The following is a 139,312-nucleotide window of genomic DNA, read 5'->3' as shown; positions in this document are numbered from 1 at the left end:
TACCTGATGCCTTTTCCTCCCGCAGATAAATTCTGCACGAGATCCTGGAGTCAGGGCCCCAGTTTGTACAGAGACTGCGTCCGGACCAGCTCACTTCTCTGGGCAGTGGAGCTGCCGGGGCGCAGCTTGCCTGCTGAGCCTGGTCCTTGTCGTTGCAGGAGGCGCATGAAGCGGGTCTGGGACCGGGCTGTGGAGTTCCTGGCGTCCAACGAATCCCGGATCCAGACAGAGTCCCACCGTGTGGCTGGAGAGGATATGCTGGTGTGGAGATGGACTAAGCCCTCTTCCTTCTCCGACTCAGAGCGATAAATCCCTGGTGGGGGCCTGTTCCCAGTCGGCCTGTCCCAGGCCAGTCCCCTCCGGGGGCGCGAGAAGGCCACCAGACCTGCCAGTGCTGAATTCACACTTGCCTTGACTTTCACCTTCCTCCAGACTCTGGTTCCAAAGGTCTCTGTAAAACTCTTCAGAGATTAGCTTGTAGGGAAGCGTGGGCTTCCTTGAAGGGCACAGGGGAAAAGCCAGAGGCCTTGTCCTCTGCATTGGTCCAATCCTGTGCCCCGATTGCCGGCAGGAGAGGGGAGAAGGGTTTGTTTTTGATGAACAAAAAAGATGAAAGAGCAGCAGCTGTGAGACCCTGCAGAGCTAGTGTGCAGTTAAGTGGGCTGGAGCTCGTCCACCGCTGGCGAGCACTCAGCAGGGTGGGCATCGTGCCCGTGGGCGGTGGGTCGGGATGGCAGGCTGGGGCGGCAGGGGTCGGGGAGCAGATTGGTCCATGTGCCTTCAGAGGGTGTTACCTGGGAGCTCAAGGGTGAGGGGAGAAAGCCTGTCCTCTAGCTGGGTTGGGCCTCTTTTATCCTGAAGGGGGAAGGTGCTAGCAATTAGAACGAGTACTGTAGAAGGACTGTCTAGAAATGCCAGGCCCTGGCACGCAGGACCCTTGGGTCGGGAGTGAGCTGCTGGCGTGGCCGCCTGAGAGCAACCGGGAACAGACACGGGCCGAGAGCGGTGAGGCGGGTAGGGCTGCCCAGAGGCGGCCTCTTTAGTGGTGCTGCTCACAGAGTCGCAGTTCTAGACCAGACCTGCAGCCAGGGCACTGCATCGGGCCGCGAACGCAGACTGCAGGACCCGGGGAGGGTCTCGCCTCCGGCGTGCGACGGTCACCTTGTCCTGTGGCGGCCACAGCGTCCCCACGCCGGGGCTGCTTAAGCAGAACTTCCGGCACCGACTAGGTTCGCAAGGGCGGCTCGGCTGCCCCCTGCTGGCCTCCCCGGGAGCGTGCCGGCACCGCCGCAGACCTTCGCGGCCCCCCGCCAGCCCATCAGCCCGCGTCGCGGGAGCCTGTCTCCGCAAACACGCTGGCGGGGGGCCTTATTAGTTAAGTGCGAGGAGCCTCTCCAGCAGAGCCTCGTCCCCATATGTTCTCATCTGCGGCCGCGGGAGAGGGGCAAGCAGAGGAGCCGAAACAGCTGCCTCCAGAAGGCACCGACCACCCCCTTTCGGTCTTCCTGGTATTTTTTGTTTCCTTAATAAAGCTCCGGTCTCCCTCATTTGAGCAATACTCTCTCATTTCCTCTGATGTCTGGATGATCGGCGGGGCTGGACTCTGAGCGCCAGCCCCGTGGCAAAGAAATGGTCTCTTAATCAAGGCTGCAGCCAGAAGAATAACGCTGCAACAGGCTTCAATATCAGGGTTGAAACTGTTGGATAAATAAACTATTTATTAAAAATGGATGTGTTTCTCGTGCATGGTTCTTCCCCTTCCCCCCCCCCCCCCCCCCCCCCCCCCCCGCCCAAGCAAGTTATAAGGAATGGTAAGTGGTGGGGTTACGAAGCACTGGCCCCCGAGAGGTCAGCTGGAAGAGGAGGCTGGGGTGGGCGGCGCAGGGGCCCTGAGCCTTCTCGGGACAGCTGGCCTTCCTCCCTCCGGGCCCCAGCCTTTTCGTCACCGGGTTCTCCAGCAAACTACACAACCTCTCAGAGCCTTAGTTTCCCCATTTACAACAGGGCATGACTACCACACCCTGCAGGATGAAGTCAAAAGGCACCCACCTGGCCCCAGTGAGTGGGTGGCAAGGGCTGGAGATCGGTAGACCCTCTTTCCTGGGCCCCATTTCTGCCTCCCCGCAGGGCCCCAGAGGCCCCCAGGGGGAGAAAGGAAGAGCAGAGTGAGGTCGGATGGGGCTCCTTGGCAGCCGACGGTGTCCTTAAAGGAGGCGGGAGATTGATGTTGGCAACACTCTAGCCTGGAGACTGCGGAGGCCCAAGTGCTGTCTGGGAGGGAGCAGGGCCCACAGGACTCTGCAGGGCAGGGGCTCACTGAGCTGCCGGCCCTACGGCTCTCCACCAGGGCAGCCCCTACCCCGAGGGCACACCAGAGCTGCGGGCGTTGGAGCTGGCACCAAGATCCAGCCCTTCCTCCTCAGCCGGCCCCGCTGTGCCCCCCGCGCGGTCCCACCTGCAGGTGGTGGCTGGCCAGTGAGCACCGTCCCGCTCTCCTCCCATCTGCTGGGAATTTGCTGGATAAATTGATAAAGGACCCAGACAGAAATGAGCCCACCTTTCCCTTTTCTGTTTTTCAGTGAAACATTCTCCCTCTGCTGTGTTTTGTCTTAAGCTGTGAAGGGAGCTAATGCAGGGCTCTATTTCTGTGAGACTGTTTGGAGAGCGGGAGCAAGATCAAAATAAGCCAAATAACAAAAGGCCCCCGCCAGCCGGCCCCTGCCTTTATGGAGCACGGAGCGCCCGAGCGGCACAAAGGCCCGGAGATGCGTCCTCTGCCGCACAGCCTCAGATCCGGCCCTGCAGCCCTCCTCCGCTTTGAAGGGCCACGTCTTTCTTTCAAGCAGCTCTCACTGCACAAGGGACAGGGCAGGGTGGTGGGATTTGCCTGAGGAGGGGGTCTGAGGGCATCTTTTTTGGGTGGGAGCCATTACAGAGAAGTTTCCATTGCTCTGCCCACTCCCTTCAAGGCTCCCTGGGCCGCGGACCTGTCTTTCTTCAGTGACAAATAGCCCTCTTGGGCTTGGGTGGCGCCAATAAAGAAGCTTGGGGAGTACAAGAGGGAGAGGCTGTACCCCACAAATCTCGGCCGTGGACGTCCACCCAGGAGCTCCAGGCCATCTTCCGGAGCCTCTGCTCAGGAGAAAGGTAAACACGGCCATTTGTCACTGACTTATCATAAGAACTGCGGTAGCAGCTGTTCCCCTTAATTAATACACCATTGACTTTGAGCCTCACACACACACACACACACACACAAAAATCCCTTTGTTGAGGCAGGTGTGCGGACTTCAAATCCATTATCCTGTCGGCCTCCACCAAAGGGAAGGGGCCGGGCAGTGGTTAGGCAGCAACTGGACCCAACTCTTCCAGCAGCCCTCCTCAGGCAGCCAAGCCAGCTTCTCCACCCCTGTCCCCAGAGAAAGCTCTAGACACAAGGAGAGAATCTGGACAGAGGGGCCCATGGTACACCAGGGAAAAGAGAGGCAGAGGGGATGAGTGGGGGCAGGGGGGTGGGGGAACGTGCCACCAATGAGCAGTGGGGTGGAGGCAGGCACTCAGCATCTTCAGGACCGGCTCTGTCCTTTATTGGCTGGGACCTTGCACTCATCAGTCACTTTGTCCCTGTAGCGGGGGAAGTTATTAGGAAAAGGTAAAATCAGCCAATACATGACAGCATTATGACAAGCTCATAGGGAGCTTTGGCCCGCTGAATGACCACAACACCCCCACGCTGTGGTTATCCCCTTTATATGGGATGGGGGAAACTGAGGCACAGGTTGGTCAGGCAAGTAGTGGAGCTGCGGTCTGAGCACCCAGACAGACCAGCTCCAGAGCCTGTGTTGTCAGCCCTGCTCTCTTCCCTTCTCCGAAGAAAGTAAGGGGGGGCCACTCAAGATTTGTCGGGCTGCCCTGGGTTCACCAGAACAGTAAAGCCGCCTCGTCCCAGAGAAGAGCCAGGACCTCACACAGGCTCTAGGAGGCTCCTGTGACCTGCCATCGTGCTTGCCCCGCCTCTGCTCAGGCCACACGCCTTGCTGCCCCCACTCTGACCAGACCCGCTGCTGCCTCCGAGCCTCTGAGTCCCCACGTGCTCCCCACCCCCTCCTCCAGACCACTGTCCCGTTGGGAGTCATAGCTGCACCCCTCACCCGCGCATCTAGGGACCGCCCACCTTTTTGTCTCTCCTAATGGAGGTGCTTACACACCCGCCCCTGCAACTTACCAGCCTGCTACCTGCTTCCCTGAAGTGTCCATATCCCCCTCCCCAGGGGGACCCTGGCCACAGAGCCAATCAGGCTGGACTGTCCCAGCCGGGGCAGGGCTGTCACACAGAGAGGGCTACAGCTCCCTATGAGCGTGTCATAAGCTAACATGCCACAGAGCCCCCAGGACCTGCCAGCCCACCGCACCGTGTGACAGAAGGCCCCAGGGTGAAGGTGGTCTAGGGGCCAGGCGCCAAAGCAGACCAGCCCAGGATTTGTGTAAGACGCGGCTGGGCCAGGCCCTGCGTCCTAATTGTGACCTCTCCGCGGCCCTGGCGAGTGAGGAGGGCTTGGAGCAGATCCGGTGAGATTTCTCAAAGGAAGACAGATGTTTCCTCCTGCCAAGAGCCGGGGCCGATGCAGGGCTAAGGCCCCCGTGACCTCGAGGACAAACCCCTCAACGTGGTGGCGTGTGGTGAGACTGCAGGCCACCGTGGAGGGGCCACCTCCCGCAGGCCGTGAGCAGGGACGGTCCGGAGCAGGGTCTCGGGAGCAGAGGAACAGAACAAGCTCTGAGAAGAAAGGAGAGAAGAGGTATCACTGGTGATTACAGCCCAATTTCTGAGCCGTTTCTGTTTAGTAAGGAGACAGGGGAAAGTACAGTAATTTTCTTCAATGAAAACAGGCAACAGAATTCCCTTTGCCTCCTTCCCCTTGCAATTAAGCCCTTCTCTGCAAATGAAATGATTTGGTTTTCATGGGGACTAATTTAAGCACACTTGGAAGGGCCGCTGAACTTTTTGATTGCAAACACCAGCACGTGCAAAACAGAACCCCCAGCATCAATGCCAGGCTGGTGAGGGGGGCCCTGCCACGGAGCCCGGGGCTTCAAAGGGGCGAGGCGGGCTGAGCCCCGGGGTGGGAGTCCAGCTCTGCCCCTAAATCTGTGATGCTCTCCCTTCTCCAGCCTCCATCCCTACATCACAGGTGAGGGAGCAGAACTGGAGCCCGGGGGGGCAAATGGTCTGACACACCTGGGGACGACAATGAGCTGAGGATGTCACACGCTCTCCGCCACCCCTCCCATCAAGCCCTTTGAATCTGGGCTGGCTCTGTGACTGCTTTGACCAGAGAAAGATGGTCAGAGGGACACTGGTCAGCTCCAGCCCGAGGCCACCCGTGTGGCCCAGAGCCACCACGTAAAGTGGCCCAGCTGCCCTGCCGGAGAGACCTTGTGGGGAACAGATGCCCACCTGCCCCCAGCTGGCGCACCAGATGCCTCAGTGAAGCTGCTTTTACCAGTTCCCACCCAGCCTGCCCAAATGGCAGGGTCATGAGTAAGTGCAAGGTTGTTGTCCGTATTATTACTATTACCACCTTTTAATATGAAACAGTTTGAGATCCACAAGAAGATGCAAAAGTAGTACAGAGATTTCTCATGTACCCTTCACCCAGCTCCCCCCAGTGACAATATCCCACAAAACTGTGGCACGTTGTCAAAACCAGGAAATTGACCTCGATACAATACTAACTCAGGCATGACTTTATTTAGATTTTACCAGCTCTTTTTTTCAACTTTATTTATTTATTTTGAGAGAGAAAACATGAGCAGGGGAGGGGCATGAAGGGGTGGTGCAGAGAATCCCAAGCAGGCTCTACACTGCCAGGGTGGAGTCCAATGCGTGGCTCGAACTCATGAACTGAACTGTGAGATCATGACCTGAGCTGAAACCAAGGGTTGGATGCCCAACGAGCCACCCAGGCACCCCAAGATTTTACCAGCTTTACATGCACGTCTTCTGTGTGTGTGTGTGTGTGTGTGTGTGTGTGTGTAGTTCTATGGAATTTTGTCACATGAACCACTAAGTTTTGGGATGGTCTATGACTCATAATGAATAGCTCATCCAGGTATGGACAAAATCCCCCAGGAGTGTGTATCATCACACAGACCCTTGCGTGGAAGTAGAAGAACATTCTACACTAGACTCAGAGAATGAGCGTCCAAGTGGTCTGATGGGAACCCAGGACGGCCCTGAGGGACAGGAGCAGCTAGTCTGCAGAGTAGTCACTAAGGCCACTTGCCAGAACTCCTGGCACTAGGAAAGATGAGGCTGCCTTACTCCCTTTGAAATTAGGCACAGCTACGTGACTGGCCTCAACCAATGAAATGCTGAATGGAAGTGACAAGGGGCAAGCGGAGGCAGAAACATTAAGACCAGCACGCGATCTGTGATCTCTTTTCTTCTGCCCTGGTGTGATGCTGCAGCTGGGGCTGCCGCCTCAGCCTGGGTCCCGGAGCGAGGGTGGCTGGAACCAGATCCCCAGCTGACCCCCAGTGCAGTAGCGTGAGCAAGACCTCAGTGTAGGTGGGTAGAAGCCGCTGCCAAGAATCGGGGGTGGTTTGTTACTCACATCAGCTACCTGATGCAAGTAACTAGCTTCTGCCACCTTCTCTGAGGGAAGAACAAACAGTTGCATGAGGGGAGCTATAGGAATATCCTCTGTGTTCCAACAGCCAGTGCCTGGAGGCTGGGGAATGGACTAGAAGATTCCGGAAGGTCTGTCTAGGCCCCGGGATCTTGTTCATTCCATTGAGGCAATGTCTGGCAGGCTCTGTAGTGAAGATCTGGATCTTTCCGAGCTGGCTAGCCCTGCTATGCAATTACCGCAAAGAGAAGGCCTGGGGTCCCGTGAAGAGAAGGATCAGAGGAACATCACTCAGTGGGCGCACGGGCAAGAAGGAGATCTCACCCCATGCAGTGGTGCTGACTCTACCATCGGCAGCCACAGCCAAGAGGAGAAAGAGCTGCGCCTTCAGGCACCGCGCCTTGTGTGTTAAGCAGTAGAGGGAGGGCCATACAGCTGTCCAGGAGAGCCCCGGCCCATGCTGGCTGGACCAGCCTGGCCCCAAGCTCGGTGGAAGAGGCCAGTGGGCATGGCCAGGTCAGAGGCTCTTTAAACAGAGGCCAACAGGGGTGAGGACACGTGGGTGTAGCCAGAGCGTCCCATCCCCCACAGGGACGCGTGCACAGCAAGCGGCTGCTGAGTGCTAAACCCCCTGTGGGACACAGGTGCCCAGGATCCCCACCAGGATCCAAGTGACTGAAAAGGGCTGACAAATCTCAGCTGGAGGAAAGTGTGTGTGTGTGCACGTGTGTGTGTGTGCGCGTGTGTGTGTGTGTGCGTACACACACATGCCTGTGCTCGCTTGTGCTCCAGCCACCCAACGAGGGGAGGGGGCTTCCTCTGAGATAAACACGCTCCATGTACTTTATCAAATTTGCAGATGCCACACAGCTGGGGGGGATGATGGCAAATACACCAGATGACAGAGCTGGGATCTAAAGAGAAGTTGACAGGCCGGAGCGATGGGGTGGATCTAACGAGATGAAACTTAACAGGGACGAACGTGTTTATTTCGTTTTATTTATCTATTTGTGCCCTGCCTCCATGCGCAGAGGAACGGGGAAGGAACAGTGGCTCACAGGCAGAGGTGAAATTACACTGCACGCAGGACCACAGACCTGACTGCACAGACCCGGGGTTGGGGAGGGGGTCGGGGGCTGAGCTCCAGGGTGGGCTTGGGGGTCTAGGGATGATGGTCAGTTCTACAGGCAGCAATGTGGGGTTGGTCTGAGGCTGCATCAGTAAAGGTATAGCATCTAGGTTGAGGAGGGTAGCGGGGACTGGGGAGCCAGGGCACCTGAATCTGAAGTCCGGGGTGGTCAGGCTGTCCTGTTGGGCAGCAAAGGCTGACCTCCCTCCATGCCACCCACCTGTCATCCATCTCTCCTTTCCTCCTCGGGCCAGGGAACCGTTAGGGCAGCCTCACCTTTCAAACATGTGCCACCAAGAGTCAGGCCTGGGCCTCTGAGACATTTGCGGGGGACACATGTGGGTTCTGCCCAGAACCCTCTCCACTCCCCACTCAAAGCTGGCAGGACTGGGCTGGGAGTTTCAGCAGCTTGGCTGAGGCTTGGGAATGAGATGCCTCTCCCCTTGATAGGTACCTCCCAGTTTCTCAGAGGGGTCTCTTACTGGCCTATTCTCTTGACTTTGGCTGGGACAAGATTCAGCAATAAGATGGTCACTTGCTGCAAACATCATAAGGGTGTGGGGGGTTTTGAGGCCTTGTGAGTATAAGCCTCAGGGAGACAAACCGTAGCTCTGTAGGAGAAAGAAGGTCCTCACTATTTTGAGTCTTGGGCTGCCTCGAAAGGTAATGAGTCTCATGTCACTGGAGGTATGTAAGCAGAAAAACTGAATAGGCTCTCAGCAGAGATGCTGGTGTGGAATGGATGGATGGGACTAGATGAGTTTGAAAGTCTTGCCCTACACTGAGATGCTTTTCGTTAAAGCTTGACCGAGTTTTTCATCCATGGGAATCCTTCTAAATGCTGCTCCCTGGGGTTTCAATAGTAAGACTGAAAAATAGAAGGAACTTAAGGTGGCAGCCAGGGATGAGGGTGTCTGAGTACGAATGAGGGCACTGTGGCCACAGAAGGTGGCCAGAGGTCATCAAAGGAAGGGAAAGACTCCAGACCCCAGGTAATCAGAGTGTCCTGTGTCCCCGCCATGCAACTTCTCACCGTGCAGGGCTGGCCAGAACCCAGGAAGCCTCTCCGTGCCCCCTCTCTGCTCCTTGTCCTTTGAGGGGTAATGAAGTCTGCACCCCCCACCCCTGCCCTCAAGCACCGCTGACACCCCACCAGAACCTGGTGGGCCAGGCAGGGCGGGGCCACGGGCCTGCAGAAGGATGCCACCCCCACTGCCACAGGCCCTGCCATCCTGCCAAGGGTCAGTAAGAGACCAGGCCTGGACTGGCCTCCCAAGTGCTGACTACTGGGGTCCTGCCAGCCACCAAGGAGGAGCATCAGGTCCTTGAGCAAAATCTGGTCTGAAGGGAAGAGGAATAGACGCCCCCCTCCACTGTGTCACCACAGACTCACCCATATTGCAGACACGGGCCCCCTATCTCCTCCCCTCCTCTCCTCTCTTTGTGAGAAGATACCTGGGGGAGAAGGCTCTTTCCTTACCCCTTAGCTGTCCAGGAGGACTTCCTGGAGGAGGAGTGAATCCACTGCAGGTTCTGGGGAGAAGGTGTAAGCTTATGTGGGGCAGCAGGGCTTCGGGGAAAGGAAAGAACAAGCTGGAGGGGGGAGCCAAGCAGAACGCAGGGATGAGATGGGGATATCCCTAGCTGGCAAGGGCATGGACTCTGGCTTTGAAACCCAGATTCTGTGACTACTTAGGCGACACACTTCCTCGGAGCCCAGGCTTCCCATCTATATAACGGGGATGACCCAGGTACCAACCTCACAGGCGTTGAAAGGATTAAATGACATGTTATACTGCACCTAGTACATAGACAGTACAAGGTGATGATAATGATGAAAATGTGTGACTCTAGGAGCCCCTGGTGGCTCCATCGGTTAAGCATTCAACTCTTGATTTGGGCTCAGGTCATGATCTCCGAGTTCATGGACTTGAGCCCCACGTTGTGCTCCTCGCTGACAGTGCAGAGCCTGCTTGGGATTCTCTCTCTCTCTCTCTCTCTCTCTCTCTCTCTCCCTCTCTCTCTGCCCCTCCCCTGCTTGTATATGTGCTCGCTCTCTCCCTCAAAAATAAATAAATGGACTTTTTTTTTAAATGTGTGACTCTAGGGGCACCTGGGTGGTTCAGTTGGTTAGGCGACCGACCTTGGCTCAGGTCATGATCTCACAGTTCGTGAGTTCAAGTGCCACGTTGGGCTCTGTGTTGACAGCTCAGAGCCTGGAGCCTGCTTTGGATTCTGTGTCTCCCCTCTCTCTACCCCTCCCCAGCTCATGCTCTGTGTCTGTCTTTCAATAATAAATAAACGTTAAAAAATTTTTTTTTAAATAAAATGTGTGACTCTAGAGGGTGTGACTATGAACAGTCACCAGTATTCAGACTTCAGCTACTACAAAGAACTTTCCTAAGAAGCAGAGCATCTCTGCCTAGAACAGGCTACTGCATGAGGTGGTGAGCCCCCCGTCCCTGGAAGTATTCAAGCACTGGTGTTCTGGGGAGGGATGCCTGTGCAGGGATGGGTGTGTGTGAAGATGGCCGGCAGGGGTCAGCAATACAGCAGGATGGAAGGGAGGGGTGGTCAGAGCCAACCCCTGCCCCCCCCCCCCCCCGGGCCCAGCTCTGGGGACAGCAGTGACAACTGGATCAGGCTGCCTTGCTTCCAGGCAGACAGGATCCACAGGATCTCGCCCAGGCTGTGGCGCGTCCTGCAAAGTCAGGTCAGAGTCCTGACACCCAGCAGGCTGGGCAGGGGTGATGGGAAAGGAGAACTCTGAGGCTTCCAATGAGGATCCCTGAGGCCGAAGGCACAGTGTACCTGAGGGGACTCTGGGCAGACTGGAGAGGCCAGAACAGGGTGCTGGCAGCCCAGGATCTGAAGCTCGAGGTACAGGCCTTCAGAAGGGTCATTCGGATGACCAGAGCTGGGGCCTGCTCGCCAAGCCATCTGTACCCAAGCCTTCTTAGTACTCTGTCTGAGGGCTGAGGCCTTCTTCCCTTCTCTTTTCCACAGCGGGGCTGACAGTGCCTATCACACCCCACCCCTAGTGCTGAGCCCTCCCTCAGCTCCACCGGGGGCCTCCCAGGGCTAGGAGACTGAGGATGAGTAGACGGGCTGGGGAGGGCCAGGGACTCAGCCGTGTCCCCAGACCCTGTCCCAGCTGGTACAACCAGAGATCCCTAAAGATGGCGCTTCTCCCTCTTCCCCCTCCAGGACCAAAGAGTGGGGCCTGTGATTGGGCTGCTCTGGGAGAAAGGCAGCGGAGTGGGGCAAGGAGTGGGCAGGAAGGGGAGAGCCTAATATGTCCCCTGCAGCCTGTCCTGGTGCATAAAGCCCCCAGTTGGCTGTTGGGGGCACCCACCTGGGGCTGAGGGAGGGTGAGGGGTTCATTCCTTCACCTGCCCAATGAGGCCTCCCACTCAGGGAAAGTGGCTGCAGCCTCCACTGAGGCAAGGGGAGCTAGGTCCAGGTAAGAGCTGACATTGCATAACAGTGGTCAACGACACTCGGATGTGGCTGGTGTCCTCTGCCCAGCCCCAGATCCACGGAGGAGGTGCAGGTCCCTCCTGGCTCCCAGAGTGCCCCCCACCTCCCTCTGGGGAGGGTGTACCAGGACAGAGCAGGACAGGAGGGAGCCTGGGGCTTCAGGGGGGCTCCAGGGACACAGGGAAGCTTCCCTGACAAAACCAAACCAAAGCCAAAATAAATAAAACCTCTCCTAAGAGAAAAAGGTCTGAAATTCCACCATTAAAGATTCATTCCTTTAGCTTAACACTTTGTCCTTTTTAAAAATGCAAACCTATCAGAGCCTCACCTACAAGTAGGTTTGTCAAAGGAAAGAGAGAATGCCTAGCATCCGTGAGGTGAGGAGGCCAACCGAGAGCAGCAGTGGGGGTGGGTTTCCCAGGATTTACTTTACTACAAAGCTACAGAGCTTTGGCCCAGGGCCAGCTCTAAAGACACCTACAGGGGAAGGAAGCTGAGTGTCCCGGTGCTGTTCCCGTGTCCAGGGAGTGAGACTGGACAGAAGAGACTCATACCCCTCCAACCAAAGACACCTTTCACATAGGCACACGCCCCCACAAGCGTGTAAACATGTGTACCTGTGCACATGGGCAATCATGCCCCCCACCCCCCATCACCACACCTACCCTCCAGGTCCGGGAAAACTCTGGGCCCAGAACACCTGTTGGGGAGGGGAGGGTGGGATCTCTGCTGTCCCTCCCAACACCTCTCCCGGGCGGTTGCCTTGAGCTACATCCCGCCAAGCAGTTGCTTCCTGGTTTAGGGTCAAAGCTTGCAGCCAGTGAGTATTTATGGAGGTTTTGCAAGAAGGTGCTGACATCTGAGAGGCGGAGAGATGAACCCATTAGATCAACCCATTATCGAGGGTGAATTTTTCACATTAACAGGTGCCTCAGAGCTCCTAAGGCATCCCTCCCGCCCTCCCTGAGTGTTCAGCCCGTTCCACCTGGACGAACCCTCCTGCACCAGTTATTTCTTTATAGGCTTCAGCAGGGCAAGGGGAGGGGGCCACTTTGGCACATTGGGCCAATATACCTGGTGCCTCTTCCTTCCCTTCTTTTTTCTTTTTTAATTGTGGGAAAATATCCTCTCCTTTGAAAGTAAGTTTAATTCTTTTTAAAAATTTATTTATTTTGAGAGAGAGCTAGTACACACGTGCGTGCGTAAGTGGGGGAGGGGCAGAGAGAGAGAGAGAGAGAGAGAGAGATCATGACCTGAGCCGAAATTAAATCGGACCCTTAACCAACTGAGGCACCCAGGTGCCCCTAAGTTTAATTTTTATAAAAATAACACACGGGCATCATTTTTAAAATCAAATGGTGTTTCATGGTTGGTACATAGCAGGTGTCCCATGAATGAATGAATGAATGAATGAATGAATGAATGAACGAACAAAAGAGGAACCCCTCTTGATGTTTCTCCAGTTCTTCACAACAGGGGCACCTAGTGAGAGAGGCAAGGAGCATTCACATCTTGCCTAACAGGTAAGGAAACTGAGGCCCAGAGCCGTGGTTAGGGGTGTTAGACAAAATGCAGGCAGCCCAGGCCAGGGACTTGACTGAGGTCACCTGCAGTTTGGGTCTAGACCCAAGCCCACCCCTGCTATGGACCCTCCAGTCAGCTTGGGGCTGCTCTTCCCGGCAGAGCCCTAGGGCCACCGTGTTACCCCAGCCTGGGAAGCTGAACTGGCTTCTCACATAGCAGGCCTAATTTTATCTGCTTCTTCAGAAGGGCTGGAAAGAGTGCCAGAGGAGGCAAGGTCAGAGGGCCAGGGCTTTGGGGGCGAAGCTGGTCCAGGGCTGCAAGGGACTCCTCCAGCCCCAGAACCTGGGGTCCGGGCCTCCAACCTGGTCTTTCCTAGAAGGGCAGGCACCAGGTGGCCAGCTGGGCCAAAGTAAGACCAGAGGTGAGAGGGGAAGTTTGCAGGGCCTTGTGGGATCCATATGGCCAGGTCCTCACTGCACCTCACCTGGATCACTGCTGTACCCCCAGAATCTCAGTGCCTCCCAGGAGCTTCTCAGGGAGAAGTACATTGAGTTGGGAGCCAGTGCCTCAGTCCTCTCATCCATGAAATGGAAATAATAATGGCACTTCTGTTACTCCATTACTCTGGGTGACTGGAGGGTTAACTAAATTGAGAGAATTAGGGTCTGTCTACAACAGTGCCTGGCACATAACAAGGGCTTCATTTGTATCTGCTGATGTTGTTATTCCAAACGTCATGATTTGAGCCCCTACTCTCACCCCCCCCCCCCCCCCCCGCCACACAAGCCTCCCCCCTCCCCACACCCACTGGGGCTCCCAGATCCTCCCAGCCCCTCCCCTCGCTGTCTGTAGCCTTCTCCTGGGGCAGGGGAGGGGGAAGGGGGAAGCAGCCTGCAGAGAACAAACTCCCTGACTACCAACACCCCCAGGCCCTGCCTTCGTAGGGATGGCTGCCAGGGGACAGGGTGGGGGCAGACCAAGGACGGATGGCCACTCCAGCCCTGCTTGCCCGACTCAGCAGAAACCAGGGCCGGCAGTAATGGGCTGGCGGCCCCCAGCTGCAACCAACTTCATTTTCTGTCACAATTAAATGATCGCTCGAGTTTGCTCACGCTCACTTATTCAATTACCTTCTTGGCCCTGAAGGACTCACAGAGAAACAGCCATAAATAATCCACATCAGCCAACCCCCCAGGCTGTCATCCCTGCACATCACTCACTGGCCCAGGCCGGACTTGTCTGCGAGCCCAGGACCATCACCACGGGCGTCCCTGTCCCCCAAGTCAATCCTCCCCGGCTCCCATGGCCCACATCCGAAAGTCAATCCCTAGCCTGAGAGCTGGCAGATCTGGGCCCCTCCTGGCAATACATGCCCACCCGTGTATCTCTGGGGGGCCGCTTCCTCCTGCAGGCCTCTTGTTCTAGGCCTCCGTCATCTGTGAAATGACAGAAAATTCTATGTGAGTTGTGAAGTATTACCCTTGTAGGAAGCTGTGGTCCTGGCTTCACAGTCAAAATGTGGGCACGATCAAAGGTGAGACAAGGTGTCCTCTCTACCTGCCTGCACCCCCACCTCCTCTCCAGGCCCCTCCATTCCAGGCTTCCACACATGCCCTGCTCTTCTAGCCGCCATGCCTTTGTGGGTGCTTTTCCCCTTGCTGTTCCCTGCATTCACTTCTCTTCCCTGCGTTCGCTTCTCCACCCTTTACGGTCCAGCTTGGATTCCATCGCCCCTGGGAGGCCTGAAGTCTGCCCCCACGGCAAGCATATTGACCTCTCCCTCCTTACGCTCCCACAACATCCTTTGTGGTTTTTCTTAATGTTTTCTTATTTTTGAAAGAGAGAGCGTGAGCAGGGAAGGGGCAGAGAAAGAGGGAGACACAGAATCTGAAACAGGCTCCAGGCTCTGAGCTGTCAGCAGAGTCCGATGTGGGGCTCGAACCCACAAACTGTGTGATTGTGACCCAAGCCGAAGTCGGACACTTAACACTGAGCCACCCAGGCACCCCACTCCCACAGTATCCTAGGCGCTTGTGTGGTACCTACAGGTTCTGCACATGGGAGACTATCCCAGGATCAAATATTCTGGGCCGCTGTGCCCATAACCATGTCAGGGTACGAATCTCACTTCAGGGTTGGCAAGTATAGTCACTGTGGTTCCCCTCCCCGAGTCCCATCTGCACAAGGTCTAACCATTTATAATCATAACAGTAGCCAATATCTTGGAGGCCTTGTGTCACACACAGTGCTAATCGGTTTTTACTTGCATTATCTCATTTAAACACTACAATAACCCTAAGAAAATTATCCCGGCTTTGCAGATGGGGAAACGGAGGTTCAGTAAGGTTGAGATGCTTGTCCAAGGTCCCATCACCAGGAAAAGGCTGGGCTGGGACTCAAACCCAGGTGTGTCCACACCCACAGTCCATAGTCTTTGCCTGCCCTCTGCCCGTTCGGCAAGAAGAACTAGCCGTCTCCGGACTTGGGTTCAAGTGCGGCGTGCGACTCTGGGCACCTCTCTGCTGTAGCCTCTCTTTGTCTCTCACCTTCTGTAAAATGAGAAGATTGTAACAGGTGGCCTCCGGGGGACCCTCCAGCACAGATGCTCTGGGATTCCACTCCTTTCTGTGAAGCACGGCTCTGACCGGCCCAGTGGAACCAACAAAGCCGGAATGGGCTGGGGGTGGGGGAGGGGTGCGGCGAGCTCATCCTCCAGGAATGTTCTGGGGAGGGGCCCGGGCACGTTCCGGAAGCAGGTGGCAGGCCGCCTGTTGTCTGGAGGAGGGCAGTTCTTGAGCCTAGCAATGGTGGCAAAGTTCTGTGGGCACTCACACGCCGGTCAGGGTCCTTCCTCTTATGGCCTTTGATGCCCGCCCCCAGGGAGGCCTGCTCAGCTCGCCTGCGACTACAGTCGTTTAGGAGCAGAGGAGACACGCGCCGCAGTACTGACAGCACTGGGTTCTCCGTGCCACACGTCAGCTCCTTCTCCCGAGAGCTGTCTTGGGAAGGCGTCCTCTCTGAGCCTTGGCCAGATGTGAGCTGGGGAACGCGGCCAGTAACGTCGCACTGTGGGGAGAGCCAGCCCCAAGCCGGGTTCCCAGCAACACCTCCTCCTTGTCACCTCCCCAGCCCATACCTGGCCCGTGGGCTTGACGGGGAAAGTGGAGGGATCACCCTGTGCTTTCCCCCCTTGGCGTGGGGATGTGGCCTTGCATCGGTGTGTGTCTGTGGGGCTGTCTGGTGAGTCAAAGAGTCGTTAGGAATGGGGCCCTGAGTTCAAATCCCAGCTCTGCCACTTAATAGCTGTGTGACATGAGGCCTTTCTGAGCCTCTGTTTCTCAGCTGTGAAACAAGAGTAATAGAGGCCCCTCTCTCACAGGGCTGCTGTGAGAATCAAATGAGGTAGAGAGAGAGAGAGAGAGAGAGAGAGAGAGAGAGAGAGAGTGTGTGTGTGTGTGTGTGTGTGTGTGTGTGTGTGTGTGTAGAACAGGGAGCCACTATATACCTGAATGTTTGCTGTCCCTGCAGGTGGTTCTGGTGGCTCCCTCAGCACCCCCCACTGCCCTGAGCCAGCGCCCTGACCCCCGCCCCAGCACCTGGCTGGCATCTTGGGTGTTCCTGATGCCACTCCCAGTCCTGGTTGATGACACCCCGCAGCTTCCTAGTCCAGGAGTCCATCTGACTTACAGAGGGTGTCATGCCTGCCCCACCGTGTCCATCTCCTCAGATTCCAGGCTTCCAGGAGGCAGGTGGAGGTCAGTAAGGGGGAAGTGCTGCCATGGCCTGGTCCCTCCTCTCTGAGGGGTCTTAGCTCATCAGCCATTTGGGAGCCCAACACGAGCCCAGGCAGGCTCTGGGACGGGATCCCAATGCCCAGGCTAGAAGTTGCCAGGTGGGGCCAGGAGCTGAGCGCCGGGTCGGGCCGGGTCGCACTCGATCCTCTGTGAGCCGCCAGCCACCAGCCGTGAGCCCTCCTCCAACTGCAAGGGGCTGGACAGGGGCCTTACTGTGTGTGCTCCATCCTGGGCTTTCCAGGGAACGGGGTGGCAGCTGATGCAGGAGGCAGCTGACCCCCAGAGGGCCCAGGTCGCTGCCATCCAGGGAGGCTCTGGACGACTTGGGGGCAGGGGAGAGCAATGTGTCCATCGTGAAGGAAGCCAAGGCGCTCCATCCCCGAGACCTTGTTCTGGGATTCCCTTCGAGGTACCTGTGACAGGTCCCTCAGTGCCCAAGTCTCTGGGCAGAATCCCGTGCCCCTGTCCGCCCCAGAGCACCCATTGCCAAAGGCCCACTAATGAGGACATACTTGTTCAGCCCAATGCGCTCTGCCGTATCAAGGCGCTCACACACCCACACATGGCCTGAACACAGCACAGTGAGAACAAGAAGTACCAGTAGAAACAGAAAAGGTGATGAGAGAATGTGAGAGAAAAAAGAAAAACCAGAGACAGAAAAAGCCAGGACAGCGTAGGAAATAACCAACAGGCAGGAAAAGGAGGAGGAAGAAAAGAGTTTGTTGAGAGAATCACAAAACTGAGATGCCTTCCCTCTCTGAGCCTCAACATCCGGTCCTGGAAAATGGGTCTCCTCACAGAGCGGAAGAGGGGGAGGGTTGGGGAGGGGCCAGGGAGCGGAAGAGGAGACGGAAGGAGAGGGCGGTATGCCAACCTGGGGGGTGGCAAGATGGGCCCGGCACAGGGGAGTAGGGGCTCTTGCTGGAACCCGGGCAGGTCAGCAACAACCGCAGCAGCCACGATGTTGATGCCATGAGAAGGGGGTGATGATGTATGTCCTGGAACATGTTGGCTCTAGAGCGGGAAAACTGGGTCATGGGGGCAGTAGAGGGAGAGGGGGAGGGTGACTGGGCCATGGAGAGCAGGCAGGGCCTCCATGCCCAAGGCCAGGAAGAGGAAAGGCACCCCTGATACCAGCTGTGGTGGCTCATGAGCCCACACACCCCCAGTTGTGAAAGCCAGGGCATCGGGAGGCTTGAGAGGGAAGTCATAGACCCAGAACGAGTTCATTCATTCATTCATTCACCAAACAGGTACTAGGAAGCTGGCACTGTGCTACATGCCGGGGACACAGTGTGAAGCAACACGATCCCCGTCACTGCCCTCGTGGAAGGGAAACATGCGGGGAGCAAATAATCACATAAGTAAGAGTGCAACTGTATCTGGGACGAGTGCTTCGAAAGGAAGGTCTTGGGTAGCAGACCATGTCAGAGGGGTCAGGGAGGGCTGCTTGGAGGAGGTGACACTTGAGCTGGCTTTTGAAGGGGGAAGAGGAGTTAGCCAGGCAGAGAGGTGAAGAAAGGGCATCCTAGGCAGAAGGGACAGCAGGTACAAAGGCCCCGCACAAGGTGTGGCTAGACCACAGAAGGCGAGGGTGCACCCCGCGAGATGGGGCTGGGGAGGCGGACAGGGCTGTGTCCCCCAGGGGTAGGGGCAGGGCTTTGGACTTTATTCTAAGGACAGGGAGTCACTGAAGTGACAGGACCTGAACTGTCTCAAAGCATCACTCTGGGGAGAATAGATTGTAGGAGCAGGGATGCAGTGAGAAAGGAGGGTACCGTGAGGAACCACCAAAGTCACCATGGGAGATGGCAGGGCAGCGGGCCAGGGTGGTGGCTGTGGAGACACAGAAAAGGAGTCCAGTTTGGGACTTGAAATTTTACAGGATGTGATGATGGATAAACTGCCAGGGAATGCAGCAATGAAGGAGGAGGTCCTAAAAGGTCAGTCGGGTATGGGGGGTGAAGGGAGAGCACCCTGTGGCCTAGAGCCAGCAGGGTGGCTGTGTGCTTATGAGCCCCGGGCATTTTCTGCCTCCAAATGGTGGCAACCAAGAGCTGACCTTGGAGTCCTGTGTCCACAGAGGGGCCCCGTGGGTCAGGGCTGATCTCCTAAAGGAGAGGCAGGATCAGGCCCAGAGGGTGGGTGGGGAGTTGTCGTGGGGGCAGAGGTGGTCCCAGACATGGCTGTAGAAGGAGGCTTAGCTGCAAGCATCTTGCAGGAGAAGCTGAGCTTCAGAAAAATGAGCATGAAGAGAATTTGGCCGTAGTCATAAACGGAAATAGAGTGGCTCATTTGATTGCATAACAGAAAGCCCCAGATCACCGGCTCTGTGACCATAGGGCCCTGTGCGTTTTGTTTACTGCCATGTGTCTCAGATCACATAGTAGGGGCTCAAGAATGATGTGAAAGAAACGCATGGAAAGGAAGTTGGTATGGAACTTTGCTCTTCACAACAACAACAACAGAACAAAACAAGAAAGCAAGTACTGGGACGCAGTCAGACCCAAGGCCCTGGGTTTGGCTACTCACTGGCCCAATGGCTCAGGTGGGAGGTCCCTTCTCCTCTACCCCCAAGGGCCTATGGGCTCAGCCTTGTGTTGATTCTAGAGTTCCCAGAACAGGGATTTGAGTCCAGTAGATGGGAATGGGGAGGTGCAGGAGAGCTGGGGGGAAAGGAGGTCATACCCTCTTTCCCAGGGCCAGGTAACCGGAGCCCAGCACATAACTGGGCAGCGTGAGGGACTGAGCGCACAGGAGGCTCGCAGGGCAGCCTGACCATCTGCCTTCCCTGGTGAAATGTGATCTGCTGCCCTGGGGAGCAAGGAGGGGCATGGGATCCACATCCCATTAAACCCAGCCTCAGGGTGCCCAGGAATCCCTGTCATGCCTCCAGGGCGCTGCCCTGTCTGGGTATGGGGGAGGACTCAGGACGGGGATAGGAAAGGAGGTTGGCCACAGGAAGGGCAGCAGAGGGCAGCCCCCAAGCTTGCTATGGCCTTCCCCTGACACTCTGTCCTGTGCTGCTAACCCATCTGTTCAGCAGCTCCTGCATGCCAGGCCCCAGGATGGGCGCACGGCACACCGCAGGAATTGTGACAGAGGGTCCTCTGGGACAGGGGCCAGGAGACCAGCATTCTAGTCCCGCCTCCTCTCCCATTTTGGCACCTTACCAAAGCCTGTGGCTCACCCGCTCCATGCGTGAGCAGTGATTGAGGAGATTGAAAAGTCATCGTGGCTCAGCGCTGCAGCAACAAATCTGGGAGAACCCTGTTAGAACCAGGAGATAGGTGAGGGTGCCCAGAGGGAAGCAAGGACCTGAGGGATGTTGCCTGGAGTCAGAGAGAGGCTGAACCAGACCAAGGGGCAAGCTGGGCCTGAGGGGTCTGGGCAGATCCCCCGGCTGGAGGAGGCCGAGCCCATGGCTGTGGCTGAGCCTCAGGGGCTGAGTGCCCACACTTGGAGAAGCCCGGGCAGGGCCAGCCTAAGGTCCTGGGCCAGTGGGGCACCCGGTGCCCCAGACAACGGCAGCCAGAAGTCCGGGATATGAGTCGCCTGAAGGGCAGACTTCAGATCTTTCTAATTACTTGGTCCAGAGTCACTCAGACATGAGGCCTGACGCTTAACGAGCCCCTGTCCTTTACCCACACCCCATGTCTCCCCATCCACATGTCACCAGACCTTGTCAAACCTGCCTCAACATCTCACGAACTTACCATTCCCTTCCACTCCACTGCCTCTTCTCCCCACCACGCTGGACTCACCCGGAAGGCAGTATCTGGCAGCCTCATAACCTGTCTGCCCATCTTTGATCCACTCCTCCTCAAATAAGAATGGATGTGCTCAAAACACAAACCTGAGCCTGGCCCTTTCTGATACAAAGCCCTTCTGTTTCTCCTGAGAAGCTCAGATTAGAGGCCTGTGAGACCCACCTCCCTCACTGCAGACTCACCTGTCATCACTCCCCACCTCTCTCAGGCTCCAGTGCTCTGAGTGCCTCCACCTCCCTGACTACCCTCTTCCCTGATGCCTCTGGGCCTTTGCACATGCTCTCCCTTAGCTAGAGTGCTCTTCCCACCACCCTCTCCCCACCCCAACCTGGATGACCCCATTTGTCCTTCGGGTCTCTGATGGCTACTTCCTCCAGGATGCCTTCCTTGCTCCCCCCAAGGCTGGGTGAGGGGCCCCCCTAAGCTCCATGTTCTCCCACCAAACGCATTGGGATTGCCCTTCAACCTGCTGAACACCCCTTCCTCCACCTCCACTGTAATCCCCTGTCAAGAGTCATGGTCTGGCAGGTTCCTGGGTCAGCCTAGCGGAGCATCCGGAACAGAAGGGCCTCCAAAACTACTCGACTGACTGTCTTCAAGTTGATTGAGTGTTGATGAGCTGACTGTCTTCCTACATGACTTTCCCTCTCACTGGAGGCCACAGCATGGGACAAACTGGCAGTGGGGAACAGGGTGGGGGAACAGAGAAGAAGGGAAGGGAGAACAGGATCCCCTAGCCTAGCCTTACCTCCAGGAGTGAAAAAACAGCCAGGGTCCTTACGCAATCGGCCCTTGATGCACAGGGCCTGCCATCCAGGCAGCGGAGCAAAACACTTCTCTCTCAGACCTCTCTTCTTCCTCCTCTTCATCCCCCCTCCCTCCTAGGCCCTCAGGCCCTGCTCAGAGCAGCCGTACACCAGCTGACAGCTGGGCATGCCAGCCCCCGCCAGCCCTTCCCGAGGGTCAGGTGACCTCCCTTCCCCAGGGCCACTGGGCAGACCTGAGTCTAGGCAGACATCTCCACCAGCGCTAGAGTGGACAGTGAGTTCTCTGTGCTGGACACTGGGAAGGGCCTTTTCTTTGCCCAGGGCCTGCAGTCAGGCAGGCACTGAAAAAAGAGACTATTTTCCACTGGATCTTCCCTTCCAGACACTCCCTGCTGCCCTTCCAGGAAGGAGGCCCTGGTGAGTGCTGCCTCAGGGGATAGGGCAGGGAGGGCCTGGTTGATGGCGCCTGAGGGTCCGTGCAGGACAGGGCAGCCCCCTACATCCCAACAAGGCTCTACCCAGTGGAGGTGCCAGTCTGTCTGTGTGTGTCTGTACATCTGTGCGTACCTGTGTATATGGAGGGGGTGCTGGGTCGGTTCAGGGACATGGAAATTCTGTCGTTCGCTCTTCTCCCATCTCTGTGCCCTTCCCCTAGAGTAATTCCAACCCTTCCTAGGGTGTCCAGAAGTCTCTAACCTTGGCTCCTGCATGAAGGCTGGGAGGGTTCTGGTGTGCTGGGACTGTAGAGGAAGCTGTGTGGCAGGTACAGGGGTTGGAGCCAATGGTTCCCACCGTTTAACCCTTAACAGCGGCAGCTGTCCCAGGAGAAGTTGGCAATGCCCCCTGGGCTCCCAGAACGGTGTGTCCTGTCCCAGCAGCCCCACCCTTCCGCAGGGTGGGGGCGGTGCTCGAGGCTGGGATGATGTCAGGGCCTGTGGGCAGTAGCCGTGGCCTGGGTACGGGGTACCCCCGTGGAGTGTCAGTAGACCATCGGCACCATCAGGGGCCCCCCTGCCCTGGGTCCTCGTGGCCCTCCAGTAAACCTGAGACCTGAACCTGTCTGGGCCTGTCACAGTCCTCAGGATCTCTGGGGACCTAAAAACATCCACGCTAGGTTCCTTCTCCAAAGATTCTGATCCCATGGGGCAGGACCCAGACTTCTCCAGTTTTTAAAAGCTACCAATTTATGTCTAAACCTTTTTTACTATGAAAAACTTTAAGCCTACAGGAAAAAGTTGAGGACATGATATCATGAATGCTTGCATATCCTACACCAGGATTTACACGGTTGTTTGACCTTGGCCGTAATTGCTTCATCGACTACTCTAAGGCCAAGGTATTTGAAGTCGTTTATGGACATCACCACAATCCCCTGAAAGTACTTCAGTAAGTTCTTACACAACCCCAATGCCATTATCCCATTAACAAAATTAACAACTCCCAAAGAACGTCCACATCTAGTTCATATTCCAATTTCCCCAATGCCCCCCTAGATGTTTCATATTGCTTTGTTTACACCAGGATCTAATCAAGGTATACGGGGGTCACTATGTCTTCTAAGTCCTTTTTAATCTGAAAGCGGCTCCGCCAACCACCTCCCACCACTCCCCACCCCACCCCCACCCCCAACCCACCTTGCTGACTTGAAGGGCCAGTTGTCCCACAGGAGGGTGAGAATATGGCTGGGTCAGAGAGCTCTCAGTGCAGAAAGGGAAACTGAGGCCCAGAGAGAAAGGGACAGGGAATCTGAGGCAGAACCAGGTCTCCTGTTCCCCTCCTGTGCTGTGCTCCCCCAGAACTCCCTCAGATCTCCTTATCAGAGATCTGAAAAACTCCTCCTCTGCAAAGGGCCTGTGGCCCCTGGGAGCCTCCCAGTGCTCTGTCCCAGGGCATCCTGGGGACAGCAGGCCAGGCTGAGCCATCCCGTGGCTCCCCACCCCCCCACCCCACCACCCCTGCTTTCTCCCGCTGGGAGCAGGGCACCTGAATAAATCCTTGCCGTATGGTTGCTATCTTGTTCACCAGCAGCCACAGGGAACAGCAATCAACTTTACGAGCATTGGGTTGTTCAGGGGAGTGAGATGAGAGGCCGGGAGAAGCTCCAGGATGGGGGATGCAGGGGCTCACTGAGTGCTGGTTACTCTTCCTCATCGAGCAGGACTGGAGCACCTGTAGCTGCAGGGGGAGTGGGGTCCAGCCGCCCCAGGGAGGGACTGGTTGAGCGGAGAGGCCGAGGACCACGTTCCCGTCAACTCAAAGGTGCCCTCCAGCTCCTGTGCCCTGTCCCTCTTTGGCAAGCCCTGTGCCTGGCCTCACCCTGTGAATGGAGCCAGGCACGCCACTCCTCAGAACATTCCTCACTAAGGGCGGGAAGCTCCCCCCACTCCTCCGGCCAGATACCCCTTAGAAAAAGTGGGGTGCAGTGAGAGGAGGAGGGAACGTGGAGGGGCATTGACCTTGGTGCCAACTTCTGAGTTTTTGAGAAACCGGCCCTGGGTAAGGCAGGCCCTTCAGCCACCGTTCTGGGCTCTGTGAGGACAGGCCTAGCAAACCCAGGTCCGGGATGTGTCCCCCCTCGGGGGGCCGGGGCTGGCTGGCTATGGAGTGTGGGCCGCAGTGACTCCCTCTCTGGGCGATTCTGGCATGCCTGCTGCTGCCCTCTGCTGGGGAGACGCCGGCTTGCGTTCTCCCTGAACAGGCTCGCTCACCAGAGTTGGCCAGTCCCACTCTGTGGGGACCACACACTCACACACGCGCACTCACACATTCGGCCACACGCTCACACGCTTGCTCCACCCATTATCACATTTTGACCTTAAAAGGCCGTTTCTTCTTGCAGCCACAAAGTTGCCATGCTAACCACTGACAAAACCTTCTATCTCTGGCTCAAAGGCCTCTTATGTAAGGCAGGTGGCTGCTGATCGTAGTACTTAAGAGAAAGGTGGGGAGAGGCGGCAAAGGGGGCCAGAGGTTGGGAGACGTGCAGGTCTGGGTGGTGAGCAGTATCCAAGATCCTGGACGCGGCTTCAAGGGGGTGAGGTCCTGAGGGGGTGCAGGGAGTTGGAAGATGCTGTGCAGCCATTACTAGCCAGGCGCAAGGTGGCCGAGGCCTCGTGGTGCTGTCACGAGGTCAAGATGTGTCAGGAGTTGGGGAGGGAGAAGCCTCCCAGCCTCTGCCTCTCCCAGAGCAGGCCTTCCAGGGGCACTTGGATTCTTGAGTCATCTTTGGCCCATGCGTCTCCCGCCCTGACAGCAAGCTCGGAACATTGCTGCTGCTGCTAAGGACATTTGTCAGTGGCTGAAGGGCTTCTAAACTAATAATCGCTGTATTAAAATCGCATTTGGTCCTCAAACTGGAGGAACATTGGGAGATTTTAAATGTTAAGAGAAAAGGAAAGAGAGAAAAAAAAAATCTTCTCTCAAAGGATGAAATCAGCCCCGAAATAAGTCTGTGTGACTGGGGAATATGAAGCATTGCTCTGTGGTTCTGGGTGTCAAGCCTTCCCTGGGGAACAGAGGCTCTGCAAAGCCACATACTTCAGCCACGGCTGGGAAGGTGATGTGTGAAGTCCCCCAGTGTTCGGTATTGATCCCATCGGGTGGGGGACCACGCAGACGGGGGGCACACACCATCCTACAGCCCTTGAGTCATTTTTAGAATGGATTTTAAAACACGACTTTTTTTTCCCCAGAAAATAATCTTGTGCTTTCCCGGCTTGGATGGCCCCGGATGATACACAACCCTCTGCCACATGAGAAACTCCAAAATCCTCCTGCCCATTACGACCTAAGCAGTTTTAAACGGTTTTCGGGTCCTCTCATCTCTAATAGATTAAAAAAATGCTCCCTTGGGCATCGCAAAGACATTGAATGGTACTTGTACCAAACCTCTGGCTCCGAGAGACCCGTGAAATGTACGGCAGAGCTTCAGAGGCGAGAGGGCACCCATAAACCATGCTGGTTTGGAGTCCGCAGCCTGACACATCTCGTACTGCGGTCTGCTTTTGACACAAGCTGTTTCGTAATTATCTCCTACCCTGAACGCTCCCCCATCAGACTTATGGGGATGCGGTCTGGAAGGCTTCCACACCTCACGGTCTCAAGCAGCCCCCTCCTCCCTGGCCTGAGCAGGAGCCAGATGGGCACCTCCAGTGCGTGTGGCCAGGCCCTCTCTGTGCCCCCTCTAGGCCAGTGACTAGAGCAGTTCGGAGGGCATTGAGCAGGCCGGGCTTACCGCCACTCAGAGCCCTTCCTCTGGTCTCCTGGCTGGTCCTGGCTCTTCCCTATTGCTCCCTGCACATCCCCTCCCTGAGACTTACCACCACTCAGAGCCCCTCCTCAACCTCCCCCCCCCCCCCGGCTCAGCCGGCATCTCTCCCCGTCTCAGACCCCATCCTGGACCTGTGACGCCACCCCTCCTCAGCCGACAGCAGTATCCCTCCCAACCTTTTCAACCAGGGCTCCATCTCAACATAATTTGTTCCCTACGAGTCCCCCTGCGATACTCATTATACTTTTAGTATCCGTTGATTGAGAAAATGGATGCTGATAAAAACTACTAGGAACTCAGTAATGCCTTTAAATGAATTTGTCTTTTGGTAATCACCAAAGTGTTTATATACATTTGAGAAGTTATCGTGCTCCAAGGGTATTACTGTTCCGGCCGGAAGACGATGCTAGATGGTGGTGTGGCTTGGGGAAGGTCTAGACTGGCCCCACAGGAGGCCCACAGGAGGGGGCCTTCACCCTCGGCACTGCGAATCCACACCGCTGAGCGCCCCGTCGGACCCCATCCACCAGCAGCACACTGCCCAGCCGGGTGCAAGCTCCTGGAAGGCCCCCATTTCTGGCCACTAAGGCACACAGCGTGGAGAGGGCCTCGGACAGGACCCTGACCCTCAGGCCTTTAGAACTGACAGGCCCCCTATGGCTGAATCCCACCTAGAGTACTCACTAGCTCTGGGCTGTGAGGAAGCTCTTTAACGTCTCAGACGCTCAGTTTCTCCACCTGAAAATGACTCTCTTCAGAAACAGAGATGGGGATGATAAAGCCAGTGATTCACAGGAGTAGCTACCATCATATAGGATATATTTGTGCAGTGAAGTATCTGAGGGCCCAATTCAAGTGAGGTCGCTTTCCATTTCCAGGCTCCATGCTGGGGATTGGGCCGTGAGTAGGTCCATTAGTCAGGATGCACCAGGCTGTGCTGTATAACAAACTACTCCCAAATCTCAGGGGCCTACTAGAGCACAGATGTACTTCTCTATTAGGCTGCGTATCCAACATGCAGAGTCACTCAGAGAGTGACCGTGCTTCTGAGATGACCAGGGCCAGCATGGAACTGCTTACCGCTCCCACCAGAAGTGACGTATGTCACTCCCGTTCCCGTTGTGTTGGTGGAGGCAAATCACGTGGCTGTACTTACCTCCAAAGGGCAAGGGAAGTGCAATCATCCCACATTCCCACAGGAAAGACCGGACTCTTTGTGAACAGCGCTGACAATGACCGCAGTCAGCCAGCTTGTTTCCAGGTATAAGGAACTGACAGGCTTTCATGAGATATAGTTCAGGACTAATTTAGTCCAAGTTTGCACTGGTACAAGTTTGATTTGTGGTTTCGCCTGCCATCTTCCTCTAAAATGGCAGTGGCAAGCTTGAAAAGAGGCCTATCTTCTGTAATTTTTAACGAACTTGGGTTTCGTATGTAGGGAGAGATTACACACACACAGAGACTCTCAGGAAATAAAACGTGCCAACTGGTAGTGATGAGCCATGAGGCACTCATCCACCTCAGCTTGATGGTGGCCTCTGTCACTGTCCCTGGCATCACTTGTATTGTCATCTGTCTCCATTCTGGAAGCCAAATACAACTGCAGGCCCTGCTGTCCATGATCCGCCCCCCCCCCCCCCCCCCCCCGCCCCCAGCCCAGGGAATGTCCTGCAACCCTACAGCAGGCTGACTCAGGACCCCTGGGGCTACACTGATACAGACATTTAACAACCAGCTGGATGGGGGGCCCATCAGAGAATTTAGCCCTTGAGTCTCCTGGAGTGAGCCCAGAGTTATTTCATTCAGGACATAACCCAGCGACAGGGGAGGAGGACACAGGGACCTGGGGCCATTTGTCCACCACTCCGGGGGGAGGGGGCTTTAAGCTGAGCTCTTCTGGCTGGGGGCATCTGACCCTCTTCCCTCCCTCGGTCTCTCCTCCTCCTTCCCCAAGGAACACAAGGGCAGGATGCTGGGTGAGGGGGGCAGCTGTGGGCCTCTGGGGGCAGGCGTGGGCTGGAGAGAGTGACACCTGTCTCCCTTTGACACACTAGAGAGAGCCCAGCGTTCTCAGCAAGTGTGTCAGAGGGGTGTAAGGTCCTGTCTCAGGCGGCGCCTCACCTGCCTTCCCAGCACCCAAGCTGAGTCAGTCCCGAGAACAACCCACGCAGTGACAAGCCTCGAGTGGTGGAGACGCTTGGGGAGAGGACTCCACAAAGGAATGCTGTGCATTTTGTCATCTGAGCATCGTGACAAGGCTATGGCAGTGGGCGGGAAACCAAGACTCAGACGAACGTTACCGGTTCGTCCTAGGGGCCTCAGCAAGCTAGTGGGAATGCCTGGTACAGATGTGGGCTCTGGACTCCTTGCCCAGTGCTCTGAGGAAACAGAATAGGGCCCAGAGGCACTGATCGAAGGCCAAGGCCCATGCCAATGACAGACATGCCTGCATGTGGCAAAAGGAAGGTCTGGGTTGAGAAAGATCTGTCAACTTGAATTACTTATTTGGGACTTTTGAGGGAGGATGGGGAAGAACGGAGGTCTTCCCTCACTCATTCCCACAGAGCAGGAGGCTGCACGCAAAGACTGACATCCTGAGTTTCCTTGGGAATGGAAGGTCGGCATCAGTGTCAAGGGGAAGCCACAGCGTGCCTCCCTGAGCAGCACAAAGCCCACCTGCCCAGCTCAGGCAGGTGCTCTGGTGTGGATGCCACTGCCCTCCAGCCTCCCTCTGCCCCTTCGCACCAACCTGTGTCAGAACCCCAGATCATACTGTACTATGCTATCACCTCCTCTATACCCTGAGGAGACCCTCGAGAGGAAGGATCTCCATTGCCCTATCTGTTGAGTCTAGATTTTTTTTAACTTTTTTTAAAAAGTAATCTCTATGCCTTACATGGGGCTCAAACTCATGACCCCAAGATCAAGAGTCACATGCTCTACCAACTGAGCCAGCCGGGTGCCCCAAGTCTAGATTTTTTTTTAAAGTACAGGCTGACTACCCATCAGACTCCCCATCACTACGACCCACCCTAAGTTTGCACTGCTGTGCCATGGGTTGCCTCGGAGACCCAGGGTCTTCCTGGCTCGCTCTGCGCTCTCTGAGAAAGTTCAGCCAGGGCTCCTGAGAACATCTGGGAATGCCAGTGCTTCTCGGGTCTTGTTGACATCCTCAGCCAGAAAGTACCTCAAGCCCCAGCTCTATAGGTAGACCTCCCTGGACCCCTCATGATGGTTTTTGCAGAGGTACGGAGCCCACCCACCACTAGGACAAGCACTTACTTCACCAGGTTGGAGGAGGAAGACTAGGGGTGGTCAGGAAAGGAGAGACCAGGCCTGGGGGACAAGAAAACCTGGGTTCCGTCCTAGCACAGCCAGTGACTTGCAGGCGACTTTGGCCAAGTCCCAGCCTCCTTGGGGCTCAGTTTCCTGACTGTCAAAGTGGATCCACAGCAGCCCTCAGCATCCCCGCAGCATGGCGGGTAAATGCGCTATGGGGCTAAGTTGTCTGGGTTCAAATCCCTGCCCCGTCCTTAATGGCGTCGTGCACATAGGCAAGTTACTTAACCTCTCTGTGCCCCATTTTCCCCATCCGTGAAACAGACTGCTAACACTACCTCATAGGGTAGTTGTGAAGCTTAACTGGGTTGATCTATATAACAGAGACCTGGCACACAGAAAGCACTCTGGGTTTATCACCATTTATTGTTATTTCCTCCCCACACCACCACAGCAGGGTGACACTGATGTCCTTAGAGCTCCTTAGGGAGACAGGAGCGTGGGGAAGAAGGGCCGTGGGTCGCCCAGCGCGGCTGCCTGGGATACCAGCTGGACCTGTCAGTGCTTGCTCAGCAAGCCCAGGCCTGGTTGGTGGTCCTGGGCCACTTTGGTTTTTCTCTTCTTTCTTCCTTCCTGCCTTCACCAAATTTGCAAGCAGAATTGGGTTTGCCAAACAATTGTGCTATCTTGTCATATACCAACTGATCCCCGAGCCAATTTCTGATCTGCCTCTGCATCTAGATGCCTCCTACCACCTTCCCAGCTTGTGGACCAGGCTCCAAATGGGGCTCTGTCTGTGCCGTCTTAGAGCAGACGGGATTAAGGCCTAGGCTGTTGTGTCAGCTCGGCCCCTTGCCATCGGGCCTCAGCCCCCACCCCCACAACACACACACCTGTCGCCTGGCCCCGCAGCCCTAACCTCCCCAGTCACGCTCCAGCCACGCAGGCAGCTCTCAGAAGCTTCACCCTGCATCCAGCAAAGCAAAGGCACATACCAGACAAAACGCCTCACCCTTCCTAAAGGGGCACTCTGTGGCCTGAAAGACAGTAGCCAACGTGAAAGAGGCCCTTGTAGGGCTGTGGGGCATATAAATGGGCTGGGCTGAGGCTTTCACTGCCACCTGGTGCCAGAGGTCTAGGTGGGTGGCGGGGGTGTCTCTGGGCTGGGGGCCTGAACAAATTGATAGGTACTCTGTGCATGCAGCCAGCTGGCCGTGCCCATGGTCTGGACTGAAGGTCATTTAGAATGTTAATCATGTCCAGTCCTGCCTAGCTCAGTGGCATCCGTGGCCAGGAGTCCAGCGGAGAAGAGAATTAATAACTCGGCGGTGATGGGCACCCCTGTGAGAATGTCCTCTCACACAGGATAGGACGTATGTGGCCAGAAGAGCCTCCCCTCACAGTGTCTCCTTGGCACTCTCCTGAGACAAAGTCACGAAGTCTTTGGGGGCTGCATTTCCAGCCCAGAGTTCCAGCAAGCCCACCCTTCAGGAGGGAAAGGGAACAGCAGGTAACAGAGGACGAGGCCCAGAGACAGGTGGCCCCCACTTTGCTCCTGTCTCGCTCCTGGTCCGCACCAGAGCCCAGGTAGGGCATTTCACGCCTCGCTTCCCTCACGTGCAAAGCGGCAGTGAGAAAGGCTCCCTTTCTTACAACCCAGAGCTGTTGGGAAAATACAACGGCCACAGCAATAATGCTAGAAATAATAATGATAAATCACATTTATTGAGTAGTTAACTCTGGGCCTTCAGCTAACCTTTTCATGGGCTTTATCTCAATTTTGTCCTAAGTCCATGAGGTAGGTATCCTTACTATTTCTTTCTATAGATGGGGAAAGTGGGGCCCAGAGAGGTTTGGTAACTTCTCAAGGTCACACAGCAATTATGTTGTGGAGCCATGATGCAGACGGATGTGCACAGCTGTGCCGTACAAAACTGAAGCTTTCCTGTACCCCCTAAGCCCATCCATGCAAGAGGCCGAGTGCCCCAATAGCGGGGACTCTGCTCTATTCTTGGGCCTGGAACGGACGTTCCCAAAGGCAGGCAGGAACCATGACAGGAATCAAGACAATCTCTGCATTCTGGAAGCCTACAGTTGTGTGTATTATTTGATTTTTTTTTAATTGTTTCAGTATTTAAATTCAAAAGGCACAGAACAGTATTTACAGAAGTCTACCTCTCATCCTGGCTCCCTGGAGGCAATCACTGTTACCAGTTTCTTGCAACAGATTATTCTGGAAGTGATTGATGTCTCTTTACAGTCTTATTCAACTACCAGTGGGTCGTGGCTGGGAACCGTGGGTCCTTCTGCTTCCCCCAGCACACCGTCTCCCTCACGTCATTTCTACCTTCCTCCTCTGCTCTCAGGGGTCCCCTCCCAGGCTCACAGAGAGACAGCTGTGCCCTGACGGTGGCGAAGGCCAAGAAGGAGAAAGCTGGGGAACGCTGACAGCCTGCCTCCTGTCCAGGAGCCGCTACCCCTACCCCAGGCCTTCCTCCTGTGGATACATGGTTGTGCAGGACAGCACGGATGCCGGGGATGCCAGAGTGGGCGTGCAGCTAGAGCCCTTCCTGCACCAGGTCGGGGGGCACCTGAGCGTGATGAAGTATGATGAGCACACTGTGTGCAAGCCCCTCGTCTCCCGGGAGCAGAGGTTCTACGAATCCCTGCCTCTGGCCATGAAGCGGTTCACTCCTCAGTACAAAGGTGAGTGTCCAGATACAACTCTGTGCCTGCCACACTGGGTGAGGCCTAGCCGCGTGCGCCCGCCGTTTCCTCGTGCCGGGTGGTGTGTGTAAGAGTTGCCACGGAGACACGCCCCCCCTCCCACAGCCCGGTTGGCCTTCACCGTCCTAGTTTCTCTGAACCCTTCAAGCCTCTGGGCCTGGAGTCTAATGCCGTTTGGCAACCCTACAAATTAGCGCAAGCCACCAGACTTCGAGGAATTGAGAACGGAATAAAATGATACCCCAGCCCCACCCTGCTCTGCTAGGGTATCCGGTCTGTGCTTCGGGAGTGCCATGGCTGGGTCTCGTGACCAGGGCTGGGAAAGACAGGACGGGCTGAGGCCTCCTTCATGTCTGGAGGCCCAGGCGGGTGAGAGGAGCCTCAGGCCTGGGTCAGGGCATGAAGGAGCTGGGACCTGACAGGTTTAGAAAACCAGAATTCCTGCCCTCAACTTGTGGCAAAGCCAGGGCCATGGGTTGCCTTTGAGGTTTAGCTGGGGAAACTGGGTACAGAGCAGTGTATGTTCTAGATCCGAGCACAAGGTGGGTTCTGGGGAGTGAAGGCGGGGTGGGGAGGGCTGCCGTCTGTGGGACTCCAGGCAGGGGCACTCTTGGCAGCCGGCCAGCATCCATGGGGCAGGCTTTTTGTGCACACCCAGCCTTCAGTAAATGCAGTTCACAGGGCTCTGCCAGCCTCCAGCCCCTCAATGGGATGAGTGCCCAAAAATCTCTTTTAAAGGTGTTTAGATGTTGTGACTACAAGCTTCTGCCCTCATTATCTAAGCATCTGTAGTAAAAGTGATGATAATCTCCAAATAAGTCAGTCAAAAATTCACTTGCATTTCAATGATGAAGATACTTGGGAAGGATGGAGCCTATCTATATGGGTGTTTCTCAGAGTGTGACCTGGGATTGACCAACTTTACCAGAATTGCTGGTGTGTGGGTTACAATGCAGATTCCCAGGCTCCATTCCAGACCTGTGAACCAGAACCCCTGGGGTCAGGGTCCAGGAATGTGTATTTAGCGTGTTCCAGACTGAGACTGACTGATAGGGGGTCAATGAGCCCTAGGCAATGCTTCAGCCCCAGCCTGCCAAGACCTTCTGAGAGTCTGAGACAAGACCCACGAGCATCATACGCTAAGAGACAGGGGCGGACGGGTGGTGTGCAGCCTGTGTGGGCCTCCCCTGAGGCCTCTGGGGCCGTAGGCCGGTGTTGCCCATCAGTTGTGGGTCACTGCCCATCTTGTCAGAGCACCCACTGGAATGAATGTCTGTCCTTTTGCAACTAAACTCAACCTAGCAAAGCGGTGGCAGGATCTTGCGTGGGGTGGCCTCCTGCCCACAGCATTTCACGCTTGTTGGACACAGCTTTGAAGCTGAGACAGACTGCCAGGACGGCCACAGGCAAGGCAGGAAAGTGAAGGAGGCTGGTTGGTCTGCAGGACCCCATCCTGATGCTCTCCCTGTGTCCCGTCTACACGTGCCCATTCCTCTGGGCAGGGGAACAATGGCACCACTCTCAGGCACCCTCAGGCACTGGTCTACTGTCCAGACCCCTACTCCACCCTGCCTCCCAGTTCTAGTTGGGCCCATCCCCAGTACTGCCTGCCTTAGGGCCCTGCTGACTTGATAGATTAATTTCAGCCAAGGCATCACAGCTACGTGTATCAATGGCCATAGAGCATGCTTCAGTCTCTGCCTTCCCCTAGGAGATGCTGTTTCCACACAAGTCGGGAGGGGACTGGGTCAGGGAAACACATGACACCCTCCGGCGAGACCACACAGCCCTGCTGAAGGTGAGGCAGAGCTTCCACACTGGGGCGACACCCAAACATGAGGTTTCAATGATGCAGAAACACGGATTCACTCAACAGCCAGAACACAATCCATGAGGTGCCACGGGCCAGGCACCACCTAAGGAAACACACATCTAGGGAGACACAAGAGAAAGGCGCCGAACCAGGACCCTCACACTCTCAGATGCCTGGAACAGGTTGCTGAGGTCAGGTTTTAGATGGGAAACAGTCCCTACAAGGGCCCTCGGGCTGCGCGGGCTTCTTGTTTCACCGGAGAAGAAAAGTGGTGTCAGCTTGGTGTTCACTCAGTGGTTTCCACGTGTTAACTCAATCCTCACGACAACCTTCTGACGGAGCTACTATTATTACCCCCATTTCACAGGTGAGGAAACTGAGGTACAGAGAGGTGACATGACTTGCCTCAGGCCACACAGCCAGTGAGAGGCAGAGCCAGGATTCAAAGCTCCGAGGTCTGGCTCCCAAGAGTGGGCTCTCGGGCACCCAGGCCCGCTCCACCAGCACAGTCACCCAAGAGATGGGCTCCTCACATGCCAGTGCTCAGGGGGTCATCTAGCCCAACAAAGGAGGGGATGTGACTTGCCCTGATCCGCTCAGCTAGCGACCTTAGATCAGGGAGGCTCGAAGGCCCACAAGGCTGCCACAGGGGGGTCTCCCTTTTTCTCCCCCATGGGACATGGCCCCAGAGAGAGGGGTTGTTTCTCTAGTGGCCACTGCAATGCCATGGAGCACACCCTCTCCCTTCTCACTGCCCCGTGCTGTGGTGGCATCAGGGAGTGTTAGGCACGGATATCACTCCCAAAGGTAGCCTCCCCATGCCAGGAGCTTGCCTCGACCTCCTGCTGGCCATGGCCAAGGATGGCCATGACATCTTAGGGGCTGCATCCCTCTGCCTCCCGGTGTACCTGTCAGCTTTGAGTGAGCAAGGACGTACTTCTAGGTCCAGCTGGTTGACGGATGAGCCAGATTCATATTACAGACACCGACAAATAAATGCTCTCACGAGCTTAAAAATAAATGCATGACAGTATATTCATGGAGGCTGGGGAAGCTGCTTGGCCAAACCGAAATTGCTGAGATGCTCCGGGCATGGCGGTTGGGCCGTAAGCACTCTTGTCTGCCCAGCTGGCAGGGCTGCAGGTTGAGGTGCTTGGGGAGGGCTGGTGAGCAGGCAGGCAGGGCTCCCCTGGCCAGGCAGAGGCGGCAGAGTGCCGGGAGCCCATGGCCCTCTGAGGCCTAGTTCCCACGGACACACAAGGCAAGCTGGAAAGCCAGGCCGGGCCCAACATGATTCTTGACTACAAACCAATCCAGGCCCTGAGGAGTCTGGATTCCATTGACACGCTGCTTCAGTAAAGAGCTGGCATGTTGAGACGGCCAGGCGGCTATCTGCTATGGGTCTCAGGCTTCAGAAGGAAGGTCTGGGCTGAGCTGCAGAGTGATGTGGGAGACGGAGGGAAGGCAGATAGATGGAGACACAGAGCCAGAGGCGTGCAGGAAGCCGGAGCAAGAAGGCACAGACCTGGAGTCTGGCTGTGTAGCTCTGACAACATGAGAAATAGAAATGCCTTTTGGATTTTATTGGTTTTGGGTTCTCTGCACCTCTGCTCGCCTCCATTTATTTAGACACTCAGATCTGATGAGACCAGACAAGAGCTGGAGCCTACGGAAGCGGATGAAGGTCACATTTCTTGTCCTTCCAGGGAAGCCTCCCGGGGTTGAGGCTCCCCGAGACAGCGGTTTCTTGCAGGCTTGGCACCATAGTCCCACAGATGGGAGAGGCCAGACGGTGAGCTGAACTTTACAAGTCCCCAAAGGGCCCTGCCCTTGGCTGGCACACCATCCAGGGCTCCCCCAGGCAGCCAGGAGACTCCAAGCTCCTCAAGGACAAGCACCAAGGCCGGTGCTCTCCTTTCTCCACTGTGGAGTGGTGGCTCTGGGGCCTGGTGCTGGTTTCTAGGTCAGTCCTCCTCCCCAGATCATGCACAGAGACCCTCCTGCCTGAGAAAACAGGAATGGAAATGTAAACACCATGTCCTCAGGCTTTTCGGCACTCCCAACCCTCTGTACTGATGACCCTCTCACACATTGGTGGCCTCATGGCTTCTCTGTCTGTTCCCACGGAACAGAATTGCCAAAACAAATGTGATAGGGACACAGCAGGAGTGTCCCTCGTCTACACACAAGTAAACACAGCATGATGACACCGGAGTCTCCCGATGAAGTCCTTGGCTCCGTGGTACAGCTTGTTCCTTCTTCCGTATCCGCACCTGGTGTGGCCTTCTCAGAGCTCCACTGCTCACAAACTATATGACCTCGGGCAAGTTATTCCAGCTCTCTGGGTCTCGGTGACCACAGGCAAGCACCTTACAGGCTAACTGTCACTCAGTGGAAACAAAGCAAAAGCACGCAATGCTGGCACCTGGCAGAGATTATCACTACGGTAGCTCTTGCCCTGACCTGCATCAGCCCTTGTTCTCACGAGCGGCACAGCTCAGGCGGGCTCCACCGAGAGATGCATGCCAGTGTGCAGGTAAACTACAAAATGCCAGGTTCAGGTACAGTATTACTAGTAGTATCATCACTAGTTCACAGGACTCAGGGGCCTGAGAGATGCTGAGGCAGAGCAGAATTTTTTTAAAGGAACTGGAAAAAAACTGCATGTCACTGTCAGGCTGCAAAATTAGGGCACTGGGAATCCGAGATGACAGGACTGGCCCAGAGAGACCGCTGAGCCAGACGCAGATGGCCCTGAAGAGCGACTTGCTGAATTATAGAGCAGCCCTGAAAATGAGCGTCCGCCCCGACCAGCCCGGGCAGGGACGCGAGCAGGGAAATCAGCTGCGTTGAGTGCTGGTTCAGCAGAAATTACCACTTGTGCTGAGAAAGTGACCAAGTGGTCGGGGGAGGAAATGAATACCTGAGAGGACATGATCACATGCAACCCACCTTCTCTCAGTCAGAGTCCCAGCAGAAAATGAGCGGTGTGTTTAAAGGGGTTTAAATGGGGGCGCCTGGGTGGCGCAGTCGGTTAAGCGTCCGACTTCAGCCGGGTCACGATCTCGCACTCCGTGAGTTCGAGCCCCGCGTCGGGCTCTGGGCTGATGGCTCAGAGCCTGGAGCCTGTTTCCGATTCTGTGTCTCCCTCTCTCTCTGCCCCTCCCCCGTTCATGCTCTGTCTCTCTCTGTCCCAAAAATAAATAAACGTTGAAAAAAAAAATTTATAAAGGGGTTTAAATGAAGAGAATTTTTAGAGGGACTGCTTGTAGAAGGGCATGCAGGATTAAGGGAACAACTGGGGGTGACGAGGCACCCAGGGACCAGCACCACTGCAAGGCTGTAACCATCCCTAGACCTGAAGGGCCGAAGTCAGGGAGTGGTGTCACTAACCCAGCAAGAGGAAGGCCACAGAGGGACAGGATGACGCTGCAGCAGGGAGGGCGCCGCTGGGATAAGTACCTCGACCTCTCTCCCACCCCGCCCCATCTCCTGCCAGTGCCAATGTCCTCCACTGGCCAAACCCATGGGAAACGGGGCAGGGGGGGCAAGGAAGCCACTGGTGCACCCCACAGGGTCAGCCTCTGAGAAGGCAGGTTGGAGACAGGTGGAGAGAAGCTTGGTGGGAGGAGGAGCAAACTGAATACTCATGGCATCAGCTACAGAGGAACAGGGAACTAAGAACTACAGAGATCCAGTCCTCACAAAACCATTCACATGGCTGTCTCCTGCCACCACCGAGAATAGGGTTCCACCTCCACCAGAACTCTGGCGAGGCTGAGCACCCACTGATACTGAGCCCCACGGAGAAAGACCTGGGCTGTGCCCTCTGAGCAAGAAATCCAAAAGGGGGTGCCCACAGAGGCATTGACATACACGCCAGAGCTAACTACCTGACCTGGCCGACATCGTGGAGGGGAAGCCCAATTAGCACATTTGTTCACTGGGTCTCCTCACCCTCTTCACTCTCATAAGCAGCGACTGGAGCAGGCTGTCGTGCCTTGATTACAAACACCGATAGTCAGGAGGTACCATAGCTGGAGAAATCCCACCAGTCCTCTGTTTTATATCAAAGAACCATGTTCTGTCAATAATATTCATGTGCTATGTGTCTAACTGAAGGAAATGGTAAGCATCAGTGTTAAAGCCAGAGACGGGGTGGGGACAGGGTATAAATGAAGGCAACAGAGAAGCAGAGCCCCCAGAAGGCTGAGGCGAGCTTCCTGGCAGGAGCTGGTCAGACATAGATTAAAGGAAGGGAGAGCAAGGATGATGAAGGAGGCAAAGGGGAGGCACGGAATGGGCCCCAACTTCCCGCAAAGCCACCCTGGGAGAGGGGGCCCTCTTTGCAGAGGACCGGCTCTGATGACCCAAAGTTGGGCCCCTCTGGAAGAGCGGTATTGTCACTGGGAAGGTGCCACTGTGCACAGAGGAACCAGAAGGCGAGAACAAAATGTACAGGACCGGCTTTGCGAGCATGAAAGGACAGAGAGATGCAATAAAGCAGAGGCTGTGCCCAGATCAGCCCAAGGCTATTTTTTTGCAGGCTCCATGGCCCTGGGCTCATTCTGGAACAGTCCCCATAGCTCTTCCTTGAGAGGAGAGTTAGGGAAGCGGAGAGGTCGATCAGTGCCATTAGAACTACAATTCAAAAGGATGTCACCCCTTGTCACGCGTCCACCAGGTAAATTCCATCTGGTTTTCCCCTCCTCTCCCTCCCCCCGTGTGCTCTGCAGGCACCATCACGGTGCATCTCCGAAAAGACAGCCGAGGCCATCTCAGCCTGGTAGCGAACCCACTGAAGGAGAACCGGGGGCCCTTCAAGGTCTCCACGGAGTCGGCGGCAGTGGCAATATGGCAGACTCTCCAGCAGACCACCAGCGGCAGCGGTGGCGCCCACACCCTCGCCCAGTGGCAGCACACTCAGCTGGCACACTCACTCAAGAAGAGGTGAGGGCCACTTGGCAGGATGACAGAAACTCACTGGGGATCAGCACCGCTCCCACCTGGGCCAAGCCTAGCAGCTCCCCAGTGGGGCCAAGAAAGTGAGAAATTCAGATGAAGGCTCCATCTAGAAACACCAATGTGACCAAAGAAACGAAAGGACTTCCGTTCATGCCATTTTAGAGGGAGGACTCCGATGCCTTTCTCTCAGCAGCTGCCGCACATGCAGAGTCCTGCACAGAGCAGGCATTTAGTACACGCTTGTTTAATTACATACCTGTTTCACTGAGACCATGAAGTGTCTCTGGTGGGGGGAGGGGGTGGAATACAAAGACCCAGAACAGTTGACACGAAGGAAAAGTGGCTAATGGCAGTCAGAAGTCACCTTTCCTTAAGGGCCAGGAAGGGACGAGGAGAGAGATCAACACAGCCACCCTGCGGGACCTAGGAGACGCAGGCAGCTCAGGGCACTCGAGGTCCTGGAGAGGTCTCCAAAACCTCTGATACTGTTAGCTGACCTTTCTCAGATGGAAAGCACCCCTGGGGACTTATAAACCATTTACGGGGAAACAAAAGGGAGCTAATACAATGAAAATACCTCCCTTCCCCAAGGAGCACAGTGGATGTAATTAAGCCTCTTGGCTCAGCATCAGGAAGCGGGTACACATTATCTCCGTTTCACAGATGGGGAAGCCAAGGTGCACAGGACAGGAGAGAGGGTGGACCAAGGATCCCTGATTCCCACCCCTGTTGGCATTTTGAGGTCTCGAGGAAATAACAACACGGCACACAAACAGCCTAAACCCCGAGACTTCTGATTCCAGGCAGGGTCGCCGCCCCCGTGCTATGCTGCCTCAATAGTGCGAGAGTAATCCAGATCACTTACAAGTGAACTAAACCACCACAGCCCTCTGATGAGGTGACACGCTCTAATGAATTATTCTGGGGTTTAGAGAGACCCCCTGCCAGGGCGGCAAGGTGGCCTGATCTGGTGCCCAGGGCCTGAATGCGGCAGGAGGGACTCTCCGAGGCCCCGCAGGCTTCCTGGAGAGTAGCCAGAGACAGTGCACTTCAGCGTCCAGCCCAGGAGAGCCCAGTCACAGGGACAGGCACCGGTGCCCTGACTGTCGTGCGCTTCCCTCGCCCACAGCTCAGCCACGTCACTCCTGAGGTCAGAGTTCCACCTCAACGCCCACGTGTCCTCGCTGGTGGAAGATGCTAACGGAAACCAGGCCGAGAGGAGGAGCTTTAACCCGTGGGGTCTGCAGTGCCACCTGGCCCACCTGACCCGCCTGTGCACTGAGTACCCGGAGAACCAGCTGCATCGTATCCTTGCCAGCACTCCATGCCCCCTAGTGGGGTGTGGGTGGGGATTAAGAACAGCCATGCCGACGGAGGTGGGAGGGGAACAGGGCCAGGGGAGGGGTAGGTGGCAAGACAGAGACTGACACGTGAGGGAGACTTCGAGGCACAAGCCCTCAAGCCTAGGACCTAGAAGAAATCTCATCTCTCCAAAAAAAAATCAGAGCGGATGGGGAAGTCAGACTGGGATCTGGTCAGGCCGCTGCCTCTGCCACCCAGGGAAGCAAGGACAGGCTGGGCCAGGGGTCTCTGGGGGCAGACAGGAACGATGACTGCCACGCCGGGTGGGGGCGGCACACCCCATCCCCTCTTCTATCCCTCCAAATCCTCCTTGCAGATGTCTTCCTGTGGAGCTGATGGCATGAGGGGGTGTGGCTCCCCCCTTAGGGAAGTGCCCCTAAGTGGACTCTTAGAGGAGTCACTCCCCCCTCATCCTCAGGCTGCCATGTTCTCAGCGAGCACATTTAGGCTTGCAATGCCCCTTTGTCAGCGCCGGGCTCCTTCCTGCAAACGAGTGACTGGTTTCACAGTGTTTACTAAGACACATCTGCAACCCTAATCCCTAAGAAGCTTTTGCAGGATAATTACTCCGCTGAAATTAATATTCCTGCAACTCATCTCCAAAGCTAACATCAACCCACTTCTCCCAAAAGGTATTGGCCCATTCAGTGACTTGAGGTTTTAGCCTTATGATTTTCTGCCATAAAATGTAAATTGGGCATGGCCTGCCAGGGATTTCACGCCCGCATTTAAATTTCAACCTCAGAGCAAAAAGGAAAAGGAAAAGCAGCTCACAGGCTCATAAACTCCCCCTAAGTAAATGGACTTATTAAAGCAGCCTGCAAAGCTAATACCTTGAATTCTTAAGAGGGACGCCGGACTTGTCTGTAAGGAGAGAAAGGAGAGAAGAACTGGCACTCAGGGTGGGGGCCTTCACGTCCTCGGAGCCTTCCTGAACTTGGCGTGACCAGGGTTTCTGTTGCTGGAAAACGTCGTGTCACAGTACAAGTACCCCTGTATCCTTGACCTGAAGATGGGGACCCGGCAGCACGGGGACGATGTGTCCGAGGAGAAGAAGGCCCGTCACATGAGGAAGTGTGCTCAGAGCACGTCAGCCTGCCTGGGCGTCCGCATCTGCGGCATGCAGGTAGGTGGCAGAGGGCCCGCTGGACGGCGGGGCGTCCTGGCACGTCCACTGTGGGGCAAGGATGTCTCCCAACTGCCACCACTGCCCACGGAGCCCTTCGCTTGGGAAGCAACACAGGAGGCAGTCGGGCACAGCCCTTCCGCCCCGGAAATGCATACCTGGTCTGTGACACACTGGGATTTTTTTTTTAAGAGACCCTTTCAGGATAGTGGTGTCAAAAATCCACCATTTTTAAACTCAGTCTCAGGGTCTCTGGCAGCTGAACTTCCCGGCAGCCACGTGGGTCCTGCCCATAGTGAGAGCAGACCTTTGACCGCAGCGTGTGAGCAGGGGCTGAGGAAAGAGCTGAAAAGGAGCCTCTCCGCTCACTCGCTCACTCGGTGCACTCCGCTTCCTCAATTACTTGAATGATAAAGTCGAACCTCTCCTTCTCAGGGGCTGTTGAGGCACTCTGCTCTTTGAATTCTTATTAGCCATTCCTTCTTCCTCCTCCACCTTTTCTGCTTTTCGCTTCCTGTTCTGGTTAGTGAAATGGGAAGGTGGTAACCTGTTCAGCGGAGGCAAAGGAACGGTTAATTTTTTTATTGCCCAGACTCTACCCTGTTTTTTGCAGCTCTGATGTGGCTTGTGGCAGAGGGGCTGCAGAACGGGAAGAAATAAACTTTCCCCACGCGTTCACTCTTACAGTCTATCTCCTCAAAGCAAAACCAGACACCGATTTGACGGTACACGTTCAAGCTTTCCTTAATTGAAACTGCCACCCCTTGAAGCTGGAAGTTGAGTCTATAAATTTGTTGCACAGATGTCCCTTGGGAGGCTTGGAACGCAGTCCTCAGGAGAATGCAGTGTGATGATTTGGGGTGTAAATGGAATCTCTCTCTGGACCTCAAATCTTCTGAAATTGATCTGATTTATTTAGACAGTGACACCCGTCGTGTATTTATGACGGCTAATTTAGCAGCCGATCTCCAGCCCTCCAAAGCAAGTCTATCATATCTTTCTGATTTTTTTTCCACACTGGTAGAAACATATCACATAATCTGAAGGCAGGAAAGACCTGAGAAACTGTCTTGGCCAGGTATGGGCTGCCCTTCCCAGGTGAGCCAGGGAAAGGTGTGCCAAGTCATGGCCATGCCAGCCACTGGCCTTGGTACAGCCTCTGCCATCTGAATGAAATGGGAGCGGTTGCCACTGTCCCCCCATCAGCATCTCCTCCATCTGCTCCCTTCCTGTGGCCAAGACATGACAGGGGAGGGGAGAGGAGCTGGTGCCAAGGCGGACCCACCAGCCCCACAGAGCTGCTGTGAACTGCCCCCCACCCACCCAGTCCAGGCTCCCCTCAGCTGCACTGGCTGATCCATACCTGATCGAGCCCATCTTTTTATCTTTTTCTCTTCAGTCACCCTGCTCTACCCCAAGAGCTCTGTTTCCTTAGAATCTGCAGAGAAAGGACTTTATAAACTTCATTGGGGAAAATTGAATCTAGTTGGCTTTCCAAGGCCATTGGCTGTGATTTCAGATTCCTGCTAAAGCTTACTAGCTTGGGTTTGCTAATATTTGAATTGAAGAGGGCCAGAAGCCAGGGTTTAAATCATGATTTGGAGGATGACATTGGAAATTCACAAGAAAGGCAATCCAAAGCTTTTCCTCATGGGTGGAGGGTCACCTCTGTGGGGTGAAGGATCTTTACACCTTGGATTCCTATTAAAGGCCTGCACAGAAAGCATTTTAAAATGTGAAAGTTCCACTGGTGCTTGATGAAAGATCATCCTTCCATTCATTTCAGCCACTCTTGCCCTGCATCTCCCGGAAATCTGTTTATATATCACGTTAGCTTGTAACACTGCAACCATAGCAGGGACAATATTTTTTTTAAGTTGGCAATTCTTCACATTTTCTTTCTCTTTTTATTGGAAGGTTTATCAAATTGATAAGAAGCACTTTCTCTGCAAAGACAAGTATTATGGAAGAAAACTCTCTGTTGAGGGGTTCAGACAAGCCCTCCATCAGTTCCTGCATGATGGAACCCGCCTCCGGACAGAGCTCCTGGAACCCATCCAGCGCCAGCTTCGGGCCCTCCTCTCGGTCATTCGGAACCAGAGCTCGTACCGGTTCTACTCCAGCTCTCTCCTCATCATCTATGATGGGCAGGAGCTGCCAGAAAGGACCTCAGAGGGCCTGCATCCTCCGGAGGCTCCGCAGCCGGACCACGGCAGCTCTTCTGGAAGCCTCTCCAAAGTTGACATCCGGATGATCGACTTTGCTCACACAACATACAAAGGCTCCTGGAATGAGCATACCACTTATGATGGACCAGATCCAGGCTATATTTTTGGCCTGGAAAACCTCATCCAGATCCTGCAGGATATTCAAGAGGGAGAATGAGGCTTGTTGCGCCTATCCAGATTTTTCTGGAGCGCAGATATCAAAAGGGACCTATTGGCAGCCGGGGTACTCTAGACACTGTTAGAGGTCTTTGTAATCATTATATCCATGTTTGAAAGCCATACGTGGCATATTAATGGCTGCTAAAGAAACCAGCTCTGGAGATAATTCCATGTACTCTGGCATCTTATGCTAATGCTGGTCGTCAGAGGCTGGACACGCAGTGTGAAATGGCACCATTTTAGAGTATACTGGAAGGCTGCAGCTTGAGTGAGAAGCCAGCATTACAGTGAGATTCTGGAGAATTCGCATTTAAAAATGCTTTTTGTTGTCATGCCGAAGTCTTGGCAAGCTGTGAGGCAAAAAACTCTACTTGAAGAAGACTCGAAGAGGGAGTTCATGAGTGTATGGCTTGTCTGCTCGCATGGGCTGCCCACTCCAAGGGCAGATACAACATTATAATGAATGACTGTCTCTTACCTTCTTAAGAGGCATTCTCTGTGGGGCAGGAAGAAGTGGGACAGACCTGCCCATCTCACCACCTTCTTGCCCAGGGTCTGAATGGACAAGGTCAATGCAGATACAGCCCAGGCAAATCAAGACCCCAGGTTCTCCATTGTTTCCCGTGGAGATAAGGGTCTCTTTCTAGACTTCCGGGTACCTATTGGAAGTGATGACTCTGCCAGAATCTGGCCACAAAATGGCTCTAACCATGAAATGCAGCTTCCAGGTGGGGGTGGATTGCACAAAAGAATGAGCCACTGATGTTACATTACACTCCCCGCTTTCTATTTATTTATTTGGGGGTGGGGTGGGGGAGTCAGAAGAGAGAAGCCTGGAGGGCCAAAGAAACCAGGCGCAATGTTTACAAGACTGGTGGACAAGTGTAAATACGGAACAAAGAGCAAACAGTTCTAATTAATTCCTTCTTCTGCAGTGTGGAAACCTATTACAATGCCCTTGAGTCGAGCACTAAGATACGTTACCAATTAGGGAAATAAATTTGTTAATAAAATTGCTGAGGTCACCAGTGATTATTTGGTGCGCCTTATTACCCTTTCTGTTTGTTTATTCTGATCATCACAGTGCACGAAAGTTCCAATTTATGGCTGACTAGAGTATATAGCAAGAACAGTTCACCGATTTCCTGCAATCCTTTGGGGATCCGTGGGTGGGAAATGGTGGCTAATACAATATTTCCATGCATCTACAAGGCAGGTGGCAGGCCTGGGAAGTAGGTGGTCCTTTTATCTGAACTTTAGACAATGCAGAGTTAAATAATTTCTGTATTCTCGTGGCTAATTACCATCAACTTTCCAAAATCCACATTTAGAGAAGGAAAGAATGGCCTGGATAAAAAAACAAAAACATTGTTTAATTTTAGGATACATTATATAGATTTCAAAGCAAGTTAACTTCCCTAATTAGGTTTGGCTGAGGTAACGATGTGTTAACTTGCATGCTTTGCACCCATGGTGGGAGAACTGAGTCCAAGTATGTTGGGTGGCAAAAGGAAGTCAGCCGAAAACTAAATATTTGCTAATGACAAAATGGAGCCCTAAATGCTGCTTTTTCTAGGCCACTTCCTTGCTTGAAAATCTGGTTCACCAAGTCCAAAGCTCCCTGCCTTCGCTTCTGATTCCTGCCCCCGTTCTCAGCCCTGGGTCCTGTGGGACCTGCCTGAGGATGAGGGGGATGATCAGCTAGAATACAAGTCTTTTAGGGCTGGCCACCCATGTCACTAACTGTGCTGCCATCGCTGTGCTCACTCCTGCCCACGTGACCCTTCTTCCCTTTAGTCACTCCTTTATCTGACAGTACCCTTCATATGAGGACTTCTTCCTCCTCCACCAATCACTCAAGCCCCAGCCCAAATCCCCACCTGCCCCTGAAGATGTCACCAACAAAAGCGCAGTTTGTCGCAAGGGGCAAAGTTGGCTAGTGGTTTTAGACTGTGCGTCCTAGACCACTGGGCTCACAGGGGTCGCTGCTGTCTGAAACGTGTATGAGGCTTTGCTGACCCAGCTGAATGAGTCAACCCAAGCACCGTAAACCCGGACAGAAGGAGAAGAACAGAGAGGCACGGAAAGTAGAGAAGATGGCGGCCATGTATGTATTTGATCTCCAATGGGAGTTTACTTTAAAATGGCAAGAGGGGTGAGGGAGCCCTGAATATCTAGTAACCAGCAAGGGTACACCGACCTGAGAAGCTCTCCCCTGTCCATCTTTTTTTGCTAAGCACTGGGGAAGATCCAGCTCTTGGGAGCATAGATTCTAGTTGAGGGGGCAAGAATAAGACACATGAACTGATGACAAACCGCATAAGACAGTACCCAATGATACAGAGGATTCATCTGTGTGGTGCAGATGATCAATCCTAAGAATTGAAGAGGTCGGCTGACAGACAACACACATCATAGAAACTGTCGGAGGTGAGACTTCATCTGGGCGCTCAAGGGTGACAAGAACAGGGAAGGGGTTGGCTGAGTGGAGGCAAGGAAAAGTCCAGCATGCTCACGAGTCTGCCAAACCATCCAGAATGGGGATTTTGTGGTTGGGAGTAGTACAATGAAGAGTAGAGAAGTGGAGTGAGCCCAGATGGTAGAGACACTTGAAAATCTGGCTGAGTAGCTCATTCGTTTGTGATTTCATTAATCTGTCCTTCCTTCCTTCCATTCATCCATCCAACAAATACTTTCTGAGTACCTGGTACATACAGCACAGTGCCAGGGCCGATGTAGAAAACAAGGAAGTGTGAGGATCATGTCGTTATCCTTAAGAACCTTATGACTTCATAAGAAAGTGAAGCCTCTCATATGAAAATACCATGGCAGCTTCGACAAGGCATGGGAGCTGTTTGCTCAGCCATACAGAGTGCTACCCAGGAGAGGAGAGGCAGTTAGGGCTCACTGCCATGTGGGGTGATCATGGAGGTGTTTGAGCCATGCCTTGAAAGGGAGGCAAGTCTGAGAGGTGATTAAGAAGGCAGGTATTATCGATGAGCATGGGAATAGGAATCGAGGGTTTTGCTCAGGGAACAGCAGTGGAGGGTGTGGGCCATAGGGGCTGATGTGAAGAGGTACCAAGAGAGATAAAGACAGACCTGGAGAAAACCCAGCACTTGAGGACTGAGAAGGACCTCCCAACCTTCCACCTCTATTGCTCCCTCTTGGCAGGAAGCCCAGAAGGGCCTCCTGGCTGGCTTCCCTTTCCCGGCGCTGGGGAGCGCTCCTCTCCCTTGAACTGAGAAACATACAGGGATTAGTCAGGGTGGGTTAACCGTTATAACAAACGCTCCCCAATAACAGGAGCTTCATGTTACAATCAGGTTTGGTCAGCAGAGAGCCTCCGCTCCACACAGTCATCCAGGGACCTTTCATCTTGTGACACCACCACCTTCAATCAGCCTCAAGGACTAAGAGTGAGACAGCACAGAGAAGGCACGCACACATTCCGTAGGCAAGAACCAGCCATGCATGGGCCCTGCCCAGATGCCAGCAGGCTGAGATGTAGTTTGTGTGCCTGAAAACGGGTTTGATGAGACCCCGGTCGGTCTCTATTATAACCTCCAGGATCCTCGTGTCAAATTGATACCTGAATTAAGGAGGGAGAAAGAAAGACACAAAGAGCACATAAGGGGGCACAGGGGGCAACAGGGGCCTGGCAGTGCCAGAGCTGCGGGCCCTGAGCAGATCCTTCCCCTGGCCATGTCCTCATACAGTGAGGGTGAGCCCAGAGCGCTGGTGGACCTGGTTTACGTCTCCCTACCTCAGCTGCCTCATCTGCCCTCAGGAGCTCTCACTGGGTCCTCGAGACAGGTGATGCAGAGGAATAACCTTCTCCTGACCTCCCCACCAAGGGGGGACAAGGGCAGCCTGGGAGCCAGTCACCCAGCCCTGCCTCCTCCCTCTGTCGTCGCGGTGTGATTGAAGAGGAAGCGACAGAGTGTTATTACAGCTTTTCCATGACGCAATGTCATCAGGAAGCCCTGGGCCTCTGGACAGCACCCTGGCAGTCCCATCGCTCTTCCCAGCTGCCTGGAGCCTTGTAGCCCATGCTGGAAAGCGCAGGAAGCGGTCTAATAAAACAAATGGCCAGGCAAGGCCACTCATCAGCAGCTCTTCAAAATGATCTAAACTTCTGACTTTTGATTTAAATCTGCATCCACTGTGGCCAAAAACAGAAAACAGAAGATGAGGGAAGGAACTGAAATGAAGGCGTGGGTGCCAAGAACTGGAGGGGAGGGAGGGAGGGAGGGAGGGGGAAGCAGCTCTGGGACAATACCAAGTTGAGCACCAGCCAGGCCGGGCTGACTTGTGGCCAGGTTGGGTCCTTTTCATTAGGCATCACTCAGAACTTCCCTCTTCTGTTCCTAGGCTGCCCTGGAAAGGGACAGGAAGTTTGAGGGCTAATCTGAATCCAGAAATCGATCTGCTCCTGATTTGCCCTTCACCCTTCTCCCTCAGACCTCTCAAGAGAAGAATCTTACAGGGGCGCCTGGGTGGTGCAGTCGGTTAAGCGTCCGACTTCAGCCAGGTCACGATCTCGCGGTCCGTGAGTTCGAGCCCCGCATCGGGCTCTGGGCTGATGGCTCGGAGCCTGGAGCCTGTTTCCGATTCTGTGTCTCCCTCTCTCTCTGCCCCTCACCCGTTCATGCTCTGTCTCTCTCTGTCCCAAAAATAAATAAACGTTGAAAAAAAAATTTTTTAAAAAGAGAAGAATCTTACAGGGGCGTCAGGTGGGGCCTGGCAGGCCAGGGGACCCGGGTCTGTACTCTAATGCCGTCTGTTCTCTTCAGATCGTTTACTGAGAGATGACTGTACCGCCAGGGCCTGCTGTCGAATAGTGACTAGTGTTTTGCGGGGGCCAAGAGTGGCAGGGCCACTCCTTGAACTGGGGGCCAGGGAGGACCTCTCTGAGGTGACATCCACTAGAGCAGAGTGAAGGGAGGGAGGCAGGGCCCAGGGCAGAGGACAGACGTCTCCACAGAGCGGAGGGGCTCTAGGTATGCTGGGCTGTGATTTAGGACCCCACCGAGGCCTACCCCAGCACACCTCAAACACCCACCGATCTTGGTAAACAGCTCACCTCCGGAAAAGGGCCGCAATCTACTGCCAGCCCGACCCTCCCCGGGCTCACCTCTATGCAGGGGCATTAAGTGACTAACTTCTCCCAGGCAAATCCAGACCCACTTTTGGTGGTAACATATCTGCATATTGCAGCCAATCATTTTCTCTGGTTGAATAAGTTGAAGGAAGAAAAATCAGGCGATCGTGCCCCACAATACAGCTAAGTATTTAATTCGTTTTTAATGTTTACATTATTAACACCGGCATTACAAAACGATATTTTTACTTTCAAGCGATTTAAATCTGCAATTCGGTGTCTCAATTACTGGGATCATTATAACCTGAAAAACTGAAGCAACGCTCGCTCCCTCCTCTCCTCCCCCTGTGGTGCCGGTTTCTATAAGGAGCAACCGGGACTCCATGGAGCCCAAATACCCATTCCAAATGGATCAGGAGGCACAGCCCTGGTAGAGGTTTTCAAGAAGCCAGGGGAGGTCGCATTCGGTGTGGAGTGAGTGACAGCCGGCAGGTGGGTGTTAAAATGGTCATCAACTCTCCGAGGACTGGCACTAACCAAGTCACATTCCAGGCGGTTGCCTATTAATGTGTCCAGAATGGCGCTGGGTGACTGACAAGCCAATGAGCTCAGACTCTGGCTCCAGCCACCCACAGGCATGAGAAGGTGGAGGGCACAGGTAAAACAAGACTGGAGAGGACCCGAGCCCCTCGGGAAACTACAGTGTGTCCTGAACCACACCACACATGCAGTTCACGGTAACACTGCAGAGAGGCCGGAAGGGGCATCCTGATGGAGGGGGTGAGAGCGGGGGCTCTGGAAGCCACTCAGCTGGGGTGCAAGTCCAGGTTTTGCCACTTACCAGCTAGTGACCTTGGCAAGTCCTCATTCTCTCTGTACCTCAGTCTCCACCTCTGTAAAATGGGGACAATGGTGGTACTTCTGAGCGCCATTATGAGGACAAAATAGCCAGTATTGTGTAAGGCGTTTGCTGTGTGCCTGACACACAGCAAATACTCAGTGAGTGTTACTTTATCACTTTAATTCCCATTTTTTAAAGAACTGAAGCTCAGAGAGATTAAATAACCCACCCAAGGTTGGCTGCTCCAAAGACCTCTGCTGCTCCTGTGCCTGGAAGCCACTCCTGCCCCTCGTGTGACGCCGGTCTCTCTCAAATACAGGCTCCTCCAGACCACCCAGACCCCACCCCTGCCCCAATCGCTGTGGACCCAGCACCCTGCCTCGAATCTCTCCCTAGCACTTACTGTATATGAAATTATCTTGTTCCTTTATTAAATGACTTAACACATTTAAAAGCACTATTTTCATCGTTATAGGACATGTGTTCGGTTTGTTGCCCATCTCGTCTGACTTAAATGTAAAACCCACAGATCCGGAGGGGAGAATGGAGGGAGGCGGAAGCAGCTTTGGGACGATACCAAGCTGAGCGTCAGCCAGGCCGTGCCCTTGCCCGTCTTGTGCACCATGGGGAAGGAACTCAGGACTGGCTTCATGGCTGTGTGAGCTTTGCAGTCACACAGGGCCCTGCGCTCCGAAGAGCCTCACACTTGGTTTAATGCTCTGCTGTTATGGTCTTACAATTCTTAATAATATTTTAACAAGGAACTTTACATTTTCATTTGGCAACGGTCCCCCACAAATCGTGTAGACAGTCCTGAATGAATGAATGAATGAACAAGCCCACATTCCAACCCAGGTCTATAAGACTCCGAGACCTCACTACTGAACCAAGTCCAACAAGATTCCAGTGGGGTAAGAGAGGTGGGCAGAGCAGTCTGAACCAGGGGCAACCACAGCCTGCCTAGAAGACATTGTGATGGGGAAGGGAGAGCCTTAGAAGCAGACATTGGTTTGAGTTTCCTAGATGTCTAGTTGTTCTCAATCTCTCATTCCGCTTGCGCCTCAAGTGGGGTGAAAACCATTTAATGCCACCTAATGCTACTCTTCCTCTCACTGAACGAAACTGTCAGCCAGCCATGTGCTCTTCGAAGCCACAGCTGTGGTCAGGCCTCAGGCAGAATGATAAGGCCTCTGGGCACCCAGCACAGCCCTAGGCGCCTGGAACTTGACAGTAAACAGATATAATCCTCGACCTTTTAGGCCTGGGGTCGGCCATCAAAACTATGTGGCTATAAATACAGCTGATGATGAGAGCAGGGAGGTACTGTTGGACCGGGAACGAGGTGAGGGTGCCCCTGAAAGCCTCATTTTTCCACTCCTCCTGAGCTCTTCTAACCTCAGGTAGGCACCCCCTGAACTCACTTACCTCAAGTGAGCATTGCACACCCCAGGTCCCCAGTGGTCCTTGTTCAATAGGTCTTTACTCTTAAGGCCTTCAGAACAGTTCAAAGCTGATCCTTGCTAAAATCATTCATTGATCTTTCCTCAAATTAAACCCCTCCCTCCTCTTCTCTCTCCCATTTCTGCCCCAGGCCTGGCTCTTACTGCTCACGTCCCTCCATTCCCACTTATCCAAATTCTAACCAGCCTTCAAGGTCCAGCCCAAATGCCATTTCCTTCAGAAGCCATCTCCGATCTTTCTCCCCTCACTCCCCCGAACAGCTAGAAGTAGTATTTCTTTCTCCAAACTCCCCAGCATCCTCTAACATTTCAAGTAAGGCCCTCGTGACTTTGAACTTTGGGTTGCGTATTCACTACTCCACATTCTACTCCTTGAAGGCAAGAGTCTCCTGGGTTCACCTTTACAAAGTGGGCAGGTAAGAAGAAAGAGGTTCGGAGAAGCTGAGTGTTGTAAGCAGAGGATGGTCTTGGCTAAATGCCAGGACAGTGAAGCTACAGAGCAGGGCTGAGGATTTCTTAAGGAAACTGGTGGGGTTATCTTGGGAAGAAAAATGATGGGCGCACCTGGGTTGCTCAGTCGGTTGAGTGACCGACTGACTCTTGATTTCAGCTCAGGTCATGATCCCAGGGTCCATGGACGGAGCCCCTTGTCGGGCTCGGCGCTGACCATAAAGCCTGCTTGGGATTCACTTTCTCTCTCCCTCTCTCCCTCTCCCCTGCTCACACTCTCTCTTAAAAAAAAGAAAAGAAAAGGAAAAAATGATGACATTCCACATGATGTTGCAGCTGGAGATGTAAAAGAGAAGACTGGGTAAAACAAGTTTCCGAAGCTGAATCAACCCAGCTGACTTCACTCAAGCTGGGAAATCTGTCCCTCCCATGGAAAAGTGCCTGGTGTGGGCAGGGGGGCGCTATGAAGGGATACTAATATGGCTGGGAGAGAGGAACAAAAGCTAAGGAGCAGTACCAAGTGGTAGTGACAGGTACAGGGGCTGTGAGAAGAGAGAAGGGGAGGCGAACAACTTGTGCCTGCTACATGATTAAATTCAAACACATCTTCATCGAATAACAACCCGTATTTACATGCAAATGTATTCGTTTATGCAAATTAGCAGAGGTCTCAGAGGAAGTTTTTTAGTCTGGCTCTTGTGCAGTCATTGAAAAAGAGAAGCAAACCTGTCCCTGGGGTACTCCGCCTCTGACTTGCCCCTGGGAGCTGGGCCGGCTCCAGGAGGAGGAAGGCTGAATTAGCTCCGCGAGCAGAGACAGGAGAGCAGCGCCCCCATCCGGAGAGCGCCAGGGCGCCCGCGAAGTCGCGCATGCTCGTTCCTCCCACCCACCCTATCTCCTCGGGAAGCCGGAGAGCCTAAGTGCGCAAGCGCCACCGGCCGCTCCGACTCCTCCCATGAGGGCGGGGACAAGCGGGGCCCAAAATGGCGGCCAGCCGCTACCGGCGCTTCCTTAAGCTCTGTGAGGAATGGCCAGTGGACGAGACCAAACGGGGCCGGGACTTGGGCGCTTACCTGCGGCAGCGGGTGGCACAGGCCTTTCGGGAGGGAGAGAACACCCAGGTGACCGGACTGTGGGGTCCTCCTGCAGCGGGGAGGCGGTTGGGGCGATGGGAGGAAAGGACGAGGCAGGGACGGGGCCAACGAGCGGCTTGCCGAGGTGTTCACGCATGCGCGCGCCTTCCCACCCCCCGGTCGCACGTGCGCGCGGACCCTCCTGTACCCCCGGGAACTGCAGAGAGCGACGACCCAGCCTATTATTCAATGCTCTCATCTGGCTGCACTTTGGAGTGACTGAAGAAAGCTTTTTAAAAATCTAGATGCTCAGGACCATCCTGAATCAGAACCACTGGGGGTGGGGCCTTGGCCTCAGTATTTTTTAAAGTTCTCCAGATGATTCAAGGTGCAGCCAGGGTTGAGACACACAGCAGCAGTCGTAGACAGTGACAGTCGCAGGCTTATAGCTCCCCCGACACGGTGCTGGTACCTCGCAGTGTTGTGCACTGACGTTGAGCTGAACCTCCGGGACCTCTGTAGGGCCTGAGCTAAGCCTTTGTGTGCTACCTGGGCCCCTGTTAGCCCGTGCAGCAGGTTTGGGACCTCAACCCATGCCCCTGTGTGTAAGTAGTAGACCTGATTCTTGCTATCCTCCAGGTTGGTGTGACGGCAGCTCTGGGACTGATTCATAAAGCACATCTTCGTTGAGCATCCACCATGTGCTAGGTGCTGGGGAGACGGATGAGGTCCTCTCTGCATCTCAGCGTGAAATTTAAGCTTAAATTCTAGTTCGGGACACAATAAGGAAGTAGACCTATGTAAAGTAGTCCAGATCAGTACTATGCTGGGTGTAAAACAGTAGCATGATAAAGGGGTACTATTAGTTATGGTAGAGGAGGACTTGCTCAGGAGGTGACACATAGATGAGACATAAGGGAAGATGAGCTGAACTGATACTAGGTGGGAAGGGGCATGCCAGGCAAAGGTCCTAGGCAGGAAACAGATTGATGTGTTAGGGAGCCGAAAGAAAGCCAGAGTGGCCGAAGAGGAGTGAGTGGGAAGGAGTTTGCTAAGAGTTGAGGTCAGAGGAGGACAGGAGCCAGGCACAGTAGGGTCTTAAAGGCACTGGCTAGGAGTTGGATTTTCTCATAAGGCCAGTGAGAAGCCATTGGCAAAGTTTGTGGAGACTGAGTGTCCTAATTTAGTTGTTTTAAAAGATCATTCTGGTTGTGTGTGGTGAATGAATTATAGGGGGCAAGGATAGAAACAAGGAGGCCAGGGGTGCCTGGGTGGCTCAGCCAGTTAAGCGTCCAACTTCGGCTCAGGTCATGATCTCACGGTTGGTGAGTTCGGGCCCTGAATCGGGCTCTGTGCTGACAGCTCAGAGCCTGGAACCTGTTTCAGATTCTGTGTCCCTCTCTTGATCTGCCCCTCCCCCATTCGCATTCTATGTCTTTCTCTCTCTCTCAAAAATAAATAAACATTTAAAAAAAAACAAGGAGGCTAGAGAAAAGGCAAGAAACAGTGGTGGTTTGGATGAAGTTAGCAGCACAGGAGATGGAGTGGCCAGATTTGGCTTGCAGAGTGAAGGTTGCTTCAACAGGACTTGCTAATATAGTGGATGTGACGTAAAGGAAAAAAGAGAAACCAATGATAACACCTAGATTTTTTTGGCGTGAGCAACTGGGTGGGAGGAGGTGCCGTTTATCAAGATGGGAAAGACTAGATGAGGAACAGGTGGGGTGTGGGAAGAACATCTTGAGTTCGGTGTTAGACATGTTAAATTTGAGATGCCAAGTGGACTTACCTCCAAGTGGAAATGTCAAGTAGTCAGTGAGATATTTGAGCCTGGGGCTCAGGCAAGAGGTCAGAGGGAGGAAATGGGATACACAAATACACAACCTGAACTTTTGCCAAATTTGGCCAAGACCTATCAAAGCAAGGACATTTTTTTTTTTTTTTTTGCAACTTAGCCCAACACAGAGCCAAGCCAGCCCACCTAACGGAGCAGGAACATGGCCAGTGGCATCGTTGAAATCAGATTCCAGATTGGGTAGAGAGCATGGATGGAGTGTCTGGTTCAGGGCTTGTGAGGAGTAGGGCACTACACTGACACGCCTTTTACAGCGGTCTTCACCAGTCTGACGTATAAAAATCTTGAAAGCAAGAACTGTACCTCGCCCCAACTCTGCAAACTCCATAGACTTTCTAGGATTCTGCTCCCTACGTCATTTTAGTGTGAGCTTCCTGAGAAAAGAGATGGTGCCATTTTTATCTTTCTCCCCTGTGTAGCATAGTTCTTGACACATAAAAGACAATCAGTAAGTGTCTGGATAAACAAATAAATGACTGATTGGTTATGGCTCATGAGGTAAAAATCATTTGAATATGGTTCCAGATGTGGCAGAACTAGATGGACAGAAGTAGTGAAGAGAGAGAAGGAATAATTCTGTGTCCTGAGTAGTGAGAATTAATTTGAGAGCTTGCTGTGCGAGAGGGGGGTGGGGGGTACCGTGGGAACTCCAGAAGAGGGACACAGCCTGGTCCTTACCGCCAAGACAGAGCCAGGCAGATATGCAATTTACGCTACTGAAATCCAAGTGGTAAAACCAGCCAGCAGTGAGGCTGACAGAGGCTGGAGCCTTGGGGAGGAAGTGTGATGTTCGCCTACTTGACTTAGTGTAAGAGGAGCCAGAGAAGGAGGGTAGAGCTTTCTCTTTTGGAGTTGTCATCCTTTGTCATCACCTGGGGAGATAGTTCTAATCAGTCGAAGGCGCGCACAAATTTGAGTCACGGTTTTAGATGCAAGTCATGGCTCTGTTGATGGTTCTGGAGCAGCTGATGAATGCATCCCTAGTAGAGCAACCCAGTATATCATGATGGCAGCGAGCACATTACTCAGGACCACTGTCATGGTACCTCATCCTGATGTCACCTGAGAATGCTCCTGGGCTTCGTAAATCTTGGTGATAATTTTTAGAGGGAGCAGCCCCTTGTCAGAATTGAGAACAGCACTGTGAGTCGCTCCCACTGACGCCCCCGGGTCATCTATAAACCTTGAGAAAGAGAGGTGGTTCTGGTAGACTTTTCATTAAGTTGGCAGCCGGCAGCAGGCATTCGACCCGGTTGGCTGATTGGTGTGGAGTTTCTCCTTGGTTATGCCAGTTGCCAGAAACACAGGACTGGAGGGGGAGGCAGCTCTAGTCCACAGCCTCTTTGTTCCTGTAGAGGAGAGAGCCAGGCAGTCCTCTCGGCCTCTTGGCTTCCTGCGTCTTAACAATAACACTGAATACATGCCTGGCACATTGTGCATGCATCATCTCATTTAATTTAATCCTTAGTGCAGCCGACTGAGGCAGCCATCGCTTATTCCCATTTTACGGATGAGAAAACAAAACCAGAAAAATAAAACAACCTCCTCAGGGTCCCGTGGGAGTTAGGTGGCAAGACAAGTAAGCAGCAGACCCAGCTGTTCTGGCCCTGATCTTTCCTCAGCTGCCGTTTCTCCCAAGTTCTTTCTTGTTAGAAAGTCCCCTTGGTCCACAAACATCAAGCCACTCCTTTTCCCTCGTGCCCTGCTCAAGCCTTTTTGGACCATGGACAGTTTCGCCAAAGAATTAAATACCTCCCTGTGTTTACCCACCTGCTTTTCTTTGCCCCGGCCATGACCTCCCTAGTGTGGATGGGAGGAAAGATGACCCTCAGGTGGGACAGCAGTGCAGGAGAGCCAGACTCGCTGGAAGGCAAACGAGCCCTTCAGACTTGAAAGCAGAGTACAGAAAGCACCGCCTCCATTTATTCCACCTCAGGATGCCCTTTGGGGAGTCTCACAGTCCACCCAAAACTGTGGGAAGCAGGTGGGACCCATCCACTTGTGGGTGGTGGGAAGCAGGAACACACTCAACGCCTCTTACACCCTCTGTCCTTTTGTACAGTTTTTTCAAAGTTAATGGTTATGGGCTTTGCCCACTTTGAATACAGTTTCTTCAAGAAACACGTACCCTGCCGCACCAAGAGCTTAATAAAAGAACCTCAATGTGGGGGAAGGTGGCAAAACAACCATAATTGTTGACTTAAGTACAGGGAAAGGAGCAAATCCTTCTACTGAGTTCATTAGGTACCCAAGCAGCTTCCTTTAAGCTCCCCAACTGCACACCAGCACCCACTAATCCAGCGTGGGGCACAGCTGTGAGGAACAGCCTGGAAATGCAGCCACCCGGGAAGGGGCTCACCCACCAGTGAGTTCTTGTATTATGTCCAGGTTGATACCATACCCACCTCGTTTGGAAAAAAGTTGAACTGTGTTCTCAGGCTTGCAGTAATGGAAATGCTAGTTCCACTTCTCAGAGGAGAATGTGAAAGTGTATATAGAATTCTGTTTTCTCGGTCATCCAGCAGAGCCCCGGTCTTCGGCATTCCTGTGTGGCCGAGACTGACTCCCAGCTTCCTGGCATGTGCTGGCAGGGGTGACGCCGCCTCAGCGCTGCCCGCCCCATATGTGGGCCCCCCGAAGCCAGGTTTTTGAGGAATGGGCTGAGGACAGATCATGCTGTTTTTAGTTGCAATATTGAACCCATTGCAAAACAGGAGTTACGAGGAGAATCATCTCTGAGGTGGAATGCAGACGTCTCCATCTTTCCTCCTCTCCCAGGTCCAGGTGGAGCTAGAGTGGGGTGAGGTAGTGTTTAGACCTGGGGATGGCAGTCTTCTGTGCTTGGTTAAGGATGCAGGTGCTTCTTGGTGGGGGACAAACTACTGACCACTTTCAGTGGGTCTCCGCTTTACTCAGAGCTCTTTGGGTCTGCCTGTTGCCCTCTGGACAAGTGGCAGGCAGGTTTGTGAGGCCTTCACCGTCCTCTGATCCTTGGCGCCAGCCTGAGTTTTGCCTCGCACCACACCCCAGCACCGTACCCTGGCGTAGGGTGTCTTCTCTTGCCTCCCAAATTGGCTACGACGTTAAGTGGTTCTTAACCCTTGAGGATCTCGTGCACTGTGGACACCGCCCCCCAAACACACAAGGCTTGCCAAGGTTTGCTGCCTTCCCAGGCCCTCCTGTGGTGGCTCAGCTTAAGACCCTGCTTGTCTTTGACCCATGCATCCTTGTCCCCTGCCTTTTCACGCGTCCTGCCAGCCATTCCTCTGATCCGTATACCACCCCAGGCTCAGTCCCAGCCTTGCTAGGATACTCCTCAGTGCGGGACTCTGGCTCCCCCTCGCTCTGTGAACTGTCACCCGCGGTGAAACTTGAGACCCCTGCCACACCTGCCCTGTTAGCCAAGCCTGGTGACCCGCTCCCACCTCTGATTTCCCGTTAACTCTGGCTCTCAGTTACACGCTACCCCGGAGCCATGTTTGATTTTTAATGCGCGCATGTCTTGTCTCCTCAGCACGATTGCCAACTTCTCCAAGGCCGAGGCTGGGTCTTTATGTCCCCTCACAGCCCCTAGCAGAGCATTCTGCATAGTAGGTGCTCAAGAAATAGATTTGCAACTGAAGGGAATAGGCTCCCAAACGGAATGAACTCATTTCAGAAGTTCATTACCAAGCCATGAAAACCTTTTTTCATAGATCCTCCTGGACTGAATCCAGCTCTACCTTAATTAGCAAAGCAATTTGCGACACCCTTTCCCAAAAGTGCTTATGCGTCCCTTTGTGTGACTAGAATCAGGGCCGCCGTGTGTACCAATTGCAGTCACCACCCAAAATTCAATTTTGAAAATCGAAATCAGTGCCTGCGGCACTGATGTAGATTTGTATGTATAAAAGTTTAATATGGTAAAGAGAAATACACTGACGACTGAGCAGGGGAAATGCAAAAGGAGCAAAAATAGAGCCATAAAGGACACTGTGTCAGTTGCACATCTATTTTATTCACATTTAGGGAGCAGAGCTGAATTTTTCATAATGTCCCACTGCTGGCTTTCTCAAACCCAGAGCTGCTATTAGTCCTAAAATGTCCGTAATCTCATTAGGTGTGAATGCAAAATCAGGTAATTTAAAGCTTGTCTATAAGAATATTTCTAAAAGTGCACAGTACATTTCATCAGGAAAACTGTATATTTCAAAATTCAGAAATGTTTGTGCTGGCATCTGTGAATAAAAGTGTACGATGTACAAGTGTGGCCAGGCTTCTGGAATTAGAAAGATATTTCTCGATAATCTTTTAAGCAGTAACTGAGACTTTTTTAATTGCTGAGCTTGGGTTGGCTGTGCCTGGGACTCAGAGTTGGCCATGGCCACTTCTCTCCTTAAGCAGTAACATCTGGCCAGAAGTTGGCATACCTAGTTCTCATCGCCTCCGTCAAGCCGCTTTTACAGCCTGATAGAGACATCTTCTGACTTCAAATCAGAAGTTGGGTGACAAGTTCATTTTTTGGTGGTTATTGTCAGGTGTTTGGTTCCTTCTTGGATCATTAATGGAGCACCAGGCATTATGTAAAATATCTAGGAGACTGTGTCTTTACTACTGAAGGAATTTTAAGAGATGGAAAAAACTCAGAGGATCCCTTTGTTGTTTGCACTCAGACCCTGTGCTCTTTGCCCTCCCAGGAGCAGTGCTCTGCAAGGGTGACCTCAGACTCCTCCTGTGCCCTTCCTCTGCCCTTTCAAAGAAGGGAAAGGACAGGAAGGGAGAGGACACCTGTCACCCACTTGAGGGTGTATGTGGTAGGAGGTAGCTGAGTAGCCCTGTAGCAAATTCTCACGGTTTGAGAAGTTGGAGGAGCAGCAGGAGGGGAGCTTGCATGGGCAAGATTTTGGAGGGTGAGGATCTGGTCAGAATGGGGGTTTGATCAGGAAGCGCTGTGTTGGTGGCCGAGGAGGGCAAGTCCAAGGTGGGAACCCCTTTCCTCCACTTGGGTGGGAAGGTGGTCGGATGGTGGTAAGAGGGGAAGGTCCAGATGGGCGGCCACCAGGTGAAGAATAAGTGTGACAGATGACTGCTCACTTGGCAGAGACCGAGGGTTGGTGTTTCATCCCCGGCGAGCTGACCGCGGAATGCTTGGTGACCGCCGAGAGCCTCAGGTCAGAGCCGGTGGTTCGGTCAGGTGCGGCGATTTTCCCTGCCTACATTACTCCGTCTCTAGCCACGCCCCAGCCATCACACTGGCATCACTGATCCACCGAGAATGCCATCACTGCCTTTTCCCTGGACATGTGCTTAAGCCTGCCCTGGGCCTGGAAAGCCCCCACTCCCTTCTGTAGCCATGACCCTTCAGCCAGTCTTCCCCGGCAGTGTCCACGGCACCCTTCATGCCACTGTCACCAGGATTATCTATCTCCAGGCTTGTCCCGAGCTGTTCTGCTCTTTCCTCTTGTAGTTTGCAAGCTAGAGGCCTGTGCTTCCTTCTACAACTATTCACTACCAGTAATATTAACAAAAGCTGATCGCTCACATTTATCAGTGTTCCAGGCCCCAAATTCAGAGCAGCCCAGGCATTACCTCATTTTTCCTCACACCGCCCTCAGAAATAGGGGCTATTATTATCTTTTCTTTTAAAAGAAAGGTTAAGTTGGCGGGTATGCTTCAAAAATGTCAGTGCTTGAAAGACAAAAGAAAGGCCGAGGCACGAGGAACCATCCCAGCTGAAAGGAGAAAGATACACGACAGATAAATGCAGTAGGAGATCCTGGACCAAAAAGATTTTCTTTTCCTGTAAAGAGTATTACTGAGACAATTGACAGAATTGGAATATGGATGATGAACTAGATAAAAGTGTCATATCAATGTCAGATGTCCCGTATTTGATCACTGAACTGTGGTTATGTAAAAGAACGTCCTTGTTCTTAGGAAACATACTGAAATATTATGGAGTAAAGGAGCATCGTGCTCCAACTTACTACCAAATGGATCAGAAGGAAAATGCATAGAGATGGAGAGACTGATAAAGCAAATGTGGCAAACGTTTTCTTTATAATTTTTTAAATTTATTTTTGAGAGAGAAAATCTCTCTCAAAGCATGCGTGCACACGTGTGTGAGCAGGGGAGGGGCAGAGAGGGAGACACAGAATCCAAAGCAGGCTCCAGGCTCTGAGCTGTCAGCACAGAGCCCGATGTGGGGCGTGAACCCATTTATTTATTTATTTGTTTGTTTTTTTATTTATTCATTCATTCATTCATACATATTTATTTACTTACGGACTTAGTGGCAAATGTTTTCTAAAGTGTGGGAGGCAGGGGGAATTGCACGATTCGCCCAACCTTCTGTAGCTAGCTGATAAGTGAAGGAGCCAAGATTCAAAGCTAGGCAGTGTGACCCTACTGCTCTCCACAGCCACGGAGACCTGCTCATACACAGGGCCGAGCACGCCACGCGTTCTCGGTGCGCGATCTTTACATGTGTAAGTGAACTCATCCTCCCAAGAACGAAGACAGCAAGCAAAAGATGAAATGCGTGATTTTCTTTTGATAATTGACAGAATATTCATCAAAACTTTGTGCTGGCATTGTTCTCATTCCTTTTGTGTCATGTACCTTCTGTTCCCCTACCTTCCGTGTTAGCTCTTGGTCGCGCGTGCTCTGCTGAAGCCAGGATGTTCCATGTGCTTTCCTCCAAAGTGCATCCTGCAGAATTCTGCTCCAGCTGGACTTTTCCCTGGAAGCGCTGCCCCGCAGGGGTCAGAACGTGATCTCTGGTAGCACATTTCCCCATCCATTCTTTCTGTCCTTCCCTCAGCGCCAATCCACTCAAAGAAAGACTTTGATCATTATTCAGCGAACACTGGCTACCTCCCCAGCCCAGAATCCTCTCTCTTCTGATGTGGCTACCTGGGCATTCTCGTGATGAGTGGCCTCAACCTGGGGATGGATCAAGTTAAACTAAGTGATGGATCGTCTTTTTTGTTGGCAATAAAGTGGAGACCTCATTTGACACGCGCAGAGAGGCAGAAGCAGAGCTGCCTTATTAAAACGCTTAACTACTGATTTATTTATGCTTTGCCTTCTTGGAGAAAGGATTTAAGTTGGAAAAATCTATCATTTGAATTCTGGGGAAAAAACATAAAAGTGAAAGTTTTGTTTTTGTTTTGTTTTTCTGGGGAGGTTTCAGAATTCTTGGCAGAGTAATATAAGGAACTGTAGATAAATAATAGCAAGAGCAGAAGGAAGGGAAAACTAAAAAGAGGTATGAAAGGGGAGAAAACCCTTCGCATCTGCACGTGCCCGTCTTTCCTGGAATTTCCAGCAGGGGCACCAAGGGTATTTCTTGTTTTTTTCCCCTCTCTATTCACAAGGCCTCAGTGTTCGGGCCCTATCCTTTCCAGCAGCACTTAATTGGACTCTCCCTCTTGGTTCTCCTCAATTCAACTGTCTCATCTTAAAATACTGCCTTCTTCATGTTTCTTTCCTTATAAAATTGCAGCGGCTCACCACAGATGAGCGCTCAGACGATTTTCTTTTTTCTTTTTTGCCTTTCCTAAAAGAATATTTAATACATTTCATATTGAAGGTTTAACTCAAAAAGCTCCTTCTCCCACCCAGGTTCTTACTGCATATTCGGGCCCTCAGCCAGATTGGTCTGGTCTGAAGCATAGATAGCATTCCTGCCTCCTCTTGCTCACACCATCCCCCCACCCGGAAGGCCTCTCAGCTCTCCCTTCTGCTCCCCAACTCCTTTGCATCCTCCAGAACCCAGCTTAGTGTCACTTCCACCATACACTGAGCACGGGAACTCCCCCTCCTCTGGTTCCTTGGAGCCCACACTCTCCACCACCACTCCCTGTCATGAGATCCACCCTTCTGATCATCTATTTTGATTGTGGTGCATCCCACTGCAGCTGGTGTGGGGGTACACAGGTCCCAGATGCCAGTTGATAGATGGAGTTTTTCTGCAGGTTGCGGAGTTGGTGAGGTGAAGCCATTACAAAAAGGTGATTTCTAATAGCTTTCTAATAGCTGGAGCTGTAGGCCAGGTTTGCCTCCCATGGAGTGAAGAAGCCAGTGCGAAAGCCTTCTGTAAGCGGGGTCCTACCCAGTGGTGCAGACACGGCCTGAGAGGCGGGGCTTATTTGCCTACTTCCTTGGGGGGTTCTTTGTTTTTCAGATCGCCGAGCCTGAGGCCTGTGATCAGATGTATGAGAGCTTAGCACGACTCCATTCAAACTATTACAAACACAAGGTGAGTGGGCCAGTCTTTTATATCCCCAGCCCTCGGACTGGAAATGACCAATGAGAGTGAGTGAAAATCTGATTATACAATCCTTTGTAAAGGATTGTGGTTTTGCTACTTTCAGATGTAACCAGTAATTTCAAGCAAGCCAACAAAGGCGCCTGGTAGAGGCTTTTAGGTCACCTAAATAAAAGCTATTTATAATTTCGAATAAAGGCCATGTGTTTTATATGCCAGTGCGTGCCCAGGGTGTATCTGACAACCGTTGGGTCTTACACATATTTTCGCATCTACTCTGATGGAACTGGTACTTCCCCACACTCCAGTGATAAAGTTGGGTGCTTTGGGAAAGTCCTGTCAGACAAAGCTGGGCTTTTCCTCAGCCCTGACATGATTACTGTCAAATTCCACTTAGTGTGGTTTTTCCCAAGCCTGAAAAATGTGTTCAAGTGACTCCAGAAATAAACGCAGCCAAATGCCTAGCCTACAGGGAAAAGGGATTTCTTCTAAATCCTCATAACTGAGAGTGTGGTCCGTGAGCAGCAGCACCGGCACCACCTGGGAGCACGTTAAAAATGCAGAATCTTATATGCCAACTAATTTGTATGTAAATTTAAAAAAATTAAATTAAAAAAAAAAAAGAAGAAGAAGAAATGCAGAATCATGGGCCACACCCAGACCTCCTGAATCACAGGCTGCATTTCAAGAGGATTCTTGCCTACGCTCAAGCGAGGCCAAGTCTTTGACCTCTAGGTGGCGCTGCTCTTCTCCCAGCCCGGTCTCTGGCTTCCCAAGGCCCAGGCTGGTGAACTTTGCCGGGAGAGCAAGGCTTCCCCCAGGATCATCAGGTCTCAGGTTGTGCTGCAAAACTAATCTCTCCCCCACCGTCTCTCTCCTCTCTGGCCCGTGTGACCAGTACCCTCGCCCCAGAGACACGAGCTTCAGTGGCCTGTCCGTGGAAGAGTACAAGCTGATCCTGTCCACAGGTATTGACAGCACAGCTGCCCTTTCTGGTTGGTTTGCAAATGATTCTTTGAGTTTGAGCAGCCAAGGGGAATTGTCTACTAAGACCGCTCTGCTTGATGGAAATTCTTGTGGAATAGCCCAGAGGAAATTCTGAAGCTTCGGGGCTCATGCTTTTTGGCCATAAAATATGGAGAAGGTCAAAGGCATTATTTAAAAAAGAAAATCCATCTTCAGAGCTTTTAAATTCAAAGCGTGCGGCAGGGAACCGGGGAATACGTATTTGCCAAATGGAAGTAGTTGAAATCAAGATGGAAGGAAAATAATTTTATTTTTATGGTCCTAAGGGGGCTTTATAAACAATGAGGGTTTTAATTAAAACAAAAAGCCATTCAATACACTTGTATGGGGATATCCGTCTGAGAGTTATCTGACCCAGGGGACATGGTTTGTGGGTTAGATACGGGTTTAACTAGGTGTGTTTGGGAGTTGTTGACAGACCTCGATTAACAGAAAGGAAATACCCTACCTAGCCCATCCCCTCCTTACTTCCCCACCTCCATTGTCACTGGACAGGGAGATGGGGGGAGTGGCAGGGGGAGCCTGGGTTGATGTAGGCAGGTTCTGGAAAATTACTATTTTTATTGCCAAGGATACCGTATACAAAAATAGGCTAACCTTTTCTGCAAGGGCATGGCCCTGAAACATTTGCCTTTGGGTACTCTAGAAATTTCTCTCTCCTAATCCTCTGGCAGCCTTTCAGCAACCAAGTTTTGGGGATTTGGCCTTCCAGACAACTCTTACCTTCTGAACAGATAAAACCTGGTGGTATCACCTGCTATTGTGTGTCAGCTCTGATCCTATTTTTTGTTACAGTACTCTGGAAAACCGGGGTAAGGGTAGTTTGGCCAGGCGGAATTCCTTTATCGACAGTTTTTTCAAATGTACACATAAAATTATTCCCATGTTTCTGGGCCTATGCAGTCACCAGTATTGGTGCACAGGGTCACTCTGAGGGCTCTAGAGGGTTTGAGCAAACTTTGGACTTGAAACTAGAATGGAAATAAGTTCCAGAGGCCCAGCCTCCACCTTATTTGTTGGCCCCTGGACACCTGTGTGAGTTGGGGGAGAGCAGGCTGCAGCAGACGAGGGGGACACGGAAGACTCCCCACCACTGGCCTGTGCTGCAGCTTGTTCTGGCCAGAAGTTCAGCTCCAGCAAACCTGCTGATGGTTCGTTTTCACAGTAAGCCTCCTATTTTTGTTGTGACCGTGTGGCACGGGCTTACTGATTGTTTCCTCTGACAGGGCAAGAATACACCTTGCAGTGTTTGAGGGCCTAGCGAGTCTGAAATGTGACCAAGGTCTGGGTCCCAAGCATGTTCACCTGGGCTTGGGGCCATGGGACACTCTAAAAGAGGCCTTGTGGCTTGTGAGTGGACAGGGACCGCCCAGCATCCCACTTCACGCCCACGAAAAAACCTGGAAAGGTTTCAGGGTGGGATGTTGGGCTCATGGCTGAGGTATAGCATATGTCCTGACTTAGTCAAGAGCCCACTGACAATAAACGTAAGCTGCCTTTTTGTTGAGAAGAGCTGTTCTTTTTTCTCTAGAAGTTTTGCTAACTGATGAAAATCTAGGCTATGAAATTTAAACAAGATAATGTGAAAATCTAAATTTAAAATACAGGTAAAATTAGGTGTCATAGAACTTTAGCCCTAGAGAGACTTGTTGGTTCTCCACTGGGGGCAAAACTGCCACAGTCCCGCGTGGAGGACGTCTGGAGACATTTCCAGACGTCACAGCTAGGGGCCGGGTATGGGGGCTGCTACTGACATCTAGTGGGTAGAGGCCAGGTTGCTGCTAAACATCCTACAACGCGCAGGTCTGGCCCAAAATGTCAATAGTGCCGGGACTGAGAAAGCTGGTTTTGATTCCTTTGGGGCGTGAGCGTGTGCGTGTGCGTGTGTTCTTGCACAAGGGCCCCACCAGCTCTCACCGGCTCCCTGCTGCCTTCATAGCTATGAAGACTGCCGCCTCTTCTTGAGTGTGGGCCAGCTGCCAGGGAGATTCCTCTATTATTTCCTTTAGTCTGGAACTTTCGAGGCAGGCGTTTTTATCTCCACCTTACAGATGAGGAGCCCGAGGCTAAGAGGGTTAAATCACTTGTTTCCCAGAGAGGAAGTGATCGGTGGGGACCCCAGTCCATCTCCTTCCCCAGTGCCTCTTCAGCTCCACTGGATGTGGTGCAGAGCTTCAAATCCCACCTCCTCCACTTCCTGGCTGTGCGACCTGAGCAACTTACCTAACCTCCTTCCGCCTTCACTTCTACATCTGAGAAGTGGAGACAGTATGGTCTGTGTGTTACAGGCCAAGTTTTGAGAGAAAGTCTCAGGGCCCATGGGTCACGTCACTGACAAGGGCAATACCGTTTCTTTGCTGTTCTCTGGCACTGGGTGGAGACCACTGGAAGGGGCAGGATGTTCATGTGGTGCCTGCTGCACAAGTGCTGCATCCACACGAGTTAGTTTTCTGTCACCCTGTCTTGATTTGCTTATCAGAAGTTGGGGGCCACGCTTCCCTCTTTCAGGAACATACTGTGTAAAAATCAGGGTGTGCTCGGGTAGGGCCAATTTACATATTCATATTGTAGACTTCAATCTCTTTATTTATTTTTTGTCTTCCCCTTTTGCAGACACCCTAGAAGAATTTAAGGAAATGAATAAAGGCATGTGGAAGAAGCTGCAGGAGAAGTTTGCCCCCAGGAATCCCGAGGAGAAGCAGAAGGCCTGGGCCCGGTCCTTATCTCGCCCGCGCACCTAAGCGTGGAGTCTTGTACATCGCCATCATAAATAAAACTGCCCTGATTTCCCCATCCTCACGGTTCAGGAATCTCACCCAGCCTTCACAGAAAGAAAGCCATTGCTGCTCTAAAGAAAGCTTCTGCCTGAGAAGGGATGCCATGGAGCGTCCACCCCCACCCGCCGGTCAGGGTAGGGAAGTCTCCAGAGGAGAGGAAATGCGGGTCTCCGTCTGGGCCTGAGAAGGGAAGGTGACGGGGCCTCTGGGCAAGGTGCTTCCTGTGCAGCCCCAGGAGCCCCACCTGCCAGGGGGGATCTGCTGGCTCCTGGCAGGATTCTCAGGCTCCCTTTTGTTGGAGTTCCTGGGGGATAGCCAAAAATAGCGGTAAACATTGAAGAAGGCATCCTGTTGCAAACAGAAAGCAGGAGGTGGTGTGGCCGAGAGATGAGAAGAGGCTGCTTGGCCGTCATTCCCACTGACTCAGAAGGACGGATCCGGTCCTCTGCCCCTGACCTTGCAGAAAACACATGTTCCAAGTTGGTTTGAGGGACAGAGTAGAGACACAGACGGTCTTCGGCCAAGTGGGGCTGCGGACTGCAGGCGGCTTTAGCGCCCTAGGCAGGTTCTGTGGGAGGCCACAGGACCTGGCCAGGGACACACACACACACGGTCACCTCATCCCATGGAACCTTAGTTGTAAATGCTCGTGGTCCCCACTTGAGCATTTCTTCTGTCAACAACAGAGCTGAGAGAAGGTAGGGCAGGGGCTGACAGGCACCCCTCACCAGGAAGTGAAAGTGAGCTCTAAACCTCCTTTGTCCTTGGACTCCTCAGTATGTTTTGAAATACATACAATAAAATACAGACCAGTTCTACTGCGATACAGTTCTGTCCAGGAATCACTGCGAGACAGGATGTCGCTCAGGGCATCTACCGAGAGCCCGAGGTGAGGCCGGGCCAGTGGGCACAGGAGCCCCCACCGGGGGCTGGGGGAGTGTAGGAAACAGCATCCCTTTCTCATGGACTAGTGTTCTATTAATTTATTTAAGGCAGTTAACATATTAGTTCTCAGGCCAGAGGGTTTGTAAAACGTTACACCAAAAGGAGATAAAACAGTCGAAACCCAGCTGCTCCAACATGCCCCAGCCCCGCCCTCTGGGCCAGCAACTCTTCTCAGGAGGCCTAGAAGAGGCAGGCCCCAGGAGCAAGGCTCTTTTCCTCGGGTCACCAGTCCACCTGGGGCCGAGCTGGAGGGGTGGCCTGGATGATGAGGTCTACACGCGGTCTACAGCAGATCTGCGGCCCAGAGGGAGCCGTGGAGCCGTGGCCTGGGCTGAACACGGCACCCGTGAATAAGTTAAATAAAAAGCCCTAAAATCACTAGCAACAACAGCATTACTGCACCTCCCTCAGGAGCAGGCAGAGACCAAAATGTAGTGCTTAGAATAAAGACGCGACCCCACTCCTAATCCCATGGAGGAACACAAGAGAATGTCAGTTACTGCTTTAAGGAACAAAGCAATTGTCCTTCCAGAGGACTTCTCTCCTCTAAGGCATTAAGGTAAGCTGAGTCCCCGTAAGTTTCTGAGTCGTTTCTAAGAGCTCTAGGCAGGACTGTCAGCTCTGTGGCTCCCCACTCCATGCTGGCCAGAGCCTGGCACGGCTTGGGGGGTGTCTGGCAGAATGGGAGCTGGAAGCCAAGTGGGCACCTGGCCTTGAGAGGCTGGCGGGCTGGCCGGGCCCCCTGACCCGCAGGAAGGGGCAATGTTCCCGGTCACCACTCTCTGCGATGACCATCCCCTGCTGGGGCCTCCGGTGGCTCTCAGCGGCTCATGCAGTTCTGGACGTCCACAAAGCCCAGGCGTTGCCTGCGTTTCCGCTGCTCTGTCATCTGGGATTAAACGGGTGCCCACAGGTCGGGTCAGGCAGCCCAGAGCCCTCTCTCCATGGGCACTGGGGAGGGACTGGTGCCCACCCCTCACCACCCCCCCACCCTGCCCCTCAGACCCAGCTGCTGCTCAGCCCTGGCAGCAGGCCACAGCCCCCCCCCCCCCCCCGGGTGCCTTGAGGATGTCAGCCCCAAACGCTTGTCTTCAATTAGTGCATCACAAACCCCTGATTTGGTGCAGCTGGGAAACACCCCACCTAAAAGAGGGGCGCCTGAGCTCATTTAGTCACTCCGGACGGAGAGGAGGGTGCTCTGGGCAAGAGGGGATCTTGAGAAGTGGAAGGGTGCCCTGACATCCCCTATCAGCGGTGAGCCCCTCAGAGAGCCCCCGAGCAGCTGCTGGGAGTAGGGGTGAACGAGGGGGAGGACCCCTCACACCTGTAGCAGAGGTCCACTTGGCCATGTCTTTCGGTGGACTCAGGAACTGCCAACCTCAGTCTAACTTCCCATGGGGGAGAGAGCGTATTTGGAACCTGTCTTCCACCCCAGACCCACAAAGGAAAGGAAGGAGCGTGAAGGCCCCAGTCCCCTCCCCCTCTCCCCCATGGCAGGCTGGGCTGTGACCTCCCACGGATGGTCTGGTCTGGAGCTGCCCGGCGTGGGACCCCAAGGGTGGGGCCAGGATAGGCCTGGGTGCACACCTGCTCTTTGAGCTCGTTGAGCTGGGCGGTGAGGTGGGACACCAGCTTCATGGTGGAGTTGAGCTTATCCTGAAGAATCCGGATCTCATTCTGCTCCCCTTCCCCCTCGTTGCTCACTAGGGACATGGCCCTCATCCGGGGGAACCAGTCCAGGTTCTTGTTCTGAAAAAAATCACCGGTGGGATGAGCAAGCTCCGGCCCAGGCTAGGAAGGCCTCATTTAGAAGAGCAGTCATGGAGGGGGAACCCGCCATCACACCCTGGACACATTCCTCCCCAGGGCTGTGTCATGGGAAAATCTGAACTGACTGGGGTCCTCCCCGGAGCCAGAATGAGCTGGCAGTGAACCCTCGGCGGGCGCTGAGGCCACCACGCTGTGACAGGCTAACTTCCTTTAGTCGGCCTCAAGTCTCGCCAGTATCAGCACCATCTGTTTACACTCGGAACACCCTGCAAGGTGGAGGAGGGCTCTGCAGCAGACCCTGAAGTGCCTGCCTTCCTTCCGCCCCACCCTGCCACGCACGCCCCACGCCCCAGGAAGATGCGAGTCGGACAGATGGCACACTGAGGGAGGGGAGGCGCCACCGGGGATGGCTGGCATCCGACACGTGTCTCAGAGGCAAGGCCACGTTTCCCACGACCGAGGAGGAGCGGGAGGGGGCCACCAGTTTTCTGGCTCCTCGTCACAAGCTGGGAGTTCTCAGACCAACAGATAAACCTGCACTCCAAGATCAGTTCCAATTATACACTCAAGAAACAAATAGAACTCCCCCAGACCCCATAGGTCTTTCCTTTTAGCCTGCAATTTATCTGATGTGCAGTAATCTGAAGATGCACTACATCGAATGGAACTGATGGGGCTTCCTTTACCCGAAAAGCTACAAGACCTTTTTGTTTTTTTGGTTCACTGCCTTCACTCCCTTTTAGTCACTACAGAAATTGGACGGAGTAACTTTGATTCCTCCGAAGTCTGATAGTTGAAAGTTTTTCCAGGCTCCCTCTCGGCCTGGACCATCCAAACTCCGGAAAGCTGCCCTTCCCCTTGCCGAGCTGGAAAACGCTCCCTCAGAATGGTCCCCCAAGCAGCAGTCCCGGGACAGGGTCTGCCTGCTCCCCCACCTCCTCGGTATCGGGCAGCCACGGGCCCGGGGACACCACGCACGTCCTTTGGGGCTGACAGGTTTGTTGTGGGCTTTTCCCTGACAACAGAGGCCATGCAGAAGAGCTCGAGGACCCTCAGTAGGTAGCACGGGCAGCCGGCGGGGCCCCGGTGAGGGCTGCCCCCAGCTGCCCCTCAGCTGGCCCTCCCACAAGGGTTCGCGACTGTCTGCCCCCCCCCCCACCCCCGGCGGCCGCTGCTCCCGGGCGGGGTCCACACCTTGATCATCTGGGCCACGTAGCTCTCAGGCCCCGTGTAGTCCGTCTTGTTTTTGACACGGACCAGCACGATAAAGTACAGGTAGTTCCACATGTTGTGCTCGAACTTGATGTGTTCCTCAAAGGACACCGTCTTGTTATCAAACTTGTCTCTCTCCAGACCTGACGATGCAGAGGGTGAGGACGAAACCATCAGGCTCCAAGAGCCACCGTGGGGCCACCTGGCAGAGTAAACACCCGCCTCTTGGGGCAGTGGGGGCATTTGTTCCCCGGGCTAAAAGGACTGGTGAATGCATGTGACAGCCCACCCTGGGCTATTTAGGTCACTTCTATTTAAAGCACCAGCCACTTAGCCGTGGTGACCCCGCCCTGCCACAGCCGTAGCCTCCCACCGGGGCAGCTCAGCACCACGGTGGCCAGAATCCCAAGAGCCCGGCAAGCAGGAGCAGTTGATAAGGGATTTGTCCTGCAGGTGCCACCCGCTCCTTAGCCTGCAGTGGGTGGGGAGGGGACTTCACACCGGGAGTGGGAAAAGCCCTGGACAGAGACCGGGGGGCTTCGGTTTCCTCTGGAAACTGAGAAGGTGTAAGGGGGCCTCACCGCAGATGAAGCACGTGGTCTTAAGAATCTCCTCCTTCTTCTGCTTCTCGCTGCGCAGGTCAGCAAAGGTGTCAATGATCACCCCAAAGATGAGATTCAGCACAATGATGATGACAATGAAGAAGAACAGGAGGTCGTAGACAACACGGGCTGGGAAGAGGGACTCCTGCAGGGGGGGAAGCAGGGATGCTGGGCCCCGTCGCCCAGACAAGCCAGACTCAGGCAGGGGTCAGGGCTGTGACAGAGGAGGCTCGGCCCTCAGCAGAGGGGGACTGAGGCCCCCGGCTCCCGGGGCCCTGAGGGAGGCAGAGCAGACCCAGCCTCACTGTGGGCAGTGAGAAGTACAATCACAAGCCCTGAGTGTGGCTTAGGAGACAGCGGACTCAGAAAGGATACCAGCGAGGCCGGCACCCTGTGATAAGAGTTTGGCATGGGGCACTGAGGCTGCAGGTCGAGGCCTGTCTCTGCCCCTAACCTTGGGCTGGGGACAGAGCCAGCTCTGGACGCCTCTGCCCCACCCTCAGGATGCCTGGCCTCACACATTCTAGAAACACTGTCTGACCTTGGAAGCGGCTTTCCCATGTGGCCGAGGACAGACTGAGTACTGGTAATGCCTGGCTGCCTGAGTCAAATCCTGAGGCGTCCTCACGGAGCAGACTCAGCTTCCCCACCCTGCCCTCCCCTGCTGTGGGCCGGGGCTCTGCCTCACAGATGAAGCCAGCGCAGCCGGGGATCCGCCCGGTGTCTGACTCACGCCTTCCCCAGCCTGGGCAAAGCTTGGCTGCCAAGGTCTTTCCTGAGAGCAACTACAGGGAGCCGGTGGGGAGGCGTGAGCAGACGGGGGTGGGGAAGCTCAACAACCATGTAACCGCGCACTGGACCCGGTGGCCAAGCAGGGAGAGGGGATGCGAAGTGGGGGCTTGCAACATCGGAGAGGGAGGGGGGCCGAGCTGCTCCCCCAGGCCGTGACCGTGACCCGAGAGCAGGACCTCGCAGTGGCTGACGTGGCCAGGGCTCGGGCCATGTGGATTTGGGAGCGGGGCAGGGGATGCTCACGTCTTTGGAGGGCTTGCGGAGAATGTCGCCCACGCCACCACCATTGCGCAGCCCGTGGTTCATGACAGTGACGATGCACATGAGCAGCGTGTCGCAGGCCCGCTCCGTGCTCTCCAGCTCTTCGTTCCCTACAAGCAGAGTATGTGTTCACACCCAGGCCAAGCCACCCGCCTCTGCGCCCCTGCCCCAGGCGCCCAAGACACACTGCCCTCACCTTCCAGGACCTCAGGCACTGAGACCCCTGAGACACAGTCCAGCTTGTCCCCACTGCACGTGCCCACAAATGTGGCAGCTCCATGTGGCATCCCCAGGGGGCTGGCTAGAGAGGACGTGGGTGAGGTCACCAGGAAGTCCAATGGCCATCATTCCCCTCGCTGTGCCCCCTGCCCCACATCCTCCATGAAGCCTTCCCTGATCCTGCGAGCTCCCCCCTGTCAGGCTACACGTGAGGGGTCCTCATGCCCCTGCTATGCACAAAGGACAGGAAGGGGGGGGGGTCCACACCCCCGAGCCTGGCACACAGGCAGCCCCTGCAAACACTGAGTTTCAGATGGATGCCAGGTCTGCAAGCAGGTGGCTCCTCAGGGAGCAGAAGACCAAGGCTCTCCCACCCCCTCGGTGTGTCCCGGGGCAAAGGGAGGCAGATTGCTGTGAACTAGACACCCCCGCCCCAGGACCCAAGAGGAGGAACTGAGGCAGGGCGCCTGGTCCTGACACGGGTCATCTGTGCAGCCCCTCTCAGCCCCCACACCCTCCCAGGAGAGGAGCCGCCAGACCTCCAGAGTGATTGCCGGGCAGCCGGTCAACCTCAAGGATGAAGTCATCCTTGAGGAAGAGGAAGCCAACGATGGAGAAGAGGTAGACCAGGATGAGGGCCAGCAGGGCGGTCAGCAGGATGGAACGGCCATTTCGAGTCACACTCTTGATGACGTTGAACAGCGTCTCCTCCCGGTAGATGAGGTCAAAGAGCTGCAGGGCAGGGACAGGGCCTTGAGGGGCTGCAGATGCCGCTGGATCCAAGGGCTGCCCGGCTCCCAGTGGTTTCCCACAGGCTCCTCCAGGAGGGTCTGTGCTTGGGCAGGTGGAACCAGCCTAGTGGGCCTGGCGGGGAAGGCTGCTCAGAGGCACCTGGAGTTCTAAGGCCAAGGGAAGGGAGTGGCCCGGGAGAAGGTGTGAGGGCCGAATGGGCAGGCAAACACCACACCCGAGGGAAGAATTGTGTGATTTGTGTGCGTTGGCTCACTTCAGCCTCACAATCACTCTAGGAGGTGGGTGCTGTTAATCATCCTCGTTTTATAGATACAGAAGTGAAGGCACGGGGCAGTTAAGAAACTTGCCCCAAATCACAGAGCTTGTAGGGGCCACGCTGGGATGCAAACCCAGGTAGTCTGGTTCGAGTCCAAGCTTAAAACCACTACCAGACAGGGGAGATGAGCCAGATGGGGGCCGGGAGTGGCCGTCAGGGCCCTGAAGGCTGGGCTGGGGCCAGGTAGAGGAGGACTCTGCAAATCCAGCCCTCCCAGCCCAGCAGCAAGAGGACCGGACAGAGAGACTGGCACTGGGGAACCACTAGCAACTTGAGGGAAGCCCCGACCCCCCCACCCCCCCCCCACCCCTGCCAGCCCCAGCCCCCAGAGGGCTCACCAGGATGCTGTAGAAGAGCTCGTGGACAAAGAGGCCCAGGACACTCGTCAGGATGTAGCCCACATGGTAGAGGAACTCCATGTCCATGACCATGGCCTTATAGCCCCGGATGAAGGTTCCGCGGTTGCCCACAAAGCTCACCACAAATACAATCTTGTTGGTCAGCTGGGGGCAGTAGAAGGCATGGGGATCAGTGCCCCACGGCCCACCCTGAATCTCCACTCCCTGCCGCCCTGCCCCCCCCAGTGACCAGCTCGGAGGCCAGCCCTTGCCCGGAGTGGATCTGAGCTGGTCCTGCTCAACCTGGCAGGCTCAGCATTAATGAAAATGCCTCCAGAAATGTACCTGGATTCTTGGATAGAACAGGGGAGGAGCCCTGTGGGCCCCTGGTTCCAGGAAGAAAGTGAGATACAGATAGAGTCAGACCAAGCAGACCAACCTTGGCCTCTACGGTAACTTGGTAAGTTCGGAAAAGGGGTCTCCCCCCACCTTGCTCTGGGTACTTTATTTCCAGCTGTCAGGAACTGTCATAATATACAAATCTTTAATGTCTACAGTACACACAGTGCCTCTGGGCAGTGCCCGACTAACACCGTCTACACAGCAGCCCTGAAGCCGGTGCCCCAAAGTGACTCCTGGCTGGCTATCTCTGAGTGCCGGTTGCCCCAGGCTGTCCCGGGAGACAGTGGAGGCACAGAACGGCCCTAACCGTGGAGCTTTAACAAGCTTGATCCTGATACAGGCACAAGGGGGTTAGGGCAGAGCAGTGGCTGCCGGAAGACAGCAGGCCAGCCCGAGGTCCAATGGCGCCATGAGCCCCAAGGGTGGTCTGGGGTGAGGGCTCCCTCTGGCACTCACGTTGAGGGCGCCCAGGATGTTGAGTGTGGGCCCAATGCCCAGGTAGTAGATGGAGCGCAGGATGAGCGCCACAATGAGGGGGCGGATGCTGTAGCGCTTGGTGAACAGGGCCGCGATGGAGAAACAGATGAGGATCCAGAACAGCAGTGAGATGAGTGGGGAGCCCAGCACGCCTGGGGGCCAGGGTGCAGGGTGAGCACTGGTCTCTGAAGCCCACCACAGCCCCAACAGACCCCGAGAAGCCACCTCCTCCCGGAAACCTTCCCTATTAAGTTCTTGGTCACCTGGTATTAGGGCCTCTCCTGCGCCACCACACCTGCATGTCTAGGCTTAAAGCAGGAGAGGCCCTATCCAGCTGCTGCTACCATAGCTGAGCTCTGGCTCATGCGCGTGTGCCCGTGTGTATGAGACAGACGTGTACTGTCTCGAGGTCAAGGACCCTATCATCGCACTGGACCCCATCTGTCTCTCCCCCCATGATGGGGTGCAAAGCCCAGAAAGTAGTGCAGGGGTGCCTTTCCCCCACTCTGCATCTGGTCCCCTCAGAGCCTGGCTGGCCACAAGGCTCTGCCCAAACCCAGGGAGGAGGCACGGTGGTCTCCAGGGCCACAGTCTGCCAGCCTTGTGTCCCCACCTGTGGACGCGCCCTCCATGTAGGGGTAGAAGAAGGCAATGATGATGTTGATAAAAACTGCCAGGTTGAAGGAAATACTGCCCCACAGGGTCATTCGGCGGGAGAACCAGTAGATCAGTGGCATGCCTGGGGGAGATGTGGGTGGGTCTCTGGTTAACATTGTCCCCTCATCCCACATGGCCTCCCCCTCCGGGGCCCCCAGCGCCTGCTCAAGCTCCAGGCCCCGCTTCAGGGGGAAAACGTGACTGGAGCCCTCCTGGGGTGGGGTGGGGTGAGGCAGCCCCCCCTGGCAGGTAAGGGGGTCACCAGGGGGCCTTGCCCTCCCGCCCCGCGGGGGTCCTCACTGCGGAGCTTGCGCTGCCACTCCATTTCGTTGTGCAGGAAGGAGGACTGGTCGAAGAAGTCGCTCACTTTGCTGCCCTGCTCATCCTGCTCCGTGGTGGTGAAGAGCCGGTGCTTGGTCTCCTCCGTCAGGAACTGGCAGATGCCAGGCACCGGGAACACGATCTGCTCCATGCTGCGGTCCTGTCGCACGATCTGGGTGCACACAGGCACGTGGTCACACCTAGGCCACAGCCCTCAAGGGCCAAGTTCACAGGCCCTCACTCACAGCGCCCCTACTGCCCTCGGGCCCCACCTCTATCTGGGATGTGTGGTTCTCGTAGTAGGCCAGGGGGTCCTCCTCCTCCTCTTGTGCGGGCGCGGAGGACTTGAGCATCTGGGACAGCTGCTTGTTGTTGAGGCTGAGCTGGGGGTAGAGGGGCCGCCGAGGTCAGGCCCCGCAACTTTCCACCGCTAGACCTCACACCAGAGCCCTACCTGCTCCAGGTGCGCCCCCTGCCAGACGAGACCCAGCCTACTCCAACTAGGATGCAGCCCAGAAGAAAGAGGGGATAAGTGGGGGAGAGCCTGTCGAAACAATTCTATAGGACCCTCAGCACCCACGGCTCCAGCTCCAGGCTTCCAGACCCGTCCCACAACCCGGCTCCCACCTCTACCCGTAGGTTTCACCCCGGACCGCCCACCCTCCCGGCTCCTCCCACCCTGAGCCCCGCCTCCCCATTCCAGCCCTTTACTCAGGTTCAGGCCACACCCCCGAGTCGTGCTCCGCCCAGAGTTCCTGGACCTGCCCCCGGGCTCATCCCGTATTCCAACCGGCCCTCCGATCTCGCAGTGCCCTCATCCCCTCCCTCAGTTCCTAGCCTCGCCCCCAGATACCAGCCCATCCAATCTCTCGCCAAGCCACGCCCCTAGACCTAAACCCCGCCCCACACCCAGCCTTGTCCCCGCGCCCCCACCATAGAAGAGATGCCCTCGGCCTCCTCCTCTTGGATGCGCTTCACTGGCTTGAGCAGGTGCTGCAGCTGCTTGTTGTGCCTGGAGAGCTGAGTGAGAGGGCGGCGCAGTCACGGGGCGTGGTCGCTGGGGTGCGGGGGAGGGCAGGACCGCCGGGGGCGGAGCCAGGGGTAGGGCTGGTACCTGCAGCGCCAGGATGTAGATGTTGTGGCCCACTTCCCGTGGGCTCACCTCGGAGTTTTCCCGCTCCTCCTCCTGCAGGTAGGCTTTCTTGATGACGTCCACCTGGCAGGGCAGGGCCTGTTTGCCGCCTTCCTGGCGCGTAGGGAATGCCCCGATCCCGGTTCCCCTACACCCCAGCCAGGCACGTCTTCCCACCTGACCCCTGGCCCCAGCCTCACCAGCTCCTGGGGCCGCAGGCTGATGAGGATTCGCTCAGCGTTTTCACTGTCGTGTCGGCTCTCCATCAGAGCCAGGAGCAGCTTGGAGGCATTGTCCTGTGGAGAGGTGGGGAGAGGGGGACAGGCCACAGTCTGAGAGCCCCTACGATGCCCCCCAACAACCTCTTCCACCGTCTACCGTCTACCCCATAATAGCCTCTCCTGGCCTGCAAGATGCGCCGTAACCTTCCCATCCCCGCTGGCCCCCAGAACTTGCTGAGAAGTGTCCTGCAAATCCAGCCCACCCACTAGGTGTCTTCACCGCCACCCCATGGCAAGCAGACGCAATCCCCAGAAAGCGGACACGTACGTGGGAAACCCTCAGATAAACCCAGAACACGTCTGCTCCTAGAGTGTACGTCCAACACTCTTGCTCACACATTCATTTACGTATGCATATTGACACGTACATATTAAACATGCCAACACACCCCAGTACGCACACTCAACACAGGTCGCGTCACGTGCATTTGTGCACACGCATCCCATGCACACTCACGTGGAGTGCCACGGGCCCCACCTTAAGCTGCAGCACCAGATCCATACGGTATTTGCACAAGGGACTGATGTCATTAAGAATCAGGGCCGTGATGATGTCTATGCCGTTGGACTCATGAGTCACGATGCAGGTCTGGCAGGAGGCAGTGGGAGACACGGGGCCCAGGCCCCTCAGAACTGTGGCGCTCCGGAGGCTCACTGTCTCCCCTGCCCAGCCTGCTCCACCCACCCACACCTCCACACTCCCCCTCGGCAGCTCCTGGTTCTCATGGCGACTTACCTGGTTCTCGTGGCAGGGGCCCTGACAGTACTCAGTGAGGGTCTCCAGGGTCTGGATGACAAGGCCCACGTTGTCCTCATTGATGTAAAGCCCCAGCAGCCCCAGGCCACCGGTGGTGCTGCCGCACATGATGTCCAGGAACTGCAGTGTCTCACACACCAGGTTGTAGTTGGTCTTGTTGTTCTGGGAGCGCAGGAAGTTCTGCAGAGCACAGAAGGGTGGACATGGCACCGCTCCCGCAGGGAGGCAGAGGCCTGCACGGACCACGACCACGATGGTGAGCGCCGCAGGGCGTGACCCACGGGGAGGGCGGGGGCCCACGTGCTGGCTGGGGGAGGGGCGGGGCAGGCGCTCACCTGCAGGTCTCGGTTGTGGTTCTCACACAGCAGCTGCAGAAAGCGCAGGATGGGCTGCATGATGAGCACGGACGTGCCCATCTCGTTGCTCTGCACGCGCTCGCCCACCTCGTGCCCCCGGCGCAGGCTGGGGCCCAGCGAATAGCGGGATGGGGAGCCTGGCATCGAGAAGGAGGCCACGCGGCCTGCAGGGCGAAGCCCGGTAAGGCTGGGGCTGCTGGAAGTAACCAGACCCTGCGTTCCTACCCCCAGGCCCCTGCCTGCAGATCTCGCCCCGTGACCCCCCTCACCCTGAAGCCTCTGACTCTGGCCCAGCACCCAGTACAGCATCCTGTACTTCTGTGACCTCTGACCTTTGGTGGTGGGGTCTGCCGACTCCCGGTCCTCGCGCGGCTGGCTGCCCAGGTCATTCATGTTGACGGCCACCGTGGACTTGGTCTCCTGCTGGGCCCGCTTCATGCGGTCATGCAGCACCTTGAAGAAGCGCTCTGACTTCTTGTCACTTGTCATCAGGTTGTAGAAGGATTTCTGGGGGCAGATGGTGAGATGAGGGACAGCCTCAGCACGGGCCTGGCTCTGAGCAGCCCTTGCTGGGTCCCTGGAGGGCTCTATCCTGTGCTGCAGGGAAAAGCACCTGCAGGACCACAGACAAGCCCCTAGACGTGCCCCAGGACTAAGGCTGGGGCAGGGTCGGTCAGGACTGTGGAGGCGGAGGGGAAGGGTCCGTATCTGCTGTCCATGTGATGCTGGAGGCCCACCCCAGGCTCCTCACCCCCATCTGCATCTGCCCTTGGCCCTCTGTCTGCTCCCCACACAGCAGCAGAGACGCCCCTCAGAAGTCTAAGTCTCAGATTTCCTCTGCCTGAAACCCTGCAGCGGCCCATCTCACTCACAGGAAAAGCCACGCCTCACAGCTCGCATGAGGCCACACGATGGCCTGCCACTTCTCTGACCCCAGGGCCCACCACTCTCCACTCCTCTGCCCTCTCCAGCCACATCAGCCACTTCCTCCTCATGGCCTTTGCACCTGCTGCCTGCTCTCCCAGGACAGCGCCCGCCTGTCCACATGCTCACCTCTGGGTCCAACGTTCCCCTTTCCAGGACACGACCCTGATCCCTGCCCCAGCACTCCCTAGGCCCCTCACCTCCATCATCACTGTCCAGCATGCTCTCCATGTTATGTGGGGATTACGGTTATTGGCTGTTGTCCTCATTAGGATACAGGACCAAGAGAACACGGATTTTGTCTTTTTTGTTCACTACTGAATCCTCAGTGCCTAGAACACTGACAGGCCGTGGAAGGCACTTGGTGCGGACTTACTGAAACAATGCACGAATGAATGAATGGGGATAAAGCAATCAGGGGGGGCTTTTCAGAGGAGGCAGTCCTTTAGTTGGGCACCAAAGGCTGAGGAGGATGTGGAAGAGGAGGGAAGCAAGCCTGAGCAGAGGCCAAGAGGCAGGAATGATGGATGTGATGTGGGCAGCATGGTGGGGAGACAGGCTCAGGCCTGGCTTGAACAGGGTGGTCTGCATGGATAGAAAAGAGGCCAGGGTAGCCAGACTCGTGCCGGCCACCAGCACCTAGCCCTACGGCCCCAGCTACGGGGTACACTGTACCTCCTCATAGAAGGCACCACCCAGGACCCCCACCCATCCACACCTGGATCTCCGTGTTGCCACCATCCAGCAGGCGGATGGCCAGGCCAATGCTCTCCTGGAAAATCTTCTCATTCTTGGTGCTGGTGATCAGGTCACATACCAGCTTGGTGGCCCCCTCCTTGTCCAGCCGGCACTGAGTGGCCGCAATTGCTGACCAGTCTTGGTCCAGGCCTGAAGTTGGGGAACCCGCGTGAGGGGAGCCGGTGGGGCAGGGGAACGGAAGGGGCGCCCAGGGCCTAGGCAAAGGGTCACCCAGAGGCACAGCCAGGGGGCAGGTGGTACTGACCAGGGCTCATGGGGTCCGGAAGGTCCCCCCTCGAGCTGGACTTCCGGTTCTGGAGGTAGTTTTGTAGCAGCATCTTGCGCAGCTGATTGCCCTGGAGGACAGGGAGCGAGAGCCCACAGTGGCACTTTTCACCATTTAACCCCTGGCCGGACAGTCCTGGCCCCGAGCCCCTGGCACTTGCAGCCAGGCCTGCACGGTGTCCAGCCCGCCTGGCCACTCACCCGGTCCCCGTACTTGGCCTTCTTGAGCAGCATTTGCTGCAGGGTCCGCAGCACCTTGACACACAGCTTCTCCTCCGACTCCATGAGGTCCTTGGTGTGCTGGATCAGCCTGGCCAGTGAGGAAGAAGGGCACACATAGGGCAGCCTCTGATGCCTCCCTCCAGCCACTTCCCCTGCCCTGTGCCGGGTGGGAACACACCCGGCCCTCTGATCCCGCAGGCTGTCCAGTCCCCGCAGGGCCCTTCCCTGTCCCAGGCTGCCTCGCACCTGCCACCACCCCGCCCCGCCCCGGCCCGGGCTGGCATCGCACTCACTTGGACAGGAAGCCCCCACTCTCACAGCGCTGGTAGGCCTCACTGCCCTCCAGGAAGAGCAGCTCGGGCCAGTGCAGGACGTCCACCAGCACGGACAGTTCGGCCTGTACCAGGGGCCTCAGCCGCTCCTCCAGGGCCGTGATGATGTCCTGGAGCGGGCACGGCACAGTCACTACCGGGCAGGTGCAGGCCATCCAGGCCCAAGAGATGAGTGAGGCTTGACCGCCATTCCCCACACCCCAACACCAAAGGGCCCCACGGATTTCTCTGAGCCTGTCTGAGGGGCCCTGGACCCACAGAACCACCCTGAACAATGCAGGATGTCTGTCTACCCAGAGCTCCTGGCTGGGAGCCACAAGCCCTGCCCTTTCACCCAGCCCCTCATCTAGCTGTGTGACCCGGGCAAACCCCTCACCCTCACCCTCTCTGAGCCTTGGTCTCCCGCCACATGGGGATAGCAAGCCACCACACCCCCCAGAAGTGTGTGTGTCAATAATGTGTTGCACAAACAGGAAGGGGCTATAAGGACTGAGAGTTGTCCTGACCCCCTCCGTGAGCACCAACCCCACTAGCAGGTGCCTGGGTTCTCCTGGCTTCCCCTGGAAGGATGCCCCTCAGTCCCCGGCCCCTGGCCTGCCCTTAGCAGAGGACTCCTTCCTGGGGAGCGGGGGCAACACAGGAAGGGATGCTTCCCCGGAACATGCCCTTCCAAAGCAGCTCTCGTGGCAGATGCCAGGCAGCCCCACACCGACCTGCAGCTTCTCGATGATGTTCTTGTAGTCCCACTGGTTGGCGGTGGGCGTGACACGGGGGAAGGCCCGTGTGGTCGCCTTGTAGTTGGAGGCGTTGCGCTGGGCTGCAGCTGCACAGCTGGTGCCGCTGCTGAGCAGCGAGCTGATGTGTGCATCCAGGTCCATGGGCAGTGAGATGGCCCGGCCTTTGGCTGGGGGGAGAGAGGAGGGGTGCTGGAGGGCAGGGGGCGGGGGGCGGGGGGGCAGGTGGAGGCCTCAGCCAGCCAGAGGGGCCAGGCTCAGGGCTGCTCGACCAGGGCACAGGGTGAACTAACCAAGGTTCTGGGGTACACGCTGGCCCCCTCTTGGGCTGAGGTGCCCTCTTCCCCCTTTTTGGGTAAAAAGAGGGAGTTTCTGCCTCTTTGACTCTACCCTGGCTCCACTCTGACCCCTCCCCTTCCCGAATGCTCCCTAACAATCTTACAGGCTGCCCTTCTGCCTGAAACCATTTGCAAGCACAGGCAACTTCGGTTGGGGAATGTCCCCCAGCATTCTCCTCTGGGGAACTGGCTCAAAGCAGAGAACAGCTTCTCTCAATTGCTAAGATGCTAGTCGGACACCAAGAAGGACCTACTGAGAACTACCTGGAAGCAGACGACAAGCGAGCTTAGGAATAACGTGTTTATTTTGAGGGCAGGCAACCCTGTGGCGAAGGGAGGGGAGGGGTGGTTGGAGCTAGCCAGTGCCCCTGGCGCACTCACCCACCATGGCGAGGGTCCGGATACAGGCCTCCACGGAGCCCTTGTGCTGCTGCTGCAGCCACGGACACTCGAGCAGCCGTGTGGTGGACTGCAGCAGCTGCACCACGATTGTCTGGTGTGTCTGCAAGAGGCAACACGCCTACTGCTACAGCCCGACCCACCCTCCAACCTGGAAAGCCCCAGGCCCAGTGACCAGGGCCCACTGAGAATGGGCACGATAGAGGAAGAAGGCCTCCAACAGATACCATGTGTCTTTGTGCCAATCGGAAAAAGGTACTCCCTTTCCTCTCGGCAGTGCACAACCTGCCCGACTGTACATGGCAGCCCTGTGAGAACTCCCCAAAGTCCAGACCTGGGGCTTCTAGTCCTATTGCTGGCCTTTTCCTTCCTCTAAAAAAAGTTGTTAATAAATTAATATTGTGGAAAGTTAATGTATTTACATGGTTCAAAACCCAAAGCATGCTATGAAAAGGCACACTTCGAGAAGTGTCAGCCAACCTTGACCCCATCAGCTCCATTCTCCCACACTCTGCCCTGGGGCTCAGGAGAGGTGGGGAAAATTGATACAATTACCCATAGTCCCAAAGAGGCCCCAGGGCGCAAACATATGTGTGTCAAAACAAACCCACCCATGCTGAGACCAGGACCTGCTCCACCCTCAGTCCATCTATAGGTAGCCCCTTTCTTGGTCACTTGTGTGTCCATCCATTGTTGCTTTAGGATTTAGGTATTGTCATAGGCTCCCTCCTAATGGGAACCTGCCTCTCTTTCCTTCAAGAGGCTCTGGGCTATGACATCTGAGAATCTGGGAATCGATTAAGGGGCCATGACTCTTCCAGTGATTTAAGACAAACTCCCGTTCGCTAGCCTAGAACTTTTTTGCTGATACAGGTAAGTAAGACTTCAAAAGGCTGTCTATTTCAGTCCTAGGGGCACCTGATCAATTAAGCCAAACACCAAAGATCTCTGTACATCGGACCCTCTGGATTACTGCTCTGACTCTGCTGTCCACTGAGGTAGGCATGACCATCTTGTCTTTGGGGAGTAAGTGCTGCCAGCTGCCCCCCGCCACCCTGGGATCCGTCATACCTAGTGAATTTACGAATTCCTGTTCTAGGGTACTGCTCCCACTGCAATTCCTGACCCGCAGAAATTACAGAAGAATAAATGTTTGTTGTTTTAAACTGCTAAGGTCTAGGGTGATTTGTTACACAGCATATGCAATTAACACACTTGTATACGTCCTTCTGCTACATCTTTATGTGCCACGAGCAAACAGGAATATATATCCTCTTTTCCCTCTTCGCTACACAAAAGCTGTGCGGGCAAGAGCGGCTCACCTGCAGGGAGGTGCTGTTCTCCGAGAACGGAGAGCTGAAGAAGGCGTTGATGGTGTCCAGCACGACAGTCAGCACATACTTCTCCAGGGTGGGGTCAGCCAGGCGCTTCTCACGCTTACTGCAGACCTGGGGTGGGAGAGAGAGATGCCTGGGGGGCCCCACCGCTCCTGCCCCCCGCCCCGAAGGCTGCCGGGGCTCCCACCCACGCCTCTGTCCAGCACAGCGCACCCACAGGCCCACGCCCCACCCCCCGGGGACAGACCCGAGCCATGTCCAGGGTGAAGTTCTCAAAGAGTGTCCAGATGTGGTTGCTGGTGTAGATCTCCTTCATCTCCACCTCTGTGTCCACGTAGCAGTGATTCACGAAGTTCACGTAGGCCATTTTCACCTGCACAGCCCAGAGCAAGGTCAGGGGCGCTAGCAAGGCCGCCGGCCCAGGCTCTCCCTCTCTGCACTCGGATTCTCCCCTGACCTCTCCGTTGCTCCTCTCCCCACACCCCTCCTGCCAGCCCCCATGTCTGCCACTCCCCCACTTCCCTCACCAACCTCTTCCTGCCCTGCCATGGCAAGACTGAAAGTCTGCCTAGGCCTGGCTCTACCCTTCCCCCACCCCGGCCATCCCCACCCACCCCAGCCACCTCTCCCAGTCCCCAGAGGACCTCGGTGATGCAGTCCTCGTGTGTCACCACAGACACCACGTCTTCCAGGGGCAGCAGGGAGGTGCACTTGATCTCAGTGTAGACGTTCTTGCCCTCGGCACAGGCAGCCAGCAGGTCCACCAGGGAGATGTGATACATGAGGGGGCTGTGGTCCTCCACACCATCCCGGGCAGCCTTCATCATGTCCAGCAGGTGGGCCAGTGAGGCCTTGTCATTGTAGAACACGACCACGTCGTCACCTGCATTGGTCAGCTGAAGGCAGGAGGGGTACCCCATCAGACCCCCTGAGTCCAGCAGGCCCTAGGTTTACCCGAGAGAGATGAGGACTCTGACCTCAGCCCTCACCTGACATTCAGGCAAAACCCCCCCCCTGCCTGGCCCTCGAGGCCATAGGCTAATGTTTCAGGCCCTCTGCCATCAGGGCCGAACCCTGGACCCAGAAAGTGCCCCCCTCCTCCCCTAAGGAAAGAAGTCCCACTCAGGCATGTTTCAGAGGTGCCTCCTCCAGGAAGCCCTTGCGAATCCCACCCCTGCCTGGCTCACCCCCCCCTACCCCCACCAGTGCTCCCACAGTGTGTAATTTAAAGGCTCACAGAGCACATGCTGCGTCCTCTCGTGTCAGCAATTATGTTATTCACAGTAATATAATAACAGCAACTCATAATTCGCATCGCACAGCACTTCCAGCACAGGGCGTCTCGTTTATTAGGTCCCTCATCTCACTTCACCGGGCTCCTTTCTCCCCTGCCCCCACACCATGCGGTAAGAGGCTCCAGGGCAGAGTCCACGTCTGTTCCAGATGTAGACTCAGCCCTCGACCCTTCATACCTTCAGGTAACGGGCCTACTGTGTACCCACGATGTGCCCGATGCTGGGGCCCGTGTACGAAGGATGTGGTCCCCCGCCCTGAGCTCACACCCCAGTGCCTTCCCCCACGTGCACAGAACAGGTGCTTCATGATTTTTAAGTACATGATAATAGGAGGATAAACAAAGGAACGCGTGTTTGAGCTCTTTCAGGCCTGTTGTCTGAGTTCTACTAGACCGGCCTCTTTGACCTTAGTTTTCCCTCCTCCTTCCAGCACCCTCAGCGTTCCTCTCGTGACCCCACTGTCTGACTCCTCCAACTCCGGGTCCTGCCTCCTGAGCGCTCCCCTCTCTGTGGCCACCACCCATGAGTTCCCATGCGCCCCTCGGCCTCGTCCTCACCTCCGTCATGATCATGTCCTGGCACTTCTTGACGTACTTGCCCTCGGCCTTGATGACGGTGTGCAGGAAGTCCAGATACTGAACGTGCCGCCCGTGCGTGGCCAGCAGGTGCACGAAGTGCTGCAACACGGGCTCGCTGATTTCAGAGCACAGCTGGTAGTTGTTCAGGAAGATGTGCTGCATGGTCTCTGCCTCCAGGAGCTAGCGGGGAGGGCATCCGTCAGAAAGGGGGATCTGGGCCCCGCTCCACCCAGCCGCCTTCACCTGGCGTCCTTACCCCCGGTGTGAGGAAGAGGTGCAGGTGCTTATGCAGCAGGGCCTGGTTGCCGGGATTCCCCGCGCAGAACTTCTGCAGGAACTGGTGCGTGTACCGCAGGATCTCCATCATCTTGGCATCACCCTGGGCACGGAGAGGGGAGGAACGAGGTGAGGCCGGGCCTGGTGTCTGCGCTCAACGGGTGTGGGGGCAGATCGGGGCTCGGGATTGGGACCACAAGGAGGCCAGGTTCAAGGTGAAAGCTGGGCCTCCAGGTCAGGACAAGGAAATGTGTGAGGGGCTGAGGGTCAGCGGCTGAGGCGAGGCTGGAGCGGGGAAGCAAGGCTGAGGGGTCAGGGTCAGGTGAACGCTGGGATGGTGTCAGGCTCAAGAGTCACTGTGAGGCTTGAGACATATCAAGATCAAGGTCGGTCAAGGGGAGGTGTGGGCGTCAAAGGTTGAAATGAGGCTCAATTTGGAGTCAGGGACCAGGTCGGGGTAGGAGGGCAGAGCGAGGGCAGGGTGTGGAATCCAAGTCAGGGGTCAGTATGAGGGGTCATGGGTCAGGGGTCAGCCTGTGCTGACATCATGGGTCAAGGGGAGACCGGGGTCACATGGACCAAGGGGAGGCTGGCCAAAGGTTACAGTGAAGCTGAGATTATCAGGATGAAGCCAGAGAGGAAAACAGAAGCTGGGGTCGGGGTCAAGAGTCAGGGTTAGGTTAGCATCAGGGGTTAGGGTGCGGTTTGGGTTAGACTGGGGTTCAGGGTGAAGCTGCCCGGGGGATGAGAGGTCACCTTGTCATAGGGGATCTGCAGCAGGTCCAGCATGACCTTGTGGGCGTCCATGTTCTTGAGCAGCCTCTGCTGCTTCTTCCTCATCTGCTCCCCAACACCGCACATCTTGTTCAGCCGCTCCAGGATCTGGGGAGGGTGGGGGGTGAGCCCAGAGCCCCTCCCCTCCTCCTCAAGCTCCCCCTCCACCCAGGGCCCCGCTCAGGCTGGTCGGAGTCCCCGGCCAACCCCAGCCAAGTCCCAGCTCACGCTGGGGACAGGAAGGGGGAAGGAGGCCGCGGTCACGGAGTCAGATCACTGCAACGAGGCAGGGAAGCACTAAAAACCCAATCCCACCCATAAAAGTAAATAGAACAATATGACTGTGAAATGGAATTTCATTAAATTCCTTCAGGTTTAAAATAATGCCATCTGGACTTCGGCAGGGCTGTTTTTAATGCACAGGAAAAGCCAGAGGATGTCAATTTTGAGGACCGGTGGCCGGCAGAGTGGGGAGGCGGGAGAGGCCAGGCCCCAGAGCCTCCAGGGGGTCCTCGGGGCCCCCAGCCACTCACGCCCTTGACGATCTGGTAGTTCTCACTGCTCTTCTCCCCAGGTGGGTGCAGAAAGCCCTCCTCGTCTGTGGGCCGCTGCGGACACAGGGAATGGGGGTCAGCCAGGCCCCACCCTCGCTGGAAGCCCTGTCTCCCCAGCTCCCCACGACCTCACTCACCTCCTTCTTGTCTTTGGTAGCACCTGCCTCCACCTCCTCGCCCTTGCTGCTGCCCTTCTTGTCGACCCACAGCTCTGACTTCTCGACCATGGTCCGCAGCCGGTCCAGCTCTGACTTGATCACCTTGTAGTTCTCCACATCCTGAGCTGAGATCAGCAGCTGCACCTGCAGGTTGAAGGCAGGCTTGCCTGGTGAGACGGGTGCCCCCAGGTCCACCGCCTCGCAAAGAACCCCGGTGCCTGATGCCCTGGCCTCTGGTCCTGGCATCTCCATTCTGCCTCTGCTCCCACTCAATGTGTATGGCCCTGCCATAGTCCACCACCTCCAGGAAGCCTTCCCTGATGGCCGAAGGCCTCCCTGCACTCCTTGGCATGAGCTGCCCCATCACCTGGCTTCAGCGACTCATTGACTTGTGCTGCCAAGGCCTGTCACTTGGTCACTCGGACCCCAAATGCAGGACAAAGCATCCTGGCATCACTGAATGCTGGCTGAAAGAGGGATCTGAACCTCGGCTCCCACTTCGCTCGCTCTGGTCAGTGGGTAAGGAGGGAAAGCTTCCTGGGCCTCAATGTCCCTCTAAAAAAACAGGAGAGTAGTAACCACGTTGCCAGGGCTGCCCCGAGAATTCCATTAACATGAGGCCAAGGCTCAGTGTCTGGCACACCCTCGCTAAATGCCAGTCCCGTTTCCCAGGGAGCTGTCAAGACCACACGACATGGCGAGGACACAACCAGTCACCTTAGTGAGGGCTGACTGCACGCCGGGCGTGATTTGAAGCACTTAGCAAACGTGCACGTGGTGTAGTTTGTTAAACTATGAAGTGCCATCCACATCATAAAAAGTGACAGGCCTTGAGTCAGGCTGAGAGGGAATAAAGATGGCCCAAGACTTGGCCTTCACCTTTAAGGAGCTCAGCAAGGCCAAGAACCCCAGAGAAGCATCTTGAACTTCCCCTGAGCTGTGAGCATCTACCTCACAGTTAACCCCCCGGTGCCCAGCACAGGCCAGCGCCCGGCCAGCGCACCTGCCTGCTCGGTGCCGGGGCCAGGTGATCCTCTGGCCACCCCCCCGGGGAAGCCCCTTTGGGCCTCCTTCCCCCTCCCCAAGGGCAAGGGGGCTCAGACAGGAGCAGCACCTGCTTGAAGGTGTGCATGGCCTCCTGGCGCTGGCTGAAATGCTTGAAGAGCAACTGAAGGGCCCCCGAGACCAGCGGTGCGTAGTCGTGCATGCTGAGGTGGATAAGCACCCGTAGGAACATGCGGCCGCCCTCGTCGTCCACCTCCAGCATGCTGCTTGTCTTCCTGCAGCACAGGCGAGGGGAACGGGCGGCCCGTGAGCTCCCTGCCAGCCGAAGGGAAAAGCGTGCTCCCCGCCCCCCCCTCGGCAGAGGCAGCGCCCAGTGCAATACTTGCTGAAAGCAGTGATGGTTGCTCACCAGTTTGTAAACAGCCACCGCCCTGAGCTCCCTGAGTGATCCCCGGGTTCCCTTTGATTAAGCAGCCGAAGCGGCGACTCTTCACACGGGACCCACAGACACCCCCCAGGGACTCGCAGAGATCGGCCGGGGCCGTGGACAGAGGGCGGGCAAAATCCACGGCTTTGGTTTTACCAACCTCTAACTAAAGATGCAGCATTTCCTTCAGTGAGAAAAAAAATCAGCACTACCTGTGATTCGGTCACCACTACAAATCACAGATGTTTTCACATCACCTTATGGGTGTTACAGAAATCGCAAAATGCCAGGTACGTTCATTGCCACTTGGAAATCGTGGTACTAATTATAGCCCTGGCCCAGTTTGTTATCTAATGTGTTAATAAAAAGGCCCATATCTAACTGGCATGTCTAATTTGTTTTCTTCAATATTTTGATAGCTGTATCTCAAAGCACTTGCTTTCCTTTGTAATTCACGTGCTTTATTTTATGAATTTAAAAATGCCATGCTGAGCAGGGGTCCAAAGGCTTCGCTAGATCCCAAGAGTGTGGCGTGGAAATGGTTAGGAGCCCCCAACCCCCAGGAGGAGCCCTCCCTCTCCAGCCCTCTGTACAGCGGGCTATCCCCCCACCTCCCCCTGCTCCCCTCCAGCTACCTGGTCCAAATCCCAATGCACAAACAGGAGCACAACAGCCCTGGGTGAGGGCAGGGGAATGACCAAGATGACACTAAGGTCCAAGCGGCCCCTATATCATTGGGGCTGGGGAGGCCTGACAGGGCAAACGCACAAAGCCAAGGAGACCCCCGCCGCAGAGCCCGGCAAGGGGCTGCGGGGAGTATGACCCAGGAGGAGGGGCCAGCCCCAGCCCTGGGAAACCCAGCCTTGGAGACCCCAAGAGGGGGGTTCTCACACCGTTGTCAGCATCACCCACCGAACCCCTCACACAACCCCCCACGTCAACTCTGGCCTCACCCTACTCCAAACATGGCCTCCGCCTGCTCCCCGATGCGATCCAGGTTCATGTTGGCAGCTGTGGGGAGCAAGAGTAGGCAGATGGGGGCAGGTGGCCGGTCCGTGCCCAGGAAAGATGAGGATCACAGGGGGAGGGAGCAGGCAGGTCCCCAAACCACCTCGTTCCCTCCACTTGTTGGGTAGCAGCCCCACCTGCATGCTCCTTCTCAGAGCAGCCCCACCGCCCTGCAGGGGTAAGCAGGGTTCTGAGCTGGGCATCCGGAGACCTGGGTCCTGGTCTGGTTCAGCCTCTGACTGGCTGTGACCTGAGGCAAGTCCCTGCCCCTCTATATGGGCCTCAGTTTTTCCATTTGGGAAATAGAGAGGATGATCTCTGCCTTTGCCTCTTACCGTGGCAAATAAATGAGATACTAGGGAGGAAAGGCCTTTGCAGGTTGGGAAACAGAGGCAGGGCTGGGGATCCAGCCCCAAGGTCTCCCTCAGCCTCCACCCCACTGATGTGTACCCCTGGGCGAGTCACATAGCCTCAGTCTGAAGGCGGGGGAAGGCAGGGGTGGGGAAGGCAGCAGTGGGGGGCTCACTTGTGGAGTCGAAGGCCGGGGCTGTGCCGTCGGCCCCGCTGTCCTGCATGGGAAACACCTCCACAAACTCCTTCTTGAAGACAGACAGCAGGTAGGAGATGCGGTAATCCAGGCGGACATTGAGGATGAACTGGAGAAGTGGGGAGGGACGGGGTGGTGATTGGACTGAGGTCGGAGGGCCAATTGTGCCCCGGGGGTGGGGGGAAGGTGGTACCCTGAATGAGCTCTAGCACTTGGGTATCTCAGCATAGACGTTCCAGATGCTCCAGCATTATCACAACCTAAAAAATCAAGACTCCTCTCCCCAGGGAGGTCCAGGGTACCCTCTCCTCCACTCTTGACCCAGTGATGAGGGATGACACCTCCTCTCCAAATTAGGCAGAGACACCCCCTGCCCCGTCCCAGCCCACTCAGGCCCTCCTTCCCAGGCAAGATACTGACAGGAAACAGAAGGAAGTTCCCCAGGCCCAGAGGCCAACCCTCATCCTCCAATCTTGCTCTGCCTGGGGCTGGCGGGGGGGGGGGGGGGGGGGGGAGGGGCAGGCGGGTGGAGAATTGAAGACTGAAGGGGAGCAGGAGAGGCCACTGTGGGGCGAGGGGTGAGGACACAAGGTTTGAGGACACCCTTGACTGGCCTCTATCCTTATGGGGCACAGAGAGCTTCTGGCCATACCCCAGAACACAGATCTGGAAGCCCTTAGCCCCTAGATGAATCAGAATCCCCCTCCTCTGACTCCCCTCCTCTGACTCCCCTGACCAGGCCTTGCCCAGATTGGGTCCCCATGGAGGTCACTGTATTACCCTTCCCGTCCTCTGCTGACAGTAAGGCAAAAGCAAGCAACCACTCCTTGGGATCCTACCAGCCCCTTCTCCAAGTGTTACTAGGGGGTCTCAGACAAGACTCAGAGCAGGAAAGACTATATCTGCCTCACCAGGAAACGGCTCTTAAGACTCTAGCTCTGCTTCAGAATCTCTGTGTGATGGCGGGAAAGTTCCCTCCCCCCTTTTCCTTTCCTCATCTGTACAATGGAGGGACGGAGCTAGGTCTTGGTGCACTCCAGAATCACCTGGGGGGCTTGTCACAGCACAGGCCGTGGGCCTGCCTCAGAGGCTTCTGATCCGTAGGTCTGGGGTGGGGCCCGAGAACATGCATTTCTGAGTTCCCTGGTGAGGCTGAGGTTGCTGGTCCAAGGACCACACTTTGAGAACCACTGGGCTACACAGCCGATCACTATGGAGCCCTCCAGTGCTGGATCTTATAATCTGAGTGGGAGTTCACCCCACCAACCTTCCTGTCCCAGGCTCCCCTCTCCTGCCCTATTCCCAACACCTCCCACCACTGTTCTGGCCCAGCCACCTGCAAGATTTCCAGGATCTTCAGCTTGGTCTCCATCACCACAATGTCTTCATTGTCCTCAAACTTGCTTCGGTCCAGTGGCTCAGTGGCACCAGAGCCAGCAGGCAGGCTGGGGGCGCCAAAGACAGACTGCTTTCGGCTTAGCACCATGGTGGACATCATGTGGCCCACACCCTGGATGGACCGCCGCACGTTCTTGCCTGCGGAGTGGGAAGCACATGGGGATCACAGGGGGCGCACAGCAGGACCCCTCGGTCTGACTCTGTCTCTGTCAGCTGCAGGGCTAACCCAGAAAGCCTTCCTGGGGGAGGTGAGCTTTAAGCCAAATCTGGGCAAAGAAGGGATGGCCAGGACAAAGGCGGCTATCTGACAATAGATGGCAGGGCTGTTCTCCCCCACCTTCCCCATCTGATAGGGGGCCCCTCAGGCAGGGCCTGTGTGTCTCCCCTCCTCCCTCATCATCTCCCCTCAAGACCAAGATGCCTTGGAAGGCAACGCCCCCAGGCCCCGGGGTCTCCACAGAGCCTGGACAGGAGCCCCTCTGGTCCAGCAGAGGCCAGGAGGCAGGCTGCACAGGGTGTTGATCAGAGGACTTCTGGCACTAGGAGGAGATGGAGAACGCCAGGGGTGGGGGTCTGGCCACAAAGCCTCACCGCCTGAGTCATCATAGGCCTGCAGCATGGCCGGGGGCCCCTGCACGCAGTCGATGATGCCCAACAGAGTGCGAGTGAGCCGCAGCAGCTCACTGAAGCTGTAGAAGCCGAAGTAGATGAGATTGTGCGCCAGGCTGACCACCTGCGGGAGGAGGAGGCGGGGCCGAGGTGAGTGGGGCGGGGCCGAAGTGGGTGGGGCGGGGCCTCGTGAAGGGCGGGGCCAGGGCGGGAAGGTAGGGCCGAGCAGGTGTAATGAGGGTGTGACTAAGTTCTTGGGTAAAGGCAGGATCTCAGGGAGCCTGGACACAGCCACCCTTGTGCCCTAGTGGGCTGATAAGGAAGTGAGGCCTACAAGGAAGAATACTGTGCGGGGGGGGGGGGGGGGGGGGGGGTGGAGGGGAGGCGGGGGGGGGGGGGGATAGAGCGGAAATGCAGGAAGGTGGGGCGGTAGCTCCCCACAGGCACCTATGAGCCAGGTGGGGCTGAAGGGGTGCGTGGACGAGGGGGAGCCAGCCCTCTCCCAGGTAGCAGAGGGAGAAGCCTCCCACTTGGGGAATCCCACTGGTCCACGCAGTCTCCCTGAACTGGCTGGGGCACTGAGGAAAGGTGGGGGTCATGGAGCCCCCAACGCACCCCAGGGGGCAACTGAGGCCTAGTGAGGAACCCCCCCGCCAGAGCCCCCCGCCAAGCACCAGCCCCCCCACCCCCCCTGCCCAGCCAACCTCAAAGGTGAGCTTGTTCTTCTCCTCATTGGCAAAGGGCACGGCCTCGCTGACCACATTGTTGAGGTAGTCCTCCACGAAGTCCATAGTGCTGGCAAACTTGTTCTTCTTGTCGTCTCGAGAGGCGTTTAGGTTGGAATCATAGCTGGGGGGCGGAGGCAGTGAGGCATGAGGGTCCGAGAGATCCTCCCACCCCAGCCTCGCTCGCCTGGCCCACCCTCCCCTACCCATCTCACTCCTTGATGGTGATGGCTGTGGGGATCTCAGTCCAGAGGCGGGCGAACTTGACAGGCGTGACCAGCTCCTGGGGGTCCCTGTCCACGTGCACGTGCAGCATCAGGTGGCAGAAGGAGGCGCGTAGGTCAAAGGGCAGCATTTCGTCTGCCATACACAGGAAGATCAGGTCAACACCCAGCTGCTGGGAGATCTCGTCGATGGCCAGGTACTGGCGGTCCAGGCACATGCGGGCAAAGAGCTTCAGCTGGTACCTGCAGGGAGGGCAGGGCGGAGGGTGAGGACACGGCAGGTGGGGGCCAGCGAGGGCTCCTAGCAGTTGGACCTGAGCAGGTTGAGAACTTAGGAAAGTGGCAACGGGACGTAGGTCAAACCAGGCATCTGCCCACATAATAGGAAGGACACAATTCTGAGTGAGCACGGTGAAAGGGAAAACAGCCTGGAGTTTTGCGTATTTGCAGCTCTCCCCGCTCCTTGCTGAGGAGGAAAGGAGGAAAGCACTTCCTGGCTCAGCCAGCCCAGGTCTTCACAGGGAAGAGGGCTGGCTGAGTGACGGGCTGGGAGAGGAAGGGGAGGGAAGTGTGGTAGGGGGACCAGCCTGGGCAGAGCGGGGGGTGCAGGGTGTGAGCCCGGGATGTGAGAGCTACAGAAATGGCGGCTGCAGGCGACACTGCTCTGCTCCAGGGTGGCGGCACGCCCTCGGCTTCCTGCTCAGAGCCCTGCGTTAACCTGCCGTGGGCCCTGGTGACAGATGGCCCACCACTAAGGATGTGTGAGCTTGAGCAAGTTCTTTTACCTCTCTGTGCTGTCGCTCTAACTTCGAGGGTGACAATAGTCACAGGGTTATGGTGGGGCATCAGTGAGCGGCCAGGTCACTTTGAACAGTGCCTGGTACATGGCCCGCATTTGATACGTGTTACCCAGTATCTCATTTTCTAAATAAATACGTTTGGAGACAGGTTTCGGTTTCTTTCAGGCCCGGTCACTGTGCTGAGCTCTTTAGCTACACAGTTGCCCTCACTCGGCCTCCCTGAGGAAGGCTGCAAGGCTGCTGGGGCTCATCCCCCAGCAGGGACTGGCTGAAGGCCTTCCGAGAAGGCCCAAGGGCACAGGTGGCACGGCACGAAGCAGGGGAAGGAGCTGGCCCCGGACGCACCTGTAGTAGCTGAGCACGTTCTCGTCGTGGGCATTGCCAGCCCGCGCCTCCTGGGCCAGCTGCCTCACGCTCTTCTCGTGGTGCTCGTTATTCTTGTCGGTCCAAGTGAGCCACACCTCCTCCTCTGAGTACTCGATGCTCAGGTACTCGTGGGACTGGGCCATCTCCTTCACTGGCCGCAGCCTGCAAACCAGGGCCACCCATCACAGGGAGCAGGGGGCTGGGGCCGGACTCCGTGCCCACAGCCCTCCCCGAGCATGCCCAGCCACACGGACCCCTCCTGGAGCTTGGCTGAATGCCAGCTCAGACAACTTCCTCAGGCCACGCCCTTCTCAAGGACAAAGGATCCGGCTCATTCCCCTAGGCCTCCTTCCTCACGTAGCGCCAGCACAGGGCTGGGCACCCAGCAGGCAAGGGCACATGTCTGCGACCGCGAGGGTGTCAGTTCTAGCGGACAGGGCCCAGGCTCCAAGGCGGCTGAGGAGCAGGGCAAGGCGGAGCCCTGGATGTGGGCAGGAGGCAGCGCAATGGCTCACTCAGTCTGGATGAGAATGTCACTGTTCTTGGGGTCCAGCACACATTTGCAGATGAGCTCTTGGGTGACAGGGATGGCGATGTGGTTGGACACACACAGGTCAGAGAGGTAGTCCAGGAACCTGGGGTGGTGACAGCAAGGAGGGCCAGGGGGCTCAGAGGCTGGTCCCTGGTGGGGATAAAGCCCAACGTCCTCCTTCCCCAGCGGACGGCACCAGCTCCCTAAAACCGGTTTACTGCTTCTGCTCCTACCCCAAAGCTTGGGGTATGGGCACGATGGACTCCCAGCTGCCCAAGGAGAAACAGTCATGGGCATCACCCTGATCACCCTGGGCAGGTGGGGGGAGGGTAGCTGGGGGCCCAAGGGGTCAGGGTAAAGGAGGCACAAGGACAGGAGTGATATTCAAAATATTTAACAACTGGTTCAATACGGGCACTGACTTTGTCACCAGAGAAGGGTCTTGGGCCTTCTGCTATACCAGGCATTGACCCTCTTGTTGTTAGATTGGGCCCAATTTGGGAGGGGTCCCAGAGAGGGGCAGCAGAGGCCAGGGTCTCAGAGAGGTGGCAATTTACCAATGGAGGCAATAGTTTTTCACTATTTGTAATGAGCAGCCGCAGCGGACTCTGTGCCCCCGGAGGACTGGGAAGGAGAAGGGCATAGGTGCAGTGAGAGGGTGGGGAGTAGGGGGGTGGGCGGGCTCACCTGGGCTCCCTGTTCTTCCGTACGAGGCTGACGAAGGTCTCTACCTCGGTCTTGGTGATGTGCTTCTCCAGGAGCTTGCGGTTGTTGTGCAGGAGGGCAGTGATGGTGTCTTCTGCCAGGATGTCATAGCCGATCTGAGACTGCATCATCCCGAACTGCTTGGCGATGTGCTCCTGGGGAACAGACGGGCTGAGTCGTGGGGAGCCCGGCTCTGCTCCAGCACCCCACCCTAGCCCTGGAGACAGGGGTCCCTCCCACAGGCGGGGGACCCCGACCCTAGCAAGGTGGCAGTCTGGGAGAGGAAACTGGCACCGGGCAGAAGAGTAGGTTTACGTAATCTAGTTCAGCTCCCAGCCTGTCTCCCTACCAGAGTGAAGCCTCCGCAGGGGAGGAAATTATCGGGCAGGACCGGCTACATAATTTGTGGGGCCCCGTGCAAAAACGAAATAGCAGGACCCTTCTTCAAAATTTGAGAATTTCAAGATGGCAACCGCACAGCATTAAAGCCAGCTCGAGGTCCTTCTCTGCACACCCATGAAGCTGGCCGGGTCGCCTGGTTCCCTACGGTATCCCCAGGGCCTAAAACGGTGCCTGTCATGCAGCATGTGCGTGCCTCAGAAAATATTTGCTGAACGAACAAAAGCAGGAGTGAGCAAGAGAGCAAGCCAGTGAGCAGGTGCGTGGGGAGACCCCCGGGGCCAGGAAGGCTCAGGCCAGGGCGAGCAGCGCACCTGGTTCTTACGGTAATCCTCCTGGGAATGCCGCAGCACCCGGTAGCAGAGGCGGAACATGTGTTGGTAGGGGGCATTCTTCTGGTCTGACAGCTCCTCCAGCCGCACCAGGGGGCCCTCACCCCCCTTGTCACGGAAAGGGGCCTTCAGAATGCCAAAGATCTGGAAGGGCAGAGAGAATGAGGAGGGATCCCCCTATACCTGCCTGCAACCCTCATTATCCCAGAAACCCTCAGCCCCAAACTCACTCTGCCCCAAAGCCACACCACCATGAACCCCAAAGCTTATTTTAAGCTGGACTGAGACCTCCAAGCCCCCATCAAGGGCCCCTCTTCCAGCTCTCACCCCCTTCTCCTGGCCAGGATTCCAATGCTGGCCTAAGCCCACCCGTCCCCACATGACTAATCCCAGCTCAGATCCTGGACCAGGCTCAGCGTCTGAGGGAAGAGCTCAGGGCTGCCACAGCTCAGGGGTCTGAGGTTAAGAGAAAAGGCAGGTCAGGCCGGTGTGGCCAGAGGTCTCCATCTCTGGTCTCAGTAATGTGCTTCTCCAGGAGCTTGTGGTTATTGTGGAGGGCGGACACAGCCTGCCTCATCAAAACAATGTTAATGTAATTTAAAAACTTTTAAAGGCAGGGATTGGGTGAGGGTTCTGTTCTAGAACAGAAACCAAAGAAATGCAACCATATGGAATGAGAAAACCTTCATTGGATCCTGCTTCAAAAGAAACAACAACAAAAAAAAACCTTTAAAAGAACATTTTGGGTGAAAAGTAGGGAAACTTGATATGGATTGGGCACTATTACCAATTTTCTTAGGTGTGATGACACTATTGTGTTTATCCCAGGAGATGCACACTGGAAAACTTAGGGGTGAGGTGCGCCCTGTTTGGAAACGCATGGGTGGAGGGACAGATGTATAGATGCATGGTTACGTAAAGCCAAACTGGCAAAATGGTAACAAGTGCATTCAGGCAGTGGTTGTAGTGTTCACTGCGCTATTCTTTCAGTACTTTCTCATATTTGAACATTTTCACAATAAAAATTTAGAAAGAATATTTAAAGTAATCTCCACACCCAATACGGGGCTCAAACCCACAACCTCGAGATCAAGAGTCGTGTGCTCCACTGGGTAAGTCGGGTGCCCCAGAGAAAAAAAATATTTTTAAAGCACAAGTTCTGGGGGCACCTGGCTGGCTCAATCAGTAGAGCATGGGACTCTTGATCTCGGGGTCATGAGTTCAAGCCCCATGTTGGGCATGGAGCCTACTTAAAAAAAAAAAAAAAGCACAAGTTCTAGACCCAACATCCTGAGTTCAAATCCTGGCCCTGCTGCTTCCTAGCTGCAAACTCTCGGTCAAGTTACTCCACCTATGCCTCAGTCTCCTCACGGGTAACATGGGGATGATAATAATACTACCTCCCCCAGGTGGAGAAGATCAACTGAGCCAAGGGCACTGGTATACGGTCAGTGCTCAACAAATACTCATTTTTGGAAAAGGGGTGACGAGAAGCTGCAGACACAGAAGGTCCACTGCAGATGGGAATGGCTCCTGTCCTGGACACCCGGCCCGGTCCCCAAGGCCACTGCAGGTCCCAGACGGGGTCCGCCCCATTCCCCACGCCTGTGCACAGGCACCTGTTTGAGGATGTTCTGCTCGCGCATCAGCTTCTGCCGTTCCCGGTTGGGCTTGGTAACCATGATGTCCAGCACATTCTGCCCATTGTTGGGCACATCGCTGACGAAGAACACCAGGTCCTCCAGCAGCTGGATGACAAACCTTCACAAAGGGACGCCAGGGATGACAAGCGTGAGGCACCGACCCTGGGAAACACCCCTGGGACACACCCGTCACATGTCCTTCATGGGCAACCAGCCCTGCCTGCAATACGCTCTCATCGAGTCACCCGCCCACCCTGCTGGCCAAAGCACAGAGCCCATCATCAGCCTTCAACTTCTCTCCCCAGCTTCATGGCTCTCAAAATGGCTCTCAAAACACACTCCTCGCCCCACCCGCCCTGGATTCCAAAGTGCCCCCAAGACAAAGAATCTCATTACACTTCAGTCTGGAAAGGAACAACTGGGCACAAGGCAGGGTGTTTGATGTGAAGGGCTCCGCATTTCTGTCCTGGCCCCACCACTGATTAGCTGTGTGACCATGGACAAGTCTCTTAACCTCTCTGAGCCTCAACCCATCATCAGGGTTAGTTCTGGCAGTACACAAGAAGTGAGGCAAGGGCCCGGGTCCACCAGGGCCTGCAGAAACCAGTCCCCACCTCTGTCTCCCCCACCCCAGCCACGCCTGCCCGGCTTCTGCTTTGTGACTCCTTCGTCCATGAAAAGCAGACCCTTGGAGGACAAGGCCTCTCGAGACCTCGATGACCCCGCCCTGCAGCCCACCTGCGGTCATTCTGGCTGATGAAACCCTCGCTGAGTTTCTCCACGGCACTGGCCAGCATGGAGCTGGCATCGTTGGCAAAGTCCAGGTCCCGGATCTCAGACACCGGAACTGACACGATGGCAAAGGCTTCCTTGTCCTCCTTGGTGGGGCAGGTGCCCAGCTGCGGGGACAGGGGTCAGCAGGGCACCCAGGGACGAGCTAAGGCCCCAGCCCCAGCCCCCCAGCCCCGGGCGCCTCGCACCATGAGCCGAATGGGCCGCTCTTCCTCAATGTCGATGGGTACGTTGGTGCTCTGGATCCATGTGTTGGTGCAGAGGTGCCGCAGCCGGACATAGGAGTTCCTACAGGCGGGGCCAGGGTCAGGGCTCGGGGATGGGGCCTCGGATCGCGTCCCGGCTGTCTGCTCTACCCCCGATGCTCCACATCTCCACCTGACTCCACACCCACGGGACAGGGAAACTGCTCCCTCCAGGCGAGGAGCCCAAGCCAGAGAAGAGTGACCAGCAAACAGCCCCCAGGCCCCCTGCTGCCCTTACCGAGGCCCACGTGCCTCACCCGCACTCCCCAAAACTGGCTTGTTTGTAAACCTGGAACCAAGACTCATTTGGACAAATGGAACCACTTAGACTATTTATCCCACTTAGTGTCAAGACGCGTGTGTTTCATAGCGGAAACGCTCTTGTCTCTGATTATGAAATATCATTACCTTTCTGAAATGAAAAACAATCTGAATCTCAAAATGCACCTGGCCCCAAGAGTTTCAGCTAAGGGATCGTGGGGGCCTGTAGCCACTCAATTACTTCTCCCATGAGTCCTGTTGATGGGTAGACTTGATATTCCCACTTCACAGATCAAGAAATCAGGGCAAAGTGATGGAGTAAGCTGCCTGAGGTCAGACAGCTAATAAACACTAAAGCCTGATGGACACCTGGGAAGTTGCTTGATGTTATGGCCCAGAATCTCAGGGTTGGGGGAACAACTTAAAGATTGGGGAGCCCTGGCCCCACCCAGTGCGCCCTGGACAAGCTCGTGCAGCTTGAGCTTGAGTAGGCAGACCAACAGGGGCAGGTGGCTGATAAAGATCCCTGGAGAGAAGGCATTTTGATAAAGCAACTTGCATGAGGCAGCACCCACATGCACAGAGCCCAGGGCCAGGCACACAGCAAGCATTCAGTGGTGGTTAGCTGTCTACAGCTCTCAGAGCTCCATCCCCAGAGGGACGGGACATGCAGGTCCTGAGGCCAAAGGACCTCAGGAAGACAGAGGAGTGTGGGATTCAGGGAGCTCAGAGACAGGATGGCCCAGCCTGGAGACTCCCATCAGCCCCCAGGCACATGGCACCTACTCACCTGGGCACAAAGGAGTCAGTTTTCTGCAAGGTGGTGGGGTCCAGCTCAAAGAGGGAGGCAATGTCGTTGCCATGGGGAACAGCCACCAAGCGGTACTTGATCTTCTCCCCAGCGTTCCGGCGACCTGCACGACCCTGAGCACGCTGGGGTGAGAACCCCCACTCAGGCAGAGGCCCCTCCCTCCTCTCAGGCACCCTGAAACCACCTGGGGTTCCACCTGAGAGGCCTTCTCCCTCCAGCTCACCTCCCAGGGTTTCACGGCCACCCTCCCGTGGTCCTTCTTCCCCCGGCCCCAGAGCCCTACTTTGGTCCTCACCATTCCTGCCGCCTTGGACTCACAGGTATCGCCTTTGTAACTGGGGTTCTCCTGGACAGAGACACGAGATGGGGAAGGCTATTGGACACTGAGCTATGCTCACATGACCCCAAAACAAGGTCTACCCCAAAATAGCCCTCACCCTCCCAGGGGCACCCACCCCAGCACTTAAACCCAAGTCACTCGTGAAGAAGCCACCAATGAGAGCCCCCAGGCCTTGCCCTTCATTCCTCTCTCCGTGGACACCCACAGATGAACACACACACACACACACACACACACACACACACACGAATGCCCCAATATAACCGGCCTGCGTATTCTGGACAGACATGAATGTGGAATGTAAGTTATACATGGGCTGGGGATTTGGCTCACCGTTGTATCCCCAGGGCCTAGACTAGCTCCTGGCACATAGCAGAGGCACAGTAATACTCATTAGTATACTCGTATATACTCATATAGTACTCAATTATATACATTCATGCACTTACTTGATAGTATTTGTTAAACGCAAGAGTGCAGATAAGCCAGGGTCCACAGTCACATATGTCTGTGTGTGCAGACGTGCAACAGGCACACACGCTCACACACGCCCACACGCACACACACCCTGAGCCCCCAGGATGCCCCCCTCTCCCTCCCCACTCACCTCGGCAGCCAGGTAGTTGCCCGTGGCCAGGTGCTTGAAGCGATACAGGCCATTCCAGTGACCGGCTCCTCCACGGCAGGGGTCATGGTGGACCACCTGAGGGGTGCAGGGATGAGGCAGGAAGGAGGACTGGCCAGGGAGGGGTGACCCTGGGGAGGCCTGGAGGAGTTTACTCTGGACGCCTGGAGAGCTCTGGGTGAGTGGCACCTGGACACCCCACCCCCACCCCAGCTCTACCCTCCAGGGGGATGGGGGAAGAAGGGGGGAGCCCAGGGCTGGGTCCTGGGTAAGACACAAGCTCTGACCTCCACTTCCCAGAGGGCATTGGAGCTGGTGGCCGAGGTGGCGGACTGGCGCAGCGTGGTGCGCAGGAACACCTGCAGCTTGCCCTTGTACTCGTCACACGTCAGGAACTTCTCCTGCTCCGCATGGAACAGCCGCACCACGTCTCCCTGTAGGTGTGGGTCACGGGCTCAGGACAGCCAGCCCCACCTGTGTCAGATGCAGGAGCGGCTGGCCGGGCCCCCGTGGCTCCTCCCAGGGCCAGCAAGCAGAGGGTGAGATGTGTACTGGGCCCCAACAGCGGGTGGCTGGGGCCAGGGGCTGGCCCCTCAGCCGGGCACTCTGCCCAGATCCCAAATCCAGGATGTCCAGATGACTGGGGCGGGCCAGGCTCTTATCCAGATCCTTCCCCAGCTTCCTATGTCAAACCCACCCTTGACTGTCTCCTTCCCGGATTTATATCTCTAGAAACCCCACCTGACCTCTAAAGGCCAATCTCGAGTCACCCCCTCAATGAAGGCAGGAGGGATGTCACCTTTTGGGGCCCTTCTAGGCCCATGGCTGCACCTCCCTAGGGCCCTTTCTGCCCGAACATGGGTAGTTCTTGCCCATTTCTTCTGCTCCCACAGGACTAGAACAGCTGGCTTATTCGTCTCCGAAGCTTTGGACACAGACACCAACTTTGGGTCCTGGCTCTGCTTCACAAGCCGTGTGACCTTGGATAAGTTCCCTAACATCTCCAAGCCTCAGTTTCCTCTCGTGTACAATGGGGCTACTATGACCTCCTTGCAGAGATTGCGAGTATTATAATTTGTATAATGGAGTCACGCTGCACGCTTAGCACGTGCCAGCCTCTGCGTGCCCACCTCACGTGGACTTTCTCACCTCCTCCTCACACTGACTCCCTGGGTACATACATCGCTATCCCCACCCTACAGGTGGAGAGGCTCAGGCACAGAGAAGGTAAGTGTCCTGCCGAGGGTCACAGAGCTAGTGACAAATGGGACATGAATCCGTGCTACAGCTCCAGAGCCCTTATCTTTCCACCACACTTCCTCCGGCAGCGAACCTACAACCAGCGGGTCGTCTATTACCGTCTAGTAATATTATATCTATTACTCCAACCACCAGTTGCGACCACTAACAGCATTATCTGGCTTCCCTACCACTGCACTGGACACAAAGTTCTCAGTTAACACCTGTGGAGTGAACACACGAGTGAATAACTAGACACAGATTATGTGAGTTGCTTTGGCGGAACCTTGTGACCCTTGTATCCACGAGGCGCAGGGTTGAGAACAAAAAAAAGGGGTGGACTTTGCACACTCAGATCTCACTTCCAGGTTGCCTGGCACTAACATCAAAGCCATGACAGATTCACCGAAACCAGTCCAGGCAGCACCACGGGGTTCGACCTGATGATGGTGCTTCATTTTCTCAGTGCCACACAGATTGGGGGCTGGAATGTGTAATCAGAGAAGGCTTCTGGGAGGAGATGGCACACAGGCTGAGGCTTGACTGATATGTGGATGACGCACAGGCTTCAGGGAGAGACAGAAAGGCATTGAACAGAGCGTGGGTGAACTGGAAAGAGCCTGGGAGACGGGAGAGGGAGAGTGATAGGCTGAGGCAGCCTGAGGGGGGCAGGAAAGTCTGATGGAGCAGCCTGGCTGGGAACGGAGGGTCAAGGGAGCCACTGCAGGCTTCTATGCAGGGGAAGATGCAGGGAACACAGGGCAGCCTCCTTAGGGGGCTGCTCTTGGGCCTGTCCCCTGTCCCTTTAACAGATATCATGGTCAGATGCCTGCCAACTCCCCTAGCTGAGGAGCCTCACCCTCTTTGCTACCCCCATATCTGCCCCTCCCAACTGCCCCTCCACATAGAACCCACAGCCCAGTAGGCTGGTTCCATCCCCTGAAGCCCCACTTGAACCTCTGGATGCCTGGTTTTCAGGGCTTGTCTAATGGTGTCTCCAGCCCTCTTTCCCCCTTGCTCTGGTCCCTCCCTAAGTCGTTGCCGCAGTGTTTCCCAGCAGTACTGTGTGCCCTCCCAGCCTGTCTGGAATCGGGGCACAGGCCCTGACTCAGCAGCCTCAGGCCCTTGCCCAAGAGGGCATAGGGCAAAGGGCAGTGCACCTGGCTTGGATCCATGGAGCAGGCGTGGGGGAGGAAACAGAGTGCTCAAAATATCTGGCTCTCCAAGATGAGGGAATGGGGACCCCTATCCACTGACACACTCTTAGCAAGAGGAAAATTCGAGGGTCGCCAGGATCCAGAAAAGATAGAGACTGAGGCTGGGAGGCTAGAAGCAAAAGATGGGGTGGTCCGGTGGGTGGCAGCGGAGGGGGAGGGGGTGGGGACGGAGGGGAGGGCCTGACAGAGAGCAGGGCTGGGTAAGGGTAGGTGAGGGAAAGCAGAAAGGGGGACCTTCAGGGCCGGTCTGGGCAGCCGGCAGGCAGGTGGCAGTGGGCAGTGGGCTCCCAGTCCTTACCCCTTTCAACACCTCCTCCAGGTGGTCTCGGAACTGCATGAACAGGTTGATCTTCCAGCTGGTGTTGCAGTTCACAGAGTTGACCTGGGGAAGGGCAGAGAGAACCCTGATGCCAGGCGGACCGCCAGCGGTTGGAGAGTGGGGCATGAAAGGCCCGGTGAGGGGGTGGGGGGAGGACCAGCCCAGCTCCCATCAGAGCACAGAGAGGAGGTGTCTTCTCAAAGCCAGGGCCCCCAGGCCCCAGCCAGCTGCCCTGGGGCTGCCAGCCTGTGGGGCAAAGAATGGGGCAGACGTAGAGACCCAGCTCACCCAGCTGGCCAGGTGGGAGTGGAGGAAAAGACCATGGTGGGGAGGGGCCCTTCTGTGCCCTCAAGGATGTTCAGATGCCCTTCCACTGCAGGCTGGCCCCACCAACTCACTCACCTCCTTGCAGCCAGCGTTGTCACTAAGCTCATAATTGCTGGCATGCAGAGGCTGCCCGGCGTTGACAGGATTCAGGATCACCTTGTCCCCCACCACCACCTATGGGGACAGGCGGAACAGGGTGAAGGTGGGAAGGGCCAGGCCTCCAGGCCTCTCCCTGGTCTCAGTCTGCCCCTCTGAGAAACGGGCACGACCTCATCCAGTCCCCACATCAAAGACCCTGTCGAAGCCCCTCTGGTGCTGCGGCCCGCACCTCCCACCAGGCCCCTCCAGCCGGGCCCTGTCCTTACATTGTCCCCGTTGCTCCGCAGCTTCCAGAAGGGCTGGATGAAGAGCCAGGAGCCCTCGTTGCCTGTTGCATCCAGTGTCACCCGCATGGCATTCTTCTCCAGCAGGGCCGGCAGCCGCTTGTTCACTGTCAAGTACTTGTTGCTCTTCATGTGCAGGAGCTGGGGGGCAGGCAGGGTGCAAGTGAGGTCACCGGGCCCCAGGGGGCCAGCCCATCGAGGACGGGGACTCTGGGCGGCCCACTGGACCTTGGTCACAGCTGGACACACATACAGTGTCAGATACACAGACATAAACACACGAATTGAGACACGTGCAGTCACTCACGCGTGCGCGCATGCTCACACACACACACACACACACACACACACACAGACTGTCAGGAGCCTAGATGAACACAAAAACAGCTAGCATTTCTGAATCCTTCCCATGTATTCATTCCCGTAACCTTACAGCTACCAAAAGGGAAGTAATATCATTGGCCTGATTTTGCAGACGGGGAAACAAAGGCACTGGGAAGTTAAGTAACTTGCCTGCGGTCACAGAGCCAAGATTTGAACTCAGACCATAAGGCTCCAGCAGCCGGTGACCACTGTGCTGGAAACACACCCACAGACACAGCTACTCAGGCCACACAGAAACAGGCACACCCAGAAGCAGATATGTCCCCTCACAGGGACACGCCCCAGAGGGCATGTCAGCTGGCACCCCTCTCCCCAACGCCAGCCCAGCCTCTTCAGGGGGGGATGCAGGTGGGTCTCACCTGGATGACACTGCCATACTTCACAACGTCCCCGTGCACCTTCTTGTTCTCCGTGTCATTCTGCTTCTGCTCCATCTGGGCTGCGTGCTGCACAGACACACGCAGAGGTGGAACGCAGGCTCGGAAGCCGGCTCCTGGAGGGCCACATCCCCCCCACGCACAGGTGTGCACACACACACACACAAAGCTTCTGGCACTGTACCCAGTGACCACCCCTCCCCCAAGGCCATCTAGCCCATTCCCTCCGCAGGTGATGAGGGACTGAGACTCAGAATGCAGAGGGGCAGCCTGAGGTCAGACAGCCTGCAGCCCAGGGACCCGAACCCCGATCCCCTGCCCCCTCCCCCCATCTGGAGGAGGCATGCCAGCAGGCCCTTGAACTCCCTGTGCCGTCTGACACTGCCAGCAGACAACCTAAGCTGTGCCTCACTACCCCCAACTCAGCCGACTCCTGATGCCCCCATCACAGGACCCCTCCCCCAGCCCAAAAACCTGACAGACGCGCCTGGCGCTACTTCCTCCGCCTCCTTCCCATCCCCCTCCACCCCACTCCTCTATGATCCTCCCTCCCAAAACTGTGTGTGCTCCTAGCCACTGTCTTCACTGGTGGCCCAGATCCAACTCCGACAGATCCAACGCCAAGGGCCTTGAGGGTTTGGCTGGCTTCCCATTAAGGACACGTTTTTAGGCACTTCTGTCGCATTAGACCGGAGGCTGCTTAAGGATAGGCACTGTCTCCTCCATCAGATTGGGGGGTCCTAGACAGGGCTAGACAGGGTTCTAGACAGGGCTCTGTCTCCTCCATCAGACTGGCACTCCCTGAAAGCACTGGCCCTTCTACCCAGTTCTTCTCCTCAGTCCCTTCAGCCAGGCCTCACAACGGAGGCTGGGGCAAGGGTGGCTGTTAGGGAAACTGGCCGTGTACCACATGATTTCCCATAAACCCACGGCGTGACTACACGTGTGTGTGCGTGTCTGTGTACATGTAAATGCCCGACACCCAGGCCAGATCCCCGGTTCAGCCTCGGCGTGTGTCGCAGCAGCAAGGAAGCCTGTGACAACCCCCAGCCCAGGAAGAAAGATGGGTTATCTGTTAACAGACCTCAGGCAGCCCAACCTCAGCCCCCTCTTTCCAGCCCAGTTTATAGCTATGGGGTGAAGCCCACTCTTTCGCCATTTTACACCCACCTCCTCAAGGAAGGGGACACAGGGAAGCAAGGTCTACGGGACAGGGGCTGGGACACCAGACCTGAGGGAGGGTCTCAGAAACAGAGTGCCAAGCTGCTGACCACAGCCAAAGCCTCGTACTCTCTTTTTCATGGGGACTGGGCCCTGAGGTCTGTCCGGAGGGGACTGCTAGGATGTCAACTGAGCCACTGCCCCCAAGAGGTCCATGAGCAACCACCAGGCCTCTGCACTGTGCACTGTCCCTGTGTCCAACAAACCCAAGGTGAGTCAGAGATCTGAGGGCCATTCAGGCCCTACTACAAACTCACAGGATGAAAGCACGGACTGCCCAGCCCCCTCTAATGGTCCCAGGACCCAGCTCTATAAAATGAGGAAGGAGGTTAAGACTGGTTTTCAAATCAGGTTCCCTGGAGCCACTGTCGCCAGGGGCTACTGGTAACTCCAGGTACAGTTGTACAGGTTGTTCACTGCACTATGGCGTCCAGCTGAAGGGCTGGGTGGAAGCTGAAAACCAGTCCACCTTTCACTCACTGAGCCATGTGCTCAGGGCATTAGGGCTATGCCAGCCTGGAGGAAGGAGCACCTTCTTCTAACTGGCACAAAGGGTCATATAGACAAGTGGATCACTGGGAAGGCACTCTACTTCCTCTCTCTTACCTCATTCACACCCACGCATACCAATCTCTTACATCTTGGGGTTTCCCACTCAGCCACAGGGCCCCTCTTGGCTCTGATGGGCAGCGGCCCCCGTGTGTGCACCCGGATTCCTGAGGCACATACACAGGTGCATGCCTGTGCACATACACACCTGTAACTTCTGGAGCAGCACCACGTCAGCGATCTTCTCCTTGTCCTGCTTCGTCTGTTTGGCCTTCCAGTACTGCTTCTGGGCCGAGTAGCGGTTCATGGGACACACCTTGAAGAGGCAGTCTGTGGTGGGGCAGGCCAAGGGAGGGAGATCAGTTCATGGAAGGCTCAGCCTACAGCCCCACCCCCCAAATTCCACCTCCACTCTCCCCACCCTCGTGCCCCACTGGGATGGAGAGGTAGTGGTAAGAAGGACCCAGAAGAAGTTGGGGCAGGTGTGAAAGCAGGATCCCAGCTGGGAGGCAGACGCGGGCCCTCCTCCCCACGGGAGATTTATCAGAGGCTCTCAGGCCCGCACCCCATGCCCTGTCTGTGCCAGCTTTTGTGGACATCGGTGGCTGACAGTTCATACCTGCATCCTCCTCTGGCCCACTGCCATCTTGCCCACAGATGCCTGGGAAGTTGCATCCCTCTCCCTCCCCACCCCCAGGAGCAGCTGGCACAGACACAGGATAGTCTGGCCTCTGGAGATGACTGTCCGCAGTGCTGGTCACTCCCCAGCTCCCTGTACGATCCGGCTGACGCTTCTATTTGGCCTGAAACCACATCCTTGCTTGGCTCTTCCCTTGCCCTGAGTCAGTGAGGTCTCCCCTGAGACCCCTCTTCAATAATTCTTCCTGTCATAGGCTCTGCTTCCAGGGAACTTGACCTAAAACCTGCCCAATCAAAATTCCAGAAACAGGTTCACTTTTACTCTTTTTCTTTTGGAAAGCAGATGAAACACTTATGATTTTCATAAGCCCCCACTCCAGAGAGGGCATCAGATTTTTCTATTTATCAAAAGGAAGCATGAGTTGAAAAATCCTATTCTAAAGTGTGGTGGGAGGGGATCGGGGATTCTGGGTCATGGTGACGTGCTGGCCCAGGCGGATGGACCCACCTGACAACAGCACAGGCTGTCCTGTGAGGCAGTGGGTGCCCCGTCACAGGAGGGAACCACACCCTGGACAAGGCGCTGGGCTTATGGTCTCTAAGACCCCTCTCACTCTGCAGTACTGGGCCTCTCCAGCCGCTTGGAGCCCAGGACAAGGATGGCTGTGCTGGAGAGCCCCTCAAGCCCTCTCATCTACCCTCCAAAGGAAGGCTAGGTGCCTGCTCTGGTCAAAGCTGGTCATCCAGCCCCCGGCAACTAAAAGCAAAACTGGATTTTCTATCTAGCCCACGAGCAGGCAGAGGCCCCCTGGTGCCATCAGGAAGAGAGACCGAGTGAGTCAAAGACAGAGGGAAGGAAAAAATGGCAATTCTATTCGTAGATGGAGCCGCCAAGGCCTGCCCTGCCTAGCCCACCTTGGCACCACCAGCATGAGGGGGCATCACTTCTAGAAATAAGCGCTCAGTCTGTCGGAGAGAGTATGTCTTTACAAGGATCTGCTTAGCCCTCCAGAAGAAGCTCATGTGTCACCGCCTCCCAGAAGTCCTCCTGCTTCGTCAGGCTGGATTGGAGCTCCCAGGGCTCCCCAGGTCCCCCGGTTACCACATCGATCGCACTGCCTTGTTAGAGGCCACTGGTGCCCAAGAGAAGTCAGAGAAGTGGAGCATACCAGGAACTGTTTTGGAAAATGGGAGGGTGGTTGTCCTGATAGAGGTCACAGCTGGCATTTAGTGGGCAGGACAGGGACGCTGGACACCTGCACCATAAAGACTGTCCGGCATGACTCCTGCCGAGAGTGTCCTGCCACACGCCTGCAGGTGGACAGCGGAGGGCAGCACTCTGGGCCCAGAGTGGCCCACAGAAACACAAAGTACTTGTTGCACAGTTTTTAGCAAACACTGAATTTTTCAGGAATGCGACTCGTTTCGAAACTGAGGGAATTTGTGCTGTTCTTTGTGTTGCTCAAACTTGACCAGGAGTTTTTTGCTGTTTCAGAGAATGCACCACGCTCATGGCCGTGCCAGATGCCTGCGTTTGTGGCTGCCGTCTTCAGGCAAGCTCTGACTGCTTCCTTGGGTCTTCTAGTTGTGCCCAACATCGACTTCTAAAACATGTATTACTATATTATAAATTGTTTTCCTTTTATGTCTCTTTTTTATCACACTTAGGGCATTAGACTGGCCTCGCTCCCTCCCCCCAGCTCCAAGCTCAGTCAGATCCGGGCCCTGGACCCCCCATTTTATGTTACATAAATGTAGACGTGCATAGATTGTATTATTTTTGAATTCCACTTAATAGTATTAAAGGGGGTTCTGGATCTGACAGGCTCATCTGCAGGCTGGCAGGGCCACGTGTCCTTCCCCGTGTCTCCAGCACCAGGTCAGGTCTCAGAGAATATCTGCCAGATGAACACAGGAATCTAGAAATGAGTCCCTCACGTGGATGAGGTGGGGCCTGAATCTATAGCCTAGAAGAGAGGAAAGGGATGGGGCGCTCAAGTGGAGGGAAGGGCAAGACGGTGCCGGAGGAGGCGGTGAAGTGACAGCAGCCAGTCACACTTGGGGTCGGGCAAACCGAGACAGGAGGGGGCCGGCCAGGGCCCTTGGAGTTCATGAGCTCCCTGGTCTCCCCACCACCCCCTCCCACTCCCAATCCAGAACAGAGAACAGAAGGAAAGACAGATGCTGCCCCGGGTCGCCCTACAGCAGAGGGGCTCAAGCCTTTCTGAACTGACTCGCCTACGAAATACATTCTTGGATCACCACTTTGTGAAACCACATGGGGACTTCTGTCCCTGGTAATAGGGGCAGGCTGTGACAGGGCAGGGCTGAGAACCGTCGTTGTCACGTCTTTTGGACCAACCCAACCAGAAAACAACTAAAGCAACCAGGTTTTTCAAATGGATATTATTTTAAGACTTCTTAAAGAACTGACAAAACAGTGAAGAATTATTGGGCCCGAACAGAAGATCAAAGGGAAGTTCAGAGATACAGAAACACCCAAGCTACTTTTGCCCTGAGGATATTTGCTGATTCCAGAAAACACGGGCTTTTATTTGGATGACTCCATCAGGTGACAGGGACAGAAATCCAAGCCCAGGCCCATGGAAGGTGGGAGTCTAACAGGCGACCCTCCACTCAGGAAGCTAAGACCCCAAAGGGCTACACCCCAGGTGAAAAGAGCTCCTTCCAGCAATGAGAGCTCTGTTGGAATCCCTTGGATGGTGCAAGAAACCCAAAATTCGTGCCTGGCTTTAGGCGGTCTTGGATGGGTGGAGCCCCAGGAGTCCGGTAACAGGATATGCACACCCTCTCTGGAGGAAGGTAACTTCCTCCTGGTCCACAACGACTCATACCAAATCTTTCAATTTTTTTAAGCGTTTATTTATTTTCAAGAGAAAGAGAAACAGAGCGCACATGGGGGAGGGGCAGAGAGAGAGAGGGACACACAGAATCCAAAGCAGGCTCCAGGCTCTGAGCTGCCAGCACAGAGCCCGACATGGGGCTCAAACCTGAGCCGAAGTTGGATGCTCAACCGACTGAGCCACCGAGGCACTCCGTACCAAATTTTTCAAATGCAATATCCAGTGTACAGTGAAAAACAACCAGGAACTCTTGGGAACTAGATGTCATGAGAGAGAACCAACCCACAAAACAGACAGTAGAAACAGACGTTGAAGAGACTTCAAACACAGACATCCGTAGAACAGATACACCTACCCTGCCTAAATCCACAAAAGCCTAAGGGATCCTTAGAAGGGGAAACTGTACAAAGTAACACCACAGGCTGAGAAAGAACCAGATAGAATCTCTAGAAATAAAAAAGCTTCAACAACCACACTTAAAACTCACTTAAGGGGGCGCCTGGGTGGCGCAGTCGGTTAAGCGTCTGACTTCAGCCAGGTCACGATCTCGCGGTCCGTGAGTTCGAGCCCCGCGTCGGGCTCTGGGCTGATGGCTCAGAGCCTGGAGCCTATTTCTGATTCTGTGTCTCCCTCTCTCTCTGCCTCTCCCCCGTTCATGCTCTGTCTCTCTCTGTCCCAAAAATAAATAAACGTTGAAAGAAAAAAAAAAAAAAACTCACTTAAGTATTTAACAGGGGAACAGGAGCTTAGGCAGGGCCGAAGGAAGAATTAATGAGACATTAACAACTCTTACTACCACGCATTCTAAGACGCATTCGAATTCAATTCTATCCAATTCTTTAAAGGATGGTTGAGTCCCATTAAAGGGACTTCACGGCCCACTAATGGGTCAGAGCCCATGGCTGAATGAAGCACACTGCCCTGGAGCATCCCAGGAGTGGGAGGAAGCCAGCACTGATCCCTCCCTGCTCCCAACTCTTTCATCTCTGTCTTGGAAACTGACTACCTAGAACTTGTCAAATGTGCCTTTTTCTCTCACACAGATGGTCCCTTAGAGCCTTGCCTGTAATACACGTCAGAAGATGCTTGTTGAATGAATAAATGACTTGAGTCCTCTAAAATATTTGTGGCCCACCTCTCTGCACACCTCCATGCTTTTACAATGCTGTGCTTTCTTGCCCAGAGGCAGCCCTGTCAGAACCCTAGAAGAGATCAGAACGCTTCTTCTCACCAAACCACAGGGCAGAAGGGCAGTGAGGAGGAAGAGTGGGATGGGAGCGGGGAGACCAGGCTCACACGGGAGCTGCAGCCTCAAAGGCCAAGAGATAAGTCTGGGTCCGGGCAGGTTTCCAACAGTAAGGGCTGCGTGTGCTGGGGGACACATGCTCGTGGCAGAGGGGGCACCACTGCCTGTGAGGCTGCAGACAAGAGGATGTTCACCTAGTAAACAAAGTCAAGTGACCTTCCCTGAAACTAAGGTATGTAACACTCCAAAAGCCACTGCCGCTGGAGGAGCTTTAAAAAATACAAACTCCAGGGGCGCCTGGGTGGCGCAGTCGGTTAAGCGTCCGACTTCAGCCAGGTCACGATCTTGCGGTCCGTGAGTTCGAGCCCCACGTCAGGCTCTGGGCTGATGGCTCGGAGCCTGTTTCCGATTCTGTGTCTCCCTCTCTCTCTGCCCCTCCCCCGTTCATGCTCTGTCTCTCTCTGTCCCAAAAATAAAAAAATTAAAAAAAAAAAAATACAAACTCCTTTGGGGCGCCTGGGTGGCTCAGTCAGTTAGGCATCTGACTCCGGGTTTGGGCTCAGGTCATGATCTCGCGGTCTGTGAGTTCGAGCCCTGCGTCAGACTCTGCGCTGACAGGGTGGAGCCTGCTTGGGATTCTCTCTCTCCCTCTCTCTGCCCCTCCCCTGCCCATACTCTCTCTCTCTCTCTCAAAATAGTAAACATTAAAACAAATTTTTTTAAATACAAACTCCCAGGTCCCCTGTAGATTCAGCAGGTTGGGGCGAGGCCTGGGGATATGCATTTGTAAAGGCACCCCAACCCCAAATAGTCCTCCTGTTCCCACCAGGTTGAAAAGCACCAGTGCAGACGACTCGAGATGCAAACACAGCACAAGGAATAAAGTTCTACAGTCACAATAACATCTAAGCCCTGTGTAAATCACGTAAACATCTGCTTTTAATTATTGTCAACGTTTAGACTCAACCTGTCGAACAAAACACGGAAGACTCCATGGGTGTGTACAGAAGAGAAGGCACGGTCATTCAGCCTTGATGTAAAACTGAAAGTGAGCCTGGCAGAGGAGGGAGGGGGCGGGGGTCAGCGCTGGGGTTGCTGGTGGCCGAGAAATGAAGGCGGAACCATGATCATCAGGTTTATGAAGGTGACAGTGGAGAATCGTGACAGGCTGCCCTCAGGAGGATAGGGCAGAGGAAGTGGACGAGCGGCCCAGGGGAGCTAAATTCTCCTAGAATAAGCAAAACATTGAAAGACCTGGGAGCTACAGGGGAAACATTGAAGAGTTCAAAGGGACTGCCTTCCGAAGTGGCTGAGGAGGCATAACGTGGTACAACCCAGTGGGGGACAGCTGGCAGACTCGATCAGCAGCCCAGATGCCCTTGCCCCCGACTCAGCAGCCTCGCCACTGGTCCAGCCTTCCAAGAGCACACCTGCGTTTGCACAAAATGACAAGGGACAGGGGTCTTTGCTGCAGCACTGGCGGGAAAGCTGGAGATTAGGGATAGCCCAAGTGTCCATCGGAGGGGACTGGTTAAATACTTCCCAACAGAGCCGCATAATGGAATGCTCTGCAGGTGTAAGAGACAGAGGTCAGAACTTCGGACACACGCTACATGCCACACGTGCGTAAACCGTGAGGCCATTATGCTAAGTGAAAGAAGCCAGTCACAAAAGGACAAATACTGGGTAATTCTGCTCATGTGGGTACTTCAAACAGTCAAATTTACAGAGTTGGAAAGCAGCACGGGTGGGGGGGGCGGGGACGGTGGCAGTGGAGAATGGCTGGTGGTGGTGATTATTTAACAGGTTAGACTTTCAGTTTTCTGGGAAGAAAAGAGTTCTGAGGCCGGAAGGTGGTGATGGCTGTATAACAGTGAGAATGTGCTTAATGACACTTAACTGTACACTTAAAAATGGCTAAAGATGGGGAAATTTATGCTATGGATCTTTACCACAATGTAAAAATAAATACTTTTTTTAACGTTTAAAACTATGTAAGTAGGGGCGCCTGGGTGGCTCAGTCGGTTCAGCGGCCAACTTCGGCTCAGGTCATGATCTCGCGGTCCGTGAGTTCGAGCCCCGCGTCAGGCTCTGTGCTGACAGCTCAGAGCCTGGAGCCGGTTTCAGATTCTGTGTCTCCCTCTCTCTCTGACCCTCCCCCGTTCATGCTCTGTCTCTCTCTGTCTCAAAAAAATAAACGTTAAAAAAAAATTAAAAAAATATATGTAAGTAATAGAAACACTATTTTCACACAGTTGTCGAGGATACAGAACAAAAATGAGTTGGTTTTTGTTTTGTTTGTTTGTTTGTTTCTTGTGAGAGTGTGTGGCACGTGTGCACGCGCGTGCACACACACGCACACACACGCAAGCACAAGTGGGGGAGGGACAGAGAGAGCATGAGAAAGAATCTTCAGCAGGCTCTACACCTAGCTCAGAGCCCGACACAGGGCTCGATCTCACAGCCCTGGGATCATGAACGATCTGAGCCGAAATCAAAATTCAGACAGTCAACCGAGTCACCCAGGCACCCAAACATGAGGTTCTAAGTGAAACAAAAAAACAGAGACATTTCAAGGTTTCTATATACTAATATGAAAAGGTCCCCAGTAGGATCCATAGTAAGATTTATAAAGTAAAAACAAAAAAACAGAATAGTGTATACAGAATGCTACTTCTATGTAAGAAAAGGGGGGAAATCCGAAGAGTGTATATGTTTGTATTTGACAAAGGAACCCTGGAGGATGCATAAGGAGCTCAGGAAAGTGGTCCCCTGAAGGGACCACAGTAGAGGAGCGAAGCAGGGGGAGAAGGCGGGTGGGAGTAGACTCTCTATGCCTATTTGTACAATGTTTTGATGTTTTCATATATGAATAAATTTCCTAGTCTGTTTTTCTATACCGTTGCCCCCAGAAAAGGGGGCAGAAGGTGAGTGAGGGTGAGGTGGGGGGGCAATGTTGCTTTCATCTTGAACCTGGAGACTGTATTCGCATTACTTTTATAAAATGGGGGGGAGGGAATAAGAACAAAATTTTAAGTGGCCAATAAACATATGAAAAGATGCTCCATCTCATTGGTAGTCAGAGGAAAGCAAATTAAAACCGCAGTGAGATGCCATTTCACACCCAGCAGGCTGGAAGAAATTTAGTGGGACAGAACCAAGTGCAGCGGGGGTGGGGGGGGGGGTGGGGGGGGTGGGGGTGGAAGCAAGGGGGGACGCACCCATAGTCTGGGGGGGGGGGGATGTGAGCATGCACAGCCCTGCAGGAAGGCTCAGAAGAGCTCCCTTGCACCAGGTGTCCTCCACCTCGGGACACACCCAAGACACTGCTGCACATGAGCCCCAGGAGACGGGTATGGCAGTGCCCGCCGCAGCATGGCTGGCAGCTGCCAAAAGCCGGAAATGAGCTAAATGTCCATCAACAGGAGAACCGATAAGTGGATTGCAGTTTATTCACCCGATGGAATATTACATAGCAATTAACCAGATGAACTAAAGCCAAATGTGTCAACATGGAGAAACCTCAAAAACTATGCTGAATTAAAAATGTGCGGAAAGATTTTAATACGCGGGGTTATAAAAATGGGAAATCGTACCCTGTATCGTTCATGAATACAGCCCTACGTATTAATAGCAAAAGTATAAAAACAGGCTCCTGAATGGTACACACCAATTTCTGATGAGTGTTTGCCTCTGGAGAGAGAGGGAGGGGAAAGGGATCAGGGGAAAAACCCAAAGGGCTTCAGCTACAGGCATAAGATGCTTTAAAAATGACAAGGTCTGAAATAAACGTGGCAAGAAGGATCTGATAGAGCTCTCTTGACTTTTGTGTAGAGTTGAAATATGTCTTAATAATAACAAAAATAACAATAAACTGGGCTTGGAAGGTGGGACAGGGAGAGCAGAGGCATAGCCTTGGGGGAGGTGGGGGGCCCCCAGCCATATAAGCACGGGGAGGTCACTTCATCAGCCTCTCCCCTGCATGGGCTCCCCGCAGTCTGGGTGGGTAAGTGGGTAAGTGGCCACTACATACATTCCTGGGGTTGCCATAGCTAGGTATGTGGGCTCTGAGCTTCCCTAAGGTAGACTGGGAGACAAGAGCTCCCCAAGCCCTGTACCGGGTCTCCCCGTGCCCCCAAGTGGAAATGGAAATAGAAAATGGGCTCACAGGAGAGAATTGCTCAGACCCCAGGCCCAGTCAGCAGTGTGAGACTCAGAGCAGCCATAACCCCAAGACCCCTACGGCAAAGCAAAGGTCAGGGAGGGTGGGCTGGCATGGGGTGCCCTACACATTGGGGCACCAGCAACCTGGGCCTTCCAGGGCCCTGCAGAGTCTGGAAAGAATTCCCAGAACGTGTTAGGGCTTGGAATGGCCTCAGAAGATGGCTAGAGCTAAAACCACAAACAAGAAGCCTATCAGGGACTGGTGGAGGCTGGTCGGGAGCTTCACTGGGCTTTGCCAGCCCGACCTGGGGGCCTCCAGGGTCAGCATGTGAGGATAACCAAGCTTTTGGGGGAGAGAGGGAGAAACCAGAGTTCCCAGCAACGGTTGGGCCCACCCAGGATGCTGTGACTGCACTTGTGGGGCCTCAGGAAACAGCCATCTCTGATGACATCTAGCCAACTTCTAACATGCCTGCCATGGCCCCCACACCCTTGCTGGGGACCTCCTTCCAGTGCCTTACAGGGTGTTTACAGGAGGGATGTGGAACAATGAGAACTAGGACTCCCAGGTTTGAGGCCAAGCTATGCTTTCCTCTTCTCTGGGCTTTAGTCTCAAAACTGAAGTAGTGGGAGGCCATGTCTCTTGTCCAAGTTCTCACACTCCCAATTACCTGCCAGCTATGGGATGCACAGAGACCTGGTTCTGTCCCAAAGGTCAGCTCTTCTCAGGTTCAAATGGGGCCACAGGGAGTTCAGAGGGGCCTCTGCCTGCCTCATCAAGATACCCCGGGCCAGGACCTGGGGCAGAGAGGGCACGGAAGAAGCTGGAGGCTGAGTACCCCCTTCCCCCTCTCTGAGCTGGCTGGGTGCAGTGAGGCCACAGGGACCACAGGGCAACCCCCAAATCTTGGAGAGGGCCCCACTCACAGGCTTTGGGAAAACAGAGAGGAAAAGAAAGGAGGGAGTAGTGGGTTTTTTGTTGCCAAAAATTGGCCCCAGACTCTGTCCACTGGAACTCTAGAGCAAATCTTCCTCGGCCACACCCACCTGCCTGCCACCACCCGTCACACCACAAAGCTGACTTCGCACACCTTCCCTCTTTGTTCCAGTGCCCTCCCTGCCCTGGCACAGCCCACCCTGGGGACCCTCACCCTTACTAACTTCCTCCCAAGAATTTACCTAAATCCCCCAGCTAGAGTAGAAATCCGCCCCTCCATGAGCCACTCCAAAAGCTCTCCTACTTCTGGCTCCAGGAAAGGCCCAGCCTCCATCACTACCCACTCTCAAACTTCAGAACCCAGGGGCAGGCATGGTCAGAGCTGGGCCTCCAAGCAGGGGGCCCGCACCAGCACCCTGAAACCCCCAAAGCCCAGGCTCGATGCTTTCGAGGTTGGGTTCAACCTAGGGACTTTGGACGGGTCACAGCAATGGGAGCAGCCAGGCCTGAGAGAGGCAGCAGGGGCGGGAGGAAGCCTGAGGAGGGGCTGATGCCTGCATTTATTCCTCAGATGTGTACCAGGCATGCACTATGTGGCAGACGCTGCAGCCAGAACAGAGAACAAAACAGCCAGAGATCCCTGCCCTGGCGGAGCTGACATTCTAGCTCCACAGACGATAAACACGTAACTAGAATGCATGGGGCATGTCGGATTCACGCTGTAGAGAAAAGGAAAGCAGGGAAGGGAGATGAGGGGTGCAATTTGATACTGGGTGGTCAACGAATGCCCCACCAAGGATATGAGACCTGAAGCACAAGCCAGGTGAATATGCGGAGTAAGAACCTTCCAGGCAGAGGAACAGCAAGTACAAAGGTATGGGGCCGGGGGGGGGGGGGAGCTTGGCTGATAAATATGAGGAACAGCAGGGAGGCGGTGTGGCTGGGGGGAATGAGAGGGGGGCAAGGGGTGGGGGATGAGGTGAGAGAGGCAGCGGGGCCAGACTCCGCAGAACAGAGTCTACGGTGGTGAGGAATGTCCAGTGCCAGAGGCAGTTCCCACATACCAGGGCACGTCCTGGCCTAAGACCCCCAGACTCAGCCCCCACTCAGAGGCCCCCGGTACAAGCAGAAGCACAACAACAGGTGTGGGGCCCTTCTTCCAGCTGGGAGGGCCCCCCTCTATCTCCTCCACCCTTCAATGGATGGGCAAGGCCCGGGCAGACAGACGGTCAAGGATGCCGCAGGATTATCTTAAACCCCGCTCGCCTCCCAGCATCCCCCTCGAGCACAATCCCAGCTAATCTCTCCCCAGAGGAGCAGCCACATGGGCAGACCAGGCGGCAGCAGCCCGGCGTGTTCCTACCTGCTCCCACCCTGCCCACCACACCCAGGATGTCTGATTGTCGGTCTCAGCCTCACAGGTAATCACAACAATAACACTTTACCCTGGCTGGGCACGGTGACAGCAGGGTGTCATTTCATTCTCTCAGCGCCCTTGGGCCTGTGGGGCGGGGCTGAGGAGCCCACTGACCACGGAGGACACAGAGGCCCCGAGAGCAAAGGCCCTTGCCAAGGTCACTCAGCAGAGCGAGGTCTGGGTTCCACAAGCTCCCCTCGGGCGGGAGTCCTCCACAAGGCCCCGGGCCTGGGGACACTGCCAGGGTCAGGAGCAAGGACCCAGAGATCACTGGCTCCAATCCCCTCACCACGAGGATAAGGAGACTGCGGCACCCGGAAGGGCTCTCACCCTGGGCCTCCTAAAGCCCGGGGAAATTCTCTTCCCCTCCCCTGCTCCCTCAGAAAATGCCCAGTCATGCAAACAAAGAAGGCCTTGTGGCCGGTGGGGAGTTCGGGGGAGAACGGCTCCCAGCCAGATGCGGGTGTGCCCCTGAGAAGCGGGGTGTGGCCCCCCGGAAATGAAGGCAGAGGCTGTCTGGGCCGAGGTAGCAGCAGCACAGCCTGATGGGGGTTCCGCAGAGAGTAGTAGGAGGGCTGCAGGGCAGCTCCTGGTCTAACCCGGCCCGTTGGGGCTGGATGGAGTTGAGTGAGTTCTATCCCAGGGCCAAGACTCAGCAGCCTGGGAGGGAGGCTGGCGGCGAGAGCGGAGGTCTTACCTCGGAACTTCTTAGGGGGGTTGTCCAGGTCCCCTGCCGCGGGCTCCACCACACAGCGGTCATCCACCAACCTGAGGGACAAGGCAGCTCCATCAGCGGGACAGAAGAGACCATCTCCCCAGGCGTGCCTCCCTCAGGGCAGGGGATTCCAGGGCACTGGGGAGACCTCCAAAAAAACGTCTCCATCGCTGTCAACCGCCCCCCCCCCTCCCCACCATCAAGTCTTTCCCTTTCCTGGCACCGCTGTTAAAAGGCAAGGTCTTTTGGGGTGGGGATGGGGAGACCCCAGAAGAAGCACAGAGACACATCCAGCTCCCCGACCCTCCCACCCCCCACCCCTCACTTCACGGGGCTGGAGCTGTCTTGTAGGGGGTCTGCCTCCAGTCTGGGCTGTTGCACACTGCAGATATAAATCCTATGAAAGCCCTGAGTGAGACATTGCTGCCCAGACCTAAGGGACAGTGGGCAGTGTAGGAAGGCAAGGGAAAAGGACCAACAGAGACACAAAGTCAGAGAAACTCAGAGAGGGAGGAAGTGAGAGACAGAGAGAGCAGAGCAGAAAAGATAGAGTCAGAAAAATAAGCAGGATACAAACAGAGAGAGAGACTAGAGACAGATGGACAAATGGGAAAAGCTTATGAGACACCAAACTAGGAGGACCATCCTTTGGTCTCAAGACAGGACAATGAACCTTGCACCTTCTCAACCTCAGTCAGGCCCCATTCCATACCCTCCCTTTTGGCCTATCCTGGGGCCTAAAATCTCTTAAGCCACAGCTGTGATTAATCCTGAATCTCTGGAGGACATCCATCCACCCACTTACTCATCCATCCATCTACCCACCCACTCATCTATCCATCTACCCATCCATCCAACTACCCACTTATTCATCCATCCATCCATCCATCCATCCATCCATCCATCCATCTACCCACCCACTCATCTATCCATCTACCCATCCATCCAACTACCCACTTATCCATCCATCCATCCATCCACCCATCCATCCAACTACTCAATTATACATCCATCCATCCATCCATCCATCCATCCATCCATCCATCCAACCATCCATCTACCCACCCACTCATCTATCCATCTACCCATCCATCCAACTACCCACTCATCCATCCATCCATCCATCCATCTACCCACCCACTCATCTATCCATCTACCCATCCATCCAACTACCCACTCATCCATCCATCCATCCATCCATCCATCCATCCATCTACCCATCCACTCATCTATCCATCTACCCATCCATCCAACTACCCACTTATCCATCCATCCATCCATCCATCCATCCATCCATCCAACTACCCAATTATACATCCATCCATCCATCCATCCATCCATCCATCCATCCATCCATCCATCTACCCACTCACTCATCTATCCATCTACCCATCCATCCAACTACCCACTCATCTATCCATCCATCCATCCATCTACCCACCCACTCATCTATCCATCTACCCATCCATCCAACTACCCACTTATCCATCCATCCATCCATCCACCCATCCATCCAACTACTCAATTATACATCCATCCATCCATCCATCCATCCATCCATCCATCCAACCATCCATCTACCCACCCACTCATCTATCCATCTACCCATCCATCCAACTACCCACTCATCCATCCATCCATCCATCCATCTACCCACCCACTCATCTATCCATCTACCCATCCATCCAACTACCCACTCATCCATCCATCCATCCATCCATCCATCCATCCATCTACCCATCCACTCATCTATCCATCTACCCATCCATCCAACTACCCACTTATCCATCCATCCATCCATCCATCCATCCATCCAACTACCCAATTATACATCCATCCATCCATCCATCCATCCATCCATCCATCCATCCATCTACCCACTCACTCATCTATCCATCTACCCATCCATCCAACTACCCACTCATCTATCCATCCATCCATCCATCTACCCACCCACTCATCTATCCATCTACCCATCCATCCAACTACCCACTCATCCATCCATCCATCCATCCATCCATCCATCCATCCATCTATCCATCCATCCATCTACCCACCCACTCATCTATCCATCTACCCATCCATCCAACTACCCACTTATACATACATCCATCCATCCACCCACCCGTTCCTACATTTAAAATTATTCAATGCCATCCTAGCCTCTAGGATAAAGTGATGATGATGATCCATCATTTCAGAAGCCAGATCTTATCTCAGCGTTTCACAACTGTTACCTCTGAATTCTCACCAACTTCCCCACAAGGGGCTATTCATCAACTCCATTTTACAGAGGAGGAAACTGAGTTTGAATGCGAAATAATTTGCCTGAAGTCACAGAGTTGATTCCAAAACCTCCTTCTCCTCCCCTCCTTAGGTTGGCTAACAAGGCCTTTTGTGGACTGACTCCACCCACTCCCTAATTGGCCTCACAACTTCTGCTCCAACCATGCTAAACCTCCAGTTGATCCCAAGGTCCCTGGAGCTCTCATCTCTAAATAGGTGGTCCTGGAAGCCTGCAATGCCCTTCATGCTCAGCCCTCCCTGGCTCCTCACCAAGACCCAGGCCTAGCAGACCTCATTTATTCTTCCACCCTCGGCCCCTCTCTCTACTCTGTGAAACCTTCCTTGGCCAGCGCCCTCCCTCCCCCTGGGCCTCCTTCCCCCACCGTGTTCCCACAGCACCTGGTCCCAGTCTCTCCTACTGCCATGCCTCTTCCTACTGCAACTGGTTGCCATGTCTACACTATGGGTTCCTTGAGGACAGGACCCCAGTTTTTCCTTTGGCATCACCATCACTTTGCACAGTGTGATCCATAAGAATAATAAAAGCAAGCAGGATTTTGTTTCTAATGTTTTCATATGTTGTTATTTAATTTTCTAAATCTGCTTTATTATTATTTCCATTTGGTGGGCCGAGAAGCCAGAGCACAGAGAGGTAAACAATCTGGCCAGGAACATAAGAGCCAGCAAGCAGAAGGGCCGAGCTTTGAAGCCAGGCCGCTCAGTGTCAGAGTGGATGCTGTGCAGGACCCCGCCATGATGGGGAGGGGAGAAGGCAGCTTGCTCTGTGAGGACCCCTTGGTCTTCTTCCCTCTCCCTAGCTCCCAGACTGGCTCAGGGCTTGGCCCTCTTTCCTCTTCCATCTGCACGCACACCCCTTGGGCATCTCAGCCACATTCGTGGGCTCCAAAGACCACTTAGACACTCACCAATGACTCCCATATCCACCTCACCCCCAAACTCCAGATCGCAGATCTAACTGCCCACCCAACACCTCCACTTGGATGCCCATAGCACCTCACACTCAGCATGTTCAAAACTGAGCTCCTGGTCTGCCACCTGAACGTGCTCCTCTTAAAGTCCTCCCCATCTCAGTTGATGGCAACTCCGTCCTTCTGATTGGTTGGGCCAAAAACCTTGGACCAATCTCTGGCTCCTCTTCCACCCACGCTCACACCCAATCTGTGAGGAAACCTTGTGGGCTCTATCTTTAAGATACGCGCAGACTATGACCTCTTCTCATCACTGCCACCACCACCTGGCCCAAGCCACCACCCGCAGTCATCTGGATGTGTAACTGCGTCCTCACTGATCTCCTGATGTCCCCCCTTAACCCCCTAATTCCTGTTCCCCACACAGCACACACACCTTTACTTGAGAAGGTGAGTCAAATCAGGGCAGTCCTCTGCTCAGAATCCTCCAGATTCTACCCATCTCGGAGTAAAAGCCTAGAATTCACACGGGCCTAAACCCACATGACCCAGCCCTCACCTCTCTGACCTCATCTCCTCCCCTTGCCCCTTGCCCACTCTGCTCCAGCCCACGGCCCTCCTCCAGGCTCCTCAAACTTTCCAGGAGATTTGGCACTGGCTCTTTTGTCTGCCCCCAGATGACACCCTCCTGGCTCCCTCCCTCACCTCCTTCAGATGGCGGCTCAAATGACCCAGTCCCCTGAACACCCTTCCTCCCTCCCTCCCTATTCTTTTTAAAACTGGAAACTGCTGTCTCTGACACCCGTTATGCACCTCCCTGCCTCACTATTCCCATAGTCCTTCTCACCACCTGGCCTGCTCTATATTTTACTTATTTATTTTGGTCACAACCCCCCTCACTTGGAATGGAAGATCCATGAAGACAGGGATGTGTCTGTTTTGCTTCCTGCTGTATCCCCAGAATCTAGACCACTGCCGGGCACAGGGCAGGCACACATGGACTATATAGTGAGCGAATTAATTCGTTTCGCTAGCTGCTAGGGAAAGTATACAAGAAGCAAAAGATAAGGTCCCTGCCTCAGGGAGTTTAAACTCTCATTGGGAAGACAAAGCACATACTCAGAGGAGTTAATGATATAAAGAATATGTATGAGTGCCAATTGGTGGTACCAACTGTGGATTTTGTCCAAATTCAGGGAAGGAACAGGTCAGAGCTTGGCCAATCAGAGGTGTGAAAGAAGAGGCAGGAGCTGTACAGAGCCTTGAATAATTCATAGAATTTCCTGTAAGACATTAGTGAATCAGATTAGCTGGTTGCCTCTTAGCAAAGCCCTGAAGGAAGGGGACACAGGATGGATATGTTTTGATGGGGGAGGGGAGGAAGCACTGGCCAGGACTGGGGGCCAGGGGCTGCCGGACAGCCATAGGGCGTCATGGAAGTCAGTGTGGCTGAGGAGAGGCTGGGGTAGCCCCCAACAGCCCCGATCTTGTCCAGTGCTCAAGGCCTTGGGGTGGTCCCCTCCTCAGAGATTCTGTCTGAGGAAAGTCCACCCTCGCCCTGACCCCACCATGACTCCCCTGGGGACTCCTTGTCTGGGCCACACGTGCAGGAAACACACATGTAAATTCGGATTCCTGGCGTGCTTTTCCTAATCCCCCTGGCACAAATCTGCCCTGTCATTACGCGGATGTCCTTCTGTCCCCACCCACTCTGGCACAGCTTCTGAAGCCCTGATATCTCCAACTCAGCCCCTCCCCAGTGCCCCATGGAGTGCGGGAGTGCAGGCTAAAAACACATAGGGAAAGGGAGGGATTGATCAGGAGGGGAGCATGGCCTCCAGGTGGAGAACTTCAACAAGGTTGGGAAGGAAAACATCCTCCACCTGCAGCTGAGAGAGGGCAGGAACGGTCTGTAGGAGGGACCAGAGCAGAGAGGCAAGCCATGTGGGAGGATAAAAGAGGCAGGGGTGTTCCCGGGAGGTATCAAGAAAACAAGGTCAGGAGATGGGACTTTCAGAGGTTCCTCCTGGCTCTCACATTCCACCCCCTCCGTCCTCAAAGTGTGGGTCCGGAGTAGCAGAATCAACATCTCCTGGGAACGCTGGGCTACATTCCGTACCCCTCCCCAGGAACAACTAAGGGATGGCACCTTGCCCTACTCAGCATTTTATTTCCCATCTGATGCATAGGGGAGCTCCCCGCCTAGCCTGTAAGCAAAGCAGCTGTCAGCAGAATGTTTAGCGTCTCCAATGTCCCCAAGCGCCCCCGCGAAAGCCTCCTTCCATTCCTCTGTGTGTACTCATTAAGACTGAGGCAACCCCTGAACAGGCTATCAGTCGGGAGGGGCGGGAGGGGTGCCTCGAGAAACCATTAACAGATTAAGCAGGAAAGTCCTTATCAGATGGGCTGCAGGTAGACCTGAGGCCAGAAGGAGGCCCGAGGGCCGGGACCCACGACAGGTAAGTTCTGATGGAGGGGGCGCCTCAGGGGGCAGTCCGGGCGGGAGCGCGGGCCAGACGGCGGTCGCGAGCGCCCCTCCAGCCCCTCCCCCGGAACCCGCCTACCCGGCGTCTGCAGTGCCCTCCCGGCGCCCCGCCCCCGCCGCCAGGCCCCGCCCCTTCCCCACCGCCGGGCGAAACTCGCCGCCCCACGTGCGGCCGTCACCCGGCCGCGCCGCCTCGCCCAGGCCTGCCTCCGACTGCAGGCGCGCGCGGGGGCGGGAGGGTGACGTGCGCTGCGTCCGCGCTTTCCTCCCTTGCGCTGCCCAGCTGCCCCCGCGGCGGCCCCGGACCCCTCCCCAGCCGGTGGCACCCACGTCCGGGGGCCGTACCCCCGCACTCTCCTCATGGGGGGAATCTGCGTTGATTAAAGGAGCCGGACACCGATCTCAGGTGCGCGGCTTCGCGTGCGCACCTGGCGCTGTAAGGAGAGCCGAGCTCTCCAGAGGGAGGTGGCGGCGGCGTCGCTTCACCCCACCCCTGACCTCTCCCGAGCGCGTCTCCGTCTCCGTCTCCGTCTCCGCCTGAGGTCCCGGGAACGGTTGACTCCCACCCTCCGCCAGCCCGCTGATCTCATCGTCCCACCTCCAGGCGTTTGCACACCAGAATCCCTGTCCCTGTCCGAGTCCTGCCAAGCCCTGCCATTTTCAAGGCTGTGCTTAGACTCCTGCAGAGTTCCCTGCCCATTCCCACCACATCGCTCCTCATCTAAAAGCAGGTGACACCCCAGCCACGACCACGTTAGAAAAACCAGTGTGCGGAACACGTTGTAAATTGTTGTATATTTTATATCCAATACCTAATTCTGTTCTTACCACAGTCCAGTGTGTGGTTCAAGGAGTGAAATTAAACACTATCATCACCCTACCCCCTCCGGTCACACACACACACAGCTGGTCAGTTGGTGGCACGTGTACAATCGAGGTCTCCATGGGTTCAACAAAACCTTACAGAGAAGCCATTAGGTGCTGGGTGTCATCTCTACCATCAGGAAGCTCACACCCAACATGCTGAGTGACCTGAAGACAGGAGTCATGTCCTAGACCCCAGCATCTCCCCACCTCAGGGCCAGCCCACAGGACACTCAGCAGCCCTGAGGACAGTCCCTACTGTGAGCCTTCCATCTGCTGGGAGGCACAAAGCCAGTTTGAGCCTGCACCATGCAGGGCCCAACAGGGCATCCACCAAGTGGGCAGAGAGAGATGAGCGCAAGTGGGGAGGGGTCTGGCCGGAGGCCTGTATTCAGGGCTGCCCTGGACCCTCTGAAGAAGAGATGGTTGAAAACTCTGCTCTACACAGTTGTGGCGGAGGTTGCTGTCCCTGAAATGTCCATGGGGTCTGCACCCCCAGACCTCAGTCTAAGGGAAGAGAGGAAGGCAAATGCATCCAGGGACCAGAGTGGCCCCATTCTGCCCTGGCTGGACTTTGAGATCCAGGTGGGAGTCATAGAAAAGGCAGTGGGGCGGGTCAATGCTGTCTGGAAAGATTAGATAAGGAGGAAGAAGAAAGGACCTAGAAGTGGGTCAGGTGACTATCAGAAGAGCCTGAATCAAAACCTGCACCTACCAACATGGCCACTATCACAGAAGCCACAGGAGGGGGAATCATAAACTGGGAAATGCCTGAGGGACTCTAGTCAGCCCCTCCCAATCTGGCCTGGAAACTGAGGCATGGAGGGGAAACTGAGCAGCAGGTCACACAACAAGTTAAAGGAACAGCCAGTTCCAGACCCCAGATCTCTGACTCCCAGACCAGGACACTGGCCACCACCCCAAAAATCTAGGCCAGATCCATGGAAGGCCTCTCCCAATGCAGGCCCTGTTGGAATACTGGGATTGGCTGGTGGTGGATGAGGGCCTTAGAATCCCTTTCTCCAAATACCCAAAGTCCCACCCACTAGGTGGGGTGGGGAGGAATGTTGGAAGAGGAAACCAGGTTCACTGGCTGGGATGGATCTCTGGCTCGGATCTCTGGCTCATCGCAGAAAAGAAATTCATTTCTGCATCCCTACAAAAACATCCATTTACTTCACCTCTACATATCTTTCTTTATGAAGGATCCACCATGTATCACCAGAGAGCCCAGTATATGGAACTTAAAACAAGCATGAATCAGTAAATGTTTGTTGAATGACTTAACGCAGTCTGATGAAGGCTAAGAGATAGACTCCCTGGACCTAAGGGCAGGCAAGGTAGGCTTCCTCTTCAGAGAGCGGGCCACACACTCAGTGAACTCCAAGAATATTTCCAGAGATATGGAGGTGGTAAAAATGACTAAATTTGGTCCAATAGAAATAAAGAGCAGGGCACTTGGGTAGCTCATTCAGTTGTGTCTGACTTTGGCTCAGGTCATGATCTTACAGTCTGTGAGTTCCAGCCCCGCATCGGGCTCTCTGCTATCATCGCGGAGTCTGCTTTGGGAACTCTTCCCCCCTCTCTCTCTGCCCCTCCCCTGCTCTCTCTCTCTCTCTCAAAAATAAATAAACACCTTAAAAACAAAAGAAAGAAAGAAAGAACGTCCCGGGCTAATGTGCAAGCCTTCAGGGCGCTGCCTCTGCCCACAGGCCTGGGGTTTTGGCTTTCAGGATTGGTGGACTCTGGTAAGTCCCAAGGTCTCAACAATGCTGCTCGGTACACAGGGAGATGTATCTGTTAGGCTAAGAAGAGGGACGGAGAGCTGGAGAGACAAGAGGGAAAGCTGAGAAGAGACAGAAAAGTTTAAACAGGGGCTGCCCCGCTGGTCGGCCTTCACCTCACCCACTGGCCTTGCTGGCCCAAGCCTTTCTCCTGCTCTGCATAACCCGGAACTGGACTTGTCCTGTCCTGCTTGACATAGTAACTGAGGCCTTAGGATTCAGCAGGGCAGGCCCTGAGGCCTGGCCTGCCTGGCTCCAGACTGCCGCAGAGCTCTCTGGGAAACAGAGCCGCAAAATCCAGAAAGTGAGGCGGTCTATAGCATAACCCACCCTGTCTTGTCAGGAACTCGATGTCATCATGGGAAAGAAAGAGGTGGGGGCATAAGAATCAGATGTAACATGTGGACCTTGATTGGATCCTGAATTAAAGAAAGCAGTGGTCAAAGACTGAGGACAATGGGGCACATCTGACTACAGACTGGGCATTGGATGCTATTAGGAAATTATTGAAGGGTGTGGTAACAGTACTATGGTTACACAGGAACATACCCTTATTTCTTAGAGATGTGTAATGAAGTATTTAGAGGCGAAAACATGCAATTATGTAATTTACCATAAAATACTTCAGCAAAAAATAGATGCAGCATATATGGCAAAATGTGGGCAATTATCGTCTAAGTAGCGGGCTTATGGGTATTCTAAATGGTTCTTTTTACTTTTTTTGAATTATATGTGTGCCTCTGGCTGGAGGTGAGGGACCAAAGTGACAGCCTAAGTGAAGGCCAGGGCCACCCACTGTAAAAGCTCTGTAAAGTCTCCCCGTTGCCAGCAGCAGCAGCATCTCTGAGACACAGACTGAATTCTGCCTTCCATGACCTAGATCATTCCCGTCACCGGTTTCTAGACTCCCAGCCTGGAGAGGACAGCTCTCCTACAGGCTGGGGGAAGCGGGTGACGGCTGGCTGGCTGAGTAATGGGAGGGATTTGCGAACCAAATATACTGCCCCAGCACCTGCAGCTGCCCCCAGGGCTGAGGTTCATGTTCACTGCCTCTTCTGGCTCTGCCCACCTGATAGCCAAAAAAATACCTACATTTACACACCACTGTGATCACTGTGCTCCTCTGCTCTGTCCCCTGAGGAGTCCCTCCTGCCTGTCTCCCCAGGTGGAAAGCCCTCTGCAGTGTGTCCCCACCCAGCCCCAGCCCCATCCCCCACCCACACCCTGGGCTCACTGTGTAGTCAAGGCCTAGCCTCATCTCTGTGCCCACAGTCTCCAGTGTGAAAGGCCCCTGCTACGTGAACCAGGGCAAGTCCTTTAGCCTTGCTAAACCAGGGGCCTTCATGCAGGGAACTGTGACTGCAGGGGCTCTGTGCTGGGTACCACTGCCAGCATGACACATTCAGGGGGACTCGGAACTCACACTCAGAGGCCTGAGACGAACTTCCTGGAGGTCTGGGTTCTGCCCACCTCCCCTCTCCCAGACCTCCTTCCCTCCTCTCTCACAGCCCCCACTTCCAGGGAGGAGCCCCCCAGCTCCACATGGGGTGTTTGCGTGGACAACAGGCCTGGGGTGGACTGCAGGGGCTCCATATGCGGGCCCAGGGGCAGTCGAAACCCAGAAACTTCCCCCTGAGCTGAGAGCAGAGCGCTGGTGTGGCCTCACCCTAAAATCCAGCACATCACCCCACCCCCAACCCAAGCCACTGCCCCACCCACCCCATAGCCCCACTGGGCCAAGTCGGGAGGGGATGCAGGGTCAGGAATGTAGGGCAGGGCAGAGTGTGAGCAAGTGTCTACAGCAGGATTCTTTAAGGCTGAGAGTTGGATGCAGCCTGGGTCCCTGGCGTCCCCGCCCCCACCTCCCCATGGAACCCTGGATTCTGCCCTCAGGCAACCCCCACACAGCCCCTCTCTCCAGTTCACCCCTCCTCTCTCCATCACAGTCACCACGCCCAACTCTGAGGGTGGAAGCTGGTTTTCTCCCCATACCCCCTAGTACAGCACCCCCAAACTTAGGACATGAAGGGGGGATAGAGCCCCTGAGGCACAGGGTCACCTTCTCAGTACCTCTACCACCAGAGAAACAGGCAGAGTTTTGAGAGAGTCTGTGATGTAAAGATGTGCTTTTTCTTTGATCTCAGAATTCCACTTCTGGGAATTTAGCCTGAGAGGAAAACCGGACAAGTGTTAGGGCATGTATGGACTAGGATGTTCAGTGCGGATTGTTTATAAGGGCAAAACTTTAGAAACAACCTGAATGCCCGATACTAGAGTTTCTTGAATAAATGAGGATACATCTTACCGAGGGACACTATGCAGCTATAACAATGGCGTGTGGGCATAAGAAAATACAGCTTTAACATACCCACCCCCCTATATGACAGGATACAAAGCCATATGTGCGGTTTGACATCATTTTGTAACTGTTTATTTGTGTAAATAAAAGGTCTGAAGATTCACATGCAGAATGTTAATATAAGTCACAGTGGTATCACAGATCATTTTTTTGAGTTTTTCCAGTTTTCTCTGTGGAACATATATATTTTTTTTAACTTTTTTTTTTTTAATTTAAATTTATTTATTTATTTTTGAGAGACAGAGGGAGACAGAGCACAAGCAGGGGAGGGGCAGAGAGAGGAGACACAGAATCCGAAGCAGACTCCAGGCTCTGGGTTATCAGCACAGAGCCTGATGTGGGGCTCGAATTCACAAACTGTGAGATCATGACCTGAGCTGAAGTCAGACGCTTAACCGACTGAGCCACCCAGGTGCCCCATATATTATTTTTTTAACAAAAAAATATGTATTTTCAAAAAATGAGTTGCATGAATTGGCCTAGCTGAGCCCCAGACCCTGCCCTGTGCCCCAGGGCATCTCCAGGTGAAAGGAGTCCGGCATCTCCAGTGAAATCACAATTAAATGAAAGCCAAAGGCAGGTCTGAAATCTGCTCCAGGAATGTAGTCTGCACGGGAGGGGCAGTGCCCTCCCCCGTGGAATTACATGTGTCTCAGAGACTTAAGGCTCAAAGGGCCCTTATAGACCATCTCACCCAGCTCCCCATTGTATAGACTGGAACAGGCTGGAACTCTATCGTGGTTACTACTGACTCCCCAGTGACTAGAACAGTGCCTGGCACATAGTAGGTGCTCAATAAAGGTTTGTTAAATGGCTTAAAGAAGTCTGATGAAGGCGAAGAGATGGGTCCTCTGGACCAGGTAGGCTTCCCTACAGCCTTTCAGTCTAGGAGGGCCCTTAGATCAGGGATCCCCACCCCAGGTAAAATCACTGGGGAGTTTTTAAAAAATCCAACCCTTAGACCCCAGTTGGTCTGACATGGGATTTGGAAGCTGGAAAAAAAATGTTTTCTTAAAGATCCCAGGGGAGAGGCACCTGAGTGGCTCAGTCAGTTAAGCAACTGACTTCGGCTCAGGTCATGATCTCACGGTTCATGGGTTTGAGCCCCACATCGGGCTCTGTGCTGACAGCTCGGAGTCTGGAGCCTGCTTCAGATTCTGTGTCTCCCTCTCTCTCTCTGCCCGTCCCCCATTTGTGCTCTCTCTCTCTCTCTCTGTCTCAAAAATAAATAAGATGTGGGACGCCTGGGTGGCTCAGTCGGTTAAGCGTCAGACTTCAGCTCAGGTCACGATCTCGCAGTCCGTGGGTTCGAGCCCCGTGTCGGGCTCTGGGCTGATGGCTCGGAGCCTGGAGCCTGCTTCCGATTCTGTGTCTCCCTCTCTCTCTGCCCCTCCCCCATTCATGTTCTGTCTCTCTCTGTCTCAAAAAATAAATAAAGGTTAAAAAAAATTTTTTTTAATAAAATTAAATAAATAAATAAATAAATAAATAAATAAATAAATAAGATGTAAAGGAAAAAAAAAATTAAAGATACCAGGGGATTCTCAGGTGCAGAGCACCTTAGAGAACATCAGGCTGAAGGAAACACACTCTGAGAAGGCAGAGTCTTGCCAAAATCAACCAGAGAGTTAGTGACAAAGCAGGAGAACCCTGCCCCTGGGACTACTGATGTAAGGGTCCTGACCCTGGGGACCTGGGGCTTCCTCCATATTTACCTCCATGTTTTCTGGGTGCTGACCTCCAGTGCCCACCCTTCTGGGGAAGTGAATCAGGCTGGAAGGTGGACAGAGAAACCCAAGGGGGGCGTCTTTTGACCCTATTCCCTGTGATCACCCAGCCCTGGGCAATACAGGTTCGGAGGCCCTGAAAGCCCCCAAATGGAACTCCAAGCAAGGAAGGCACTTTGACAAACGTTGGGAGCTCAGTTTCAAGACCCAGTTCACCTGCACTCCCCAACTTACTCCTTGTGGGCCAAGGCCCACCCCTCTGGCCACTCAGAGAGACCTCCAAGGAACTGGATGTCAGACTCTGAGGGGCCCACCCTGCACACTCAGGGCCAGTTCCCCACAGCCACTGGCCAGGAGTCGCATTAAATCCTCCACCTTTCACTGGCCCTGATCAGTCGCTCCAGCCCTGGCCTCTGCTGCCTTCCACCCAGGGTGAGGTGCAAGGCAGTGGTCCTGGCCACACTCTCTTGCCAAGAACAGGCATGGGCCTGCTTTCCCTTCCCTGCCAAGGTCCCGACCTGCTCCAGGATCTGCTGCCCAGACCCCTCCCATCCTCTCAACCTGGAGTTAATGTACAATCTTCACCAGGAGCTCTAATTATTCAGTCAGCTCTAATTAGCTTCCTCCACTTTGCCCTGCAGTGCCTGGCCAGAAACTGAAGGCTGCCCCAGACTCCCTCCTCCACCCATGCCCCCCCCCCCAATCTCCCAGCTGACCAGCTCCTCTGCCCACCAAGGGGGCCCCTGTCCTCAACAAATTCATTTCATCCAGCCCTTACTGGGCACCTCCTGGATATCAAACATTGGACTAGCCTGGGAACTCACTCAAATCACAGACATGGGCACCCACAGCCAGGGTGAAAGCCAAGGGGCCCCTTTCTGGGGCCACCAGAAAGATTCTGGTGAGGATGGGGCAGAGAGAGAATGACTTAAAGCAGTGCAGCTCACACTTTAAGGCACCAAATCCCATGGGGATCAGCAGGCAGATTCCGAGGGACAGGCAGAGGTCAGAGATTCTGTACTTGTAGCAAGCTTCTAGGCGACGCTCCTGCTGCTGGACCAAGGACTATACTTTGAGTAGGGAGGACTTAGCAGTGCTTAGAAATCATTCTCTCATTGACTGAGTTCCCAGAAGGTGAGACACAAGGCTCCCTCTTTCGCCACAGAGGCCCCCCGTGCCCAGTACGGTGCCTGCGGACAGCCTGAGCGGATGAATGGTGTAATGAATTAGTTAATCCTGGCAAATTGCCCAGCATTAGATGGCCCTACAGAAAAATCCCCAACTAATCGTGAAGCAACACAATCCCAGAGAGGAGTTTGTGCTGAGCAGTGCAAAGCACAGAGAAAGAAGGGTTAATTCTGCCAGGCTGGGGGAGGAGGAGCTGGATCTCTCAAAAAAGGTCACTTCGCATGAGGTCTTAAGGGTGGGTCAGATTTACCCAGGTGGAGACTGGCTGAAGGGCGGGGGCAACCCAGGAGCAAAGGTAAAGAGACCTAGAGCGTGGGGTAGGTTCCAGGAATCAGGGTAGTATCGTGCACCTAGAACTTCAGAGGGTGTGAATGGGGGAAAAAAATAGGAAATTAAGTGAGGGTGCCAGAATGCCAAGCTGGGAGGGGGGCATCCATCGGTGGAAAGTCAGGAGCTGTTGGAGGTGTTTGCATAGGGAACAGGCACCCTGGAGTAGAAGTGCTATCGGAGGTCACCAGGTCCTGCCCCAGGGTCAAAATGGACTGGAGGAAGCGCTCCTGGGGGCAGGAAGGGCCAAGGCAGGAGGGAGCTGTGTTGGGAGGTGACAGATCTGTTTTGAGGGGATGAGGGCTGTGTGGAGGGCAGAAGATCCTTCCCCTGATTCTGACAGATCTCATAGATACTTAAAAACCACTCACTTCGGGGGTGACTGGGTGGCCCAGTCAGTTAAGCATCCGACTCCTGATTTCAGCTCAGGTCAGGATCTCACAGTTTGTGGGATCAAAGCCCTGGGTCAGGCTCTGTGCTGACAGCTTGGAGCCTGCTTGGGATCCTCTCCCTCTCTCCCCCTCTCTCTGCCTTTGCACTCTCTCTCTCAAAATAAATAAATAAACATTTATTAAAAAAAAAAAAGGGGGGGGTGCCTTGGTGGCACAGTTGGTTAGGTGGCTGACTTCAGCTCAGGTCATGATATCGCAGTCCGTGAGTTCGAGCCCCGCATCCAGCTCTGTGCTGACAGATCAGAGCCTGGAGCCTGCTTTGGATTCTGTGTGTCTCTCTCTCTGTCTGCTCCTCCCCTGCTTGTGCTCTATCTCTCTCTGTCTCTCAAAAATAAATAAATGTTTAAAAAAATTTTTTTAAACCCCACCCACTTTGTGCTCAGCCCTGAACCAGGCACTAAGCAACAGTGGAGATGACCATTTGCCAAAAGCTCCCAGTGCTGTTCAGACACAAGGTGGGGGGCTTCCGTCTGCCCCCAATTCCCCCATATTCTCTCCTCCTTCCCTCAGCATTATGGGAGGTGTTTACTGTGTGCACACTATGTGCAGGCTAGTAGTTTCAAACAGCAGCCCTGGCCAGAGCAGCAGCAAGGGGTCCCCCCGGCCCGTGCTCTCTGGGGGAGGCCTGCACAGATGCTGGCCCAGATGTGGTTCCACCCCCATCCTCTGGGGAAAGGAGCAAGAGAAGTCAAATCTAGTGAGGGCGAGGACATGTGGCTGGGGATTCCACATCTGAACGGGGAGGGGAATGAGAGAGGCACCAAGAAGGATAAGGAGAGCAGGTATGCTAGAGTTCCCAGTCAGAATCCTCTGCTGGCAGAGCCAGCCCTCCAAGCCCCAGTCCTGTTGGATTCCCCTTCCTACAGGACTAAAGCCAAACTCCCAAATACCCTGGGAGACATCAAGAGAACCAGGTGACTCCCACTTCCCAGCCTCAGGGGTGAGCCAGGCCAGGTCCAGAGCCAGACCTGGGTTGAGGGCTCCAGGGCTGTCCTCCAAAACCCCCAGAGAGGAGGCACCTTGTGGCTGGCGGGTGTCCTGATGCGTAGGGAGAGCAGAGGAGGGTGCGTTTATCCTAAAGGCAGCCGGGGGGGGGGGGGGGGGGGGGGGGAGGAAGATGAGCCAACTTAACACAAGTCCCCAGACTGAACATGGGACAAAGGGAGCAAGACCTGCCCTGGAGCCTGGCTGGAGAGGTGGAGAAACCACTCTACCTCCTCACTCCCCCCCTGCCCCCGCCCCCCACCGCCCCTGCGACTCACCCAACTACTCCTTTGAAGATAAACCTATTGGCTCTGCCTAATTCCTTTCCTGCCCTATGCCTGCTTCAGGCCTAGGCCTCTCCAGGGACTTGAATAGATTCCCTGCTTATCCAGACCCTGGGGGGTGATGGCCAGAATTAATTAATGTTTGTAAAGAGCTCGGGAGATCCTGGGACCGGGGACCAAGGGGCGCCAGATGAGCCGCGCAGGAAATTGACCGGGAGAGGCGGAGAGAAGGGGCCAGGACTTAGGATTCTTGGTAGGGGAGGGCTGAGAAGGCACTCCTACTTAAGGGGGGCAGGGGAGGACAGAGCTAGAAGGAAAAGATGCGACCCTTCAAAGGTGCGACTGGACCCTAACAAGAGGATTTCGGGCTCCAAGCTGCCCCTGCCTTCCCCCACAGCTCCGCCCCTCCCCCCAGCCAGTCACGTCCAGGCCCGGATGCTTTCCCCAACTCAGGCCCCAGCCACCCACCTGCCCCGCCCCGGGACCACCTGCAGAGGAAGTCTCAACCTCTCCTCCGGCTCCGAAGAAAGTCGAGCGCGCGAGGGTGGAGGCTTCGCCTAAGGGGCGCCTCCTACCAACTCCCGCAGCGTGCCCGACTTCTACCTGGGCAAACATTTCACTTCCTTTCTCTAAAAGGAGGCGAGCCGTTACCCCGCTCCTTGAAGCTGGGGACTTCCAGGTCCTCTGTCGGGGGGCGGCGGCAGGACGCACGCAACTGGTACCAGGGCCTACGGCGCCCCTTCCCTGCCCGCGCCCCCCTCGAACTCGGCTCACTCACCCCAAAGTGCTGATGAAGCCATTGACGGAGCCCTCGGCGTACAGGGAGACGATGTCCCCGATGTGGAGAAAGCTGGACATCTCGCTCATGGCTGCGGCCCTCCGGGGACCCGGGGCGGTGGGAGCGCCAAGGGGCGCGAGGCCAGGCTCGGTGCAGAGGACGGAGGTGACCGTGGAGGCCGGAGGGGCGCGCCCCCACCCGCGAGCAGGGCGCTCGGCGCGGCCAGGGCGGGCTAGCGGCCACCGGAGCGGAAGGCGGCGCGGCGCGGCCCGGGAGCCGCTGGTGGCGTCCGGGTGAGGAGGTGCCCGCGTCTCGGCGCGCTCGCCGCCCGCCCGCCCGGCCCGGCCCGCGCGTACCTGCAGTGTAGAAGGAGCAGGAAGTCTGGGGCCGCCACACACACATGCAAATCCCGCCCGGGAGGCGGGGAAGCCACACCCCGGCCCCCCCCGCACCCCACCGCCGCCGGCCCGCCTGCACCCATGTGCGCCTGCCCGCCTCCCCGCGCCCTGCGCCCCTCGCGCGTCCGGGGCCAGGCCTCCCGGGCGCCGAACCAGCCGCCTGCCCTGCGCTACTCCGAGGAGTCCTGGAGCTCCCGCTGGCTCCCGGGTTCGGAGTTCCAGCTCCAGCGACTCCCTAGACAGACTCGCGGAACCGCCATCCCTGGGAGGCCCAGCCGTATGGGGGCTCTCTCCCCTTGGGGTTCCCCGGGCTCTCTACTCCTCTGCCCTCGGGTCGGTGAGAGCCAGTGCGGGCGCCGGCGGAAGGGGGCCCAGCGCCCCTGCGGGCGCTACCTTGAACCGCGCGCAGAGGACCCGGGAGCGTCCCAGCTGAGAGCCGTCTCGCACCGAGAGGCGCGCTCATTCCTTTGCAGCGCAAATCGGGATTCATTTTTCTCAACGTGAAAAGCCTTTTCATTGCACAATAGAAAGTGCTTGGGCTTGGAGGGGAAATGAAGCAATGGGGTGGGTTTTGTTTTTTTCTCTCCACATTCCTGTGTACAAAGAGATCCAACTTCCGAATCAGTTCGGCCGCTCCCTCTCCAGGATTTGGCTCCCAAACTCTTGGCTCCTTCTGTCTTTCTTTTTAAAGGGGGGTGGGGAAGTGGCGAAAGAGAAAGCTACCTTCTCTCGCTAATAGCGCACCGAGTGCCAACAATGACAAGGCCGGTGCTGGCCCTCTGGGAGTGACCCGCTGCGGTGTCGCCGCCGAGCTCTTGCTCACGAAGTCCTGCCCTCAAACCCACGTCCCCAGCTCGCCTACTTTCTGTTCTGTTCCTGGGTGCTTGGGTGTTTGCTTCTTAGTCCTTTTATCTTAACTCCTGGCACAGAGTGCCCACAGCCACCCCATTGGATCACATTTATTCTTCTGAAATCCCCACCCGGACTTCCTGGGAAGGGGGGTGAAGGGGGGCTTGTCCCTGGGAGAAAGGGAGGAGGGGACTGGATTGAAGCAGGAAGAAGAGAGACCCAGGGAGGGGTGGAGGCAGCTAAGAGCAAAGAGACAGCTGCTGACCCAGGGGAATGAAGAGAAGAGTCCTGGGTGTGTGGCTTTTTCACAAAGACCCCTAGAATTGGGGGGGGGGGGGGGAAATACCTCCAGGATTGCTGAGTTCAGTGTTTTAGTTTCTTATCAGGACCCATAGTAATAAATACATTTTACATCAGAGCAGTCCACCCCCTTACCCCCTATATGTAAGTGAAACAATAGTTTCACAAAACAATACTTACCCTTGTGACCTGTGATGCACTCTGATATTTTCTGTTCTATTTCTGTATTTTGTTTTGTTTTTCAATACTGATTGTGACCCATTTAATTGCTTTTTTTGATGTAACCAAACATTTAACTGCAGTTTGGAAAAACCTCATCCAGGCTTCTCTGCCAAAAAGAGATGACAAAAGCCCAGAGAAGGAGCACCAAACCTCAAGGTCACACACGTATATTCATGGCAGCTGGAGCCAGAAGCCCAGCCCCTGACTGGCAGCCCAGTAGTCTCTCCAGTACCCCCACACAGCACTGGAGCTGGAGATGTCCATCCCTGGAGCGAGCCCTGCTGTAACAGCTCTTCTTGCTTCCAGAAGTCAGGCCTCCACTGATAGAGCCCACAGATGCTGGGAGCCCAATGCGGGCCTTGATCCTGAGACCCTGGGATCATGATCTGAGCAGAAATCAAGAGTCCCACCCTTAACCGACTGAGCTGCCCAGGCATCCCCCCAAAAGGTTTTTTTTTTAAGAACAGATGCTACAGCTGCAGTGAGTTCACTCGCTGCTCCCCTGCTTGAAATCCTCCTGAATCTCCTCATCCCTGACGGAATAATACCTACACATCTTAGCTCAGCACACCAGACCCTGTCTGTCTCCACCCCTCCCCACCCCTGCCCCCTGGGCAGACACAAAGATGGCTCCTCAAGGAGGAACCATGGTGCAGACTGCTCAAGAGCGCAGGCTCTGATTCACAGGCCTGAGTTCGAATCCCAGCTTCTGTTTCCATCTGTTCAATAGGAAGGCCTCTGTTTCCTCATCTGTTAAATGGGAAGAGTGTGGTGCCGACACATGAGGGAAGTGGGATAAAACCATCCATCAGCACAGGATCCCCTGTTAGGAAGGACTAGGTGTTCATTCTCATTACCCAGGACCTCATCCACTCCTATCCCTGCGACTGGGCTCATGCACTTCCCTCTACACTCCCTCTCTCTATTCCCACAGTCAGAATAAAACTCCTTTCCTGATGTCCTATAAGTATTATCACGGAATATTTTAAGAAATAATAATATTAAATAAAATACTAAAAACAGAGTGAGAGCCGGTACCTTTCCTTCAGCTTTATCAAATGTTAATATTTGGCAAATTTTGGTTCCAATATATATATATTTTTTTCAACGTTTATTTATTTTTGGGACAGAGAGAGACAAAGCATGAACGGGGGAGGGGCAGAGACAGAGGGAGACACAGAATCAGAAACAGGCCCCAGGCTCAGAGCCATCAGCCCAGAGCCCGACGCGGGGCTCGAACTCACGGACCACGAGATCGTGACCTAGCTGAAGTCGGACGCTTAACCGACTGCGCCACCCAGGCGCCCCTCCAATATATTTTTTAAAGAACTGAACGTGAAAAAATGAAGTTCCTTATGCTCCCCCCCCCCACCCCAACTCCATTTCCCCTCCCTCTCCCACCAGAGATAACCACTATTCTGATGTGGGTATCATTTTGTGCAGTTCTTATGCTACATAGGGATGTATTCGTAAATAATGTGGGTATATCATAATCATAAAATAATATGCCATCACTCTGTAGGGTTTTATATTTTATATAGATGGTTTCACCCTGTGTCTATCTTTTGATACATGTAGCTGTGGTGTGACAGTGTGATACTTTCTGACCATGTCACAATTTGTTTATCCATTCGCTCGTGGATCATGAAAGCCCCACTTGAGTTTTTGTTATGACAACAATGTTGCACTAAGCCTTCTTCTGTGCATACACGTGAGAGCATTGTTCAGACTATGGCTTGAGACCTACTAACGGGTCAGATCAATTTCGTGGCTGAAGGTCAGCATTTTTAAAACTCAAAATCGGGGTTGGCTGGCTGGCTCAGTCGGTAGAGCACACAACCCTTAATCTCAGGGTCGTGAGTTCAAGCCCCACGTTGGACGTGGAGCCTACTTAAAATAATTAGTAATAAAATAACAAATAAATAAAACTCAAAATTGATTAGAAAACAACGTGCATTAAACTGCAACTATATGTTCATAGCAGGAAAAAGAAAATAGTGTGCGTCACACATCAGGTAACTAACAGAGAGTTGAGCATGTGGTCTCTGTGTTCTGGCTCAGTGTATGCTTACTGAAAAACTCTACTTTAGAGTGAGAACCTGAAAAGTGGAATTGCTGGGTCACAGGGTACGTCCTTCCTAGAATTGCCAAATTCTTTTTTTTTTTTTAATATTTTTTAATGTTTATTTTTGAGAGAGAGAGACTGAGTGTGAGCGGGGGAGGGGCAGAGATTGAGGGAGACACGGAATCCAAAGCAGGCTCCAGGCTCCGAGCTGTCAGCACAGAGCCCGACACGGGGCTCGAACTCACAAACTGTGAGATCATGACCTGAGCCAAAGTCAGACGCTCAACCGTCTGAGCCACCCAGGCGCCCCACCAATGTGTCTGTTCTAACTCACCCTCTCACCAGCCACTGGGACTGTGCCTGCTGAACCACACCCTCACCAGCACTATGTATTGTCAGACTCTTTAATGTGGAATTTTTAACTTCCTCCACCACTACCATGGAACATATCACGGGCTACCTTGAATTGTAATGATCTCTGTCCTTTCTGGCCTCCCACAGCCAGCTGTGAGCTCTTCACTTTGTGTCTCCAGGCCACGGCAGGCACATAGTAGGTGCCTGACAAGTCCGTGTGGATTTTTTTTTAAGTAGGCTTTACGCCCAAGGTGGGACTCGAACTCACAACCCCCAGATCAAGAGTCACATGCTCTGCCAACTGAGCCAGCCAGGCACAAGTCTGTGTAGATTTGAACTGTCAAGGAAGAGGAAGGTGAGGAAAGTATCTAAGTTACACCAGGAGATAAAAGGAGACTGTGGGAGCCCCAGCTCAGGGTGTCAGGTGCCTGGATCCCATGGGTGGAGGGTACAGAGCTTCTGGGGATGCTTTAAGCAGTTGAAAAGGA

At 55.0% G+C, this 139,312-nt stretch overlaps 4 protein-coding genes across 9 annotated transcripts in view; 3 read left to right on the top strand and 1 right to left on the bottom strand.

Moving 5' to 3' along the window:
• Window positions 1-1,729, top strand: part of LEMD2 (LEM domain nuclear envelope protein 2) — a 17,629-nt gene extending 15,900 nt beyond the window's left edge. Inside the window, exon 9 of the mRNA XM_047859431.1 lies at window positions 159-1,729. Within this exon, the coding sequence (XP_047715387.1) occupies window positions 159-309 (151 nt within the window). The 3' untranslated portion in view covers window positions 310-1,729. The remainder of the gene's footprint in view (window positions 1-158) is intronic.
• Window positions 1,730-30,930: 29,201 nt separating this feature from the next.
• Window positions 30,931-43,023, top strand: IP6K3 (inositol hexakisphosphate kinase 3). The gene is made up of 5 exons (XM_047858269.1): window positions 30,931-31,351; window positions 37,922-38,135; window positions 39,280-39,455; window positions 40,463-40,638; window positions 42,556-43,023. Exons 1-5 carry the CDS (start codon window positions 31,153-31,155, stop codon window positions 43,021-43,023), a joined length of 1,233 nt encoding a protein of 410 aa, XP_047714225.1. The 5' UTR covers window positions 30,931-31,152.
• An 8,800-nt stretch (window positions 43,024-51,823) lies between these two features.
• On the top strand, window positions 51,824-65,880 carry LOC125165403 (ubiquinol-cytochrome-c reductase complex assembly factor 2). Its single transcript, XM_047858270.1, has 4 exons — window positions 51,824-52,001; window positions 61,976-62,050; window positions 62,958-63,027; window positions 65,699-65,880. Exons 1-4 carry the CDS (start codon window positions 51,864-51,866, stop codon window positions 65,824-65,826), a joined length of 411 nt encoding a protein of 136 aa, XP_047714226.1. The 5' UTR covers window positions 51,824-51,863; the 3' UTR covers window positions 65,827-65,880.
• A 950-nt stretch (window positions 65,881-66,830) lies between these two features.
• On the bottom strand, window positions 66,831-135,003 carry ITPR3 (inositol 1,4,5-trisphosphate receptor type 3). Of its 6 annotated transcripts, none has more exons than XM_047858265.1 (58): window positions 134,637-135,002; window positions 118,172-118,242; window positions 106,416-106,537; window positions 104,420-104,506; window positions 103,659-103,817; window positions 103,369-103,467; window positions 102,946-103,029; window positions 100,479-100,625; window positions 100,174-100,269; window positions 99,522-99,572; window positions 99,206-99,348; window positions 98,098-98,197; window positions 97,856-98,016; window positions 97,094-97,235; window positions 95,457-95,618; window positions 94,726-94,898; window positions 94,022-94,141; window positions 93,486-93,668; window positions 92,332-92,583; window positions 92,096-92,240; window positions 91,374-91,515; window positions 90,721-90,920; window positions 89,364-89,493; window positions 88,783-88,840; window positions 87,512-87,677; window positions 86,377-86,541; window positions 86,219-86,293; window positions 85,668-85,793; window positions 84,892-85,014; window positions 84,615-84,815; window positions 83,407-83,658; window positions 83,010-83,135; window positions 82,748-82,873; window positions 81,408-81,528; window positions 80,668-80,858; window positions 79,916-80,064; window positions 79,602-79,710; window positions 79,381-79,471; window positions 79,096-79,265; window positions 77,786-77,960; window positions 77,433-77,617; window positions 77,077-77,277; window positions 76,819-76,929; window positions 76,260-76,355; window positions 76,042-76,143; window positions 75,861-75,947; window positions 75,200-75,310; window positions 74,907-75,099; window positions 74,563-74,688; window positions 73,929-74,101; window positions 73,071-73,235; window positions 72,203-72,395; window positions 71,641-71,745; window positions 71,427-71,554; window positions 70,371-70,536; window positions 69,772-69,932; window positions 68,395-68,556; window positions 66,831-67,696 (listed from the first exon to the last, which is right to left on the bottom strand). In XM_047858265.1, the coding sequence occupies exons 1-58, from the start codon at window positions 134,723-134,725 to the stop codon at window positions 67,628-67,630; spliced, it is 8,016 nt and encodes a 2,671-aa protein (XP_047714221.1). In that variant the 5' UTR covers window positions 134,726-135,002; the 3' UTR covers window positions 66,831-67,627. The 6 variants fall into 6 exon arrangements, 4 of the variants coding, with proteins under 4 accessions (XP_047714221.1, XP_047714222.1, XP_047714223.1 ...); XM_047858266.1 differs by having other exon boundaries at window positions 99,206-99,339; window positions 134,637-135,001; XR_007152092.1 differs by lacking the exons at window positions 66,831-67,696; window positions 68,395-68,556; window positions 69,772-69,932 and having other exon boundaries at window positions 70,398-70,536; window positions 71,641-71,741.
• Window positions 135,004-139,312: the final 4,309 nt, after the last annotated feature.

This window comes from Prionailurus viverrinus, chromosome B2 (assembly GCF_022837055.1).
Source record: "Prionailurus viverrinus isolate Anna chromosome B2, UM_Priviv_1.0, whole genome shotgun sequence".
Lineage (NCBI taxonomy): Eukaryota > Metazoa > Chordata > Mammalia > Carnivora > Felidae > Prionailurus > Prionailurus viverrinus.
Note: the sequence above shows the minus strand (reverse complement) of the source record. Positions and strands in the feature narration are given on the sequence as shown.

What these genes read in the sequence shown, in the direction of transcription:
- LOC125165403 (XM_047858270.1), top strand. Translation starts at nt 51,864, where the DNA reads ATGGCGGCCAGCCGCTACCGGCGCTTCCTTAAGCTCTGTGAGGAATGG. An exon ending in GGGAGGGAGAGAACACCCAG is followed by an intron (nt 52,002 to 61,975) that starts GTGACCGGACTG and finishes TTTGTTTTTCAG; the next exon opens with ATCGCCGAGCCTGAGGCCTG. An exon ending in CAAACTATTACAAACACAAG is followed by an intron (nt 62,051 to 62,957) that starts GTGAGTGGGCCA and finishes CCGTGTGACCAG; the next exon opens with TACCCTCGCCCCAGAGACAC.
- IP6K3 (XM_047858269.1), top strand. Translation starts at nt 31,153, where the DNA reads ATGGTTGTGCAGGACAGCACGGATGCCGGGGATGCCAGAGTGGGCGTG. An exon ending in GTTCACTCCTCAGTACAAAG is followed by an intron (nt 31,352 to 37,921) that starts GTGAGTGTCCAG and finishes TGTGCTCTGCAG; the next exon opens with GCACCATCACGGTGCATCTC. An exon ending in GCACACTCACTCAAGAAGAG is followed by an intron (nt 38,136 to 39,279) that starts GTGAGGGCCACT and finishes CCTCGCCCACAG; the next exon opens with CTCAGCCACGTCACTCCTGA.
- ITPR3 (XM_047858265.1), bottom strand. Translation starts at nt 134,725, where the DNA reads ATGAGCGAGATGTCCAGCTTTCTCCACATCGGGGACATCGTCTCCCTG. An exon ending in TGCTGCTCCAGAAGTTACAG is followed by an intron (nt 104,507 to 106,415) that starts GTGTGTATGTGC and finishes GTGTCTGTGCAG; the next exon opens with CACGCAGCCCAGATGGAGCA. An exon ending in AGAACAGCACCTCCCTGCAG is followed by an intron (nt 81,529 to 82,747) that starts GTGAGCCGCTCT and finishes TGCCTCTTGCAG; the next exon opens with ACACACCAGACAATCGTGGT.